The sequence below is a fragment of the Clytia hemisphaerica genome, unplaced genomic scaffold (assembly GCF_902728285.1).
Source record: "Clytia hemisphaerica strain Z4C2 unplaced genomic scaffold, Clytia hemisphaerica genome assembly, whole genome shotgun sequence".
Lineage (NCBI taxonomy): Eukaryota > Metazoa > Cnidaria > Hydrozoa > Leptothecata > Clytiidae > Clytia > Clytia hemisphaerica.
Window position 1 is genome coordinate 930,470 of NW_027104370.1, and position 109,250 is coordinate 1,039,719.

General features: G+C 34.3%; 5 protein-coding genes and 1 long non-coding RNA gene across 11 annotated transcripts; 3 read left to right on the forward strand and 3 right to left on the reverse strand.

Moving 5' to 3' along the window:
* Positions 1-2,637: 2,637 nt before the first annotated feature.
* On the reverse strand, positions 2,638-4,483 carry LOC136818457 (low affinity immunoglobulin epsilon Fc receptor-like). Its single transcript, XM_067074797.1, has 4 exons — positions 4,389-4,483; positions 3,976-4,054; positions 3,634-3,784; positions 2,638-3,009 (listed from the first exon to the last, which is right to left on the reverse strand). The coding sequence occupies exons 2-4, from the start codon at positions 4,046-4,048 to the stop codon at positions 2,769-2,771; spliced, it is 465 nt and encodes a 154-aa protein (XP_066930898.1). The 5' UTR covers positions 4,049-4,054; positions 4,389-4,483; the 3' UTR covers positions 2,638-2,768.
* Positions 4,484-11,537: 7,054 nt separating this feature from the next.
* On the forward strand, positions 11,538-16,420 carry LOC136818450 (uncharacterized). Its single transcript, XM_067074792.1, has 2 exons — positions 11,538-11,644; positions 14,862-16,420. Exon 2 carries the CDS (start codon positions 14,862-14,864, stop codon positions 15,990-15,992), a length of 1,131 nt encoding a protein of 376 aa, XP_066930893.1. The 5' UTR covers positions 11,538-11,644; the 3' UTR covers positions 15,993-16,420.
* Positions 16,421-27,266: 10,846 nt separating this feature from the next.
* LOC136818484 (uncharacterized) lies at positions 27,267-29,995 on the forward strand. The gene is made up of 3 exons (XM_067074818.1): positions 27,267-28,291; positions 29,132-29,301; positions 29,792-29,995. The coding sequence occupies exon 1, from the start codon at positions 27,267-27,269 to the stop codon at positions 28,017-28,019; it is 753 nt and encodes a 250-aa protein (XP_066930919.1). The 3' UTR covers positions 28,020-28,291; positions 29,132-29,301; positions 29,792-29,995.
* Positions 29,996-44,267: 14,272 nt separating this feature from the next.
* On the reverse strand, positions 44,268-102,177 carry LOC136818495 (uncharacterized). Its single transcript, XR_010848244.1, has 4 exons — positions 102,050-102,177; positions 67,743-67,808; positions 65,377-65,459; positions 44,268-44,436 (listed from the first exon to the last, which is right to left on the reverse strand). It is a non-coding gene; the product is annotated as an uncharacterized lncRNA (long non-coding RNA).
* Positions 65,741-98,516, forward strand: LOC136818493 (contactin-4-like). 6 transcript variants are annotated; one of them, XM_067074827.1, is made up of 18 exons: positions 65,741-65,872; positions 80,986-81,099; positions 81,566-81,856; positions 82,273-82,572; positions 83,461-83,560; positions 83,955-84,142; positions 84,465-84,743; positions 84,966-85,262; positions 86,490-86,786; positions 92,070-92,162; positions 94,626-95,005; positions 95,143-95,380; positions 95,561-95,682; positions 95,839-96,025; positions 96,251-96,532; positions 96,744-96,850; positions 97,041-97,230; positions 97,428-98,516. In XM_067074827.1, the coding sequence occupies exons 2-18, from the start codon at positions 81,027-81,029 to the stop codon at positions 97,541-97,543; spliced, it is 3,540 nt and encodes a 1,179-aa protein (XP_066930928.1). In that variant the 5' UTR covers positions 65,741-65,872; positions 80,986-81,026; the 3' UTR covers positions 97,544-98,516. The 6 variants fall into 6 exon arrangements, with proteins under 6 accessions (XP_066930928.1, XP_066930934.1, XP_066930935.1 ...); XM_067074828.1 differs by lacking the exon at positions 65,741-65,872 and adding an exon at positions 72,549-72,744; XM_067074829.1 differs by lacking the exon at positions 65,741-65,872 and adding an exon at positions 76,594-76,679.
* A 2,580-nt stretch (positions 102,178-104,757) lies between the features above and the next one.
* On the reverse strand, positions 104,758-106,809 carry LOC136818485 (low affinity immunoglobulin epsilon Fc receptor-like). The gene is made up of 4 exons (XM_067074819.1): positions 106,761-106,809; positions 106,329-106,430; positions 105,723-105,888; positions 104,758-105,057 (listed from the first exon to the last, which is right to left on the reverse strand). The coding sequence occupies exons 1-4, from the start codon at positions 106,807-106,809 to the stop codon at positions 104,802-104,804; spliced, it is 573 nt and encodes a 190-aa protein (XP_066930920.1). The 3' UTR covers positions 104,758-104,801.
* Between the last annotated feature and the right edge of the window lie 2,441 nt (positions 106,810-109,250).

The following is a 109,250-nucleotide window of genomic DNA, read 5'->3' on the forward strand; positions in this document are numbered from 1 at the left end:
TATTGGACAGAAAAAAAAAGAAGCCAATCAAATGTCGCTATTTAGGCACGTCTGATAATAAGCTGATATTCTGCTTTAGTCTCTCAAAGGCAATATTTGCCAGTGATATTCTTTTTATATTCAAGCTGATTTGCCTGGGACATTTGAGCCGAGGAAGAAATCTTGAACAGTATCAACATTATTATTATCAATTGAAATGGGATTGGGGCTGGGTGTTATAGCCTTGCATTACATTTTCATGCCATACCTCGAACAGGCCTCCTGAAGTTAGTTTGTTAAGAGCTGAAAAGAATTCAAATGTAAGTCAAATAAGGGTGTTAATTAACATTCGAAAGCATAAAACAAAAGAAATAAACCAGCCGAGGCTGGAAGGTCAGCCAATAGAGCTTAGCTAGATAGCTTTAATAAGTGGGTTAACAGATGTAAGAGATGTACTGAAACACAGAGTAGACTAAATATGTTGAATAATGTACAAAATGTGAAACATTTGATGACTTGATTTAAAATTATTTAAAACAAGCCTGAGAGCTCCTCCAACCCCCCCCCCCCCACGAGAAGCTCAAAGTATACTTCTCTTTAGCATTGTAGCACTGTTTCTATGACATCAAACAATTAAGCTATAGTTCATTACTATTATTATAGTAATTAAAATTTTTGTTAATTTCATTCCAGTCAGTTATGACACATTTTTTCTGTTGGATGTAGACAATATCCATATCTGGCTAAAGTGTTATACTATAGAAATAAATAAGAAAATTGCCAAAACGTCAGAACCAAAATAAAGATATCCATCAAATATACATAGAAACTGTACTTTTTGTTTTACTTGATAAAACTCCAATAACACTTTAAACTAACAAGCTACAAGCTTTAAGGGAGCGGTCATAAAGTATCTACTAGAGGGGGGGGGTGGAGGATATTTTGAAAAATCCAAAAAAAATTTCGCACCCCCTCCCCTAACCTGGAAAAAATTTTCGAACCCCCCCTCATAAGGCCCAATATTCTTTCGCACCCCCCCCCCCCCTACTAACAAAATTTTTACGCGAAAAAGAATTCATCCAGATGCGGTACAAAGAGTATTATTTGTTTTTATGACAGTTTTTTATGTCAAAATAAGGTAAGGGAGATAGTTTAGCCCTGTTAAGTTAAAGTATAACAGGGTTAAGACAAGAATCATCAAGTGGTTTTCTCTGAGCTTCTGTAAAATTTGGAAAAAAATACGGCTTATTTTCCCCAGTAGCGACCTGGCTTAATTTTCTGGGGGTGCAAACTATGAAATTGGCGCCCCTGGTATTTTTTTGTCCTTACTTGCGCCCTCCATTATTAAGTGAAAATATTAAACTGTAAGAGCGGTATGGTTGAAAGTAACGCCCGGAATCTTTGAGTCAAGAAACTTGGAATTTGTTTTTTGTAATTTGAAATGTTAAGGTGTTTTGACATTAGCAGATACTAAGGAGGCGCAACCATGGTTTGCGCCGACGGGCGAAAATTTCAATACTTTTCACCACCATTTTAGCTAAAAGACACTTTGTTTTGACAAATTTCTTTTAAGAAGTACTTTTTCAAACCACTCTGATGAGCTGTGAGAGCCACTAATCTACTTCCCTCACCTAGCTCAATGTTACAAACCAAAAGGGCGATGATGCCAAAATAATGCCAATATGAAATGTACATATATCCAATAAGATAAATTATGAGTTGTCGGCTGTAAGGCCGAAAAATTTTTGAAATCTTCAAACTGAAATTAGACTTCCTACATTTTCTCTTGAGTTTCCCAAAAAAAATTGGAACCCCTCCCCCTAAACCCTCGAAAAATATTTCGAACCCCCCCTAGAATCCTCCACACCCCCCCCCCCTAGTAGATACTTTATGACCGCTCCCTAAGTAGCTTTCAAAGACGATAAGATAGCGCGTCGTGTGCAAAAGACCGCGTAAAAAAAGCTTTTTCGAGTAAGAAGTTTTGTTTACAAAAGTATTTACAAAAATTTTTGCAAGCAAATTCTGTAAGGCCGAAAATGGGATTTTTTACAGCTTCTATCAATCATTATGATTTTTCTATGAAGGCTAATCAAACAATTCTTTTTTCAGTTAGTAGATACTGTTGTGCTAAACATTTATCAGAAGAATGAATGGGTTTAAACCATTTTTTCATAAAAAGAATTGTCATTGAATGGCAAAAAATTGCTGTTTTTTATTTTATTTCTGCCTTTCGCTGGTCACGTGACTCGCTGATGACGTCATTTTGCAAATTTCTTTCTATCAAAATGAAAAAGGGTGAAACATAATTACGCTATGTTATAGATAGCGTAATTATGGAACCGTTACAGAGACTCAATTGCTAATTTATGGTTTTTGTACCCCTTTGAGGGATATTCGAACGTGTGAAAAAGGGACCTTTATGGCCTCGCACATACCCGACAACCATTTCGCCTAAGTACCCCCCCCCCCCTAATCGCTAATTAGCGAACACCACCAAGGAAAGAGATTAGTGTCCACTTATTAGAGGTGTCCGTCTTTTCGAGAGTTTTAAATTTTGAACTCGAATCTTGGAAATGAACTGTGATAGCTATCGTTAACGATGCTTGGAACTTGGAAATTTTCAAGCCAATTGGGTATAAAAGTTATCTAAAATGTTCGTTTAAGATTCATGCATAATGAATTTTTTTATTTCCATTTTGTGATTAACGAGTAATCTTACAATGTTACTACATTCAAAATTTAAAAAATAAAAACAAAGTTTATTTGATGTTTTAATCAGCGTGAAATTATTAGTAAGATCTTCTTGCGACTTCACAGATGTACGGTAAAACACGTGTGCATGGAAGGTCGTTCAAACATTTGTAATTGACGGGACCAAGTAACTCAACGCAGTCTTCACCATATCGAAAATTGTTTGGTTCATGTGGACACCATTTCTTGAATCCTGCGACATTTGAACCATCCCACCTGAAGACTTTTTCGTTAGCTTTGTCGTTCAATCCGACCCAAGCGGAACGAATATTATAGTGCCTTTGTGAAAATAAGAATGAGAAATATTAAGCTACACGATTTTAGAAGTGAATAATTAAAGCAAATTATTTAATGATACAATACGACCAATTTCATGTCTAATCATCGTATGACTGATTGTAATCAACTTAGAAAAGGAAGTTAGGTCTATTTTGCTTAAAGACTATTTTGTTCCGGCCTCTAGCAATTTAGAATTAGCACCCTGCTTATGAGAGGGTGAAAGGTCCCAGAAGGTCCTATTCCGAAGAGTATAAAATTTCCCCCAGAAAGCCTCTTCTACACTTTACAGATCATCTAAATAATGACGCAATGTTTCGAGCTCCAACCCTGACCCTAACTGATAAGATCGAAATAATCAAAAATCGAAAATATCGAAAGGGTCAAAAAGGAAGAATAAAAAAAGTCTACTTTTGGCCGTCCACAACCCCGACTGAAAAGTGACTGAACCAACCCTACCGATTCATTCCCAATCCTTTATCACGGGAATTAACTACATGTGGTCTAAAAGAACGACAAATCACGCATGCGTGTTAATGCAGAAGTCTGATTTTTTAACTCTTCGGAATGGGAGACATTAATTTTTAATCTTTATTTTCAATGTTTTGCATTTTGTATTCTACTTACTGTAATTTAGCAACCAAAAAGTGGTGCTCTCGTTGATTATTGATAGTTGCCAAGAAACCTCCAAATCTTGCGCATGCGTGTTTAGCTTGGTGCATATTCAATGGTGGTGACCTTACAAGGAGATAAGTCGACCTGTACGATCTTATGACCACTGTTGGTTTTTGATGAAAAAGAAATAAAATTATTACACCGTTTCACTCATTACCAATCCTCTGGATGGATGCTTAGGTAAAAAAGCAGTGATCAGTATGTGTGTACAACTGACCGCATGGTAGGATTCTTTTGTAGCGCACATATTCAGGGCAGTCTCATTATCTTTGTTAATAAAATTTGATTTCTTACCTCGGTTGACATAACCTGCTTCGATGGAAGATGCAACGGCCAAAAAGACCAAAACACTTGCGAGTTTCATCATTGTGCTCTGTGGAAAATGAAAGTGAAAAGAAAAAAGCTTGAAATCAAATTTTTAATTCACTGTGAAGATATTTTCATGAAGCCATAGTATAAAGAACTCTTTTAGACAAGGTTGTGCTGAAGGCCCGTTATGGTACTAGAGAATTAGATGCATGTCAAAGTCGATTTCGTCCCCGTGTATTCCAGGCTTTATTTACGCTACTGATGGACACCAGAGAGTATTATCTGACGCTATCAGTAAGCATAAAAAGGCCGATAATACGCATTGAACAAGGCTGTGTAAAAGTATCAAAATATTTTTCCTTTCATTGAACTAACGTACACTGAACAAAATGTATTACCTTTATCAATGTTATTTGACTATCTTGTTCTTCTTGTTGATCCAAAAAGGTTGCTGTCTTTTGCAGTTCATTTAGTGTAGTATTTATACCATTCTCCGAGGTCGTTTATTGGGCTAATGATCTTGATAGTTCCTAAGACCACACGGAAGTCCCAGGTGTCAACAAATATAATTCATCAGCAAATTAGGTTAAGTTGTAATTAAAACAAATGTCTAATATATGTAATTATTACTTCCTCAAAGCTTAGAGGAAACAAAATTGGACTAGGTTTAAATTTAGAGTTGAGTTAAAGAAGTGTCACTTCCTTGGAAGTTTCATTTAAGATTATGCGACTACACAATGATTTAGTAAGTGAAAAATCTAAAATAAAGCGACTTGTCCATGTTGAAATGACTCAATCGGCAGTAGCGGCCTGGTTTTATTTGTTTGGTAGTGCAAGATACAAATTTGGTGCCCCTGCTACACCCTAGCCTGTGTCGCACATTATTATTTCCATGTTGCTGATGATATAGTACGGTTTGTAACTTCGATGAGCATTTCTTTTACTTACGACCTTTGTAATGCAGATCTTATTAAACTTAGAAATGAATCAGATCGTATTCCCCTGAAGCAGGGTCCGTGGCTCGAGGCCCGAGTGCCCCGGGGCACTTAATTTTTAAACGACGGCATGTACCGCCAAACAAATGGCTTTCAGAATCAGGCCCTTACAGTGTAGTTTAATACATTTAATTGCATATCTTGTTTTGCTGAAACCACCTGAAAATGAGCCTGATATGTCTACACAAAGTGATTTTTACTGGCAGTCTTACAATCTAGCAGTACCCAAACACACCCTTGCAGTGTATCCAGCGAAAATAAGTCCCTTGCTGTAGTGCACTCCATCAAAAGTGTACCCTTACAGTGCATTTCGAGGGTCTCGAAAACCCTACCCTTAAGGGCGGCACATGCCGTGTGTCGGACCATATCAGTGCCCCCCCCCCCGGGCTCAAGCGATAGGAGCATCTGAGATACTGACTAAAGAGCTCCATGATCGATGGCGCAGATGGGCTAAGGTTTCGATTTTTAGTTCTAGTAGATTGCCTTATACAGGTCTGTTTCGAGGTTATCGAACAGAATTTGGCAATGACTCGATTTTTATTATCGCGCTTCTGGCATTATGCTTTTAGGCAGGGCACCTGGTTTATCGTATTAATGCATAGTGTGCACCCCCCCCCCACTCTGCAGGGGAGGGGTTTGGATTTTTGGGTCCAAAACAGCCAGATGGGAGTCTGAAATTTTGGACTTTCAGGTGGGGGAAATAGGTTGAGGTGGGACTAGAAATCTTTAGGTGGGATTCTTATGGAAATCTTGAAAGAAAAATTATTTTAAATTTTAGATTTTTACATATTTGTCTTTGAATCATGTAATCAGTTTGTTGTTGTTGAATTGAATTGCTTTACATTTCCTATCCGTGAACAAGTAAAAATTGAAGGGGAGGTCAGCACATCGAAATTTGGTAATTAAAAAATTTTTATTAAATAAAATCCCTATTTTAGGTGGGACTTGGAAAGTCAACTATCAGGTGGGAGTTTCTCAAGTGCTGTGACCTGAAATTTTAGGTGGGACCTTGACCCCCCCCTGCACACTATGTTTAATGAAAAACTCCTCTTAACCCTTAGACCACGAGGGACGCGTATATGCGTCCAAAACAAGCCCAAATACGAGTCCCAGACTTGAGACCATAGCTCATGATCACTTGATTTAAAGGGGTATAAACCGCTAATGGCACCAAAACCATCTTCTAAGTCATGCAATTTTGCTGACTCGGCGTTTTTCAACGTTTTTTGCCCTTTTCTGATGCGTCAGCAAAATTTCAAACTCAATTATCTCATGATCTAGCCTAGGACACCCTATAAATGACCCCTCTAATCGATAGTACTCTTCGAGACGCATCTGTTAAAAGTGGTATCTTTCGTTGGAAATTATCTCAAAAATGCTGACGTCAGCATAAAATATTGCCTTTTTGAAGACGTATCAGCCAATTCCGTGAGACTAAGTCCGCCAAATGTGACAAATGACCCCATTTTGGAGATCTACTCTTCAAGCTCTATCTGATAGCACAATCAGTTTTAGCTGAATGAGAACTTCAAAAATCGACTTTATAAGGACCCCCAGGCTAAAATGACCCTACCCCCTTCAAGCCCCCATAAAAAATTTTCCCCAGCTTTGCCAGATTGGCAAAAACCGGTTTTGGGGTTCCAAGGGACCATATAATGAGAAAATAAAATAAAAACCCATATTTACTAATTGTAAGGGTGATCCTGGATCGCCGCCGGACTATCTCCGCAGTCGAAAATTCTATCTACCGGGTGCACCAAAAATGATTTTTTGAAATTTCGACATGGAAAAAAAGTCAGTTTTTTGGAAATAACTTTCGAACTACTTTTTCAAATTTAATGTATAATAGCTCAAAATTCAAGTTAGAGCATCCTCTATACAATAAAAAAAGAATGAACAAAAAATATAAATCCTGAAGCTCACAATATCTCGACAAACCTGTATACTTTTTTTTGGTGCACCCGGTATATGACCGTCTCATTAACGTTTTACTAGATTTAATGGATTAATTAATTATTCCACGGGAAGTTATTATTCGATGGCAGATCAGCTAATTATTATCTTAGCTTTGCTTTTTATAGATTGCTTTTTGAAATTGCAAAAGATATGTTGCATCTTAATAGGGCACATACTTTCCAGATCATAAGAAAATTAACAAGGTTCTTACATTCTTAATCACGTCCCTATTTCCTTCATTAAAAACAACTCGAAAGTTCAAATTGCGAGACTTATGTATTACGGAATGTGTAGACTTTTTTTAGGATGTAGAATCTCATTATCTTACCCGTTCATGCCAAATTTAGCATGCCTTTGAATTAGAGACCAAGATTTGGTGGAAAAGGGAGATACACACAGATTTCTGTAAAGCCCGAAGGGCTAGATGTCGAAATTCAAAAAAATTTAATACTAGGATTTCCTACCAATGCTCGGTACACTTTTCAACCAAAGAGCGACATTTAGCCTTTCGGGCTTTATAAATCTATGGTCATACACAGCGGCTACGCGAATTTATGTTTTTCTAACGTATCTCACTTCAGCAACTTACCGCAGAGCTCAATTTCGCCATGAAGAGTAAAATGATGTTAGATACGTGCCAAATTTCGTACGAAAATTTCCACCGGTTCGAATGTTATTGGAATATTCAGTATAATTTTAAATTTGGGACCCTGATTTGGTAATTGACGGAATCAGTTCAGTACTATATGCTTTTCTGGTCGTAACTACGGTTTCATAAAAGTTTCGTTTTCTGAAATTTTCAATAAGTCCATCGTTAAGCAATGCCTAAGTTTTAACGAGATACCTCCAAAGGTTCAAGAGATATTTACGAATTCACTAAATTTGTAATTTATGGCACAAGATGCAATAAATGAAATTTGCGAAATCTAATTACCTTACACTACTATCTACTACCTATAACCCGTTATAACCATCACCATTTACAATGTGCGTTTGCTTATAACGATGAAATCGATAAAGTCATCTTTACATGGAGAAGTAGCTTTATTTTGTTAGATTTTTCCGCTTACTAAATGAGTGTGTGCGGTGGTCGCAAAATCTTACATAAAACTTCTTAAGGAAGTAACATTTTCTATATCGTCACTCTAAATTTAAACCCAGTCCAATTTCGTACATTTTAAGCTTTAAGGAAGTAATAATTAGGTATATAAAACGCAACTTCCTTTCAATATTAGTCTAATACTATTTATACGTTAGATGGATGTTGATGTTACCCAGTTGGCACACAACGTTGTTTTAACGTTCAAATAACGTTATTTGGACGTTATGAATGTCAAATGGACGTTGTTTTGACGTTGTGTGCTGGCTGGGTATAGCGGATAAGTACCATTCAATTTCAGAAAATGCTTAAGCACAATTTGAAGTTATTGAACGGGACACGTAGGCTGCTATAATTAAACTACTACACTTCCTTGTGAACGAATAAAATAATTCAATAGATTATCCGAGAAATTGCTAAATTAATGAGAAAAAGAAAGTCTTCCTCCTTCAACTTAAAACAAGTCAGCGAAATTTATTTCGTTGAAAGAAACAAGTGATTATAAGATGCCCAATAATTAGGGATTCAAAATAAACAGGGTACGAGAAGATACAAGCGAACTGCATCCCAATTGCATCATATCATTAACTAAATCTTAAGATAATTGCTAAGAAATAAATCTCAATATTTACATAGGCTAATGATACACTTATCATTGACTTTCAAGCCCGAAGGGCTAGACTCGAGACTCCTGGATGGGAAATGAACCACTTATTTCCAATCCATAACGCCCGCACGCATCTCTCTTTTATACAAACACTGGATTGAACTAAAATCTATCGCTAGATTTCAAAACATGCAGTCCTCAAAAACAATACAATCCATCGTCATTATTACGGCGCGTTCTGAATGAGAAATAAGTTGCATAACACTTTTTCTTGCCTGGGAAAGGTTAGAGATTCTACTCTAGCCCGTCGGATTTTAAACTCAATGACACTTATGGACAATAAATCACAGGCTCGGTTTTATCATTTGTATACTTGAAATTCTTGATTGTAGCCAAAGCTGCTTTGTACCATGGATTGCTCATGTATACTTTGACGCCTCTAAAACATCGTGGGGTGAAATTCGCCCAGTGATGGACATGTTTCCCGTCTAGAAAAGCGGAGTATATAGAATACCGCAAGCCAACATCTCTTTGTTTAATAATCAGTCGATGATATCGACCAATTACAAGAGGTTTACTTTTAGAGCATTTGTTTAGGGATGAATAAAAGTCACTACATATGTACAGAACCGTTGAGTTCTTCATGAACCAGACAGCTGGCGCTCTGTCGCCGAATGAGCCGCGATTATCGCCAATCGTGAAATGTAGAATGTTACTCCAGGATGGTTGAACAGATAGAGGCTTGATGTCAAAAGATACGGTATACGATTCGGTTCGCCGATACAAAACATCCAGCAATTGACCTTGATTGATGTTACATTCACCTTAAGTAAAGATGATAGAAGAAGTTTTTTAGCCAAGAGATCGTATAAATATGAATTAAACTAAATCTTTTTGAGCTTTCTCCATCAAAAAGTTGCATTCAAAGCTCCCCCTAGCGGTTTGCGTGAATGGGCTTTTCTGGTAGCGTGAATGCGTGAATAGAAAAAACTTGTATGAACGTGAAAATTCACTTTTTGATTGCGTGAATGTGCGAGTCTGAGAAGTCTAGCATACTAGACGACTTAACTCAGTAAAAAATAGGAAGTAGAAAACTTGTCAGGAGCATCAATATATATATATACATAATTATTTTAACCATATCCCGACATAAAAATTTCCCGCTTTCAACAAAAACGTTATAAACGACTGGATTCCCAGTCTAGAGTCTGAGCTATTTCTTTGTACAAGTTTCCCCAATTTCCAAATGTTTCCCCGAATTTTCACGTGAATGGGTGAATTTCGAAAGAACATTTGCTGGAATGCATGAATTTCAGATCCGCCGCTGTGGGGGGGGGGGCAATATTATGCTAGTACAAAAAATCTTTCAAAAACTAAGTTTTAAAGTCAACATACCTAGCGTTTTCAGGGTTGACCATGTTGAAATGAGGACCAATTCTACCAAAATCTTCACGACTGACATTATGTTTATCTAGCAGATATCTAATCATTGATTCAACCAACCTGAAATTCTAGGTATTTTACCTTATAAATATCTTAGTTAGTTAGATATCTTCTACTCGCAAATAACAGCACGCTTTCACTAGCGGTGATCCAAACTTTTATAGATATAATTCGACCTCATGTTTTGGTGGTTTGGTGGTTATATCGACATCTTAAATTTGGTTTGACACCTCTTACATATGAACACTGTCATTATCCTGCTATTGCAGAATGAAAGCTATACAACATCAAAAGGGGATGTTTCAGCGATGAGTCATTTTGGTGACGAGGGGCATTATAGAAAACTTTAATAGCGTAGATGCCTCATTCCAGGGCACAATTCCGGGATCTTTATGCTGTTTTTTTGCCGTCGAATTTTGCTTGTATAAATGCATATAGACAACACGCAACGGCATCTAACCGCCGAATAAGTTGAAGTTACTTTTGTCTAGAGTCATGGTCTTTTTCATTATAAAGTGACAACAGGAAAGTTTTGCCTGGAATGAGAAAGTTTAACCAATCTAAAGTAGCCATTAGGGTTTGTTATTACTTTCGTCAATGTGTGCCATGCTTGAATCGTAAGTAAAAATAAACCAGCTGCGCTGGAAAGTCAGCCCAAAATGCTTAGAAGGCTTAGAATGATTAATAGGAAGTACAGATAAGAAATCTGGTTTGTTAAAATCTGAGCAGCTTGAAAGAACGTATCTATTTGCTCGAAACGTTCAGAAGAAAACAGAGCAGTGCATAGTGGAATCCATATCCAAAGCAGAAGTCGGTGAAAAAGATTTATTCCGTTGTTGTTATACTCTTTCCATGAGAATAATAAAAGACCCAGATAGAAGAAATAGTCTACAAGTAGTATATAACTTTTAACATTATTCGAAGGAAAAAAATTTCTTTGATATACAGTACTCACTTTCTCCATCTATGCTTACTCTATAATTAGCTCTCTTTATTTACAATGCAAAAGCATCTTTTATTAACTATTGGATATGACGCAAAAAAGAATTTTTTTTCTCTTCTTTTTTTCTTATTATTAAGGGCTACTTAGACTACACAATATATTGACGAACAATATTCGACAATATGGTTTGCGGACCGTAATGTACGAAGTAAAAAACTGGTACTCTATGGTGGCCGAGCGCTGCCATGCGATATTTTACTGTTTTTCCCCGTTTTTTTAATATCGTGTTTGATTTTTAAAAAGATTTTCAACTAAAATTGAATTTAAATTGAATTAATTCTCAAATTGAAATTAATTTGATTTTGTTTTCAAAATCATTTGATTTTGTTTTCAAAATCTTTTCAAACCAAATCGATTTTATTTTTAATTTCAAAATAATTTTCAAATCAAATCGAATTTCAATCTGAAAATAAAATAAAATTGATTTTTTGGTCATTGCTCCAAACCACTATACCTCAAAACAACCTTTGCTGAACGCTCGGAAAAGGCAAGACTGGCAACTGGCATTCCTTTTGGTTATGCACGCTGCTGTTTGGTTTTAGTCACAAAAGGTAAGCTCACATGAATTCTGTAAGATTCGTTTATAGTATAGTATATACCTTTTTTCTTGACTACTAGGCCTGGGGGTACTAGGTTGGTTTGCTATTAACAAAACCAACCCTGAGCTGTAGTTTTTGGTATACCTGAGAGCATGAAGGTAATAAGAAAATAAAGAATTCTAATTTTCTTATTACCTTCATGCTGAGAGGGAAAATTTATGGTTTTCGTGGGGTTTTGGGGCCCTTTATTTACTACAGGACAGAGTGGGTTGGTTTTTGTAACCCTTGACTGCTCTTGGAGAGATATTTTCGAGGTGTGTGCGTGAAAAAGGTACCCTTAACTTGGCCATCAGTCAGCATCACTTGACTTGCACATACCAACATACATACTACCCATACACACCCCCAGATTATTTTAGGCTATTAAAAAGGAAGGGATCTGCAACACAATCCATCAGTCCCATCAAGATGATATAATTTTTTCTCAAGGCATCCTCACTCCATGACAGACCACCATAGAATGAATGTTCAATTCACACAGCTTCCCTTTATAAACTTTCACCTGGACTCTCCTCCACAGAGTCTAACTACACTTTTTCAAAAACTAACCATAGATTTGAAATCAAACCTTCTTTGTATGAAAGCATACCTAATAAATTCTCAATAGTATAAAAATTTAAAAAATTGAACCTGAGAATTAATCAAATTATTAATTAAAATTGATCACCCTCAGGGATGGAGCGCACTTTGAAATAAAAGAGAGTTCATTCTATGGTGGTCTATCATGGAGTGAGGATGTCTAAAATTATTTTTGGTACATTTCCTCCTCAAACCTTCCCCTTTCAAAATACCAAAAGGATTTGTCAACATGCAAGCTTTAAATGATCCAACTAGACTATAAATTTTGAACTTTAGAGGCCTGCCGCACCGCACCTTCCATGACGGACGCGTGGCGTCGACCGTTCCGGCATATAAATATGAAAGGCAAAATATGGTTTGAAACTGATAATGCCTGAAATAGTAAAATGCTCAGGTAAGTTATGGCATGTCCAAAAAACTGAAAAATTACCATAATTTTTGGAGGGCATTAGCCGGCAGAATCTGACCAAACAAATGACTCATTATGAAGGGTACTATGATAAAGTTTCTCAGACGATGTGTAACCTAATTGTTTGGCGCTCATTTTCGCGAAAAACGCAAATATTCCATTATTACATACGTCATAATTGATGACGTCATAAAAATTGAAAATTGAATTTCTCGAGAATGGTTTATCCATAATTCACTCCAAATTTTAAACAAAGATAGGTCTTGGTAAACTCCATCTTTTAACGAAAAAATTTTTTAAAAATTTTGATGACTTTGATGACGTCAGCAAAAATAAGCAGAATTCGAAAATTGCAAATTTTTGATGAGGTCATCAAAATTTTGAAAAATTTTTAACGTTAAAAGATGGAGTTTACCAAGACCTATCTTTGTTTAAATTTTGGAGTGAATTGGATAAACCATTCTCGAGAAATTCAATTTTTATGACGTCATCAATTATGACGTAATAATGGAAAATTTGCGTTTTTCGCGAAAATAAGCGCCAAAACAATTAGGTAACACATCCTCTGAGAAACTTTATCATAGTACCCTTCATAATCAGTCATTTAAGTTTGGTCAGATTATGCCGGCTAATGCCCTCCAAAAATTATGGCAATTTTTGGACATGCCATAACTTACCCGAGTGTTATGTTACAATCAATGAATAAGAGTAATAAATGTACAACTATCACTCAAAACTGGTGCTAAGAACCCCACATAACCCAAGATAAAAAACACGGTTCAGCACGGTTCTGCGAAAAGCAGCAAAAAATACCTCAAAAACCCTTCAAAAAGCCCCTTAAAAAGACCTGTTTCTCACTCCCATAACAAAAATCTTTTAAAAATACATCATAAAGATGTTCAAATACACTCTAGGTTTGAAAAATATAACATTATAGCACTCGAAATTCATATTTTAGGTAATATCCATTAGAGGTCCTCCAGAACAGCTTTTCCAAACTTTTTAACTACTAAAACTCTTTTATGCAGCTTAGCTACCATCTTTAGGGGATTGTTTACAAAGTGGGGCCCAATATTTGGCTCCAATAAGCCGATTCTGGCGCTAATTGGCCGTTGTAACCATTGAGTTTCAAGCCCGAAGGGCTAGAGGTCAATCTCTAACCTTTCTCAGGCAAGAAAAATTGAAGCCTTAAAATATGCGCCGTATTTTTGATGACGGATTGAATCTAGCAATTCCTTTGTTTTCGAGTGATATATTTTTCGAAATTAAGCGGTAAATTTTAGTCTCAATCTGTCATTTGTGTAAAAACCAGGCGGGTCGCTCAAGGCCGCGCAACTTTGGTAGGATTTGTTGGCTTCAAATCCTACCAAAGAGATTGATTTCTAGCCCTTCGGGCTTATAATTCATTGGTTGTAACTACCGAAATCTATTTTCGACATCGAAAATTCAATTGCAAAAACATTATGTTTTGGCAATCCGAAATCGAATCCGATTACCCCGATTTTCGGAAAATTCAACCTTTCCTTCAACCTTTGCCACAAAAATGAAGTTTATATCTGCAACATACCCAAAGATTTAGCCAATTTAATATGGTAATCAGTTTTGCCTAGATCTACAGCATCCGCCAGGTAGACTTGCATAGATCTACGGCATCCGCCGCCTAAAGTTAAAGTTAAATCGGAATTCATAAACATTAAAAATGGTAGACTTTGTATGGTGTCGCACCGTTATACTTACTTACAGTCAAGGGAGAGAAATCGTGAAAAGGACCGAAAAAATCTTTTTCTGTCCGCCTGCATGACTTCTTTTCTTATCGTCACCCGGTGGACCAGAAACAAAAAATTTTTTCAGGCCAGCCCTGCTGGTGGACCGGAAACAAATTTTTTAGGGTCTGCCCTGTGTCTGGAGACTTAAAAAGTAGTCGGATTTGGCTGAAATTTGGTACAGTAGTTCCTTGAGTGAATACCTATTGGTGTTTTTTTCATTTTTGAGGGGTAAGTTGTAGCGTCAAAACGAGGCTTAAATGTGACTCGGGGACTCGTTTTTGAGGTTAGAATGAGGTTAAAAAGTCGCTTAGATTTCTATAACCATTGCATTTTATTGGTTATATACACAATTTTCTCCAATTGTAATTGTCGACTTATATATCTAAAAATTTCCCCCTTGTTTTTTCTTTTCCAGATGGCTACTAACAATGACAGAAAACTTTGGGAAGAACGTGCACAAAAACTGAAAAGGAAGAGAATGGGTCAGGACACAGTGAAGGGTGATAAAGCTGGTGCTGTTGGTTCTCATATTTTAGCCGAGAGAGAAATGACTGTTCAACGTCTTTCTAGTGTTGCTACCGGGAAAGCAATGAAATTCAATAAAATGGGGCCTCAGGAATTCGTGGCCTATCCATTTGATGAATTGACAATCGAAAATTTGATTCAAGCGTGCAGTGCACATTTTCGAGATGAATTGCTTGACAATCAAAGGTGTGATATTTTGCAATCACAAGATGGTCCTTCTTGTTCTAAACTTTCACACATTAAAAGTTATAAGGTGATTTATGTTCGTTTAATTACAAATGTGAATCAAGCATCCATTTCCATAAGAAAGTATTTCGATAAGATGAAGATGCCACCTCGCAGCCCTTTATCCTCAATGAACGTTTTAAACTCTTCTGCAGTATCAACACCAAGCAAATCCATTAAGCTTCAAATACCTCAAAAGCAAAAGCCTGTCCAAACTACTCAATATCCAAAAAGCTTGTCCATCTCAAACATGCTTCAATTTGGAACAGCAATAACAAAAATGCAAAATCCACCCATGGAAATTGAGCTCCAAGAAATTGACGTTTCAGCTATGAAATGGAGCTATCCAACATCAAAAAGATTTTCTATCTCGGAGACTCCTCTTACCAAAGGTGGATTTAGGGAAGTGTCTGAAGCCATCGATCTGGACACAAAAAAGAAATTTGTTGTGAAAACCTTCCTTCCAGAAGTTTTCAAAGTAATGGAAGAAGTGAATACTGTTATTCCACTTAATAAAGAAAGTGAGGAGTCTCTATCAAAAAAGGCCATACAAGCCCATGCCCTAGCTAAAAATGTCACCGATTCATTGAAAAAATTATGCTTCAATAATAACTTAATGGACGATTTTGGGGAGTTTTTTACATATAATAAAGCGTACTTAGGATCAAAGGTGATGCACGGTGGAGAGAAAAAAATTGTCATGGTGGAAGAGTACGTTGATGGAGAATTTATTAAATTTATCAACAATATGGCAAAATCATTCATGGTCAGCCAAAAGATCTGGACCGTTTACTGAAAGCCCAATGTCTTGCCCACTACTCACTCGTGAAATCTGGGCAAAGGTTTATGATTGTTGACATCCAAGGTTCAGGTTATACACTTTACGATCCTGAAATTGCTACGACTGGTGATGCTATAGAAAATGAGCGTTTAAACTTTAATCTTGGCAATTTGTCCAAAGCTGCAATTGATTTGTTTATCATTGCTCATGTTTGCAATAGATTCTGTAAACTTGTTGGGCTGGAGCAACCTCCTTCCTCAAAGATCGACTTGTCAAAATAAACTACACAACTGTTTGAAGCAATTTCTTACGTTTATATTTTACTCGATTTTATTTTTGTTCTAGGTTATATATTAAAACTTATTGTTTCACTATGAAAATAATATATTAAAATAATAATTCCTATTTACAAATATATAAACAAACAATTCATGCGTAAATCACAAATAATAGTTAAACCCGAGAAAGATAGTAGGGGAGTACAAAGATGAAAGACAAAAATGGGTGCTGGGTATGTACGGGTCATTTTTTAAACTTTAAGGATTACAGAAATCAGAACAATTTAAAGTTGTCCCTTCAAGGATTGGAAAATTCATGCTCTTTGAGTTTCTAGAGAAAGATTGGTAGATAGTCTTTCTTAGGAGGAAAATTATCGAAAATCGAAGAACATTTTTAAAAATGTCTCTCCAAGGGTCACTTTTTCACTGAAATTAGGTCTTTCTAAGAGTTGTCCCTCCCGCACATACCCGTTATCTCCAAACCTAGTACCCCCGAGGCCAGCACTCCAAAACGACCTAGACATTTTCTTGGTTTTCTGTGTCGGCGAGAACCAAAAGCTTTTTTGGGGCCCTAGTTAATATTTTAAAAAGCTTTGTGTATAAATACTAAAGAATATAGATAATTTTTTATAATATTGTCGAATGAAGTTAATGTGTTTTATTTCAATACCAATAGTTTCACGCCGTGGAGACGATCATCAGTTGAAAAGTTTTTCAGTATTACAGTTTATTATTGAAATATTAACTTCATTTGACAATAGTATATGTTTCCGATTCCGATTGGTCAAGCACTCTTCTGATGAATGAGAGTTCAACTCAACAAGAAGATAATCTTTTTACAAATTTCTATCTTTAAAATCTTTTCCAGTCACCATGCTCGATTTTCGTTTTTCATGTGATATTCGAGTGATATTGTATTTAGCCTTCTAGGTTCCATGATTCCTATGCTCTTCCATTGATACCATTAACACTGTGTACGGCTATTTTTACCTCAGGGCTCTGCAAAATAGATAAAAAATAATTAGAAATAGGCACTCGATTAGTTAGCTCTTGAGAAGACGAGTCGTTGAATAGAAAATTGAGAAAGTTACAAAAATTTGAACTGAATAAAATAGGCTCATCTAAAATTGAAGAGAGTAGGTTTTTTGGAGACGTGCCAAGAATTGTACTGGGCGCTTTGATTCTTGACCCCTGAAGATTTAGAGTAGCGCTTTTCATTCCCTTAGAGCTTATCTCTGGGAAGCGCTCAATCTATTATCACTTTCCCTTAAACATCACTGAAGCCAAATCGGTCAATAATGTGAAAACATAAGGTTTAAAGGACATAAAAGTACTGACGAAATTTGTAAACAAACCGTAAGCAGCGGGATACAAAATCAAAACAAATGTCACATGTCAAAATAAAAAATAAAAACAAATATGGATGATTTTGATTTCAATTGTTTTACAAGTTTGTTTTGGACACGTGATTTTAATCGTTCTCTTTAATGACATGTGGTTCGTGCAATGTTTACATTTTACTACTTTTATGTCCCTTTAAGGGGCATACCGGATAAGTGGGATGGGGGAACCTGGGAACCTAAAGTGGGAACCTAAATGAACACCTGAAAAGTGGGATGGGGGAACCTAAGTGGGAACCTAAATGAACACCTGAAAAGTGGGATGGGGGAACCTAAGTGGGAACCTAAATGAACACCTGAAAAGTGGGATGGGGGAACCTAAGTGGGAACCTAAATGAACACCGGAAAAGTGGGATGGGGGAACCTAAGTGGGAACCTAAATGAACACCGGAAAAGTGGGATGGGGGAACCTAAGTGGGAACCTAAATGAACACCGGAAAAGTGGGATGGGGGAACCTAAGTGGGAACCTAAGTTGTTTAATTATTAATAGAATTGAAATATTTTTCTTTAAAAACAAATACATAAAGATAAGAAAGATATTATATGCAAGGAAAGAAAAAACCTTTTATCATAATAAGAACACCAGTTATTTACTTTTTACATTACGGTTCGCAAACAATAATGTTGAAAATAAAACAAAGGGAATTTATTTATTCAATTAGCTCAAAAAGCATGTTTATTTATCAGCAGTTTTATAGTGCATCTTTTTGAAAGGTTCTTTTTAGTAAATTGACTTAATTGACTTTAAACTTTAAACCGTCATATCTTCAAATCTAGAAGGAATTAGAAGTTCGTTCATAGCTCGATGGATAACTTAGAGCCTCTTCTTTCTACGGATCTAATTTGCTTGAATACAGAATCTAGTAAAACATTATTTACGATCTAGTTTTTGTTCACTCTTGATGCAATACACATTGTTTTTTATTAGCAGCTCTAATTTTCGGGTCAGGGCTGGGGTCGCTTAGCATTTAACGGATTCTAGCTCGTTTTTCTTTCTGTACCAACCAAACAGTACAGCGTGTGAATACACTTCATTAATTAAAAATGTTTGATAGTAAAATAGAACATATTGCACGGCTTGCCAGCCACGTTTCAATACACATAAGCATAGATCCACGGGGGGGGGGGGCACTCAAGGTAAACGACCTACCGTACGTGCGGCCCTTTTTTCCAAGCTTCCCAAAGTACACTGTAAGGGTGGAAATGAGCAAAAATGAGAATAAGTGCACTCTAAGGATTTAAAATTTGGTCAAAGCCAGTCCGGCTTTTAGAATTTCATCCGAACAAGTGTCATGTTTTAACACTGGGTAAATTTTGGAACATCAAATATGTCCATCCCTATCAGGATCTGTTCTAGAACATGTTGACCAAGAAAAAGATCTAGGAGTGATAATCGATAGTGACCTGACCTTTGAAGCCCATATATTCAGTAAAATCAAGAAAGCTAACTCTATCGTTGGCTTGATTAGCAGGAGCTTCGAATTTCTCTCACCAGCTATGTTTCGAACCCTTTTCATTGCATTTGTCAGACCCCATTTGGAATATGCACATGTAGTATGGTCTCCAAGGCTAATCAAACATATCAATGCAATCGAGGGCGTCCAACGAAGAGCTGCAAGGCTAGTTAGTTGCTATAGAAACTACTTATACGAAGATCGGCTACGACTCATCAATCTACCTAGCCTAAAGACCAGGCGGCAAGTTGGTGATATGGTGGAAGTTTTCAAGAACCTCCACATTTATGACGAGTCTATAAGATCAGAGAAATTTACTCCTCGAACACGACCACGACGTCAGCATGATTACGAGCTTCAAAGGAACTTTGCTAATGACGGTATGAGAGGCTACCAAAGCAACTCTCTTTTTTACAGAAGTGTGAAACCTTGGAATGATCTAGAAGAAGATATTGTTGAAGCACCATCCTTACAAGTCTTCAAAGAGCGTTTGATAAAAGAAAGGGAGAAAAAACTTTATAAAATATAAAATCAAAAGTTCTGTGTCATAGGAGGTCAATAGACGTGCGAAATATATTGCTATAAAAAAATAAAAAAAATAAAAAATTAGGTTCCCACTTAGGTTCCCCCATCCCATTTTTCCGGTGTTCATTTAGGTTCCCACTTAGGTTCCCCCATCCCACTTTTCCGGTGTTCATTTAGGTTCCCACTTAGGTTCCCCCATCCCACTTTTCCGGTGTTCATTTAGGTTCCCACTTAGGTTCCCCCATCCCACTTTTCAGGTGTTCATTTAGGTTCCCACTTAGGTTCCCCCATCCCACTTTTCAGGTGTTCATTTAGTTTCCCACTTTAGGTTCCCAGGTTCCCCCATCCCACTTATCCGGTATGCCCCTTTAAGGTAATTAGATAGTAAAACCTGATAAGATATATTTAAAGTGTTAAAGTGTCTACGTACTTTTGTAAAAGTAATTTCATTTTCTTCATGAATGGAAGAACAATCTTTTTCTTCTTGGAATCCCTACTCTTGAAGAAACCGCCACTCCCACAAAAGCCTGGTGATTGTCTGCATAGTTTCTTCACTAGAATTGGCTAAAATAAGAATAAAAATGTTCTCATCAAAACGATACTGATTAAGAGGAGGTTATAATTATTTCAGAAATTTAAATTCCGAAATTCAATCCCTTTGCCATCTCGTTTTCCTTATTTTTATACTGGCCTAGATATTGAAATGTTACAGCACAGAGTAACTGTATGATCGATTCTCAAAAGCATTGCTTTTGTTCTATTCCACATCCCTCAGTGGGGATAAAAATTCCTACTGAAATCCTACTGAAATGGGATAGAAATTCCAAAGTTAAAAAATCCAGTGGCGATGTTTTTGAGTGCAATTTTTAAACATTGAATTTCGAATGGGGATGAAATCAAAGTCAATTTCACGGTGGGGCTGAAATTCCAGGGTATATTCCTACCGGGGACGAAATTTCTGCCAAATTTTCCAGTGTGGCTGGGGTTCCAGCGGGTCTGTGACACTGGAGTGTATTCCTGTTTCGAGGACTTTTACAGTCTCAAAATATTGTGGTGAGTCTGAACTAGTCAAGTGGAGATAAAAGTGTATTTAAAAAGAGGTGTTTAGTTTTATTTATCTTAGTGAAGTGTCATGGTCAAACTTACCACATCTTCCGTCGTGGTCGTTTGTTCTGCTTTATAAGTTGGTTTGTCCGTTGTCGTCAAGTTAACGTTCTCTTTATTAGCTTCTATTGATGACGTCATCCAAATAGTAATTACAATGAATATCGAAAGTTTGTAGCAAGTTTTACAATTCATTTCTTCTCCTTATAAATTGGTTGGCTCGTTCGTTTGTTTGTTTGTTTGTCTATTTATTTATTTGCTTTATCTAAAAAGTAAACAAATTCACGAAAATGATTAATAATCAATAAATAGAAAATTAAAGCAATTGTATGAATAATCACCAATCTAACAGGTGGCTGATGTACTTTAATGGGATAAATTTTCGCGGGGATTAAATTTCGCGGTTGAGCTCATCCGCGAAATTTTAAGATTTCGCGGGGATTAATTTTCGCGGATGGCACTATTGGGGGGCATTATTTTCTTGATTTTGTGACTTTTACTGTCAAATCATGCATATTGGTTGTTGAAATACACATTATTTGCGCCTCTTTGATGCAAGTAACCATTCAAATAGTATTTATTTGACATATTTTGAGTTTTGTTTAGAAATATTTCGCGGATGGGCCTTTTTCAAATTTCCAACGGGACTTATTTTCGCGGATGACACCCAAATCCGCGAAATCCGCGAAAATTAATCCCCGCGAAAATTTATCCCATTAAAGTAAAATATCGCGAAGATAATTTGTTTGTCCTTATTACTAATCTTAATATCTTTGGAGAGCTTATAATGCTCGTAAGATTCAACACAAATTCCAAACAGCACTTATAATATTTATGAAAAATAATCCAAGTTACGATTTATTCATTTCAAGGAAATCGTTGCAGTGCTCCTTCAGTCCGCCACCATCGGTGATAATGATTTCAAATGAATCAAGTCTGAGACTTTGTATGCTTCTCATATGTGGGCTGGTAAGATTTCCTTTTTGTGTTTATTGTTTTTCTTTCGTAAGTACTCGAATGATGCCATGAGGCCTGAAGTAGATTTTTTTATCTATTACACACGTTTCTTATAAGAACATCAAAATCTTTGAAGCCTTTGGATGTTCTTAACTTTTTAATCTTTAAAGCCTAAAGATGTTCTTAATTTCACCGGGATTCCATCATTTTGTGAGTATTTTGGGCATCTTCTTAAGAAACTCAAAGTTTTAGAATCCATAAGGCCTTAAAATGTTGTTAACTTGTTCTAAACATTTTGGTCATCGAATCCTTATGATGTTCTTATATAAACAAACGTATATTACACACAAGAAAAATGATTTTTGGTTTCCCTTGTAAGCACTTGTTGTTCTATTTCCGCCCATGTCATTCAGAGTTCTGTTGATCTGCTTACCAAAATTTCTTTTCTGAAATCTATACTCCCTCAAGTATCTAGTGACGTTTGTCAAGACAAGTAAAGTATCTGCTATTTGAGATTTAAGTAGCATCATCGTCATTTTTCGTAGCAACTAAGAAAAAAAAGTTACAGCACTGTGAAGTTGGTCGTTTTTGCTGTTTTTGATCATTTTTGGCTGTAATTTTACGATACGTAAAATCTGACCACAGATTGATTTGAAATCAGCAAGGTTTAAATGTTCTAAACAGCCTGATGTGACGATTTTTGAACCAGTAGAATAAATCCTCTTTTTTTTCAGCTTCACTTTCTTTCTTCATTTTTCAATTTTTCAAAAATCTTTTATCCGCTAGATTATTCTCCTTAGAAATATCTTTCCAACGATGTTTAACTTTCTAATATGAATGTGCACTGAAAAAAACTAAAGTGTCCACATACTTCTGAGACTTTAATTAACATATACTCTAGCATGAAAGGCGTTAGGCTGTGCGCATCCCCAGAATTGATATTGATATTGGGGTAGACGATATTATCGTCCGTTTAAAGTAAATGCGAGAAAGAGTTAGGGCGTCAGGGCGGTTTACGGGAAAAAAGTGGCGGTAGAGTTTTGGACATCTCCGCCACTGCTTACTCCACCCGAATTTATCACGCCTCTCCTAAACTATTCCCTTTTTAGTGATCTTGTGTAGACGATAGGATCGTCTAATATAGGGGATGAGTATCGTATATGAAATTCCCGTCCAAGAGTTACCCCAAATTTGGGACAACAAAGGTTGCATAAATTTACATAATTCCGTCACATCCAATCAAAGAAAAGGAAAAATGAAGTTATTGTGTTGTTGCTTTCAATAATTATAAATTTTCATTCATTGAACAAAGAAAAAAAGAATCGTGTATTTTTATAACGCATAATCAAAAAAGAAAAAAAGAAAAGACGGGGGTAAGATTGGACAGAAATATTGTAGACGATGCGCATCCCCTATATCAAAACATATCAGAGTGGATGCGTGTAGCCTAGAAAGGCGTTAAAGTATTTCTGTATATATTCAATACTCTACGTCCCTCAGAGGAACCATTTTTCATCAATTTTCAACCTGGGCGAAGGTACATTCACTGGCCAAGTGAATCATAGCACCGAGGGAGAATCGAACCCTGACCTCCCAGTCGGAATTCAAGGTCAATAACCACTACACTCTACGCTTACGGCGCAGAATCTTCTGCAGTTTTCGAGTGAATCTATCTTTATTTTATCGATTATCGATAAGTTTATTGGAGTTATTCGTTAACCTTTTCAAGGCGAAAAATTGACGTTTTGGGCGTTTACCAATGACGTCAGCACTTTGATGGGAATTTTTTCAGAAAAAAACAACTTCACAGCTAAATAGCCCTAAATTAGTGATATCCAAAATGGTATGGTTAGTTAAGTTTCAATGTCAAGATACGTGTTCATTTATATATTGCATTTTTTGCCGAGTCAGCAGTTAATCCACTTCAAAGATGAATTTTTTTAATGTAAATTGAATTGAATTAAAAATGACGGATAGAAATTGATTCTACCATCAACTAGAGCATTCGATTTCCGAAGAATTTTTTGGATACTGAAACAGTTTAAAAAAATAATGAATTACGTTTACGTATGATTGTTCTAGTTGTCGTTGCCTCGGGGATTCTTTTTCTTCGATCAAACGAACCAACCCATGTTGTTTACTCATAGAGAGCCAACCTCTCGCGTGACAGAATTTTGTAAAAGTTTGATGACAGCATGGATATTTGCCAAGTACTATTTAACATCTTAAGGCCTATCTATAAGCTATTATTGAGGAGCCATATGAAGGTATAAGCCTCAAAATAGTGTTCTACGTCGATGGGCACTTTGAGAATGACGATATAACCATCAATTTTTACAAGCCAGGAATGTTGATAATAATAATAACAAAAATAATCTTGAGATTTTTTGAAAGGCACATTCGGTCGGGAAAGAAACGACGGGGGAAACGTCCAATGGGTAGAGGTCCGTCGGAGTAAATATTTTAGTAAATTCTTTTACCCTATCTTTTCTAATGACAGATGGGGATACAACAAGAACAAGAAAATGTTCTTGAAAAAAAAAACAGAAATTAATCGAAATCAAATTTCAGACATTGATACAAATTTTAGTGAACACGTGCCAACTCTAAGCACTTAAAAACTTCAAAGCAAATATAATTTGAGAGCGTAATGTAAGTAATTTAGATGAATGAATGAATAACTCGATGGAACTCAATAATGCTCAGTCTAAACTAAATTTTCTTGGTCTAAGGCATGGCACTAAGGCAAGGTTTTCTGTCAAATGATATTTAGCGAGGTCCTTAGTGGCAATCTATTCCCATAATATTAGTTAATATTGGGTTGGGATTCCGAGTTGAGAAATTATGAAATATGACCCAAGGTATTTTCTATTAATAGTTCTTATTTTGTATTTGGGTATCGCTGTTTAATAATTGAAATATTTTGAATATTTTAAGTAGCTACTTCTGTAATAAAAAACCTGCGGCAATCTATAACAATATGTATCATCGTAGATATAATCAAATCCATAAGTAAAAAGATTGCTTCATATAAAGAGAAATATTTCTTACAATAGCAGTTGTCTCAAAGAAGCCCAAAAGACGCATAATTTCAGTCTCGCTAGATTGCAGACGTCGCCCAAATTCAGGAAAAGGATGTGTGGGACTGACGAATTTCCTTAAAAAAGTCGTGGTAGTGTGGTTCAAAAGATCATGAATTATAAAAGACATTTTACCGGCTTAAGGGTATGAATCATACATTCGCGTGCAGTGTTTTATGATGATGAAGTCCCATTTTTCACTTGAAAGTGCATATTTTCGCTTTTTTCGCGGTTTTTCGGCGATACCGCAAAAATTAGAACCCACTAATTACAAATTTGGCTATTTTTCTTAATTTTTCATGAAAAATCCATAGGAAAATGAAATTAATGTGTCCAAAATAGGGAAAAACAGCGAAAATTATTTCTCCCAAAATGCGATTTTTCAATTTTTTTTGGAAAAGTTATCAATTGCACAGAGTGGCAAAAGCCTGGTCCGTCCAATTAGTCCTCTCCAAGTCCTCTCAAATATTCGTTTATAGTTTCTACACGTTTTATGAGAACGCCTAAATTTTTTTGGGCCTTCAACTGCTCTTAACCTTTTTTGGTTTTAAGCCTAAAAATGTTCTCAAGATGCTCTTATTTTCAAAACTGTGAGTATTTGAGTGTAATTTCATTATAAGAAATTGCTTGTTTTAGAGTCAATTCTTTATAAATGTTTTTGGTCTTGAAGCTTTATGTTCTCATTTAACTTTTAAGTGTATATATTTTGCAGGTACTAAATTTTCGCGTGTTCTGAATATTGTGAGTTTTTAGGCAAAATTTCTTAAAATTTAGTACTGTTTAAATTTTGCAAATTAAACACACGCGAAAAGTTTTGAGCCAAAGATCGAGAAAAATACTCTTAAGTTACTTTTGTTCTTCTTTAGAAGAACAAAAAACCTGGATCAAAATCTAAGAAGCGTTTAAGTTGCTAGGGAGATGATTAAGCATTTAAAATACTTAAGGCGAAAAAAACTGATCGCAAATCTACAAAAACATCGCACGATTTCGACCAATAGACCTTATTGGAGTTTTTTATTTTTCTAAAAAAAGCGATGCATTGTGGGATTGTTTCGAGTGTATTACAATAAAAATCTCTTAGGAATTCCTTGAGTGAATTTTATTGTAACACCCTCGAAACAATCCCACAATGCATCGCTGTTTTAGAAAAATCAAAAACTCCGATAAGGTCTATTATCGTGGTAGACGTGACTTTGAAACACATCGGACAGTTTTGGATAGATTTGAGCGAAGTAAAACATTTTAGTGCAAATTCATGATACATTTGACGAATTGATATTTATTACGGAAAGCTTTAGATAGATAATCTCACCAGTGAATGGAGCCAATAAGGAAAAGAAGATACGAAAAATCTTGTGGGTGTGACTAACTTCCCGGCTATTGGGTGCTCCATCCTAAATGGATGCCAAAAAATTGGACTAGCCTTAAAAATAACAGACATGAATACTGCCGGTCTTTGTGGGAGGTTATTCATGTGTCTATACATATACATAATAAAAACAATCATTTTTTATGACAGAAGTAAAAAAAGATGGTTTGGAATGCACCCAAACCTCACATGTGACGAAATCTTCCCCATTTTTTTTCTATACTTGATGTTTTTAAGGAATCATATAGTCTTGCCTGAGATGACTTAAAATGTGAGTGTTTTTAAAGTACTTTGTAGTTATTAGTCAGCCCCGGTGACTCTTCAAATCGGTTCGACGATTTTTTTCCCGCTGGTCGTCGTCGTCGTTAAGACTTTCATTTTTAATTCCGATTTCGGATTACTTTCGGGAAACAGGATTTCGGGATTATTTAGCGCGCGAAAATAATTTTTTCTTAGCAAGATAAAATAAGAAAAGAAAAAAAACACATAACATAAAAAGAAGCCTTATAATTAAAGGGCTACATACACTACACAATATATTGTCGGGCAATATATTGATGATATATTGCTGAGTGCCGGCAATATATTGAAAAGGTGTCCGCAATATATTGTCAGCTTGATTTGCAATATTCTAACAATATAGGGAGATTGTTTACCGAAAAAAATTCCTTTTTATAATAGAGTACTATGGTGGCCGAGCGCTGCCATGCGATATTTTACTGTTTTTATTTATTTATTTTTTATTTAAGAAAATATAAATCAAAATGAAATGAAATTCGAATTAAAAACAAATTGAATTCATAACTAAATCAAATTCATTTTGAAATTAAAAACAAATTGAATTCATATCTAAATCAAATTAATTTTGAAATTAATTTCAAGTCGATTTTGTTTTATTTTTGTTTTTGTTTTAATTTTTTTTTCAAAAAATTTTGAAATGAAATTAATTTGATTTTTTGGCAATTGCTCAAAACTACTATACTCCGAAACCACCTATGGATTTTCCCTATTGACAAGGGAAATTCCCATCGTAGCATAACAAACAAATAATTTCACGTGTGCGCGCACATCGTCTCTCTTTTCACTCAAAACTCAAAAGACGTTGGTAGCAAAATGAGAAGATGGAAATCGATTGGTTTGATGACTGTAATCTAAAAACCGACCTTCTGAAATATGTCAAGCAAAATATGAAACGAAGTGAAATTTTGGACTATGTTGAACGAGATTTCCCCATGTACAATTGGAGCTTGAGAACTTTAGATAGAAGGCTTAGAGGCTTTGATATTTATTATAATGATTTCAGTCTAAATGTAGAAGAGGTTGAAACTATTCTACGCCAAGAACTGAACGGACCTGGAAAATTACTTGGGTATCGTGCAATGCATCTCAAGTTGCGACAAAAATACGATATAAAAATACCGCGTGATTACGTATACGAGTTGATGCACGAAATAAACCCAGAGCTGATGAAGGACAGACAGCCTTGCTTAAAAAAGAAAAAAAAGCGAAAACACTTTGTGACGAAAGGACCAGACTGGGTTTTTTCGCTGGACGGGCATGATAAATTAATGGGTTACCAAAACTCGACATTCCCCCTGGCAATTTATGGCTGTATAGACACAGCGAGTAGAAAGATAATGTTTCTCAAAGTCTGGGTTACGAACTCAAAACCACAAGTGATTGGCCGATGGTATACTGAATTTCTACGTGAAAATCAAATTGTCCCAGAATATTTAAGAATTGATAAGGGAACTGAGACCACGACCATGGCCGAGATTCACTGTCATCTAAGACAAGAACATGGTGACTTAGAAGACTCGACATCATCAATTATATTTGGCCCTTCGACATCTAATCAGGCATGTTATTTATAATCTGAAGTTTTTTTCTCTTTTAACACACTAAATCTTTCTCTTTTAAAAACTATTTACAAGATCAAAACTTTTCATAAGTAAAATATCACCATGCAATATCACCAGTACAAGGAATTTTCAGGGAATAATTGCTAACTGATTTCTATGATTTTGATATAACAGATTGAACGTTGGTGGAGAGAGCTCCATGATCGTTTGGAGAAGTTTTTCAAAGCTGGTCTTTCCTGGCTTAAAGACGAAAATCACTACGACCCTCATTGTGCACAAGATAGGTTAGTTGTTAAAGTAAATTTAATCTACATAGAAATATACACTTTTAAAAAAATTGACCTCTTAAAAAAGATATGCCAAAATGTAATATCTGCTTGTTTGTTAACCCTATCTGCCGGGGGGGGGGGGGGTCTTGGTTTTTTTCTCCTTTGAATTTTAACCGCTTGCCCAATTCTTTTCAAATTTCTTGACTTCTCTACAAATTCAAATATTACAGTCTGAGTGGCTGCAGATTCAACGATAACCGCCCAAAATGCAAAATTTAAAAAAAATATTTTTAAAATTTTAAATTACTATAAAATCTGAACCACTAATAACTGCCCATTTATGAGTAACTACAGAAAACAGAAGTAAAAAAGCTTATTTCTACAAAGATCTGTCTTTTTGAAAATACAGCCTAGTATTTTCCTCCATTCCGGTCAATTTTTTTGGCATGTGAAAATGACCCAAATAAAGGAAAATTTGGAAAAAAATGTGCAAACTTCTTTGTATACAAAGTCTCTATGTACCAAATTCATGCCAAAACAGTCTTGAGTTTGGGGGTTCCGGGAAGCCCCTCCCCGGGCAACACCAGACCCCAAATAACCCAGGGCAGATAGGGTTAAAGTGAAATAAAAATAATAAAAATAGCTAAAAAATAAAAAATAGCTGAGTAACTAAAAAAAATAGACCTTAAAATAAATGTTGTATCTACTCGTTTGTCGAACTTAAATAAAAAAAGCTAAATAATTGAAAGTAAAAGCTAAAAACAAATCGAAAACAGTTGTCAAAACTAAAAAGCCAACTGAAGAACAAAATAAAACAACAATAAGACCAAGAAGAATAAATTTTCCATTTTTTAGAGATATGTTGGCATTTGTTATGGTTCCCTTGGTTCAAAGACATTTGGACGAATTCAAAGATCTCATTTGGAACCCCCACAGAATAAGACACCAAAGAGACACATACATGGCTGATGGAGTACCAAACCATATGTATGATTTTCCCGCCAAATACTCGATGGAACAATGTGGTATGTGCTTTTATTCACTTTTCAGAAAAATTATATTCTCTAGTATCCTTTAAGGGTACTCTTTTGTGTCTAATTGTAGGGGGGTTTAATAAGCGGAGGGGATGGGTGGTCTGGGAAAAAAATCCACAAAATGGGGGGGGGGGGTGACAATAAAGTGATATTGGAGTGATTTTAGTGATTTTCCCTAGGAAAATGAAGGTTTTTGGCACTTTTAGGCAATATCAAGTCAAAAAGTCGTAAAATGAGGGGGGGTCATAATAAAGTGAGATTGGGGGTGAAAAATCAGAAAAATTACAAAGTGACCCCCCTACCTGCCCCTACAATTAGGGACAAAAGAGTACAAACTTTTATAGAAACTTTTTTTCGCGGTTTTTGGCCTAACTGTAAAATTTATATGAGAAAAGTTATTGTGAAATAATCCATACACCCATATCAAATCGGCAATAACTTTTTAAAATCCCTTAACACAGTTTAACATTTCACATTTTAGGAAAACCACTCAACAAAGACACACTTGATGAAGCTGTTCAAATTACAGGAGTTATGGATTATGGAATTGACTTTCTTCTCCCAGATCAACGAAACCATTACCAGCAGTTCGTGAAAAATACTGTTACAGAATCTAATTATGTTCAAAGTTATCTAGATCTTAAATATAATCAAGCTTAGTATTTGTTTTACTAAATGAAATGTTATATAAATTAAACTCTTCATTTCCTTTCAATGTTCTGTAACCCATATGAAGAGTATAATACACATTTTTATATAAGGAACATGTTTATAAGGAACTCGAAGCTGAAAATGGTCTTAAAAATAAGGAATTGTTAAGGAACTGCTCAGGCTGAGAATAAGTAAATAAGATGAGAAACAGAGAGTTAAGCTTGAACTCGCACACGAGTTATTGTTCCAAGGTTAAAAAATTCACTGGGGATGGTTTTGGAGTGCAATTCTTAGACATCGATTTTTGAGTGGGATGAAATCAAAGTCAATTTTTCAATGGGGCTGAAATTCCAGGGTATTTTCCCATCAGGGACCCAATTTTTGCCAAATTTTCCAGCGGGGATGGGGTCCCAGTGGGTTTGTGACACAGGGGTTTCAAACTAAATAAACTCAATTCGTGCTATTCCAATGACTTCCTAGGAATGTCTGTTGTGCTGTTGCAGCAGTTTTGAGGGGTTTTCCACAATTCATAGCATACGACTAACATAGCTTTAAAGACCCAAACAAAAAAAGACAGACACTATGTTTAGTGAGGTAAACATGCAAATACATTAGGAGGATTAACTTGGTTGTACTTGAAACGAGCTCTGAGGTCTTAACAACGATGAAAAAATAAGGGGCTAACAGTTAGCACTCAAAAGATGAAGAGATAATCTCAATGATTTCTAAGGCTTTGTTTAGCTATAAAGCACACAGCCGCAGATACTATTTTGATATTGAAAATTGTTTGTCAACAACCTTTTACCAATTATCGATTAACACAGGGTTGACATAATATTTGCTAACGCTAATAATTGAAAATCTTTTGCGGTGTCTACAAGAAGAGGGTGTTTTAGAACAAGAAGGAGGCTAGTGGTACTACGACGTGATACTACTCGAAGCAAAGCCAATCTCAAAAGAACCCATGACCGCATTATTTACAAGTCGGAATAAGTGCCTATTGTGTCATTGAAACTCATGGGATTGAAAACTTTGCAAAGCTAATCGATGGAAAAATTGGTTTCATTTCATTTCTGGTTTTCTCAAAATTATTATCCAAGTTAGATGAGAGCTGGTTTGTTTTCAATATCATAATTTGAAGATCTTGAATGTTTTAAAAAGGTTTTTTGCATAATGACAGACAAATTTAAAGAGCCAACACTCGCAGACAAGAACGGCAATCCTCTATCGCTACAACCGACAAAGCATTTTAATGTTGTTTTTCAGTATGAAGATTTAGAGTATAAACTTTTGAACGTTTATAACATTGAATATTTCAAATGTTTTGAATATTTAGTCGAACATGCTCTTTACGAAGCTTCAATATCGATTGCAAATAAACATCGTTTGGTGGAAATTTACCATGATTTAATGTCAATAGATATCGATACTTTATCGAAAAACCACGATACGACCACTTTATCCCCTCGTAATCAAAGGCGTAAACAATTTCGTAAAAGCATGCGAGAACTAAATTTAGAAGTGATTGATTTTTCGAACAATGGAGAGTTTAAGTACTGGAAGCACATTGAGATTCGAATATCGAGAGAACTTTATTACGGTGAAGAGGTTTTCTGGAAAACAATGGATTTGGTGAATCAGATGCAAGCGTTGAGAGTGTATTATCTGTTATGAAAGATTGGTCGGATATTCAACGAAGTTTTTTTGAAAACGGCAGATTTCCCGTTTAAGATGAAGACAAATTCTGAGAACATTATCAGGCTTCTTGTCAGTCAAAATATTGTGATGTATTGAGAACTTCAACACCTTTAGGGAACTAATTTTAGAATCCGCGAATTACGAATTTGCCCATTTTTCATCAGAAAAATTGAAAAATAGGAAAGGAAAATTAAAGAAATGTGCCCAAAATATAGGACAAAACTGCGCGAAATAAGATTTTTCGGTTTTTTTTTCGACCGCGAAAATTAGTTCCCTTAAGGTATGCACCAATATTTTGAAAACAGCTTTTCCTAAGCCTGTAAAATCAACGGTGAATAAATGAAAACTAAAAATTTTGTTCTCGTGCAGAATACTGTATCGAGTTCTTGGGGAGAAAATTGAGTTGTTTTTCTCAGTAAACAAATAATTTAAAATGTCAAAAGTTGCTCCTTCAAAATGTCACAGAAAATCTTGTAAAAGATGACATCCCATGATAACAGGATGCTGTCCCTATGCTGTCCTCCCTAAAACCCTTATTTGACAGGTTAGTGAGTCAACCCAAATGAGGTCCAGTAACTGATTTGTATGGATAAAACAAATACAATGAATAGTCCACCTTTGCAGGAACTAAAGCACGGGTAAATCATCTGGTTCTTGAGAATCAAGTACTGTGAACTCTCTCTAGGGGGGCGTTTGTAGGGGTTCGAAATACCGTTTTTCCGTCAAAAGTTTTGCTGAATCCCGGAATCCCAAAAATTGAAAAAATTAATAACATCGTCACACCGGTTTGTATAGGTTCAAATACCGGCATAATGACAAAAAATAAGGCCAAATACCGTCACCGTCTGATTTTAAAATACCGTTTTCCCGTAATACCGTACTAAAAAAGGGCCAATCCCGTCACACCGTAAAAGTACAAACCCCCCTCTCTAGTTCGAACCCCTATTATTCAATATTTTTTTGTAATTCGAACAAAGTATAAGTCCCCTCAGCTGGGAAGACGTACAAATTGCTCTCTGTTATTCGAATCTTTCTCTAATCCGAATGACATTTTAAGTCCCTTGAGGATCAAATTAGAGAGAGTCAACTGTATGATTATATTCTAGTAAAGTATTGTACTATATTATTATGTTTAAAGTAGGGTTTGAATTTGTGAATCACTTTGATTATTTACTTAACACTATGATGGATGGATTTTAATCCCGAAAAGCGTTTAAAAATGGTTAGCTTTTAGCTTTATTCAACTTAACTTTAATGTCAAGAATGAGTATTAACGAAAGAGAGCTTAATACTCCTAACCCCGTTAACCCTAAGCTTTTTTTAATTTTTGTAGCCATTTTCGGGATTAGAAATGGTCATTTTCGGGGTTGGGGTTTGCCCTGGAAAAGTGAAACAACTACAGGCCTGGAAAATGGCCAATTCCAAGGCCTGGTTTTTCCAAATTTCGGGGGGTAAAATGACGATTTCCCAGGCATGGGCTTCCCGAATTTCATTATTATTGTTACATTATGCTGATATAAGGAAAAAATACTTTTCTTTTCCTTTTTCTAATCAATCTTGCTCCACATTCGTGTCAATCCAATGTGAAAAAGATTGTGAATTAAAATTGATGAATAAGCAAACGATATCACTCTTATTTAAATAAAAAAACCTTTAATTACAATCTTTCTGAATTTAAAAACTGCTAGTGACTTCTGGCTAAGTCTGAATAACCTCTTGAAGCAAAAGAAATCTTGCAAAATTACTTCCGTTTTAAAATAACGTTTTTGTGTCAGGAAAATGAACAAGTGTTTGTCAAGTACATCCTCAAAACAAACGGAAAGATAATTTCAAGGATTTCCTTACCAAACTTTTAAGAACTCGTTCTAAAAACCTCCGAGCAAATCAAAATAAGATCAAACTGGTCTTTTCCGACCAGGGTTTATGGTTATTAAGTCTACATACTTCTTTCATCTTTCTTTGATGCTTAACTGCACGCTACTCATTAATTTAGTTAAATCTAATTAAAAAGAAATCATCCTCATTGTGTTAGCCTGGATATCCAGGCTCAAAATTTTTGAAAAAACAAAATTTACCTCAACATACAAAAGTTCTAAAATTATAGCGCTTGGTCTCCTTAGAAAATGAAAGTGCAAACCCATGTTTCCAAAACTTTCCTAGACAATCCAGGGCAGAAAAATAAAAATTAATAAAAAGCAGACTTAAGATCGAAAACCATTTAAAAAACATTCAAAGGTTACCCTAAAGTCCATAAACAAGTTGGCATGTATCACCATAACCAACCATGTTTTCTTGGAAAACGAGCTTGCGTCTGTTTTCTTCTTTTTCATGTTTTCATGTAACAGAAAGCTGTATCTTCACTAGCCAGGTGGAGGATTATCATATCTTATTTCAGAATTGCTCCACGCCGTGTAGATCGGCCCTTACGACTTTTGCAATGTGAGCGCAAGCAAGCGGACTGCATTCTGATTTAAGACGGCAATACGCTCTAGGAAGACTAGGCTGTAAACCAGAACATAGAATATTAAAAACTAGACTGTGAAATATTTTACAGCCTGGATATCCAGGCTATGGTTATGTGTGGATGTTTTGAAACTGAATGTTTTGCTTTATTCAAAACAAATACAACAAGTGATACTTTTATGGACCTACCTGGTTGTGCATTTAACACATATATAATTGATATCTATGTGACGTGACCATTAAACAATCATTCAGAACACAAATAGATCTATTAAAATTAGTCGTTTGTTTCTTATAAAAAAAAACATTTAGAAACCAAAATTACATACTCTTGAAGTATTCTTTCATATTCAAGACTTTGTGAGCAAAAAAAACATCCATCTCGTCAAAAAATTGAGGAATTTTGACTCATAATAACATTAATGTATGCTTATTGATAGTGATTCTTAGAGATAAAGATGCGCTTTTTGAGCTGAAAAATTCTTCTTTTACAAAAACCTCATTGAGCCATCTTTTATTTACTTTCGTGCAAAAAATCCAATTTTTCACAAAGTCCAAAAAACCGGTTTTTAGCCGTTTTTTGGCCCAAATTTGCCCAAAAACATTTTTTTTTCGAAAATCGGGCTCCGTCACATTCGAGGGTTTATAGTTATGCATCTTTGAACAAAAAAATCATAAAGAATGAAAGAGCCAATCTCGAGAAAAGCTAATACCTAAGTAATTGATAATGTGCTTATAAAAAAATATCGAATTTGGCCAGTTTTTCCATAAAAACACACCAAGCAACCAAAATTTCCTGTCTAAACACACATATTCTTCAAAAGTAAGCCCTCGTGAGCAAAAAAAACATCTATCTCGTAAAAAAATTGAGTAATTTGACTCAGAACATTGATGTATGCTTATTAATAGTGATTCTTATAGATAAGCATGCGTTTTTTGAGCCAACAAAATTTTTTTGCGAAAATCTGCTTGAGCCACTTTTACCTATGATGGTACCCTACTTTCATGCAAAAAATTAGAAAAAATTAATGATCCAATTTTTCACAAAGTCCAAAAAACCCGTTTTTTAGCCGTTTTTTGGCCCAAATTTGCCCAAAAACATTTTTTTCTAAAATCGGGCTCCGTCACATTCGACGGTTTATAGTTATGCATCTTTTTGCAAAAAATCATAAAGAATGAAAGAGCCAATCTCGAGAAAAGCTAATACCTAAGTAATTGGTAATGTGCTTATAAATAAATATCGAATTTGGCCAGTCTTTCCATAAAAACACGCCAAGTAACCAAAATTTCCTGTCTAAACACACATATTCTTCAAAAGTAAGCCGTCATGAGCAAAAAAAACATCTATCTCATAAAAAAAATGAGTAATTTGACTATGAACATTGATGTATGCTTATTAATAGTGATTCTTATAGATAAACATGCGTTTTTTGAGCCAACAAAAATTTTTTTGCGAAAATCTGCTTGAGCCATCTTTTACCTATGATGGTACCCTACTTTCATGCAAAAAATCAGAAAAAATTAATGATCTAATTTTTCACAAAGTCCAAAAAACCCATTTTTTAGCCGTTTTTTGGCCCAAATTTGCCCAAAAAATTTTTTTTTTCGAAAATCGGGCTCCATCACATTCGAGGGTTTATAGTTACACATCTTTGTGCAAAAAATCAGAAAAAATTAATGATCTAATTTTTCACAAAGTCCAAAAAACCCATTTTTTAGCCGTTTTTTGGCCCAAATTTGCCCCCAAATTTTTTTTTTCGAAAATCGGGCTCCGTCACATTCGAGGGTTTATAGTTACACATCTTTGTGAAAAAAATCTGAAAAAGCTAATGAGCCAATCTCGAGAAAAGTTGGTAACGAACGAACGAACGAACGAACGAACGAACGAACGAACGAACGAACGAACGAACGAACGAACGAACGAACGAACGAACGAACGACGAACGAACGAACGAACGAACGAACGAACGAACGAACGAACGAACGAACGAACGAACGAACGAACGAACGAACGAACGAACGAACGAACGAACGAACGAAACGAACGAACGAACGAACGAACGAACGAACGAAAACGAACGAACGAACGAACGAACGAACGAACGAACGAACGAACGAACGAACGAACGAACGAACGAACGAACGAACGAACGAACGAACGAACGAACGAACGAACGAACGAACGAACGAACGAACGAACGAACGAACGAACGAACGAACGAACGAACGAACGAACGAACGAACGAACGAACGAACGAACGAACGAACGAACGAACGAACGAACGAACGAACGAACGAACGAACGAACGAACGAACGAACGAACGAACGAACGAACGAACGAACGAACGAACGAACGAACGAACGAACGAACGAACGAACGAACGAACGAACGACGAACGAACGAAAGAACGAACGAACGAACGAACGAACGAACGAACGAACGAACGAACGAACGAACGAACGAACGAACGAACGAACGAACGAACGAACGAACGAACGAACGAACGAACGAACGAACGAACGAACGAACGAACGAACGAACGAACGAACGAACGAACGAACGAACGAACGAACGAACGAACGAACGAACGAACGAACGAACGAACGAACGAACGAACGAACGAACGAACGAACGAACGAACGAACGAACGAACGAACGAACGAACGAACGAACGAACGAACGAACGAACGAACGACGAACGAACGAACGAACGAACGAACGAACGAACGAACGAACGAACGAACGAACGAACGAACGAACGAACGAACGAACGAACGAACGAACGGACGGACGGACGAACAGAGGTTAATTTATAGGACCTCCACCGGGGTAGGTCCAAAATCTGATAAGCTGTGAATAATTGTCACAAGGGAATTTTCCCAGTTTGTTTATCTAATCCGATGATCTATTCCGATTTAATAAAAACGGATTATCTGGATTCCGATAATATTGTGGTTTGATTCGCCGAAAGTATTTAGAAAAAGATGGCTGCCGAAAGTGGGCTAGCTAACTGTGTAGCGAATGAGCAAATCTCAGTGAAAAATTGATCATTTTCATCATTATTCATGATGTTTTGGACATGATTTATGAGAAGTTTGATGCATACTGGCTCTCTAACAATGTGGAAAGACTTTGGAGAAATTTTGGCCATGAATCGTCAGCTGATCGAGTGCTTCTCTTCTAGACGTAAAAACTCTGTAACTTGGAAATGAAACTTTCAAACACACAGCCATTGGAATTCAAAAGAGAATACTAAAATTACAACATTACAGTGCAAATTTGAAAACGATCTGAGTAATTTTTATGGTGTTATGTGTATGGCTGAAAATGATCCTGTTTTGTACCTATTCATCATTGTTGACTGGCGACCGTTCCTTTTGATTTTTCAAACCCGACACATTTTTTACAAACATATCACTATGAGAATTCAATAAAGGATACTAAAACACAATTCCTGTGTAAATTTGAACAAGATTGGAGCAATCTTCACAGTGTTATGGCTGAAAATTATCGTTTTTGGACTTTGTCGTAATTTCATCGCGGCTGGCGACTGTTCCTTTTGGTTTTTCAAACCCGACATAGATTTTTTACAAACATATCACTATAAGAATTCAGTAAAGGAAACTAAAACACAATTCCTGTGTAAATTTCAACAAGATCGGAGAAATTTTCACAGTGTTATAACTGAAAATGATATTTTTTGGACTTTGTCGTACCGTAATTTCATTGGCTGGCGCGACCGTTCCTTTTGAAGATTTTTCAAACCCGAAACAGGTTTTTTCCAAATATAACACTATTTATTACATACACACTATTGTACCATTTTATTTGGTTTATCCTACTCTCCTCCAAAAATTATCCCAACAGAAAAAATAATGCTTAGCTAAAAGCCGTGGCCTCTACTCTTGTCTCCCGAATAGACGTCCCCCCCGCTAATTGTTAAATGAAAAAAAATCCGTCCCCCCCCCGCTCTTATTAAGACCCCCCTGCTAATTAAATTCGAATAATTTAATATTTTATTACAGTGTAGATAGACCTTAAACTTGTTAAAATTTTCCTTTTTGTTAGTAATAGTATTGGTTCTTATTTTACTTGTTCATTTATTAAAGTTTCTTTTTTTGTTGTTGAAATTGATATCAGTTAAAAAAATTCTGTCTTCGAATTACCCCCCCCCCTCTTATTCCATCCCCGCTTATTAGAATTTAGAAAATTTTCCTACCCCCCTGCTTATTCGGACCCCCCCCCCCGTCTATTCGGGAGACAAGAGTAATTATCGTAATTAGGCTATTTTTCTCCCCAAAATTTTATCTGGACAATCAAATTAACGGCACACCATGGCTTCACTATTGGCAAGTTTAGAAAAAAATAAATTTATAAGAACTTGAAGATATTAACTCCTAAATGTTTAGCTCCAATTTTGAACTTTTTAGTCGAGGATGAGTGGGGGGGGGGGTTCTTTAGGCAAGAAAGTGCATGTGTAATCACTTAGAAGAGCTAAACTTTCAGCTGTTTTTTTATATTCCTTAAGATTATTTCTCATACTCGCTCTGCAATAGAATTATTACTTTGCTTTCTGATTTGTTCTGATGAGTAGTTTGTGAGCAACGTTCTAACTCAACAAACTCATCTTTCACATCTTTTAATCTCTTAAGCCGGAGCTTCCAGCGCAGCTGGTTTATTTCACTTTCATTAAAGAATTGAAGAGAATTATTAAATTTCACATCATCATCACATCATACATCAAGTTTTCTACCAATTTTTGAACGACCTCATCAAGGTCAGTTTCAGCATAATTGAAAAATTAATCATTAAGTGAAACATAAAAGGCCAAAAGATTTTCACGAGCAGAGACTTTGACGATTTTCGCGAATTTTAGCCCTTTTCGCGAAAAAAAAACGTCTTTCAAAATTCATTCTAGGACAATTCGTGAAAATTTGTGCGCGCCAAAAGTTCTCGATAAAATAGAAAATTTGTAAAACTTCTAATGGCACCAACACTCAAAAGCACTCAAAAGAGTCAATTTTACGGTGCTATTTGCAAAAGTTAGTTTATGCCAAAATTAAATAACGAACTTGGACAAAACAATAACTTCTTTTAAAAAGTCTGTGACAAAGTTTGGATATTCCACGTTTATATGTAAGTTTGATTGCATATAACTGGTTATCGCAGAATGAACTTAGGTCACATGAAGTAGGTGTTGCACCACAACAGTTACAAAACAATTTTCATTTTCGGATAGAAATGGACAAAGTTAGGAAATCCATCTTTAACATGAATTGAATGGTGAAAAGTCACACATTATTTATTCCTCAGTGTTAAGAAAACTGGATGAGCTATACTGGAAAACAAAAGTAATCAACAGATTTGTTACGAGTTTTATTAATATTCGCTTATGATGCAGCTTCAAGGAAACTTAATATGTGTTTATTTCTTGATATTTTACGAAACTAAAATTGCCACAGCCAATACTTTGAGGATAAAAATAAAGCCAGATCTATCGATACAAAATGGACGTTATTTGGGTCCAATAAATCCGTGGAAGATTAAGAATCCAATGAAAACAACTGGTTTCATTCAACGCCAATTGGCTACAGAATCAAAAAACAAACATAATATGGTCGGATTATCCTTGAACGTGCTATGGAAGGATTTCCACAAGAAAAAAGAAGCCGCACCCACAAACTATGACGAAAGATATTTGAACATTGCTCACAAATGTGTCCACGGTTTCCAAGACAAACATCACCAGAAGGAATTTTGTTTCGTTATCGCCCGACATTGTGACCACCAAAAATATAAAGAAATCTGTAATCAAATTTCAACACTAAATTTTCCAATGTCAAGACAAAGATCTAATTTACTGACCATTAGAATACCAGAATGTTTGTACCCTTGTAACTGGATGATGACCACAAATGGATCTGTGATTCGGGTCTGTAGATTTCACAAGCGGACAAGACAGTATTGTGAAGATTATGATATCCATGAAATTACGAAATGAAGCTAAGTTTGGTTCCTCAGCTAATCATAAACACTAAAAAGGTTTAAACTTCGGAAGATCTCTGAAAAGTGTCCTGCCTTTTTGTCTAAAAAAACGTCTTTGCAACAAGAATGTACACCAGTGTTTCAACTATGCCTAGTAGTGAAGTTGAATTTAACGAAATGTTTGATTTCAAGGCATTTTATTGGAACAGAAATACAAGTTTTAAAACTCAATTAGACCGGATTTCCGTCTACAAACGGGAAAGTTGCAATACTGGTTTGCGTGTAATATGGAAGCATAAAAAATTGTGTCTCCTTTGGTCAAATGTCCGCACGATCTACTCGAATCCCTGGCTTAACAATTTTGAAAATTCAATGTTTCGTGGATAACTACATTAGATTTTTTGACATTTCAGACCCTTGGGATATGGGCTACCCCAATGAAGTAGAAGCCGAAGGCTAGAAGTCAATCTCTTTGGTAGGATTTGAAGCCAACAAATCCTACCAAAGTTGCGCGGCCTTGAGCGGCTCGCCTGGTTTTTACACAAATGACAGATTGAAACTAAAATTTACCACTAAATTTTGAAAAAAATATCAATCGTAAACAAAGGAATTCAATCTGTCGTCAAAAATAGGGCGCATTTTTAAAGGCTTCACTTTTTCTTGCCTGAGAAAGGTTAGAGATTCTACTCTAGCCCTTCGGGCTTTAAACTCAATGGGCTACCCTACCCTTTGAAGCAAAAAGTTTCGAAATTTGCGAATTAACCATATTCACTTTTGTTAGGGATAAAGATTAGTATTCTTCTCACAGTGACTTCACTAAATTCCTGAAAAACTTCAAAATACGATATTTCAACTTGAAAAAGTAGTTAAGAGGACCTTGATCTCTCGTTGGATGAGAGATTTGATGGAGAATACAATAAGAGGAGTTGAGAGTCTTAATATTGACATTAAAAACCAGTGAGAAGGAACGTGCGGGTTCTGGAGCGTCGCAACCCCTTTTAAATTGTCATATTTGTATTTATATCAGTATTGATTTTTCATCTATATTTCAATTTTTTTTGAAACATAACAATTATCTTTTCAACACTGCGGAGTAAAATTATACGGATTATTGTATTTTTGGGAATGACCGGCAAAAGAAAATCTAGGGTTGCGGCTAGTTGGGCCTTGGCCCAACCACATTTTTTCAATACTTTTTCTCTGGATTACACTCCCCTTCCCCTTGATCATTTGGGCTTTTCCAGAAAAACATTTGAATGTAGAGGGTGAAAGATATAACAAATTTTGGAAATTCACCCCCTGACATTGTGACTTTTGACCCCCGGATAGCAGGTCTAAGCATTAGTTACCCCAAAACAGAGCAAGTTTACCCCCGGACAAGTCTTTGATTGAACCAACGACTATATGCGCATCGTAGCCGAATGCTCTCCCTTTACGCTGGGGCGGTAGTAAGCATGCTCAGAGAAAACAAACAAAATATATCAAGAAATAGAGCGAGAGTTAGCACAAGATTACAGAGAAGAAAGAGTAGCCATTTGTCTAAATGGATATCAGTATTTCTGGTGTAAAGAAATATTTCATTGATTAAGATTAACTCGAAAGAAAAAGAGATTTTGGATGCTTCGTCTACTGTATTTTCTGATTTTTGTCTGTTGTCTTTGTTACTGTAAATACAAATTTTGGTTGAATTTGAGTTGACTCGAGGTTGGGGTATCATTTATTTTCCCGTTCATTTTGCACAACTTTTAATTGAAGGGACTTGATGAATATAAATCGAATATTATGATGACCATATAAAAGTTATATCTACAACTTTACTATTCCTCTTGAATTTGAAATTATAAATTTCATTGTTTAACTATGTAGTTTATAGTAATAGCATTTAAAATTGAAACCGAACTGTGAAATCTACTTAGTTGAGATTTCTGATCGCAATTATGGTCATAGTTTGAAACCACCCATTCAAAAGAACAATCTATTTATTAATGGTCACTATCTGAAACTACTCTTTCTCGTTCTGCACAGCTATGTCTAAATCCTGAAAAATGGATTACTTTATTCTGATGCGCTGCAAGTGCAGTTAATAATTTGCCTGAGGTTGATGTTTTCATTTTACATAAGTAGAATTTAATTGGATGGTAATTATTTTGAAATGGCACTCAGATTTTCATACACTTAATGTTGTTCATTTTGCTTTGCTATTACAAGTGAAAGCTTTATGTGTCGCCGTAAAATAGGTTGTTTTGGACGCGAATATTTTGAATGGATTTGCTTGACTTTGTTTCTTACATGGTATTCATATTTGGCTCGTTAACTTTTTTATGGCTTTGGATAATTGTGTTTTGGTTTAATGTCAGGTAGGAAAGTGAAGAAATTTTAAATATAATGGTATCTCAATGAAATCGCATTTTTAAGTTTCATCGCTGATCTCTAACTATTGACTGGATCGGGCTTCCCGTTTATAATGAAGCGTGTCCAGTTTTAGAGCTGACTAGTCCAAAATCTTGCATTCAATTCTGGTTGTTAACAGCGTGATTCGAATGTTTTGAAATTCGAACGTTCAAAAATAAGACAGAAAACAACTTGGCCGACTAGTTGACTTCAAAGCTAGACACACTTCCACGGGAAATTGGTAAGTTGTTAGTTAGCCTATCTAATGCCTAATGCGTAAAGCAGTGTGATATCTGTAGGTTTGCATACATCAGCTTGAAAGTAAAGAAAAACTCCAGGGCTTTTATGATCAGAAGTTCTCTTAGATTTGTTTGAGGAGTGAAGGAGAAATTGGGACGAACCTACTTCTAACACAGCCTTGATTGCAAGAAAAAAAAAGATAAGTTAAAGGCGCATTTCTCAAGCATTTGTCAACGAAGTTATGAAGAAGGTAGATAGTTTTTTTGTATCTTAAACGGAAATGACACATTCGATCATAAAGGAATTCATAAATAGGTCCAAAGCATCGTCGTATTGTAACTTCATTAACATCAATTTAACAAAACTGTATAATCCGTCGCCTTTTTCTGATGCAGGTATGCTCATTCAAAGCTCTATGCAGGAGTGTTTACTGAGATATTCACCAAGGTTTCATCTACCAGACTAGATTTACACTCCTCCTTGAGGAGGTTTTCTTTCAAGTACTTTGGGAAGTAAAGTTTCTTCGTTATTTCTGGGTTATGGGTTTAACACATCAATGTTTTTCCGAAAATAGAAGTATTCTTCCCGTTTTTTACTTTATTATGTACTGGCTATTTTACCATGTTCACCATACTCAATCGAGCAATTTATGGCTTTAAACAAGCTAAAGATCATAAGAAACACATACGAATATGCATGTTCAAAAGTTAGGTAATGGATATTTGACTTCAGACTGACTCTCCTTCGCTCAGATCATGAGCATGGTTTATAATTTAGCCGAATGAGTCAGAAAATTTCAAGAATTACATAACATAATATATTCAAAGGAGGAGAGCCATGACCTTGAATTTATTCCTTAAGCTAAATAAAAAATGCCTTCCAAAGACACTCCATCAGCAGGGGTTTTACGTTCAAATTCAACCAATGGTGTTTAGCTCAGACGAGTCAACCACTAATCAAATTGGCGTTAAGGATTGATCTATTTTGTTGAACCATACATGGAGATTTGTTGTCTCCAGTATAAGCTATCGTTCAGACTTCTTCTTAAGCTTGTCATAGTCCACCGAATTCACGCAAATCACAATATTGGATTGGAATTAAAGAAAAAAGTCAATCGCGCGCCATTTTTATCTTTCTCTCTCTCTCTTTGTCAATGCATGACTTTTTATCCTTAGTTTGTTGTTTAAATCAACTCCCTTTTTTTAAACATGCAATTACTATGTTATAAGGCAATTACTTGTTCGGTAATTTTGCAGTATTTCCGTTTCGCTTTACAAAGAATGTAGTATCAAAGCCATATCGTAAATCAGTAAAATCTGGTAAATTAACCGGATATAAGATTTGATCCCAGGCAAGCTACACAGTATTAACTACTCATATACTTTTCGACTGAAACAACTCAGAACACGTAATTTCTTAGCGAATATGCATTATTTTGTTTTGAGTATTTGAGGAATCTTGAAGTCTGAATCTAAGATTTGCAGTTGGAGAACAAGTTATTTTGCGTGCATTTTTTACATTTTTGTCAGCAAATACCATAAAACAGGTCACCAGTATCTTAGATTTATTAAAATTTAAAATTGAAATACCGCGTAGTCTTGAAATCTATGAGCCATATCACTAGCCTGATGGCGGACCTTTATTCATTTTGCCATTCCATCACGTTAATCCTTGAGCAGACATATATTGAATGACCCTGGAAATATAAAGATATTTGAGGTCTTCGATGATCAAATTAACATTCATTTCGGTAACAGTGAAATGCGAAAGATAAGTCTACTAAAAATCTAAATAAGCTTATTGAAATTCCTGTTCTCTAGGATTTGCAGATTTTCGCTCCGGAATTCAAAGTAATTTACGGAAACTATAGCTAACGATATTTTGTTTTAAAATCGCTTAGATGCTAGCTATAGGGCCTAGTCCATTGCTTGTAATACGAATTGCTAAAGATTATAATTTTACACGTTTTTTTTTTTATCCAAAATTTCTGAAGCCTTCGGATGCTCTTAACTTTTTGAGTTTCAGCCTAGAAATGTCCTTTCAATGTTTTTGTTTTCCCCATTTTGTGACTATTTTCGTCCATTTTCCTAAAATATCAGGTGTTTTAGAGTGCCCTAAGCCTTACATTGTTCTTAATTTAAAACAAGTAAAAATTCACTGTTTACAAAACAAGTTAAATTTTGCAAATCTCGATTAATTATGATGAGCCATAGGGATCCATAACAAATAATGGAGGATCAATTTATCTGATCCTTAAACTTTTTACGGATTTTTTTTTACAATTTTTTTAAGCCCTAATGGTATTAACATAGTTTTCATCTGATAAGGTAGAGATGCCGACTTAGCCATTATAAATATATCGTCTTGTTTTTAATTAAGGAGTATAGGTTTCACACATACAGATTTTAACGAGATCATCATTAAAGGATATGTAATATGGAACCTTCATAACCTGCCGTCATCAAACCCGGGGGGGGGGTACTAGGGTTGCGAGCTGACAGGGGGGTGCCGCCCGACTTTTGAACTTTTAACCCTTACCGAGACTAAAAAGGAGAAAACAAAGGAAAATTTTGGGAATTTTACGATCCTTAGCGGGACAAATTTGACCAAATTTCGATCTTTCAGGGGGTAAAAAGTTGTAACTTTCCTATTTTTCCGACCCTTAGCGGGACTTTGGAAGTCCAAAAAAGGTACCCTTAAGGGTGGAACATACCGTGCCCTCCATTTGCCTAAGTACCCCCCCCCCGGGTCATCAACCTCATGAAATTTTATACAACGTTGAGACCAGTAATAGATCTTTATCCTGATGGCGAAAACTTAGAAGAATTTTTTAAATTATAAAATATGTTTACATCAACCTGCTTAGACCTCTATGATGTGCAAATTATATATTAATCATTCACTTTATCTTTTTCAAACCATCTAGATCACTCATTAGGTAATGGGGAAAGCTATTGCTTGTAATTTAGACTCATTAAGTGGAGAAACATTTAAAGAGGCGCTTATCTCGAGGAAATTTCTTTTTTCGCCTTTGGGCTTACTCAATTTATGATTAATATATGACATGGTTTGCTCTAAACGAGGCTAATTTCTGTTATTAATAAGGATGTAAAAGACAGAGAAACTTGACCTTTGCCCCAATTGTACCAAAGAGTTTTCAGTTTTTATGGTTTGTGGACTACCGCGAGTATAATAGTATATGAATATTATAGCATCTAGATGAAGGCTATACCAATCAAATCACATCTAACAAACATAGAAAGGATTCAATGAAAGAGTGTCATAACATAACATGGAAAGTACTATGATGATTGAGACATGCGTAATAAAATTCTTATTCATGATATGCACCATTGCAATGTCTTCCACGAACCCAACAGCTGATTGGTTGCAAGTGACGTATTGACTGATTTTACGTCACTTACAACCAATCAGCTTTTGGGTCCGTGATGTAATGTCAGAAGACATTGCAATGGTCAGAAGACATTGCAATGGAGCATATCATGGATAGTCCAACGTCCTCACAGGTTAAATTTCAGAGAAAGCTAAATTGTGACTGTGCATTGAGGAGGACACTTTGGCTTATTTTCCAAGTACTGCTTGAGCCCCATTTTGAGACAATATTTTTTAAGGGTAGATACGATTGTTTTTTCTCAAATCGAAGTACTATCTCCTTCCCTAGAGGAATGATCTACATGTGAATTTAAAACATTGAAGTATACTTGTCATTTAAAAAAAGGACCTTAAATCTGTACACTATATGATATCGTTTTATAACCTCAATGATACATAAGGTGGATTAATGGGGGCGTTCCCAAACATATATTAACAGCTTAACAGTGAAAGAATTTCATGTCGAGTATCATGATCCTATCAACTTCAGATATACATTATATAGGATATGAAATTAAATTGGGGAAAATTAAGTGATATTTTTCAAATTTCATTCATTTCATTCATTCATTACAATGCTGGACAAAAGCTTTGTAGACTTCTGCAATATTTGCAAAATACTGGACCAAGTTACTCAATACCGGCCAAGCAAAATATTATTATCGGGTTTTTTTTGAAATTGGTACCCACGGAGATCCAGTTTCGCTTGTAAACTAATGATGTAGCGTCGTTTGTCGTTAGGCAAAGTTTTAATACTACAATGACTTCTTTGCAGGTACCAACTTTCAAATAAACTGCGATCAAAGATGGTGGATATACTAGTAGTATAGCTTGGTCCAGGGACATATAAAGGCCAGTGGTTTTTCAAATGATATTCTTCATTTTCTTAAATTATCTTATTATCGTCAAACTCTCTCTCGTCAAAATTTTATCCTCTCGCTAAATCGAAGTTCTGTTATTCGAATCTTTCTATAACTCGAACTTATTCCTCGTCCTGGTCAAGGAGAAACCTTTTTAATATACTTTCTATAATTCGAACCTCTCTGTAATTCGAACAAATAATATTCTCCGTCCGAGTTCGAATTAGCGAGAGTCAACTAGTGAAAATTGCTCTTCGATGAATTAATAAGAAATATGTCGATATCATTTCGATAACAGCGAAAAACAAAAAGCCTGAGCAGGAAATAGAAATTAGATGATTATGAAAAATCGAGGGAATTAGCCCCACTTTTTCCGCAAAATTGAATACCTAAAATACACAGCAATGCTGTGCTGCCTATGTACAATGAACAGGGTAAAACTTAGTGTAAGGGTTAAGCGACACAGTTACTTAAAAGACTATTTTTACTTTCAACACAGTTTGCTCTTCTTGTGAGACGGCCGCCACTATTGTATATTTTACGAGGCTTTAGAATGAGGTATTGTTGATATCAAAGGTATCAGTTTTTTCATCGCCATAATGTATCGTACTTTTGATAAGGCGGGCCCAGATTTTGTAGAGACCTCCCCTTTAAAAAGAACAGGACGTTGAAAAGATGTGACATCCCAGTTGATAACATTGAAAATCAAGCATACTCAATTTGTTCCAACCAGGCACCTCAAATTGATATTCAAAGAAAGTCAATGAAGTTTTTTCCAAAAAGAAATAACCACGCTGTCTAGCATACAAAACTACAATGAAACAAGCTAGATGCTGAATGGACCTACCTGATGATGAAATCATCATTGATTGTTGATGGGGGGAGAGGGAAGGGTTGTAGGGGAAAAATAAATAGAAAGTTCTGGTCGCAAAAGTCAGTTTTATTGACAATTGAATCATGTTTGATGGTGAGCATTGTTATCAATAATGTTTTTGTGTGAAAAACATAGAAATACAAGGAAAAAATCTAATGAAAATCTGCAAAAACGGCGATTTCCGGCATTTTCAACCAAAAAAAAAAAATTTCTCAAAAATCGAACTCAGCCATGTTTTGAGCATTGCGAATACGCATCTTACTGCAAAAAATCAGAAAAAACTTTTGATGAAAATTCGAGAAAATGTAAAAAACCGGTTTTTCCGGCATATTTCCGGCATTTTCGGCCGGAAAAAAATGTTTTTCGAAAATTGGGCTCCGTCACTTTTTAAAAATTTAAAGTACAGCTCGAGAAATTCGAGAAATACCGTTTTTCCGGCGAAAATCGGCTGTTCCGGCGATTTTTAGAAAGTTCCGGCTTCAAAAATCAGTTTTATTGACAATTGAACCATGCTTGATCGTGGACATTGCTATTAACAATGTTTTTGTGTGAAAAAACAACCAATTATAAGGAAAAAGTCCGATGAAAATCTGCAAAAACGGCGATTTCCGGCATATTTCCGGTATTTTCGGCTGGAAAAGAATTTTTCTCAAAAATCGGACTCTGCCATGTTTGGGCATTGCTAATACGCATCTTTGTGCAAAAAATCTGAAAAAACTAATGATGAAATCTCGAGAAAATGCCAAAAAACCGGTTTTTCCGGCGTCACATTTTGGGCATTACCATTTTGCATCATTGTGCCAAAAATCAGAAAAAACATATGAGCCAATCTTGAGAAAAGCTGGTAACTAACGAACGGACGAACGGACGAACATCAGTTAATTTATAGGACCTCCGGGTAGGTCCAAAAAAAAACAAATCCTTTTGAATACAGATACAGATATCGTCGAGTATTCGGCATTTATGATCGCTTAATGGAGGTTCCGCAAAAATCGGAAAAAAATAGACATTTCCGAAATTTCGTCCCAAAAAATACCCAACAGTTTCAACACCACTGGGAAATGAATTTCTTCCATCGCTATTTGCTATTCAGTGGATGAATTGCACTCTAAAAGCCATGATTATTGGGCTGAGATCAATAGAATTTGTATCCCCATTAAATGGGGAATTTTGGGGAATTGAACAGTAGGGAAAAATTCCAAGGAGCACTGAGACAGGGGTGTTAAAACAGTACCTTGAAATATCGATTTAATTTTATCGACACTTTTTTATAACCAGTAGATTTCGGCAAGTTCGCAATGTATGTAGACCTGAAATCGTCGGGTTTTCACTACCGTCAAATTCGAAATTGACGGACTTTCACGTCCAACATTTCCGAAGCATTTCTGTTGATGGCCTGTTGTTCTTACTTATTTTGACTTTTGAGCCTCAAAGTATTATCTTGTTCTTATTTTTAGGCCAATAGGGTTTTTTTACTACCTTGACCCTTTAATGAATTTTTTGTCAGGCTCAGGTTCATTTTTAAACGTTTTAAACGGTCCTTATTTTTGTTTTTTGACGTATCGTTGTGCTCCATGAAATTGTTCTACTAAAAAGATATCAAGCTATTTGTCTATTTCAATAGTACACTAGGAGCAGAAAGTGCTAAAAATTTTCCTAATAGAAATTAGCATTTCTTAGACATCATTAGTGAAATCGGACTTAATTAAATCCACTGGATTTAGTAGGATTCCTTAAAACATCAACAAAACAAAGTCACTTTTAAGAGAATATAGTACTGTTTATCACAAGGTGATTATCACTGAAGCTTTACTAGTTGATATCTATCCGGCTTGCAACATTAGGGGGTCTTGGGTGATAATTTTGATGACGTAAAATAGTATATATCTTGCTGTATAAACTGTATAGTCGTTCCCATGGAACTTTTAGATTATCTAAATATTAAGCTATTCATTGATTTTGTCCTATTTTTAGCCAATGTCTACGCCTTTCCGTCTCCAGAGCCAGAAGAATGAAACCTCTAACAATGACCTAATGAGACATTTTTTAACCTGACAATTATTAAGTTTTGTAAAAGCTGTTTTCGGGGTTTGGGGCATTCATATGGTCCAACAGCATGGGTAGGTTAAGGGTAGGTTATTGGACCCTCGAAATGCACTGTAATGGTGTACTTTTGATAGAATGGTTCACTACAAGGGTCTTTTTTTTAGCTGGATAAATTGTAAGGGTGTGTTTGGGGACTGCTGAATTGCAAGTCTGAAAGTAAAAATCTGATTTATCTTTATAGTTTTCTCTCATTCCGATTTGTTTTGCGAATTGTGTCGACATATCAGGCTCATTTTTGGGTGGCTTCAGCAAAATATGAAATGCAAGAAACTACGCTGTAAGGGTTAGAAACGTTCGGTAAAATGCACTGTAAGGGTACCTTTTCAATGCCTAAGAGCTGCACTCTAAGGGCTTGAGCGGCATATTCCGTCTTTTAGAAATCGATCACCCCGGAGGCTGACTACAGTATACTAGAAGTTAGTTCTATCTTAGAGTAACACTAAAAAATAAAAGACGCAGTGCTGTTCGTGATGTAATGCTTAAACAACTAGAACTACGAAAAAAGTTATCTGTATTCAGCGCTAAAAAGTAAAATAGGTATAAGATTTGTCAGTCACCAACAAATTTCTATTAACATTTAAACATAAAAACATCAGCAGGAATGCAATCAGAGGTAGCAGGTATCCTACACGATTTAAAAGATTTTGTATGTATCACCTTTTTGTGTTTGACTTTTTTTTTAAAGATTCAAATACTTAAATAAACCCATTACCATTAACATTCTTGACCCAGTAGGTGGTTTATTTTGTGGGGAATTTGTCTGTAGTTGCCTTAGACTTTGTTGTTTTCAACTGTCGATTCTCTAGAAACTATTATTGATAATAAAATGGATGTGTTGTAGCTTGTGGACGCAGGAGATTGTTGTTTTTTTCAGAGCAACTTTTGGAACTGAGACTTCATGGTTAAGATGATAAGCGTTGCCGGTTTTAATGGTTGCAATAATAAATAAAATCAATGTACTGAGAATATCGTGTATCTGTTTAGTAAAGTGACAGATGATCATTTTTATTTCCATATGGATGATTCTGAACAATAATTACAAATTGATTGATCGATATTTAGGCAATGGAATCGCTCTTATGCATTCTGAAAAAATCTACGATTCAAAAGATATGCAATGACCCTGCTAAAATTCACCAGTGTTTGATCGCTGGGCTAAAAGCTTCCTTACAGAATTGGTATTTTTCCCTGTGAGAAAATCTTTCATTTTTGTTGAGGAGGGAGTCAAATTGCCGGGGGAATAATTGTATCACTAAATACCCCAAAATAAGGTACTTATAGACTGATTCATGCGAGAGTTTTATATGGACTTGCCTCGGGATTGTAAAATGTTCTTTGATAACTAGAAATCGTTAAGTTAAAATGCTCTGGAGGATGGGAGGATAGAGGGAAAGAGTGAAAATTTTAAAGAGTCAGTAAAATCTTGATAAAAGAAGAAGTAATATCTATAGGAAATATTCAAAGAAAAAATAAGATCTATTGATTATCTTTAAAAACTGTTTAACCTCAAGATGGTTTTACTGAGATTTTCTGACAAATATTTTTAACTCTAACTTTAAAGTTGTGAGTCAACCAAAGAAGGTAATCCTAATTCAGTGACTTTAGGGGAAAAAAGTCATATCGATTTGTCACTTATGAGAGTACAGGAAATCAATGAGATTGGAACCATTGGTAAAAATATTAGCTTTAAAATAACCTTTTAAAATGACAGCCTAATAGTACATTGTTTTTATAAGCATATTAAAGCTGAACCTGAACGTGTGTCACACCTGCGTTATTTACAATGCTAGTTTACTCTACCTGGTATTTCCAGGTTGGAACTTTGTGTCCATCAACCTTAATAGAGTCAAAGTTACGATGTACAACTTTTTTTTAGTCTTCGGATGTTCTAGCTTTTTAAGCTTAAAAATGTTCTAAACATGTTCTTATTTTCAACATTTTATTATTATTTGTCCATTTCCTTAAGAGAAAGGGTCTTTCTGGGTCCACAAAGTCTTTATAAAACTTGTTCTAAATATTTTAGCCATAGAGGCCTTAAATATTCTTATAAAGTTTGTTCTTATAAAAACGTTTATGAATATGACAGGACATTTTAAACAGTTCTTATAAAGAAATTGGTGAGCGTTGTACGACACAATACTGGATAATTAGTTTACATTCAATTTTAAGACCTCTAATCATGTAAAATATTAATGAGAGAGTATGACCTCCTGTTAGCTTACTCTATTTCACTCGAAAATTTGATTACAGTCACTTAAACTTCCAGGGGGTTTATTCTTATGATTTGACAAACATTTTAAGAGAAAAATACAGAAAGAAAGTGAGTACCCTACCATTTCAGTTTTTCTTTAAAAGCTTTTCTTTCTTAAGCCATTTATGTATGTTTGATGACCTCTGATTATCTGGAATATGTTGGCAAAAGTTACTTCGATACACCCAAATTTTCTTTCCAAAGAGGTATTACTTTGATGTTATCCCTTTTCTCTCAAGAGCATTGTTTAATCTTTGAAAAAGTACAACCATTTTTTTAAAACAAGCTTTGAAGAAAAACTTGTTTTGGGAAAAAATCCTCGTCCTCTGCGGAAATCAAAAAATCCACTTGGCTGAATAAAGCTCGGAAGCTCAGTTTAAGATATCTTAAACTCTGATGGGAGTGGGGGTGGGGGATAAAATTTCAGCCTAGTCTAGAAAGCTATCTTATAACTTTATCGCTTCATACTATATTTTTAATACCATCATACCTAGAGTTCGTTTAAGCATTCCAGGCCGATACAAGGCGTATGGCTTTCCAAGATTGCTTCGCGTTTTTGAGACATAAACAAAATTTCTCATTCACTAGTGGGCGGGAGACTAGGATATAAACAAGCTTCGACTAAAACTATATAACACTTTAACTCCAAGCCAAACCTTTTAACATATGAAATCGAGAAACTTGCAAAGTAATAAAAGAAAAGTTAGCTTTCAGCGACAAGAGATAGAGGAGGATAGGAAAAGATATCTTGGGATGTACTTAGGTTACAAACGCGCGAAGAAGTATTCACAAATTACTTGCTTTTACAACAAAAACGCGTAATATTAGCATTATATTAATTTTTTTCTTGCTTTGTTCGACCTGAAAGTGCGATAAAGACTTGGCAAAAAGAAATCTAAAAAACGTTGTACTAGAGTTACACACGTAAAGTACAAAATTGGCTTGAGAGAGGTGATTTTGATAGACTTTTTTGAACGTGGTTTTAAATACTGGTTTTTTTATAGAGTTGTAAAAAGTTGTAGATTAAGTAACAAACGTTTTCACGGATTAGAAAGTTACCTTATACGAGGAGGACTTGCTTTTCTATTGAAATATTTACAGACAGTTAGAGTCATGCACTTGCTAGTTGCCCATTCCGAAGACCTGACAATTTTTACAATTTTAATTAGCTTTGTATAACAAAAGTAGCTTTTGATCTTTAAACTTATTTTCCAATAGAGCCTGGTTCCCAGACGTAGTCGAACGATCCCCTTGCTGTGGAAATGAGGTTTTCAAACCTTTTTTCTAAGAATGGTGTTTTCCGTTTCAACGTAGGATATTCTTAACTTTTTGGGGAAAACAGTACTCTACTCGTTGAAAGTCTTCTGTATATAGCTGAGTCATAGTTGGCAATTTACAGGCAAAAATGTTCTAAAATTTGGGATCTTAGGTGGGCGTTCTTAACTTTTTGAGTCATTATCCTAGAAATGTTCTTAAAATGTTCTTAATTTCACCATTTTGTAAGTATTTTGGTCCATTTCCCTAGAAGGACTCGGGTATTTTACTGTCTTCAAAGCCTTAAAATGTTCTTAACTTACTCTTAACATTTTGGCCATCGAAGGCTTATGTTCTTATATAGTTTGTTCTTATGAAAAAACGTGCACTCCTAGTACTGTTGAATTAAACATTTTATAACACATACCTCGATAAAGGGAAGGTCTTGTGTATATAGCTCAGGTATAGTTGGCAATTTACAGGTAAAAATGTTCTAAAATTTGGGACTTATGTTCAGTTGCAAAAATCTATGATAGTGTTCCGTTTTCTAATATAAAAGCATGTAGTGTAAACGATCAAATTTGATGAACTTAAAGCAAAACCCAATCAAGACGATTTATTTTGGAAAAAAATATTTCCAGTTTCTGCAAAGCACGATAAAACCTAATGGGAATATTAATAAAATTCTAAATTTGATATCGACTTGCTAATTTATGTAGCCAAAAGATAAATCCTTTTCACAACAAAATTTTGGCTGACTGGTGTAAAAGTCCTTGGCTTTGTTTTCAAAGTTCTTTCGGTTTTCTTTCCCATCTAAATTAGTTTTTCTTTTTCATTTTTTTTCCTTATGGCTTCTTATCAAGTTTTTGTGGCTTTGGAAAAGAACACACGAAACTTAAAAAAAGTTTAGAAAAATTCTTGAACTTCTGAGCGAGAAAGTTTGATTTGATTTTAGTAAGGGATTTATAATTTGACATTTTCATTTTCATTTTCATTAAGAAGATTCTTTGTTTTGATTACAAAAAGGGCTAATAACTGCTATATATGTATCCATTAGCTCTCTTTTAGCAAAAATTGAGATCTAGACCGGTCTCCATTGCTACCTTGCTAAATCGGAATATTCATGCTTTTGATTTATGCAGTTTATTTGATTGCTTCCAAATTGTTTGAATATCTTATCGGGGAAAACTTTATCGGGGAAAAGTGACGAAATTTTGGACAAGTGACGAAAATTTTCCCCGGCCTTAATGCGTTTACCAAGTACCAGCAAGTGACGAACTTTTCCCCGACGAAAATTTTCACCGACGAAAATTTTTCCCGACGAAGTTTTCCCCGATAAGGTATCAATTTTCTAGCGAAACATTTGACCTCCGGGGTTTGATTTGCAGGGGGGTAGAGCCCGTTAACTTCGGATAGAATTCATTGTTTTTCCTTAGAGCCAGGGTTTCTAGGAGAAATTACTATATTCATGATATGCACCATTGCAATGACTTCTGACATTAAATCACGGACCCAATAGCTGATTGGTCGTAAGTGACGTAAAATCAGTCAATACGTCACTTTCAACCTATCAGCTGTTGGGCCCGTGAAAGATATTGCAATGGTGCATTTTATGAATAGCAGTAGAGCCTATTTTTGCACTAACTTATGACTTCCGTTGCAAAGTTTTATAACAGCCTAAATATTTGCATCATTTCCAGGGAGCATAGCATTTTGGAGGAGACTCTTTCGAGTCTAGAATTTCATTTCATACATGAAAGGGAACCTTGATATTGACAGAAGCTTATTAATATATTTATCAAATATTGACTTTTAGGTCTTATCTTATTTTACTTGCGAATTATTTTTATATTTATATTGAATTAATTTGAGATTTTGAAATTTCCCTTCAAAATAATCAGCTGTTAATTGAAAAATATGACGGAATATTTATTTGATCAAACATGGGCTTAAAATCTAAATGAATAATTTTATGATGTTTGGAATTTAGTTTAGATTTTTCATTTTTCAGAGTTATTTTTCTGGTAGTATTTTTTTATGGAAAAAGTAGGTCAAAGTCCCGGGGGGGGGGGGGGTACTAGGTTTGCGAGGTGACGGGTATGTCCGAGCCAAAAATCGAAAATCGACCCTTTGAGAGACTAAATTTTGGTGATTTTGGGACCCTTTGAGAGACTTTTTCCTAAATTTTGGTCCATTTTTTCCAAATTTTGGTTTGATTTTCACCAAATTTTGGTCAAAATTTTTGGAAATCGTGACCCTTTGAGAGAGAAATTTTTGATTTTCGTGATTTTGGGACCCTTTCAGAGACTAACTTTTGATTTTACCCCTTTGAGAGACTTTTGAGGATCGAAAAAAGGTACCCTTATGGCTCGCACATACCCGGCACCCATTTTGCCTAAGTACCCCCCCCCCCCGGGGTCAAAGTAGGCAGTTCAGGCTCCTTCTATCCCATGAGAGCCCATCCTAGCGGTTTGCGTGAATGCGTGAATAGGCTTTTTAAATTTCGTGAATGCGATAAAAAATTTTAAAAATTGCGTGAATTTCGAAAAAGAAATTGCGTGATTGATTGAAGGTCTACTTGTGGGTGCGCTCCATGGCACTGTACTGATATATGGGGGAGTTGGAGTTGGCGGGCTGTGTGGACAAATGAATCATCGAGTTAAAAAGAAAGAAGAATTAGGGTATATATATTAATGAGGTAAGAAAAAAAGAAATTTAGATAGTAACTTTTTGAGACCTAGAAATGTTCTTCACTTGTTCTTACTTTCACCATTTTGTGGAGAAGTTGCTATTTGTTTGACGCGCGAAAAAAAATTAATCCTTCTATCAACCTCTGCAATCTCTACGGGTTTGTAATAACGAGATTTTCTACATCATGCAATTGGTTTAGACCTACTTAATACATTATAATGCGATGTTTTTAATGTTACATTACGTTTGTTTTGAATTTTATACCATTTTATCCTAATTTGTTTTGCTTTTTGCGTCTATAATCCTTCATAACAAATTAACAATCTTTTTTAAACTATGAAGTAATTTTTATAAGAGAAACAAAGGAGTATGAGTCGGCATTAAATCAAATACAAACTGACAATCTGAAAATATAAAGTTCCATTTACAAGTTTCTTTTAATTTAGTGCAAGCAATTTTCACTTATAATTGTGTACCACATTTTTCTTCGCATCTCATTAAATGAAGTCAGGTGAAATTGATTTATCACCATTGATCTGAAATGGAAATTTGCATACACTTCTTTAGGTCAGCCATACAAATGCTCTTTAGCGTAATGAAAAAGATGTCTTCTGAAGGATGAGTTTAGCCAAAACCTTATGAACAAATTAAGAACAATCCGCGACTTAGTCCAGAAAAATGTTACGTAACTTCCGCCATTATGAGTTAGCGAGTGTTCAATTTAACCGTAAAGAATCACTTCTTTAAATTCGAACGTTTGCTTCTAGAAAAAATTTCTATTTCTATAAAAATGAAGACCTGGAACACTTAGCCAACTTTGCAAATTGATGTAATTAACAATAACTTAATTCATTATTCTCAGCAGTACAAAGCAATAGAAAACCTAATCAGAAACTCTTGGGAAATATTGCGTTAGCCAGACCAAACCTTGGAATTGATGATATGCGCCATTGCAATGTCTTCTGACATTACACTACGAACCCAACAGCTGATTTGTTGTGAGTGACGTAAAATCAGTCACTTAAAACCAATCAACTGGGTCCACGGAAGACATTGCAATGGTGCATATCATGAATGTTTTGGTAAAAAAAAATGTTGTTTAAAATATCAATGCTACGACAGACTAAGGCAATTTTAATATTCTGTAAGAGGGAGAGTTGAAATAAAGGTGATAAACTAGAAAGAAATTGTAAGTTGGAGATTTACTAACTTTGTGATAACCATCTTAAGCCTTGACAACTTTTTGAAGACGTTAGTCTAAGCGCTCTTTAAATATATCCACCGTGCGCATGTTCTTTATAAGAACAGCTCTTGAAGAAGGTAACCAAATAAGAGTTTTATCCTATAATAGTGAAGTCAAGTTTAATCTATTTAATTGATAGTGATACAAGACAAAATACGATCTACTTTCCCAAAACACCTTCATACTTTTCAAAATTTGATTCTGATACAGATTTGAAAACTATATTTTAAACTTGGTAAGGCATAATATCGGTTCAATTTTTCCTAAGAAATCTGTTCATTGAAAATATTTAAAGAATGTTTGTCATTCTCTGGAACAGAGAAATGTTGGAGGAATTGGTTAAAAATTGTCATTTAAAGTTTACGTCTGCTCTATAAGCATAACTTGCATGTCATTTCTCAATCAAAGCAAATCAAATTGAAGATTCCAATTTAACACCCTTGTTCCAAAGCCACGGTGGAACTTTGTTCCTCCACGGCGATAGACATTCCTATTGAAATCCCAATGGGGATAGAAATTCTATTGTTCCAAGATGGTTCCAGTGGTGATGGTTTTGGAGTGCAATTTTTAAACATTGAATTTCGAGTGGGGATAAAATGAAAGTCAATTTCCCAATGGGGCTAGGGTTTCATAGCAAGTCTGTGACATAGGGGCGTAATTTATTCTTAAAGGGGAAAGAATTCCTTATAACTATAGAACCTGAATATGGGAAAAATGGATTGATGCGGATGGGTTTAGGAATTTTAAATGGAAGATGTTTCATTTAAATCCATAGTCATAGACACCCATGGTGCAATATCGAAGAAGCGGACATTCGACTTCTGGATTCCGACAAAACGCATTCTACAACCCACCAACTGGTTTGAAGGGGGGTTTGTACTTTTACGGTGTGACGTGATTTGCCCTTTTTTTGTACGGTATTACGGGATTTGACAAGAAAAGAAAACGGTATTTTTTAAATCAGACGGTGACGGTGATTAGCCATATTTTTTGTCAGTATTCCGGTATTTTCAACTCTACAAACCGGTGTGTCAGTGTTATTATTTTCAAAATTTTGACGGAAAAACGGTATTTCGAACCCCTACAAACCCTCCCCTTGAAGGACTAGTAACGAGGAACGGCAAAATAAAACACAGTTAAGTCTCCATAACTCGAACACACACGAGGAACACAAATTTGTTCGAGTTGAGGAAATTTCGAGTTATCGAGAAAGGTCATGTCGTTCTGAATTTAAGACGCCATGTGTAGGGTAAGGTTTGAAAGGCAGTGTTAACTGAAGTGATCATAAATCTTGTTTTCGTTAAGCAGACACTTGAGTCATAAAGGTTCTCCATCAAAAGAGGTTCCATCGTAAAAATAAAAAATAGCAATAATTTCTACTTCCGCTTTTTATGCTACAAGGGTTACTTTACGTTGTGTTTCCAGAGGAGCGTATTTTTGAGAGGCGATGATCAAGAAATACTTTATTTCCGAACAGGGGGGGTATCGAGTCAATGTACTGGCCCATAGCTGGTGGGGTGGTGTATTTCTTAGGTTAAATTGAGTTAGTACAGTGTACTAAAAGGGTGGTCCTCTGAGAAAAATACAATGAAAAAGTTAGTACAGTGTTCTAAAAGGGTGGTCCTCTGAGAAAAATACGATGAAAAAGTTAGTACACTGTACTAAAAAGGGTGGTGTTCTGAATTGATACACACTGAGAAGTTAGTACAATGTACTAATTTCAGTAGTAAAAACACACAAACCCAGTGAATTCCCATGTATATTTGGCATAATTTGCCAGGTACAAGCTGGTCCGAGACCTTCAAGTCAAGGCTGGCTAAGCTATACAAATTGGTACACTGATTTTCTCCCAATGTTTCCTGTTTACTTGATTGGATTTGTTTCAGAGTCGCAGCATGCGCAAGTGGAGACCGGCCTTAATTCCAATCTTGTTTACGTTTTCTTTAAGGCCCTATCAACATTATGGCAACAACAAGAATTTGAATGTGTAAACGTTCGAATCGAAGCTTTCAAGTTTTATAAAAACAAATCCGCTCTATTGTTTTATGTTTTTTAGTAACCTTGTTGGATTGATGTTAATTGAAAAAAAATCTGTATATAAGTGAAATCACCAGGGGAGGGGGTGAAAACGACCGTACGTTCGGCCAAAAATCAGGTCTCTAAAATCGGCCCCTTACAGTGCAGGAAAAATTTGGCTGAATATCGATCCTTAAAGTGTAATTTTTCGAAATTTTTTGCCCTTTTCAGGGCAAATTTTTTTGAAATTTCTCAAATTTTACCTCAAAATTTTTACACCCTTACAGTGCACTTTTTCTCACTTGCTCAATAATCAACCCTTACAGTGCACTTTCCAAAGTCCAAAAAACCTACCCTTAACCCTTTAAGACTTTGCGTCCCCGATGAGTGTCCCCAGGGCAAAAAAGCAAAAAAAGTCGATGTCGTCCAATTCTAATGAAATTACGAATATAACACAATTAAATGGTGTAGAATTGAATGACAATATTGTTTTTTGTGTATTTGGGTCTTTTAGAGGGTAAAATTGGGGGTTTTGGGCCCAATTCTGGGCTTTTGGGGCAAAAAATGACCCAAAAATGAAGTTTCTCCAATTTCGATGAAACTTTCCAGTTTTATCCAATTTTTCATGTTGAAGACGAATATGAAACTTAAAATTCTTCAAAAGTCCTGAAATACCCTCAAAAAGGGGGTTTTGGGCCCAATTCTGGGCTTTTGGGGCAAAAAATGACCCAAAAATGAAGTTTCTCCAATTTCGATGAAACTTTCCAGTTTTATCCAATTTTTCATGTTGAACACGAATATGAAACTTAAAATTCTTCAAAAGTCCTGAAATACCCTCAAAAAGGGGGTTTTGGGGCCCAATTCTGGGCTTTTTGGGGCAAAAATGACCCAAAAAATGAAGTTTCTCCAATTTCGATGAAACTTTCCAGTTTTATCCAATTTTTCATGTTGAACACGAATATGAAACTTAAAATTCTTCAAAAGTCCTGGAATACCCTCAAAAAGGGGGTTTTGGGCCCAATTCTGGGCTTTTGGGGCAAAAAATGACCCAAAAATGAAGTTTCTCCAATTTCGATGAAACTTTCCAGTTTTATCCAATTTTTCATGTTGAACACGAATATGAAACTTAAAATTCTTCAAAAGTCCTGGAATACCCTCAAAAAGGGGGTTTTGGGCCCAATTCTGGGCTTCTGGGGCAAAAAATGACCCAAAAATTAATTTTTTCCAATTTCGACGAAAATTTCCACTTTTATCTAATTTTTCATGTAGAATACGAAAACAACACTCAAGTTTTATGAACCCCCCTTCCCCCGAGACACCCCTTATATAAGAGGGTTTATGGTCCAATCTTCGTCTTTTCAGGGTTCAAACAAGACCCAACAGTCGAGCTTCTTTAATTTTAATGAAACGTGAATTAACAAACATTTTTATTGAATAATTTAAAATTACACTCAAAATTAACCCCAAACTTGCACCTGTAAAAGGGTTTTTTGTCTAAACATTAGGCTGTCAGTAATACAAAATAATAATCAGAGGGTCCAATTTTTCTAATTCAACCTGCTTTTAGTCCCAAGGTTAATATTTTTGCTGTTTCCAAACAAATTCTATGGACTGAAACAGTTAGATAACATTTTTTGTTTTTTTTTTTTTTTTTTTTTTATTTTTTTTTTTTTTTTTTTTTTTTTTTTTTGCGTAAACCCCCTAGTTTTGAGATAAACGAGTTTAAAGATTTTTATTCCTATAGAAAGCACTGTTATTGGCTAGAAGTGATGAGCTATTTATGAAAATAGACTGAAGATATTATAAATGTGTGAATGTTTTCTGATGATGATTTAGGAAATGAAGGTTTTTGGAAATTTTAGTTTGATTGGCAATTTTTCCAGATTTTGGTTTAAAAGTCCAACTTGGTGCATACTGTTTCCATGGTAATGAATGCAAATATGGCAGTATTGAAAATCACTTGCAAAATAGCTGTCAACATGTCGAGTTCCAGCGAGTTTAGAACGATATTGGTCTATGCTCAAGCCAAAGTGCACTATTGGCGTCAAAAAACGCGTATGAGAGTGTTTTCATTTGACAAAGATTGAGATTCTCTGTATCATCGGTTTATACAACGATTTTCTATCATACACTTCTGTATATAATTTCTAAATACATAAATTGTAGTTGATTTTCATAACTGTTACTTTTGGTGCATTTTCCTTACAAATGATTTATTGTTTGAAAAGTTTCGATACTTTTCATTAGTGTATTATTAGTATAGTATATATACGGAATATATGATTGATATATGACTATGAACTGGTATTGTAGTAAAGTTGTTTTTTATGTGTGATAGGAATTTAACTATCATTTTCATCAATATTATTTCATACTTCTATGTTCAATCAAATTATGTTACATAGCTTTCCAGGGTTACTTAGACAACAAGAACACGTTAGATGAACTTAATTATACCCCTGTCTCGCCAGAACACATTATTTTTAGCTGATTGATTTTCGAAGTCTGATCAGAACAAATTAAAATTTCTAGCTGAAATATGCTCTCAGAACACATCGGAAAAAAAGGTCGCCTCGCCGGCTGCTTTCACGGACTGTTTCTCTGAAAACCCATCTGATTTTCCTTTTCTGGAAAAATTTTCGTATTCTACATAAAAAAATGGATAAAAGTGGAAATTTTCGTCGAAATTGGAAAAAATTAATTTTTGGGTCATTTTTTGCCCCAGAAGCCCAGAATTGGGCCCAAAACCCCCTTTTTGAGGGAATTTCAGGACTTTTGAAGAATTTTAAGTTTCATATTCGTGTTCAACATGAAAAATTGGATAAAACTGGAAAGTTTTATCGAAATTGGAGAAACTTCATTTTTGGGTCATTTTTTGCCCCAGAAGCCCAGAATTGGGCCCAAAACCCCCTTTTTGAGGGTATTTCAGGACTTTTGAAGAATTTTAAGTTTCATATTCGTGTTCAACATGAAAAATTGGATAAAAGTGGAAAGTTTCATCGAAATTGGAGAAACTTCATTTTTGGGTCATTTTTTTGCCCCAAAAGCCCAGAATTGGGCCCAAAACCCCCTTTTTGAGGGTATTTCAGGACTTTTGAAGAATTTTAAGTTTCATATTCGTGTTCAACATGAAAAATTGGATAAAACTGGAAAGTTTCATCGAAATTGGAGAAACTTCATTTTTGGGTCATTTTTTGCCCCAAAAGCCCAGAATTGGGCCCAAAACCCCCAATTTTACCCTCTAAAAGACCCAAATACACAAAAAACAATATTGCCATTCAATTCTACACCATTTAATTGTGTTATATTCGTAATTTCATTAGAATTGGACGACATCGACTTTTTTTGCTTTTTTGCCCTGGGGACACTCATCGGGGACGCAAAGTCTTAAAGGGTTAAGGGCCGCACGTCCAGTAGGTCACTTACCTGGAGTGCCCCCCCCCCCCCGGGAAAGCACCTTTTTATATATTTTGTATAATATTACATTTGATAAAAGATTTTCCATTTCAGTTTGTGTACAATGTTATTAAGTCTTTCATTTTTATTTTTCAAAAAAGAAAAACTGCTACAGCTTGCCAGACAACCAGAAATCAAGTCACAAGAAGGGAAATAACTCAAAGTTAATTTTGAGTGTTTTGACGTGCTAATTTCAGCTAATTTCACTGTATTTGATTGACTTTGCTTTGTCTGTTTCATTGTTTCAGTGTTTGTACTATATAAGGATTCAAGTATTTTAATATTCAAATCTTTCCTTTTATATAATTTGGTGCTTTTCTTAGCAAAATGCTTCAAAACCTTTGTATATGGTGACAATTAAACTTATCTGGCTAAGAAGAAATTAGAACAGTGCACTATAAGGGGTGGTTTCTAAACTTATCTGATCGAAAAAACAGCTAGTACAGTGTACTAAAAGGGTAGTATCAAAAATCCGGTCATAGAGAAGTCAGTACAGTGTACTGAAAGGGTGGTAATAAAAATCTAGTTGTGGAAAAACGTCAGTACAGTGTACTAAAAGGGTGGTATCAAAGCTCCGGCTGTGGAAGAAAGTTATTACAGTGTACTAAAAAGGTGGTGTCAAAGCCCGGACCGTGGAAAAAAGTTAGTACAGTGTACTAAAAGGGTGGTGTCAAAGCCCCGACCGTGAAAAAAAGTTAGTACAGTGTACTAAAAATGGTGGTGGTCTAATTTTTTGGAAAAAAATCCAAAAATCAAGTTAGTACCCTATGGTCCAGTACACTGACTTGGTACCCCCCCTGTTCCGAAAACAATTTGCAGGAACACTGGGCATCGCTTTTAGCCATCAATTTCATAAGTAGCCGTGAACAGAGGAAAAAAAAAGAGATCGAACGCAAAATGATGTTTGAGCCTCGGGGGCCAGTCTTCTGTTGGATTCTATCTAGTAGTATTACACTCTTGCAATGAGTATTTTACTTAATTATGGTAATATTTCATTGTGCAATTACTGTCGAAGTTGTAGACAAAATAATTATTATTAATCTAAAATCGACATTAATGACCATGTCTGCATCTATTGTGGGGACCTATTTGTAGTTAATTCATGAGCCTTGACTGAAACATTATGTGTGCTAGAGTACATTTATAAGAAACAAGGTCATTTTGATTGATTAATTAATAGATTTATGGTCTGACCAATGACATGAGATGTTGAAAAAATGTTCTTGTTGACTGAAGCTTAATTGGAATGTAGAAAACTCGTGGTAAAATCATCAATATTGCGAGGACTATTAATTCAAAAGAAAAATGAAATTGTCAACGTTTCACTGCATGTGTCCATGATTATAAGAACATTTCCTGTACATTTTTTTCGCTATGCACTTGTCCAGGATCATTGAAATAGCTTGGTATTACTTAATGATATTTTTGTAGGTTATGATGCTTGAATCCTGTTTGTTTCCTGGCCGTTTCAGGGCATGTTGATGGTGCTTTTTCCTAGCAGCAGCTAGGTAACTTCCTGTTTCTGATGCAACTGATTGAGCTATGTAGAATCAAAATCAAGTCATTACATTCTAATAGCAAGTATCAAGAAACTTTATTACATTATAAGTTTTTAGAGAAAATTGAACAAAGTTTTAATCCTCCGTCATCTAGCTGCTTCTAAATCGCGTAATATATATTGCATTCTCCCTCTCTCGTTTTTTTTCTCCTCTCTTTATTCATTCCATCTTTTTATATATATTATGCTTTTTCATTTTGATGTACAACACACACACACATCCATTATTATTATTATTTTGTTTTGTTTTGTTCAAAATTCCTTCTCATTGCAATGCTGTTGTTATTACTTTTCAAAAAAATGGCATTCAAGACGGGAATCTTTTCCTTGACAAATTCAACGAGAGCTTAACTTATTTAGTAATGATATTGGTACATAGATGATGCCTTTTGTTATAGCTAGGCAAGAGGACAGATACGTATGAGCTGCGATTATTAAGAGAGATCTAACGAGGCGCACATTTTGACTGTATGTAAAAAACGAATGAATTCTATAAAGGTTGATTAATGCATTTACGACAATAAAAAGTAAAGAAAATAAAAGAAAAAAGGATTTTTAAGTAGTTTTTTAAGAAAAGAAAAATTGAGTAAAGTAAGAGAAAACCTTTTCCTATTTTGTTGATTTTGGTGTAGGTATCGATAACAGACAATACAGTAAGCCTCATTTGATAATTGCTTGATTTTAGCTTAGAATCCGGTATGCTCTATGATGTATACTTGTATTTTTTTACAAACGTGTTTTAAATTTAGAAATTATCAGTTTTTTTTAGATACAGTGAAATACTTCTTGGATGGAATTATTTTTTGATTTCCTTGAGTGTTTCATTAAATGAATTGTGGTTGTGAATGGAATTATACTTATTATACAATTGTCATTTCTTCTTTACATTCCAGGTTTTAAAAAAAATATTGAAGATTACTAAATAAAATATTACCTTGATTGGATTGGGTCGTTTGATGATTGATTTTTATTGCGTTTTGGATTGGATGTTTCAAGGAGCACTTTTATGACAGTACTCTGAAATAAATAAAAAGAGAGTGTAATAATTTTTTGAAATATGGAATTAACAGAGCAAATCTTATGTCCTTGACATAAGGAATTTAATTGTTGATAATATTAGTTTTTGTCAATTTCTGTTAGAGAGAAAGTATGTTTCAAGAGGTCCTTTATTGAGTTTGGTTTAGAAGGGGAAATTATAAATGGTTAAATATTGTTTTACCGAAAAAATAATTGTTTTTGTTTATGAAATTGGAATTGGTAATTTTGAAGATTAATAACTACCAATATTAAATTTTCATAGAAATATACACATAAAAACCAACTGGTTTGAGCACGAGAAGAAGAAAAATTGATTGACGAATATTTACAATTTGTTTGTTTTTGGTATCATAATAAACTGGTCTCGATGAAAACTGGCACAAAACACGAAGGTAGGAACCATTTGAATTTTTAATCTACGTGAAAGCATTGCATTGCCCATTTACAGATGACCCATGCTAATTTGAACGCACACCGGATGTGTTAAAATCAGAGGAAAATCTGAATATAGGGAAAGATTGAAATGGTGGAAGTTCGTACTAACCAAAGTCCACCGTACATTCTTTGATTCGGATTCTTTCTCAATGATTGGATATTGTTTAATGTTTTCAGTCAGTCAGGAGTTAGCCATATAAAGGGGTATTTTAAAATGCTCAGAAATCTCTTCTTCAATTTCAATTATCACACAATGAAAAGAAGATAAGGCTTTAACCACTATGTAACAAGGCAGATTGCACAATTGAGAGTAAGATAAAAATAATAAGGTTTTAAAGAAACAAAAATATCGTGATCCTTGAAACCAATATTTTTAAAGATTCTAAATCAGAGGTGGAAAGGAAAGTACAAAAACTTATTGATTTCTAGAGATTCCGAAGAGTTGAGTATGAAAGTTTATTTTGGAAGAGTTATTGATTTCTAGAGAAATGTGTGCTTGAAACACGATGATTTATCGAAGTCGTGTAAATCCTATAATCGTTTCGAGCGTTGTATAAAAAGACGTTAAGGAAATTAGTTTTAAAAGTTGTATCATATATTGTTCATGTTGACACAGGATAAAATATTTATAGTTTCATTCTTCTTTTCTTTATTAGGAAATTTCTAAAAGATTTTAGTCGATCATGTTGAAACATCTACCTGGTGTTTTGTAATATACATTTTATACAACCCTATAACAACGTTAGATTTCGTTTAAGACCTAAAAAGAGTTGACAATTGAAACAATCGTTTAAATAGGAGCAGATAATGTGTTTTTCCTTTCAATGTAGGCTTGCATTTACACATTTCCTAATTTCGATTACCTAGAACAGTGCAATAAATTTCATTAAAAAATTTCGTTTCGTTTGTATCAAAGCATTCATTCTAGTACAACTTTTGATATGAATGAATTGATTGACTTTTAATCCTACCTTCCCCCTTTTGTTGTATGTCACTCGTGTTTTATAGTTACAAACTTTCAAAAAGAAAAAAAGGCTAGTTATCGGGTATTTCATATGAAAATTGGAAGGTATTTTAATGGAGATCTGTGTGTAAGAGTATTAAAATCAACAAAGTATTTATTTTTGCTCTTTTCGAAGGAATTCTCTTATAGTTAATTTGCTGGTACTTGCTGGCGATCCATAGTAAAATACAAGAATACAGATATTTCATCAATGTGACCCTTATTAGCTCGAACCTAAACTGCTTTAATGTTGTTTTTTTTGACGCAGGTTTGAATAGTTGTGTAAAATTACTAAAAAAATAGATGCATCTTACTTTTCCGATGTATTCTACAGAAGCACAAGGGTAGATCATGGAGGCGCCCCAGTGGACGCTTTTTTTCCAAATTCACGCAATATCTTTTCGAAATTAACGTAATTTCTGTTCACGCAAGGTTTTCCAATTGACGCATTAACGCAAGTGAAAAAGCCCATTCACGCATTCACACAAACCGCTGGAGCATCATGGCATTGTTTTTCATTATCTCTAGTTTACCTCGAACAAACAGAATAAGATAAGAGATCTTAGGGTCGTTCCTTATATGACATCATTGTGATGACGTTACGATACGTAATCCTCATGACTCAAAATTCTTTAGGGATTAAGGATTTTTCAGATGATCCGTACAAAAAAAGTACTTTTTTTGCTTTTTTTGTTTGTGTTTTGTTTGGGTGTGGAATTTCGTCTGTCACCTGGATGTCATTTCCCAATACATAATCTATTGCTTTCATTGAGTATTTAGTGTTAATTTGTTTGTCTGATGGGTGACAATAAGTTAATCAATACCTGTCGAAATGCGGGCGTCTCTTTATTTGGTATCGGGTAGCAAATGTCTCAATTCACAAGGTTGTACTGAAAAGAAAGTAAAAATACAAGGGTTATTTTATCGCTAAGACGAGAACTATCTCCTATTTGGAGCCCTAATGCTACCTTAAATACCCATAATACACATGTTCTATAAGCTATTATATAGAAATTTCCAGTTAAAATTTCGTCATTTTATCCCAAAATTATCCCCACCCAAAGGGATCCCTTAAAGTCGATGGCAAACTTGATCTCTCGAGAAAAAGAGACATAAGATAGTTCAATGATTTTTCACAATTTAATAATGAAAGAAATATCAGAGGATACGGCAAAACCAGAATCAAATCCTATTGGAGGAGAAAAAAGGCCAATGTTTTTAAGTGAATCTCGAGTCTCACAGAAAAGAAATTAACACGACACGAAAAATGTCAATTACATATTCACAAATATGCTAGGAAAGAGATGATAGACTTTTCTGTAAAATGAGGGAATGGAATTTGACTGATGAGTGACTGACTGACGACAGGACTTTTTTTGCATTTGGCTTCTTTTCTTGGCGTACCAGTCTCTCCAAATAGATTTCTATTGTGCGTTTTGATTATGTTTCAGGCATTGACTGACGGGATAAGTAAGGCGTTTTTGACGTTTGATGATGATATTGCACCGTAAAACATGGTAATTCTTATAAGAACCATACTTTAAGAATATGATGAACAAAATTGCCGAAGAGATACAGTAACAATAATTTGAGACCCAGAATGCAATTGAATTAGAATAACAAGGGTAATTTGATGGTTCTTGTAAAAGAGTACAACTCAAGGAAATACATACACGTTTATTTTATAAGAACAATTTCTTAGGGAAATGGTAAAAAATAGTCAGGAAATGAGAACGTGTTAAGAACATTTTAAGGCTTTAAACTCAAAAGGTTAAAAACATCTGCTTCAAGATCAAGCTTATAAAATGTTCAATGTTCTTATAAAAAAACCTGTAAATAGGTTCAAATCAAAAGTTTTTCTATTCGAAAATATCAATCCAGATTTTTGATAATATCTCAAACCGTACTCGGTATTAATTAGCCTTATCATCATTTTTAGTGATGAAATTTCCAAGAATTGAATTTGAAGGGGCCGGTCCTCTTAGACCACAAAATGAAAATAATATAGAGATATTTTTGTTAATCTTGAAATCGACTAATCGTTTGTCATATTAAGTAGATGTGTGACTATATCAATATGATTGATGATGGTGCCATTTTTGTGTTATGTTTTAAGTTGCACGTGGATTCAATTAGTAGTGATGGGTCTAAACGAACTTAAAATATTTCTTCGATATGTAATTCATAAATAAAAAGCATTGTTTTAAGACAGATTTTCTGGTGAATGATAAGAGTAGCTTGGAACTTCATGATTAACAGGTATTCTGGTGATTTACAGCATTTATAGACATTTTTTTGTGAAAAACCCCGAATAAGTCAAACAATGGTTTTTTTTGTTGTTTTTTTCATATTTGCAATTTAATAGGTACTGATACATTCTGTTTCAAAATACTTTGGCATTGACTTTGACCTTGTGGACTCGTCAAATAATAAGGCATTTTTGGGGCATATTAACTCCTAATTATCATTATTATTACCCCACGCTTGTTTGCTTCAAAATACTTTCAGAACAGTGTAAAGCTTTAAAGACTGTCAGTTACTTAATTAAGCACCAGATGATTGGCCTATTGTTAGAAGAATGGCACCCTGTGATGAGATGCTTTAGGTTTCAATAGATATCAATATCAAGGCAAACAACAGGGTGCCGTTTTAAGAATAATATCCCTGCCTAAAGACCTTTTTCCGATTCATCTTATGACGTTGCATGGATGGTTAGATGCAGGGGAAACGTTTGTGTATCAGGAATGCGTTTGAGTTTTATTTTGATCGATTAAGTCACATTTTTAGGGTATAGTTTTAAATGATATAATGACTTTCATGTTTTAATTAAGCAACAAGCTCCCTTGAAAATGACAAGACAAGATTTCATTTAAAATGCACATTTGTATAGATATATAGAGCATCCTTTTCCTTCCTTGATCAGGGAAGGCTTGTAATTTAAGTATTGTGGTAGGTCTTTCTCGATAAATGACATTTTAGTCGGACGGTTGATCGTGTTTTGGTACTATTTGATCATTGACTTCGATTTATATTCATTGATTGATATATTTATGTTACTGCTGAGCCCTTCTCACTGCTCAATTTGCTCATAAACGTTGGCGTAGGTATTTCCACAATGACTTGAGCGGTATTAACGGATATTAATGATGATACCGACTCATTACGGACTCATCGAATTTACGGAATTTCTTTCCACTCCTTTTAATAGACCAATAATCACCTTAACATAGATTTTTCTTCTTTCGTTAACATTTAAAATCAGTTTTTCTTTAATACTAATGTAAGCCTATTTAAGAATTTTGCCTCATCATGGACGACGACAAGTCAATTTGAGAAGAAAATAAAAACAATCAAAATTTTTATATCAATGCTTACTAGTTTGTTTCAAAAAGCTCCCGAAAAATGCCGGCCTCTTTAATGCAGAAATCATTCATCTCGTTTTGATAAAAAACTTAGAACCCATATGAGCCTCTTGACCTTGTCTCTTGTACCGATTTCTATATTATACGTTTTTTTATAAGAACAACGTATATAAGAGCATGAATGTTCGAGACCAAGTTTTTATGAAGATTCTCATTTCAAGGCTATGTGGGGTCTAGAATGTGGAAAGTTGCACTAAAATACCCACAAAATTGCTTAAAAATAACAAGTTTTCAGGTTTTAAGCAAGAAAAATATTTTGACGTTCTAATAAAAAATATGTGTTAAGTATTCATAATCAATCTTCATCAATGTAACATCGTAATATTATTTAACAAGATTTTGGTCATTCATATTTTAGCTTCACACTTCGAATTAACTGAAAAATATATTTCCAACAATCTTAGATATACGGTGTAGGGATTTGACTAAATATGTACTGTATGCTATAATTGAAATATCATATTGGGTGAAACTAAACGAAATTAATAGTCTAGTCAGGCCTGGCGGAACAACGGTAAAAGTGGGGAGGCTAAAGACTCAAAATAAGATAAAATTCGTTAGGAATTTGAGGGAAAAAAATCTAATTTGCTCAAAAGTGGGGAAGCTGAAGTCCCCCCAGTCTCCCCGATTCCGCCGGACTTGCTAGTTATATATTTAGGTATAATGTTTTATTTGAGATTGCATTTAGTAATTGCTTGTAGATTTTTTATATCACGATTGATAATTCTTGATAATTTGAATAAAATGAGAAATATACATATCGTAGTACATATCAAGCGAAGATGCAAGATAATATTAAATTTTAAAATGAATGTATTTATAGAACGATTACTTGACAACTATTGGGAAAAAATTGACCCAAAAAGTATTTCGTTTCAATTAAATTTGAATCTATTATTTGAATAAAGTTCACTGAGACGGTTTTTTAATATTGTTTTATTGGATATGATAAAATTACATTCGAAGTGACGGTGGTTGTTGTCACCTTAAAGGATCATGTTACCTTAATTTTCAGCTTAAAGAAAAAAATTTCTTTAGCTGGAGCATGTAATTTAAAACCATATGCGATGCAAATAGACGATATAGGCTTAACGTGAAAACTCAGATTTGACCTCCGGAAATTGCCTACAATGCTTTGCGTGGGAAAAAGTTCACGGTGAAAATATTTCCGCACAAACCATCGTGGGGAAATCTCGGGGGTCAAATCTGAGTTTTCATGTGAAGCCGATATCGTCTTTTGTCCGTGTTTTAAATCTTTAGAAACATCCTAAATTATTGATCGTAGACCAACCAGTATTCTAATGCACTGTATTATTAAGCTGAAATTTAGCATTTTTTCCTTACTGTCTACCGGGATGTCGGAAGCTTTTAATCACTGTATCTATAAAAAAATAGTTTTCGGATGACCTCACTAATTTCACAGTTGGATTTTTTAAGAAAATAAAATTTGAATAAATACAAAGATACTTGCTCTTTAGAAAAAAAATTATTTCAGTGTTTAAACGCCAAACCGCAAAAATGATAACAATTTTCACGGATTCAATTTTTGCGCAGTTCTAGTCGGTTATGATGATACTACTGCTTGTCATATTTTTGATGTCGTCGATGCTGAAACGAATGTTTTATTTAACGCTATATTGTGCTTTTGACCTCCTTAAAGTTTCAAAGGTAAAATCACAAAAAAAAGCTCATTGACTGACTATCCATTGTACAATTTTTAAAAATCAAACAGAAAAAAAAGTAGAAGAGCAAATAAAATCAGCGTCCTTTTTCTATTCAACCTTTGTCAACGACTGTCATCTTTCAAAAAAAGATTTTTTTTAATGTTTGCTTTTTTCGGTAAACTTTCAACGAGAACAAACAATTTGTATTTGAACCAACCAGAATCGTGGTCGAAGAATACAAGACAAAAAAATGCTTTTATTATGTTTTCTCGCGCTCAACGACGCTGTAACACAAATGCAAACAGTCCCCCTTTTTTTGATGGTATTGTTTACGCTTGTTTTGACTTTAGTAATTGAGTGTTATGATTTGCATTTTTCGTTTGATCAGATCCTTTGAGATTTGATGAGTCGCGAGGTTACGAATTTGTACTAAATGTTATATACAGATTTTGAGTGTCGAAAAATTTATTGAAACGGAAATTAAAACAATGCAAAGATAATTTAATACCTTGAGCTATATTTTTTAATTTTTTAATTTAATCATTATTAGAGTATCAAAAAATTGTCGAAAATTAGCTTGCTTGATATACATTGGTTTTACTGTGAATAATCAATTTCTTGTGGCATTAAAATCAATGGTTATTTAATTGTGGAAGTTGTAATTATTTGGAGGTATTACACCATTTTACATGCTTTTTTGGTTTGGGTAGATTATGAAGGAAACGCATTGTTCAAAAAATGTAAGTATACTGAATTTCTTTCCAAGTTGAAGGTCTTCAAATGAATTCAATTTTGTATAGTAACGCATTCAAAAATATAATCATATTGCCGTGGTTCACAGTTTAAGCATTTCTAAGTTCTCTCTCTAGCAACGAAGAAAATCTCTACGATGTTTCCATTCCAAACGCGCAGTCTGATATAGTGCCTATTAAGACGGTACACGCTACTTTTGATCCAGTTTAAAAGTCGATTTCTCTTTTAATAAATAATAAACCTTAAGGGGTGATGATACCCTATCATCGAGGGATTAGCCTTTAGGTGAATGAGAGATATTGATATGTATGTTACGGTATTGTGGTTTCTTGTTTTCATGAATGATTATTGCTTTACTATCAACACCTTTTCTTTCTTAATACAAACGTCGGATACCTCAAAGCAAGAAAGCTTAGCTGAAAGGGAAATATAAATTTCCAACCTGTCATTTTTTTGTCTTTCAATTTTATCAAACACTTCTTGTATAGAAATGTTGAGGTTACTTTCAGTTGTGGCTGTAATAAGACCTTTGTCTTGCTTAACAAGATATGTATTGGTATTTTTTAGGTACAAAATAATGTTATTTTTATTTAAGAATAGCACTTGAAAATGTTTAAGTTGTCAATAACCTCCCCTTAAATATCATTATTATATCGTCATATGATCTTGAAAAAATTGTTTTTGTATTAGGTATCGAGCTTAAGAGCACTGTCTCTTACTTTGGTGGTTTCATGTGTGTACATGCCACCAAGCAGACAACATTAACAAAAAGATGTATAGATTGTGTAGGAGGGCAAAGAATTTCCTTGGAATAAACGAAAGTTCAAAATACTCTCCAACAATCGAAATAAAAATCACGATGAAAACGAAACTTGAAAACAAGAAACGCGTTAAGATTGCGAAATGAAAATGCGTAACAATTTAATTTCTATATAATAATAATGATAATTTAATTTCAACATTAAAGCAAAGTATCCACATGGGTAGCCTCAAAATTGACAGTTAACAGTTAAGCCCGTTATCGTAGTCTGAGATAAAGGGGAGAGGCATGAGACTTGAGGAACAAAATATTCTAATGGTTGTAAAACACAAAAACGATATCAAAGTCTACCGCAGTCGTTTAGAACACGGTCATTTGCTAACCGCAAAATATCCTGTTGCGTTTTAGCTTGTTTTCTATATCTCCTTTTTAATCCCATGCTTTGACACATTACTTTTTTGGTGCTTTCTTATTTAATAAATTATATTTTCAGTTCCCAAAACAGTTCAAAATATTATTGATCGCTCTAACCAAGTAATCTTCACTAACTATATATTCTCAGTTTTAAAGAGACCAAAGACCAATTTTGAATATAAAAATTGAAATTAGCATTGATAAATACCGCCGCCCATAATTTGCAGTTTATTTGGGGGAAATTCGATTACGTTAAAACATTCTATCTTTAAACATCTCTTTTAGATCAGGTAATACTAAAATAACCGTACGATTATTTCGACATTGCAATAGTCAGCCGGAAGTACAAATGTGTACAAAACTTCATAACATGCAAATAACAGAGTTGGCTGATCTTGACTTGCTGAAAGGTCTTCTAAGGTCGGGAAGGGATTTACATGTGTAGTAAAAAATTGTTGCCTTCGTCTCAGAAAAAGGGGTGTTTACTCAATTTTGTATACTCGAGATTGCGACGATAGAATGTTTTTAAAAACCAACTTTTACACTGAAAAATTATTTTTCAATATAGACGTTTTTTATGATTCAAAGTTTTTAAAACCTTCAGTTGTTCTAAACTTTTTAAGTTATAAGCCTCAAAACGTTCTTAACATGTTCTTACTTTAACCGTTTTGTAAGTGTTTTTGTCCATTTTCCTAAGAAACTCGGTGTTTTAGAGTCAGCAAAGCCTTAAAATGTTCTTAACTTGTTCTTAATATTTTGGCCTCCGAAGCCTTATGTTCTTATATAGTTTGTTCTTATATAAAACGTGTTTAGAGAAAGGTAGGAATTGGCCTTGTATTTTCTGCAATACATAACCGAGTCGTGATATGCAATAGAATATGATCCATGCATATATGTAGGATTCAATTCAGATAGATTTAATGTCAGATAGAATATATTATTGTTTTTCGTCGATGCGAAAGAAAATAAAAGGATGAAGTTACACTTGACTGCCAATATTTGCATTTTCTAGAAGAAAAAAAATTATATCGGCGTTTGATGCAGTAGATTATTCAATCTCACGAAAAAATAGGGTAACACGAGGATAGACATAACCTTTCAATATGACCTTTCCCAATAGAATATATAGTCAATGAAATGAAACCTTATACAGTATTAACCAATAGGATTCAGAAAACGTAAACTGTCCATTGTCATCCAATTTAGTTGACAATTAATTATTTTCAACAAGGAGTTCGAAAATCAAACAAATATTTCTTTATCGGTATTTTCATCAAAGCACATGCAAAATGAAGTAGAAAGCCTGCATGGTTTTGACTTCTTGAGTACGACGATCAAGTAAAAATTGTATTCTAGTACCTTTTAAGACAAAAAAGGAGCGTCCTTTTTTTCTTTTTTTTCTGTCAAATTTACTCTGAATATCACATCGTTATGTGACACGGCATTTTACATGAATCATAAAAAAGACCTTAAAGGGCATAGCTATGCCCGTCAGGAATGTATGAAATTATAAAATAAAGAAGGCTTGTAAGTTCAATGGCACTGAAAAAATTTTTTTGCATATTGTAAACACGTTTTTTTTCTCATAAGAACAAACTTTATAAGAACATAAGGCTTCTATGGCCAAAATAAGTTAAGAATTTTACGGCTTAGCGGGCTCTAAACACCCAAATTCTTAGGGAAATGGATAAAAATAGTCAAGAAATGGTGAAAGTAAGAACAATGTTCTTATAAACAATGTCGAACGTGTACCCAATGAATATTATCGACATAAATGTGTCAAACAAAACGGTACCTTTGAAAAAGGAAAATATATTAAATCGAAACTGATGGTTTCGAAGTCAACAGCCTTCCTAGAAAAGTACAAAAATCTCAAGCACAAAGTTTAGTTGAAAATCAAGTACACTTGACTTTTAAACCCTAAAACTATTTCTAAATGTGTATAAAAAGTGGCACATGCCGTGGCTTACATATTAGAATCAAAGGTGATGTGACACAATGCAGAAATAGAGCAGTTCTAAGGTATTGGAAAAGGTCTATCGGAAATAAATTTTCGCAGATTTCACCAATTAGATTTCGCAAAGGAATGGAACCTAACCAGAAAAAGGATTGATGCCACGCCTCTAAATCATGGTATTAGGAAGAAAAAAAGTAAAATTTCGCGCCATATTTTTTCCTGCTAATTATGACGTGTGGTTATGTGTTGTTTTAATGGGTTAGCACGAGTCAAGTCAACAAAACAAAATGAAATTGACATCGTAATTTATCTTTTATCTTGAATCATTCCAATAATCACTTATGGGAATGAAAAATCTTTTGTTTTGAATTAATACTTGATGAAAAATAAGAAAGAAAAATACACGTTTTTTTATAAGAAAATCGAAAATATTTTAAGCCTTCGGATGTTCTTAACTTTTTGAGTTTTGAGCCTAAAAATGTTCTTAATATGTTCTTATTTTGACCAGTTTGTGGATATTTTTTACCATTTTCCTAAGAAATATTTTTGAATCCACAAACCCTTTAAAATGTTCTTAACTTGTTCTTAAAATTTTGGCCAGCGAAGCCTCATGTTCTTATATAGTTTGTTCTTATAAAAAAAACGTGTATACAGTAACATACAAGAAAAATGATGATAATAATGACGATGAGTATAATATCGATAATCTGTTTGCAGAACGCGTCTGACACGCGAAAAGAGAGATGTTGAAGGCGGAAAGGTTTAAATTCAAAGATTCAAAATATTCAAAGGTAGTAATGTTTAGTTATATGTGCTATATATGTTTTTAAAGGTTTTACGATTGCGTTCGGTAATTACAGAATCAGTCAATATATCAAGCATCTTATCTACCAACAGCAATTCCTTACTGCTGTTATTTACTGGGTGGTGACATGCAAGTTTTTTTATAAGAACAAACCATATAAGAACACTTCGATGGCCAAAATGTTAAGAACAAGTTAAGAACATTTTGAGGCTTTGCAGACTCTAAAACACCCGATTTCTTAGGATATTGGGCTAAAATGTTCAAAAAATTGTGAGAATTATCAACATTTTTAGGCCTACTACTCAAAAAGTTAAGAACATCGGAAGGCTTCAAAAACTTCGGATGTTCTTATCAAAAACGTGTGATAAGGATCTGTGTAATGAGAGCTTCAAGTTAAGAGCTTAAGGGAACTCTCTCACTCGCTCTCGTACACTTTTTTGCACATACCTCTTTTCGCTACGCAAATCATAATAAAACGTTAATCCTGATGATGGTACAACCTTAAAACATTGATGATATGTTTTGAAAAGGATTATAACAAACAAGCTAACACCTTCTTAACTACTTTCCTCTTTGCAGCAGCATCAGTTAGCCGTCTGATTGCGCAATCAATCACACTCTATGTTAATATTGTATTTTACAACGTCTCTGTCATGAACAAATAGAGCCAGAATATGTCATGGAACCCTTTTTTAAACTAAAGTTCTAAAATTATTGCTGGAATCAACGATTCATATATAACGGTTGAGCTTCCCAATTTGAGATGAAAAAAATTGACTAAGCACCTCACTGGACTAAATAACACGAGCCACATGCCTCAATACGAGAACTCCTGGCTAGTGAAGAAAAATGCAAGGAGTTTTACTAAATTTACCAAAAGGAATGAATTGGGGGTAGAGTGGAGATTCAAGCGGAGGTATTCAAAATTATAGTTAATGTGTGACGAAAGCTGATTTTGATACTTTTGATGTAGCATAGGATATATTGAGACGCACCAGTTTATATTCCATCGTAAAAGAACCAAATCGAAAAGCTAGAGGTTTTGTTTTTGATAGGCTGGCGAATGTTAGCAAGCCCAGTGTATTGATTAGCGTGAATATGTACTTGAGTCAGCGGACCGAATTTTTGAACCGGCAAAATTCCCCGTTTGCTGGGCCAAAATAAGACCCCTGAAAAGCCGATTTCTTAAGTAACAATTCAGTCAATTCAAGAGAGTTGAATTTGTAATATTTCGGTTAAAGATGAATAACATTTTCTTCAAATTGAATGTTTCATTTTGGGGGTCTATAATGCCTTTGAAATGTAGTTTTATGGTGTGGCAACTTAACGATAGAAGGGTTAAAATGAAATATTTCAAAATATAGTACCGGTATTGAATAGCTGAAACATAACATAATTTGTAATCAAACTAGTAAATTATGTATTCTGTATGTCCGAAATGTTTCAAATAACTCGATACAGTTTTTACCCTCAAAAGTCAAAAGGATAACCCGCAATTTTGAAACTGTGTGGTTAAATATATGGATAGTTAGCTACCCGTAATCTATTTGTTAAATTTCCACCCTGTATACAGTGCACTTTTTAAAATAACAAGTGAATCCATTTTTCGGTCAATTTTTAAGTATCATAAAGATTTTTACGGAATTACTAATAAAGATAAAAAACATATGTTTGATGAACCATAAACAATTTTTTCATAATTTTTTCCCTTGATGAAAAATTTTGGGTCTTTTTTGCAAAAAAAATTCTTCTGTAAGGAGACCTTTTTTTTAATAAGGCGCGTATTAACCAGAAAATATTTTTATGAATTAGCACAATAAAGGAAACACGTTTTTATACTAGATGTGTCAAGAAATTCGAATAAATTTTTGAAGAAAACGTGAAAAGTTCTCATATTAATCACAAGTGTGGTAGAATAGGTTTTTCAAGAAAAGAGGGTCCCATTAAACTCCGTTTTGTTCCCCAATTTCTTTTTCTTCTATTCCACGATTATTCTGTTCTTCGCGTGAATGTACGGGAGAAAAAGAAAAGGAAAAGTCAAAAGAAATTGAAGAACACCTCATTAACAAATATAGGGAGAAGAAAAACCTTGTACCAATATTGTTTGCTTGTTAGACCTTCTTCAACCATAAATTTTTCAACAACTTTTTACATTCGAAAGGTTGAGGACACAAAGGAAATCTCGAATAAGGAAAACAGAGACATATAAGGAAGTAGAAATAAAGTAATAGATATATTATAAGGAATTAGTTGGCTATTTTATGTTCTAAAACAACTCCAACTGTGTTCTGAAGATGAAAAAGTGAAAGCAAGTGATTTTAAAGGGGCTTTTTTACTGACTTTAAAGCTAGCTGTGTTTCGTAATTCAAGTTGTACTCATGTGTCGTCTGTGACGTTGCCTAGGAGAGCGAGTCATATTCATTTTAAGAAATTATCATTTAATAATCAAGCCTTGAATATTATATTCTTATCATGCAGGAATAGAATGAATTCTTCTTCATAATGTTAGTTTTTTCGTTTGAAGAAATTTTATATCTATTCAAAAAATAATGGAAAATTGTTAATTAACAGACGAAGCCGATTATTATTATTGAATTTTTAAAATTTTTAACTGTCGCATATCTTGTCGTAAAATCTTTTAATTCTTCTTCTTTTTTTATTTCGAAATTATTGGGAGAATAGAGAAAACATGAAACTACATAGAAAATTAACAATAACTTTATTGTAATGATTTTTGGGGATCTTTTTTTCTGAATCCTTGAGATTGTGTTCGTTCAATGGGGCGTTGTTGAAAACAAATATGAATGATATATCTAGAAACTGTAAACAGAAAAAAAGTAAGTGTCTACATCCTATTAATTCAATTATTTGTCTTTATTATCACTCTTTAATTTCCTTGCATACCCTAAGTTATAGTTTTGGTATTCGTTGAATCTATTGTTGACACCTCGTATCACTTGAACATGATTTATTAAATCTTATACATACAAATAATATATTGAAATGATTCTTAGGTCAAAGTAAACGTTGAATTATGATCTTATAATTAATTGTGTGTTTATCGTAAATTAATCAATGTTTGAAGGATGATATGTGCCATATGGTATGTCAACAATTTTGGGTTGAAGTAACACCAATATTTAGTCAATGATCGCATGATTTTAGTGAATGAAAGAATCGATTAAAATACCTTAAATTTTATTGAGAAATTTGTAGTCAAGGTAAAGGAATATTCTGGAAAGTTAAATTTTCTTTTTGACATTGAATTTTCTTTTTTTGGCGACCATACAACTTTCACTTTTTTTGGAACTTGGTACGGAGACATCACAGTTAAAAGCAGTGTTTTAATTCAAACAACAAACAAGAGTATGCGAACAAAAATTGTCAGCATTATTTCAAAGAAAGACACTTTGTTTGCTTTTTACATAGCCATAACTCTTTTCTTTCTATTCTACAAATGATAAATAACAAAATAAGGTTTTACTTGAAATGTTAAAAATGCAATTTTGGTCGTCATGTGTACAAGACAAATCTCTTTTGAAGTACGACTGTCAGTCAAGCGACTAGACCTTCGTATAAAGCGTCTTAAAGATCATAATCTGGAGCAGATATTGCATAAGGTCACTTAAATCTTGTAGAAACCTGACTTTTCCTCTCAAAATGACCCACCCACTTAGATCTACTATTTCAAGAACTTGTACTCATCCTAAGCAGAGTTTCTCTCAACATTTAATCATTTTTTCCTCTAGTAGAGAATGAATATAAGAAAAACCACGCAAAATCAAGGTTTCACTTGAAAGTGACTGAAAGATATCTATCTATTTAACTGACCTCATAAGAAGCGTCTCAAATGAAAAACAAGAGACCTTATATCATACACCCTCATCTTTCAATTCTTAATATATATACTCTCCTTTTTTCATTCCTCTGAAATTTCTTCTCCTTACTTCTCAAAATATTTCTACTGAACTTGCTTTTTCTATCGTTTAGTTGAGCCTAAATTTTTGAAACATGACTTTTAACGAAATTTACACGATGGTACTAGTTTATTGGCAATCATTAAATGTCTCTGAAGGGAATTAATTTTTGTGGGACTTATTTTTTTTGCGGAACGAACTTATTAATGAGAATTAGTTTCAGAATGAACCCCTTTATGTTCTTGATTGCTCAAAGAAACAAATTTGGAGCAAAGTTTTTGGGTTTCAGAAATCAAAGTCTCAGAAATTACTCCAAAATATGAGAAAGTCATAACAAAACCATAATATAATAAAGAATTTTCTTTAAATTTTCAGTTGCTTACACCCCTGATCAATCCTGACATGTGAGAAAAATTATGACATGGCTGAGTACCTTCTACCTAAGAGCGTTTGTGGTTCTTCTACAAATCACATGCATTCTATCCAATGGTAAGAATTCATTTTTGAACCCTGTGTACACACCTCCTAACCTTCTTGTTGATCCCATATTTTTGTATGATATCTCTCAAAGATTGTATAACCCCGGTGTATAACCCGTAATATATTGCAATACGGGTATTGCTTATAGCCAGGCCTCTAGTGTTGCGCATTCGGTTTCCTTAAGTGAAGTGAGGCTCTATACTGCCTATTTTCAATACCACTTTGGTAAGAAAGCACATTTTCCTGGAATCTGAACTATAGCTTCAAAATTACTAGGAAGAATATTTTCGTATATTTGATAAATATTTTACAAAGACTTTATATGAGTGCTTGGTCGAGAGTAGGGTTCGGGATAACCAGGTCATTGCGTTTACCATAACGTTCATACCGTTATTGGAACCTAACAGGAAGTTAAGGGGTGAAATAGCTTACTAAAACTCTAATAAAAAGATTGTTCTCTCTCATCTTTTTTCAGATGATTATGGCCCTTTACCCGGTTTCAAACAACAGCCAATAGACACACTTATCGAATCACACAATCAATCAGTCGTTTGCAGTATCCGTGGTGAAAAACCGCTCACCGTTACCTGGCGTAAAGAAAATTTAGTATTAGACTCAAAGAAATTAAAATATTTATCAGTATCTAAAGAAGGTTCAATAACATTATATAATACACAACGTGGAAGAGACGAGGGTAATTGGAGGTGTCAAGTTTCCAATTCGTACGGAACAGTTTTGAGCAGGAGTGCCAAAGTTACTTTTCCATGTAAGTAGCTTTACTTTTATAAATTATCCAAGCAACGATAAAGTAATATTTTTTCCTTGGAACAGTATGTTTATGCTTAGAAGAACAATCCTGAATCAGTTTTTTGTTAGAGGGTACAATTGACAGTCCATTATTCGATAATATTGAAAGTCACCGTCAACAAGAAAATCTCATAAACAACACTCTACTATTCTATGGAAATGCAATTCTCCTTGAAAATCGAATTAGAAAGAATCGACTGTATCAAAGTCTACAGCTAAAGGAAGGTTAAGGTACATTTCATCTTGGATTTAATTGATATCTACGGTCAATGGAGGAGATTTTGAGCCGGTCCTTGATTGTAGGAGTACTTTTACTAATTTTTGAATCTTCAATGAAATATTTAGGTCTCAAACCAAGCAATTTTATCATTTTAGATATGAACGAGTTTTCAGAACATGACTTAAGAATCACAATAGAAGAAGGTCAACCAGCACTACTCGCTTGTTACGCTCCAGACTCCTACCCAGATCGCTATATACATTGGTTAAAACTACGGAACCGAGGACACTTCCCTTTACAATTGGACACGAATTCACATTTCACAACTAGCTTGGACGGAGATCTCTATTTTTCTTACACAACACGATCTGACGAAGGCGTCTACTATTGTAGCGTTGAAAATAGTAAACTGAGGAGGTTCGAACGGAGAACCGTCAGTTTGAAAGTTACACGAAGTAAGACTAAATACTTTTTACCCGCAATTTTACTTTTTTTACTATACTGTAGATGCTTCATTGATTTAAGCGGTTGTTAATCAAATCGATATTCTGTATTTCACAAATTATTTTCCCCCCGCAATTTTACTTTTTTACTGTGCTATAGTTGATTTGTTGATTAAGCGGTTGTTAATCAAATCGGTATTCGCCAGGTTTCTTCTCGGTAACGCTATATCTAATACCTGGTTTTTCATTCGATAGTTACGGACTCGTTAAGTGTTCTAAGTCATAGATATTACAAAACTTAATAATAGCCCATGTCTCATCTAAACAAATAGTTTTATTCTTATAAGGCCCTCTACTTTAGTCTGCTACTCTACTATTCTGCTCCAACCTTATTTTTGAGACGACCATAGTCTAGGGTCTGGAACAGATTTGACACGAGACGGATGAAAATAATTTTATCGTTTTGATAAAATGTATAACGGTCTAATTTGACAATTGATGTAAATAAAATCTGAGACCTCGTTGATAATGTAAAAATAAATCTGGGAAAATTTCGAGTTTTTATCATGGATTCGATAAATGACCCTTCCGTTTTTTGACATCCTTTAATTAACAAACGAACAATTCATGATATATATGAAAAATGATTGAGGGTGGTGTTTGAAAACATGTCAAAAACTATCGTTTAAATTCCATTACAAACTTTCCAGCATATACAATACAAGAACAACTGAAAATACTTTTATTCCTTCAAAACTGCATTTAATTGACACCTCTTAACAATTGCGTACCAAAATGCCTATTAAATCACAAAGTTAGATACGGCATTAATTTATCTAAACTAGATTTTAAGGCTCTTTTTAACCGTTTTATTTTTATTGTTCTTTTTTCCCCGATTAGAAGCACGCCAATCAAACGCACCACCGAAGATTTGGGAATTCTCAGATCGCATTGCAATGAAAGATTCCAATTTCGTATTAGAATGCATAGCTTACGGAAGGTATTAATTGATTCATTCGTTTTTCATCCAGTGATTTAGACCGGAAGATACATTTTAATGGGCTAAACCAGAACTAGAATTCGGGACATGTTTTTCTGATTTTCCTTTCTTGCTCATAAATAGCTAGGTTGTATCCCCCGTTAAATGGTGATGGAAATCCTGTCGGGGTTAATTGGGTATAGCGTATATATATATTTGACGTTTAAGGCTTGCACAGGAAAAAAGATATTTTTGGTGAGGTACTCACTTATTGGTAGTGGATATGTAAAATGACGACCCCCTGACTTGTTGGTCACATGATGTTCATTGAAGAAACAATTAAAATATAGATCATCTTTTTTAGCCGAAGGAGAAAGTTTAATAGCTAGTGTAATCTCTATGAACGTTTCCTTAGACCTGTACCCGTCATGCGATTCCGAAATGCGAAAACGGGTGAAGAACTGAGCGGATCCCGACAAATCGGGAATCGATTGAGATATCAATTCGGGCGATTCGGAAAACAACACGAAGGAGAATATTTGTGTGAAGCAGAAAACGCATACGGAGAAAAAGCCAACAAAACAGCATACTTGAAAATGGAATGTAAGTATAGCAGCTTCTCATAAATTGTTCCCTTATGTTAGACACCCTTTATCAACTACACAAACTACACATTTTGTTTAAAATTTGAACGAACTTTTATTGAGTGTTCAATTCTTATAAAAATGACTTGGATATTCCACAAGTGTTTTTGCTACTTCGTAAAATGTTTTAGTTATTATATTAACAAAAGCTTAGTAGGACCCTAACATAATTTGGAAACATCTCTAAACAACCAAACACCCATAAAACTAAAAAAGTTTTAATGTGTATAATTCATAACTGATCTGACTTGAATATCTTTTATTTGCAATACCATTTCTAGCTCAACCAGAGATAATGGAAGAAAACGAATTCCACTCTATAGACAGAGCAATCGATTCTGAACTCATTTTACCATGTGTGGCAAAAAGTATCCCTCAAGCATCTTACACGTGGCTTTTCAATGCTGCTCCAATAGATGATACCAAGAATAAAGATATAGAAATTCACCAAGGAACATTAAAGATTTCTAAGTTAATGAAATATCACCAAGGTTTTTACCAATGTATAGCACATAATCAACATGGAGAAGACTTAAAAACGATATATGTAACAGTAGTAGGTAGGTGACGACTTCTTTATATGTTTAGCGATTTGAAAAACGCTTGAACTTGGGTATTATCGAATTTTCAAGAATATTTCGGTCAGTTATCTCAGTTGATAAGATACCCAGAATTCGGTTTGGATAACACTTAGGTGTAAATAGATGAATCTAATTTGATGGTAGAGCTTTACCCCAGACTTTAAAATATGACTTTTTTTGGCTTATTTTTTTGTTTCATAGAATATGCGCCAGACTTTAAGAAACAAAGTAGCATCCCACCCGCCACATCGACGCAGGCGTTGATTGGTGGAACCGCTATAATCAATTGCGTACCTAATGGTGCACCAGTACCTAAAGTCTATTGGAAGAAACTAAATACAACGCTGGACGTTGTGACCTTTGATCCACGTGTCAGACAGACTTCGATCGGATCATTAGAGATTAGAGATATTAAAAAGAGCGACGAAGGAATTTATGTATGCGTCGCTACCAATAAATTGGGTACGGATGAAGCAGCTGGTGAACTAAAAGTAAATGGTGAGTGACATTATTGCTATAATTGATTTCCCCCAATCCAATAGGGTTCAACATTTTTAGAAAAGTTCGGCAAAAAGGTGATTACACTTTTAACAGTAAACTTAAAAATTAGAAGACTTTAAAGGGTGCCAGTCAGTCTGCTTGACCCCAATATGTTAAATGAGTTCTTGCTGATCAGGCGACACTTGAAAATGAAATTACCAAAACCGCAAATAAGACATAGCGTGGACAATTAAAAGCTTTGCTCCACCCTCTAAGTGTATATACAAAATCCAACTATGCGGATAATTTCAATCATTACAGAATGTAATTAAGTGATACAAATTTAGCTTTATGTTGCATAAACGAGTCCGTGTCAAAGTTTAAAGAGGTAATCAGATGGTTTGAGATATTTGGCCTGCAGAAAGCTTATGTGGGCTTGGGTAAAACCTCCAAGTATCTTTGGGTAACTATTTTCCAAAGTCGAGATATCACAATTTGAAATTACTGAAAATGGGTTCTCACACGGTTCTAACGTTGAAATTCCATTGTTTTCTTACTAAAGAGTCAAAAACTTGTGATTCAAATATCTCGACTTTGGAAAATATTTAGGCAAAAAAAATTTGAGGTTTTGCTCAGGACATTAGAAAGATTACACATGGAAAATATCTCAAACCATCTGATTATCCGTTTAAAAAAATACTCGCTCGACTACTGAATGTCACCGTTCTACCGATTACTTTATTCAAAACAATCCAATAACTCGAGCGAACTTCAGGACAACAATGTTAGCAAGAACTGAACATATCCAACAAAGCCGGGCTGGAAATAAACCTTGTTTTAAAGTCAAAAGGTAGATTGAAACCCGATAAAGGCGGGTCCAAGGCATACATTTATATTTAATCAAAATGGAAAATGGGTGGGTGTTAATAGGAAACTGAGAAATACATACAAGGTCTAGTACCTCCCATATTCATACAACGCTTTTATAAAACATCACTTTTCGAGGCTTATTTGGAATCAGTTGTGATACGGTCAAGGAAGGATACTTACTCTTCGGAAGAAATTTTATTGGAAGATATTTTCTTGTTGTATCAATCAGAAATCCCCTGTAAAACTTGTAGATATGGGGGTTAAATTGACAGAATTTTTGGACCATGGAACTGAGTTGACAAGCTAAATCTGTAGATCTTCCTTTGGGGAATGAACTCAAATACCCATTCATTCATTCATTCTTTTATTTATCAGGTGGATTGGCTATCACGGAACCATTGAGTGACGTCAGTTTCGTGCGCACGGGAAACACCATCACGCTAACGTGTAAATACAATTCAAACGAAAACGTCGAAATAAAATTCGAATGGAAATTCGGTCGAAGGACGATTCGAAGGACGAGACGTTATAATATAAAATCAAGTAAAATTAAAAGACAATCAATATTGACTATTAAAAATGCAGTATTTAAAGATACAGGTTTATATACATGTAAAGTGGTTGGTACAAAACAAAGATCAGCTGAAAAGACACAGAGAATAACCGTCAGCGGTAAGTACAAAGACATTTTATCAATCGCTAGCTACGACCACTGACCTTTATATACCCCTGGACCAAGCTATATCCACCATTTTCGATCGAAGTTTTTTTTTTTTGAATTGGTACCCGTAAAAGCCATTGTAGTGTTAAAAATTAACGTCTACCGGCGCTTCATCACCAAAAGTTTTCAAGAGAAAGTAGATCTAGCGCGTTCGATGCATTTACACCACTTTTAAGTAGTGCCGTCATTAGGGTACCACTTTTCAAAAAACTTAGATCAACGATTTTGCTTTGCCGGGATTGAGAAACTTGATACAGGTTATATAAAGGTCAGTGGCTGCGACGCGCAAAAGACAAGCAGCGCTAACAGAAACATACGAGATTAGAACCTAATATTAAGGAACTTCTTAGACCCTCTGGTGCGGTCTTCGGAAAAAAATGATTATCAAGACACCCGGACCTGCGAGCACCGACCAAACCTAATACTAAAAGAGGATTGGGTCCGAGTTTACCAGGTCAAATGACGTCAAATATATTTTATTTCTAAACGCGCCAATGCAAGAAAATGTATGACATCATTCGGCCCTGGGATACTCAAACAAAATTCGATTTTATACAGGTTTAATAGGTGTTTTGAGGACTATGCTCTATGTATATGTAATAGAAATTAACTTTCTGATGTGTTCAGATTTTTGAAGTCATCATTTAGAAATTCGAATGTTTCTGATAGCGCTGTTGTCTTCTTCGAGCGAGGCTTAAGGTACTTCACACAACCACGAAGTAGCAAGCGCAATGAGCTTCAAGTTAAAACAACATTGGACGTTCGGTAATATAGAGAGGCAACGTTTAGTGCACATTTTTTTAAAAAGGCTTAAGGGTTTTAGACAAAGAAATTCGAAAATTATTGACGCTTATAAATAATTCAAAATATGTAGGTACAGTGCAGAGCCTTTTTTCATAATATGCACCTTTTTTATTGGTGCAACCGATTGGTCGCAAATGACGTATTGACGGATTTTACGTCACTTACAGCCAATCAGCTGTTTTGCTTTATTATGTAATGTCAGAAGACATTGTAATGATGCATATTATGATAATAAGTTGCATGGTCCGCACTTCTTATTGGGTTTACACATTTTGAGACGATTCACAATATAAAACAGAGCGTCAATTATTCACTTCTATTGTTCTTTACTCGTTACCTAATGCTGTAGAGAAATCTAGCGGTGCGATAAGACTCTTTATTGATAAAATTGAAGCACCTCGCGAAAAAAGCCTGAAAAATTATTTGCAATAAACAAAATCCACTAAATTGTTACGAATTAAGAAATTTATACTTTTCAAAACAGAAACCAATTGAGCCAGTGACCGGATTTTCATCCCTGTTTTGATCCGCAAAGACATTAATTATTGTAATTTGAATAACAGGGAAATTTTCAAGATAGATAAGAAGATGACATTTTCGTCTAGTAGTGAATTAAAAAGGATTTCATAATCTGTATGATAAAAAGATTTCTAGCAGCAGAACCTACAATAATAGGATTGATATTTTCTTTTTATTTTAAACTTTATATAAAATTATTTTTAGTATTAAAAACTTAAATGCAAAGCACGTCTCTAATATGAAACTCATGACAAGCCGCGTCAATTTTCTTTTCCTGATGAAAATTTAGGCTTTTCTTTTCTTGTCATCTCTGAGCTACAAAATTTCCAAAAAAATGATTCCTATTGACTTTATCATAGTGTCATGACTATAGAAACCTATTGGGAAAAATAAAGAACAAATTTGATCATCAGTTACACCCTAGAACAGTCTTATTTAATCCATAAAAGGAAAGAATTTGCAATGACTTCATATAAAAACATTTTTTCAATATGTGCGAGTATAAACTAATGACTAATAGGATTCGACCAGGGAGTTGCATAAGGACAAAATTCATTTCTAAAAAAATTCAATTTTTGATCCTAAAAATGCTCTAGCAAAATGACAAAGCTTAAGAAAATTAAGCAAAATTTAGGCATATCAATATGCATTGAAAGTTTCTGTTCTTTATTTAGAAAAATCTTCTAAGCATGTCTAATAATTAACAAATCCAAGGAAATCTGTTTTTACTTTTTTAGATTTAAATTAATCTCTAACCATTATCTAGATGAAATTCTACCCAATATCTTCTGCAAGAGAAGAAGTTAAATACAATTTCCTAAGAGGCTAGAACAACAAATATCTTACAAATTATGGATAAGAGTTACTTAGCACTTCATCTGGATAATAAAAAATGTTTCTTTAAAAAACATTAGAAAGGAGAAAAACAATTATTTCAGAATCGAATTATAGACTGACCAAGGGGTATTTAGCACCTATTTAGGACACTCAACAACGCCCATACAACTTTAAAAACTTGCGAAGAAAGTTTTATTGAAATGACTCAAAGGAGCTTTGCTTCATAAGATAAAAATCCAGTGCAGGGAAACATCATTGGTGTTATTTCCTGCTCAACATAAAATGAAATTAATTTAATTGGAAGGTCATGAATTTTTTTTTTTAATAAGAACAAACTATATAAGAACATGAGGCTTTGATGGCCAAAATGTTGAGAACGAGTTAAGAACATTATAAGGCTTTGCAGACTCTAAAACACCAAATTTCTTAGGAAAATGGACAAAAATGCTCGAAAAATGGTGAAAATAAGAACATTCAATCCCATAAAGTTAAGAACATCCGAATGCTTCAAAAATTCTGGATGTTCTTATGAGAGAAAAAACGTGTAATCAATACCTCACAGGTAACACTGGGTAACGAGCAATTAGCGAAATGAATAAACACGCGAGAGCAATTAAGCCTTAAATAGACAATATACATGTCTTTAAAAAAAGGAGAGACAAATTATGGCAGGTCGCTGATGCCGGATGCATAAGCCCATGCTTATCCCGTTTTAATTAACTCAATGCAACTATACAGTACTGATAGTATTAGCGTCTCTATATTACTTTACGCTCCTATTAAATGACTTCAATGTTGGTTTAAGATTGTAAGCTCATTAACAAGGTATAGGCGGCGTGCTCTTTGAGTTTCCTTTTCGGAACCAGTGAAAAATGCTGCAAGAATGCTGGCAGCGTTTTACGTTTTGGTTCTTTTATCAGATACTTACTTCCATTAGAAAGTTAGTTCTTATTTATTCCGTTTTAGGATATGATATTTTTGTTATTTTATTTCTTTACACAATCCACCCCTCCTAGAATCCTCCATTTTGAGGATGAATTACCCCCCATTGGACCCCCCATTGGACCCCCTTTTAGCCTTTGGCAGGCGGATGCATACATTTTCTTTGTTTTAAGGTTTGTCTCTATTTTACTTTTAACACGCAGACACTCTTACATACTATTTTTATAACGACTGCACCTATAAAAAAATTCTTTTAAAAAAACATTAAAGAAGAAATTCTTATAATTCTTTGGCGAGAATCAAAACTCTCCTGAGGAGTTTAGTAGACTTGCACACGTACAGTGATGTAATATCTAGTCTCCATCGATACATGTTGGGAGAATTTTAAGGTTGATCAGAATCATTTAAAATCGCTGATGTCAGCAAAAATATTCCTTGAAAATGGGGGAAATGTGTTTATTAGGGAACAAAGTACCAACTACGAATCTTAATGATATATGTTATTTATATACAGCTAAATGCGAAGGCGGAGTCCTCTCCTAACTTCACAGTCCTAGTTTCCTAATTTCACTGTCCAGCTAAGCTTGACACAGTTCAAGTCTGTTTCATTGTTAAATTATACAAATGTCAAAGAAATCGGTTCTTATAATTTTGTAACTTTTAAAAGCTAACCAATGAAATTTTAATTGATATTTTAAAATCTTTAGAAGCTTTTCAATCACTGTTTAGAAATACATAGATTTGAACAAGACGAAGGGATATAAAATATTTAGATACGAAATGAAATGTTTCCCAATTTGAATTTTTCATTAAATTTTCATTTTTATTAGAAAAAATAAACGGGGAACGAATTGAAAATCAAAGAACATTTTAAATATATCGGAAGACTTTGATGTATTTTGAGTATTACAAAAATTATATTGAAATTTTCAAATGAAAAAATAATGAAATCCTTTTTAGAATAATTTCAATTGTTGATTCAGAGATATTCTCAACAGCTTATTTTTTAAAGAAAAAACCGATTGATATAGAAATGAAGAAAATCTTGTACTTAAAACCACAAATCAAAAACTCAAAATAAACAGAATTATTTTATAGCTGTAGGGCAAAATGTACGAAAACATTTATAATCTAATCCATTTTTCCAAGGGAATTAAGAATCTTCAGTACCAGCAAAAGAATAAGAATCAAATTTCGTAATAAAATATTTGTTTTTAGGAGTATATCGTGAAACTAAAATTTCAGCCTTCAGTGTTCTTTCAAGACACGAGAAAAAAAATTCGTTTATTTTGGGATAACATAAAGTTGACTAAAAATATTTAAAAAAGGAAAAATTTAATATCAATTTCACACTTCGTTCTTTAAATTTATTAAACAAATATGGACAGACTTTATTGAATCCTGAAAAATTCGATGAAAAAAAAAAGCTCAACATCAGCTGCTAATTTACATTATAAGCTCTTGAGCTAGTTTTACACAGAAAAAAAACATCAGAAAAATTGGCCTTATTTTTCTTTGACATTTCTTTGACATGACTTTTCTTTTTTTACATTTTAACCACTTACAATAGGCTTAAAGTTTAATAGTCAGTTATCATTTTGATGTGACAGAACGTAGAACATTTTAAAAGAAATTAGACTAAAGTTCTTTTTTTGGAATTTGAAGCATTTTTTCATTAAAGACTCAGTCCATGCATTTAGCTGTATAATTAACAAAATGGTCATTTTTTGACTAGCACATTTTCTCCATTTTTCACAAAAATAAAATATGATCAGAAAAAAAACTTGAATAAAAAATTGAAAATTCTATCAAAAAACACACACAAAAAAATCAAAAAATCTGAAAAAATCATATGCTCTGTTATCGGCTAAAAGGGGTTTAAGGGTTTTTCATCCTTGTCCACAAGTGACAAAAATCAAAATGAGAGAGAAAAAAACCAGAGCAAAAAACAATTTCCCTATTTAAACAACAAATCGTTATTCATATGCAAATGAGCTATGAACAATGAAAAGAAAAAAACCGAAAAGAAAAACTTTTAATTTAAACAATAAAAAAAACAATTAAAAAAGAAAAAAAATTAAATGATTCAATTCATTCTGATCTGATCACAAGTTAAATTCTCCCAACTACAGATTCAGATGGTGGGCCCGATATTCCAATACGACCGCCTGGAGTTAAAACAACGACCGTTCCATTTCTAAAGACTACGCGAAGAACCATAAGAGGTAAGGGAAACGATTTGAGAAGAAATCAAGTGTTGACTATACACAGGTGGAAAAGTTAAACAAAGTTTTGAGATGAGCTTCAAGGAGATACAGATACTTGCTTACTTGTTCTTAGGCGTCACATGCACTTTTTATTTTTGTTTTGTTTATCTTTTTAAATAAACAACCAAAGAAAATTTACATAAACAACTGTGAATTCTCAAAAGGTATTTTGTGATCTTTTTGGGAGGCATTTTTTGTATACATAGATTGCCTTTAAAGAAATCAAAAAGTATTTTTGAGCATTTTAAGATCAGGCTTTAGTGAGATCTTGTCAAAAATTCATGGCAGAGGGACATTTTGATTGAACGCAGACAGACATTTCAAAAAAAGATTCGTTTCATTATTTTGACTTTGATCTTTACTTAAAAAGAGTTATAATATTCATTAGTTTGAACTTAGCCAGGATTGAAAAGATGAAAATCAGTCTGAATGTCCTTAATGTTTGTCAGTTCATATCTCCAATGTCTCCTCATCAAAATTTTCCGAATTCAACAAGAAGGTTTTTCGTTTTTGTGTGCAATAGAATAAACAGAAAATCAAGGAAAATGTCAGAGGAAAAATGCTGCAATGTTTATCATTGGCAATGATCTAAACACATAATTGGCTAATACATTTAACAAAATCAGACATAATCGAATGTACTTTATTTTGCTAATTGCTTTTCTGATAGATAATGAAAAATGAATTTTGACAAATTATCTTATCTTCATTTGGGAGTTAGTAAACATTAGATTTAACAAATGTATTTCTTTGAAGGAGGGACATATACCGCTTGAATATTTACAATTTTTTGACATTACATCTCAGTAATACTGTGTCTCGTCTAAGCAGGTCTAAATGGTTTGAACAGTCGAGGGGAGGATCTCTAAATTTTGATGGACAGAATTTTAAAAATTAAAATGAACTATTAAATTTGATCACGCAAATAACATTTTGTAACAAAAAAAGCAAAAGCTTGTTTCTTTACCAAACTTGAAAAGCAAAAACTATCCATTTTATAAATTTTGTCCTGCGAACTTATCACGGGAGGCTTTAGAAATACGTATCCTTTCTTGAGAGCATCAAAATGCTTTAATAGATTTTGTGGTTTTTTGAGACCACTGTTTAATTAATCTAACTCGAAGATAATATAATCAAAAATTAATGACTTAATCCTGCTCACCTTAATACCTCTTAACTTAATTACACTTTATATACAAAAAAATACAACTCTTGATAATTTCTCTTATGTTTACCGGAATCAAATATGGCGTGAGACATTTTACGTCAATAGGGTATCGCTGACTTAAAGATCTATCATCAAAATTGAATTTTTCATACTGATACCTTTAAGCTTCAAAATTAAATTGGATTGTTGCGAAAAACATCAAAAAATGATACCTCATAATTCATGAAAATAAGTTATTGTAAAAACATTAAAGGAGATGCAATGTATGTCAAGGAATTTTTTATAGTATCAATGTAATATTGAGGGATACCTCTCGAGGCAAAAGGAAATATGTAATGAAATGAACTTCAAAATGTATTATATCCTTAAGCTAGGCACCTCCCCCATGGATTAATATCTAGGGTAATCGCCCTTTTTTGATACAATTTTGATGAGATCAAAAATCATTTTAGTAAATTAAATGAATCCAAATGAAATGTTTAGGGGCGGGTCTATGGGATTAAAAATGAAGTGATACATTCTCATTGAATAGATAGAAAAATACAAAATGAATATTGCAATTTTTCTTTCATTAAATTTTGTCCTGGGAATGAACTTTCAACCTTCCATATAACAACAGAAATTATCTTTTATATCATCACTCTTTGGAAAAACTAGCAATTAAATGTAATTTTGCTAATTAATTTGACCGGAGCATCCAATATCGAGAGGGAATAGTAGAGAAAATAAAGCTCAATACATCCTCAACAGAAAGACATAAAATGAGTTGAATTCAGTGAAGAATTATCCTAAAGAATCAAGCGAAAAGTCCTGGGCTATGTAACGTGCTTAAACTTGCAGGTTATCATGTATCCCAAAAAGTTATTTAAAACAAAAAGAACTACTACAGCCACAAAGATACTTGACAGTCTTTTAAAGAGAAACCTCATCATTAAAACCTCTAAAGTTGAAGATAAGAAGGTTTTAGCATATACTTAAAATCTGAAAGATCTTATGAAATTCAAGTAATCTTTTTTGCTCTCGCGAGATAAAGCAACAATGTCTACAGTAAGAGCATTCAAACAAAAATCAAAATCAAAACCCTTATTTGCGTAAGAATTTCGCAACCTGATTCGCAACAGGAGTGTTGAGCATCCATCTGCCAAATGAGGACCCTCAAAACCATCATACTTTTTATATCCCATACAAAAGCCACGTTGCTATTAAGAAAATATAATATAGCCCCATAAACATTTCTTATGTTTGATCATTAGGTCCACCTGACCCACCGACTCACGTGACAGCAACTGACCTATCAGGATTAAACATTAAAATTTCCTGGTCACTGGGACGAGAAAATGGTGCACCAACTACGAAAGTATACATCCAAGCAAGGACTTCATTTGACCTTGACGTATGGCATACAATTAAAGTGTCCAATAAAACAGAAGGATATAGGTTTAGTGAGATTGTGGAAATGTCACCATGGATTGAATTCAGGATAAGAGTTATCAGTGAAAACAAACATGGCAAGAGTAAACCTAGCGAAGAAACAAGCAAGTGGATTCGAACACCTACAGCTAAACCAATGAAATATCCAACTAATATTCATGGCAAGGGGTCTGGACCTAGTGAATTGACAGTGTCATTTGATGTAAGTTCTAAAAGAATTGATTCATTGAAAATATACAAAAATTAGGGAAGATTGTGGTAATGTGGTACAGTTTCAAAACCCTTTGGTTTGGTATTATTATTCATTAAAACTTAATCATAATTGTAATTTTTCTTCAGCCTCTGGATGAAATTGATCAAAATGCTCCTGGAATCGAATACATTGTACACTACCGAGAAAAGGGAACTTCATATGGACTCATTCAACGTAAAGTGCCGAAAGACCAACATTCCTTGAAGCTGTCGTTCATCAATGACGACTCATACTATAGACCATATGAATTTCAAATCCAAGCCAAGAACAAAGACGGTTATGGACCAATGAGTCCTGTACATATTGCATACACTGGGGAAAGAGGTATGTTGGATTTAAAATTGAGATGTTAAAAAAATCGATAGAGGTTTCTATGTTCTAATGGAAAAATATTCGAATTATGGTTGAGCTAAGAATAAGATTATTAGATCAGATTGTACTACGAATACAACAAATCTGAATCTCTTTTTAAGAATCGATTGTGACTGTTTATGTTTCTTTTAGTACCAATCACAGTTCCAACGAATCTGAAAGTCAAACTTGATGATGAAATGAATGCTGTAGCATTGTGGGACGAAGTTAGTAAAACAAGAAATGCAATGCGAGGAAAATTCCAAGGATACAAGGTACAAAATAACTTAGACCTGTGGCAGAATTTACTTTTCCTAGTAAGGTTTTGTCTAAAGGATAATTATGTTATTTTATTGTTTATCAAAGAAATTGATGTCTATCATCAAAAAAGAAGAAGTCTTTTATTAATATTTACTATTTTTAATTTTCAGTTCATTTATTGGAAAGAACCAAAGGAAAACTATCCAGTCATTGAACGATATGAAGTGACCAAGGCAGAGTCCATCCAAGTCCGATTGAAAGCCCATTCAACGTATTATTTTCAAGTTCTGGCATTCAATAATGTTGGCGATGGACCAAGAAGTATTCGATATGGAGCTATCACAACACCAGAAGGAAGTAAGTCATATTTAAAACGTATTAAAATTAAAATGGGGTGTTTGAGTTTTCAGCCACGATAAGGATATGCCTGAGTGAGTTTATCAATGAGATATATCGTTTTGACACTCACTTTGACATAAAACTTCATAAAAAACTGTTTTAATATTCCATGGATAACGTCAAAATATAGGTGGGAAATGGACATCATTCTCAATTTTAATATCCCCATATTTTTATTTCCAGTTCCAACACCACCAACAAACTTTAAGATCATTGATGCATCACAAGGAGAAGTGACATTATCATGGACAGAACCTCTCCACAAGAACGGTGTCATTGAAAAATACTTACTAACATACATTTCAATGAAAACTAACAAGAAACAACAAGGTAACCTAAGATCTGACGAAAGGACCTTCAAATTGAAGAACTTGGCACCCAACGAACCATATCTCTTCAAATTGGCAGCTGTAACAGGAGCTGGAATCAGTGAAGAATCTGAAATTTCATTCGATCTATCGAAAGGTAAGTTTTCGTGTTATCACGCTTTCAATTTTTTTTCTGAAAACATTCAAATGTAGCCTTCGAAATACTTGGAATCTTTGTTGGTTATAAATAAAGCAATCCAAAATGTCAGATATAAAATGACATTTGATTCACATTTGCATGAATCTAAATCCAATTTTTCTCATCTTCTGTATGCAGTAACATTATATATCACTTTCCTTTATCATAGTACCATCTTACAAACTTGAGGCACCGATAGTCAAATCAATAGGATACAATGCAATAGTTCTGACATGGCTTGCTGTGGCTCCAACTGTAGATATATCAGGCTATAAGGTAAATGCTTTGGTTTACTCTTTACAAAAATACCTTTTGATTCGTTCCAACCATCAAATACAAATAACACAGGAATCCTTCAGCTGAATAAATATCTAAAATAGTATAGAAATTCCAATAGGAAAAAGTAAATGAAAAATGAAACACCGACAACAATATTCTTTATAATTATTGATCTTTTTAACTTTAGCTGTTCTATCGGAAAGAGAATGAAGCTGAGGAAAAGGCGTTGGCTCTTTGGGAACAGAGCAACGACATTGTATCTACTGTACATAACTTGGATTCAGGAACAACATACTACTTTCAAATAGCTGTTGTCAACCAATATGGTACTGGACCAAAATCAAAAGTTACCATTGCTGCGACCAAATTCAAAGAAGGTAATACATCATTGAACGAAAAACAACAAAATCCTTACATATCTTTGCGCGCTCATATCTATTTAAAGTGATGGTCTCTTTTGTTTAAATGCAAGACTAGTATCAACAATAAAGGAGTATTATACAGGTTTTATAGACTAGAGCCTTACATGTTGTACTATTTAGTTACCCAAACTTTTCTTTTTATTTCGTTTTAGGTGAGCCCCCAAGACGAGCGACAGAAGCTGGCAAACAAAGTACATCAGTCAAGTTGACGTTGAGTAGTTATCTAGTGGGAATATTAGTTTTAATTGCATTATTGGTACCAAGGTGAAATTGAAAGAAGTCAAAAAGTAGGAAACATGTTGTAATTGCCTTCACTCCTATGCAATAAGTTATACAGTAACACCCAAAGGTGAGGATGAAGAAGGAAGATGGAGTAATATGAGATGGAGAGAACCGACTGCAGTTGTAGTTCATTGATCATTTATCATAAGGTTGAGATATAACATAATGGCATCTTATGGATACCTATTGATTACATGAGATGTTCTCGTAACATGGTTTGAAAGAGAACCAAATAAGTCAAAGATACAAAGAAATCCAAAATGAAGCAGCAAAAATTCATATTAAAAAAACACCCTTGAAACCAGGTACAGGGTCAGACACAAAGACTTTATTGTGAAGATTATGGAACAAAAACTTTTGCACATTTTAAAATAAAAAGACTTTTAAAATAAAAGAAATACATGGAAAGAACCTGAATGCTCTTTAAAAAAACAGAATATATAAGAAAAATTCACTTTGTAGTTAATAGGAAGTATTTTTATCATAATGGGTAGCACATAATTATCTGTAGAGGGTACAAACTTTTCTATTTCTTAATATCTAGAACTTGCTAACCCTTGTATCCAGAGTAAAATTGCAAAACATTGTGATAAAACTACTTCCAAATTTATTAACAATAATATATTTGAAAATAAGATTAAATAAAAAGTACACACTGGAACAACACAGGGTTGCTTGCTGCAATTAGTGACATAGGGGATTTTATTAATTATGTCGCCATTATTGCTGTGTTGATAATTTAGTAAAATAAAAAAGTCAACTTTTTTTTTTTTTAAGTTGATATTTTTTTTTGAAGTTAAAAAAAACTGGAAGAAAAGAAATGGTTTTTATTTTTATATACATCACATATATTTAATTATTTGAGAAAAATTTTTTTTGCTTGTAGTAATATTTCAATGACCTTAATTTTAGCTGATAATAAAACGATGCTTTTTTCCAAATCTTAAAACAAAAACTGATCTTTGAATTCTAGAAAAATAATCCCATTTAATATGTTGTATGAAGAAAGAGTTTTACCTTTTTTTTCCTTTTATCAAACTTTTTAAAAAATAAACCAATAAAGTTGCATCATCTGTAGTTACTGTTCTATAATATATAATTTTATTGCTATTTTTTGTTTTGTTATTTGTATTTGCCACCGAAACCATCCCCTTCAAATTGTAATACTTTGAGAAGCTTTTTGCCATACAATTGTAAATGATTGCCCCTTTGATCCTCCTTATTTTACTACAAGAATATATCTATCTATGAAAAAAATAATCCTTTCACGTACTGTATTACTATTCTTAGCCGTTAGAGCACAGCCATACCCCAAACTTCTGACTCCATGTCTTTTCGCCATCTCTATGTATATTTCTCACCAAAAACACTCAAATAATATTTCAGAAATTACAAGCTGTGCAGAAATTAAAGAGTGCCAGGAATATACTGTTTTTTGGGGTGTGCAAAAATCCAAGGCACAAAAAATAAAAAGCGTGTAAAATGAATTAAATTAAGGTATAGATAGACCAAGCTGTAAATAGCAGAAACATCAAAGGCGATAAAAAAATAGCATTGTCTGTATTGCCCTGCATTTCAAATCTTGTTAAAACAAGAAATTTTATTTAGCCTGCATTTCTAATATAGCCTGCATCACAATAACTTCAATAACTTCAATACACATTATTTTTATAAGAAACTCGTCTATAAGGAACTTGGAGGCTGAAAATGGTCCAAAAAATAAGGAAATGGTCAGGCTGAGAATAAGGAAACAAATTAAGGAACAGAGAATTAAGCTTGAACTTGCAAACATTTACAAAAGCCTGAACGAAGAAATGACAGAATATTGACAAAACAACATTCAATAAACGTCTTTTTCTGTATTGTAGTCCATTGTTATACTTATATATACATAAGTTATATATCTAGCAAATCCAATCTTAGCAGCTAAGTAAATAGGGAGCTTGAAAGGAGCTTTGAGATTGAAATTCTCTGGAAAAATAAAGAACTCCAGGCTTGTAGTTGTAGCCAAGCGTGTATGTATTTTTTCTAATACATCTAGTAAGTAAGTGCTAAAGGGTTTTAATTATCCTTTTCTATCAGCAGATTTGCAGCAACATGTCTAAATAGATCTGTTAGAAATTGTTCTTGAGACCAACTAGACGATTACATGAAACTCTTTAATATCATTTTTGGAATTTCAGCAATAATGAGGTACAGTAGCACGATATTTAAAATAGCACCAACTTAGATTATAGTTACTGCATTTCTAAATTTTTCAAATCTTTTGTGAAAAATATCTAAACGACAAATATCTCTTCTTGTGTGAAAAAATTCTCACACAGTACGTCTCCCATACAGTCACCTAGCTACGCAGCAACCAAGGTTTTAATGACCACTTTATGGAGCTCCCATGTTTTTTGAGTAGAGGTTGACAGCTATGCACTGTTTGGAGAAATGAAATTCTCAGCAGCTTAGCCTCAGCTGTCCAGCGGTAAATTGCTGAACTTAAGACATAATCCTTCTTCTTTCTCGATAGCCTAAAAATCTTCACAGCAATCTGCAGCTGGATTTAATTGGATTCAAGTTTTTTTGTTTTGGTCAAATTTTGAAATAATGGCTGAGAATAAATAACAGTAATCTATTTTTCTTTCATCCTTTTCAATCAACGCATTCACGCAATTTTTTTTCAATTTTCACGCATTCACGCAACCAAAAATGCTCATTCACGCATTCACGCAAACCGCTGGGGGGGGTATTAAGATTCAAGATCCTAGCACCTTTAGAGCTTTTTTTAGAGAGGCAGCCATGTTGAATAATTATGTACTCCAGCATAAAAACAATGATACAGCCATACATAATTACTGTATCATACATATTTTAAAAATTATGCATGGCTGTATCATTGTTTTTATGCTGGAGTACATAATTATTCAGAGGTGCCAACTCTCACGCATTGGACGTGAGACTCACGCATTCCAACACTGTCTCGCGCAATTTTTCAAAAGTTTGATTTCTCATGCATTTTTGATATTTGAAAAAAGTTTCCCAGATTTTCTGATTTTCGTGAAAAATTTTTTCCTGATTTTCCAATTTTTGGAAAAAATTTCCCCGATTTTCCGATTTTCAGAATAAATTTTCCCTGATTTTCCGATTTTCGGAAATTTTTTCCCAGATCCGATTTATTGGAAAAAATATTCCGATTTCCAATATCGGAAAATCGGAAAAATCGGGCTAAGATTCGGGGTTTTGCTTCGAAATTTTTATCTCACGCAAAATGAACATCTCAAGTTGGCAGGTCTAATTATTCAACATGGCTGCCTCTTTAAAAAAAAGGTCTAATGGCGGCTAGTTCGAAACGCAGGTCACAGGTCACAGGTCAACAGGTCACAGGTCACAGGTCAACAAAGTGCAGACCGGAAAAAAGATAATAAGATCATAACATAAACATAACATAACATCAATACATAACGCATTAAATTACAAAAAAGTAATACATGTTATTTAGATATTATAAAATGACAATTGAATAAAATAACAACCTAGTGACACTTACTTACAAAAATATTAACAGAATCATAAAATCTGATGCAAGAAAAGAGAAAAACACGAAAAATATTTATAATACAGAAAGTGATGTGGATGGTGTGAATGGATATAAAACGGCACCAATCAGAAGCTTGTGAGGTCCCTAAGAGAGTGGTTTTAGAAGGATGAAACTAATTAATCATTCAATTGTTATTTTAATGACAATTTTTGACAAAAATGTTGACAGAATCACAAAATATCATGTCTTACAAGAGAAAAACACCAAAAATATTTAGCATACCGAATGTGATGATAACAATATGGCTGGATATAAAATTACACCAATCAGAAGCTCGTGAGTTCTCTGAGAAGGTAGTTTTAGAGCGATGAGTTTTATTATATGTAACCATCATATAACATTACAAACATTACAATATGTAATACACCTGTTATACGTATAATATGGTTTTACATTTTCTGGTCTGCGTTATACACGGCGCAAACTGCGAAAGATCGATAAAAGCACATGGTTAAATTTTGATGTTTGAAATGGTTTTATATGGATGAAATTGCTTGAGAATTATGTTTTTGATAATTCTCTGTGTTTTCCAAACATTTTCCTCTGCAATGACATTGATTAGAGTCAACCTATCATCACTGACCTGTGACCTGCGACCTGTGACCTGTGACCTGCGTTTCGAACTAGCCGGTCTAATGGGGGAAAAATCTTGATTCCGCTCAGGAGGCCAGGATGAGGGAAGGGAGAGGATTTTTTTGAAAGGAAAGTGTCCCAAAACTTGCTGGTCGATGTATCAAAAAACTTTACTTGATGTTATAAGATGACTTTGTATGCAAAATTTCATGTTCATAATAAACGGATTTTTAAAAACACAAAATTTAGACCCAACTAAACAAAATAATCCAAAATAAAAATCAAACAGCTTCATCAGGTCAGAGATTCATAAAAAAAGAAAAGGACTCTTACCAGATAAAGAAAGCTCCTGTTGTAGCTTGTAGATTTTGGTGCTGGACAGTAGTTTAGATTGACCAAGGGGGCCTTGATGAAAATTGTGTTTCACTCTGGCGCCATTTTGTTTGTGAGCACGCGCTCAGTTATCCACCACAGAGTCTATTTTGATTTTATGCTTACGCGGGTTTAAAAAACGGGAACAAATCGGATGATCTCCGGGATCCGGGATTTGACAATTGATTTCAAAGCCTCGAAGGGGCTAGATTTGAGCCTCTACACCTTTTTCCTCCAGTGAATTGAAAGAAAGGAAATTGACCCGGGGGGGGGCACTCCAGGCAATGTCAATTGACTATTATACATGGTCGGGAAGTCCCAGCTCCGAGGTTGAGATTTTTTTTATTTCGCTCACGTTGTGTATTCTAGTGACTATGCTCCAGGTAAGTGACCTACCGGAAATGCGGCCCTTGAGGGTAGGTTTTTTGGACTTCGGAAAGTGCACTGTAAGGGTTGATTTGTGAGCAAGTGGGAAAAAGTGCACTGTAAGGGTGTGAAATTTGAGAAAATACCAAATTTTGAGGTAAAATTTCAGAAATTTCAAAAAAAGGGCAAAAAAATTCGAAAATTTGCACTATAAGGGTCGATTTTCAGCAAACCTTTTCCTGCACTGTAAGGGTCCGATTTTAGAGACCTGATTTTTGGCCGAACGTACGGTCGTTTTTAATATAGAGTGCCCCCTCCCCCGGAAATTGAATGAGATTGAGCCTCTTGAAATGAAAAAGCAGGACTGTTCAGCGTTTCCTTCCTTCCTGGCTAGGAATTTTGTCAATAGTAAACATGTACATTGAGACATCTTTGATTCTTTCTACAGTGATTAGATTGACACTTGCGCGATAAAATTGCTTTACCTGGTCCTCAGAGGTTGATATGTTCTTTGAAAACTCAACCTCTGATTCTCAGGGTAGGCACCGAGATTCTTCCGGAACTTTAGGTGAGAAAAATATCGGTAAGATTTCTGAACGAGTAAAAGATCGAGCATTGCACGAGAAGTTATGTGATAACTTATCTATTGTCGACCCAAAAAAATCTTCTCTATCCATTTTTTGTGTGTTTTGATTCTGGCCATCATTTTGTTCCACATTCTTTTGAACAAAAAACATTCGAAACTCTCTGCAGAGACGGAGAGAAATCATCAAAACAAGACAGTTTTCGCAGTAGGTTCCAGAGATGTTTTTATTATAAATTCTTACACTGAGAACGACAAGGAGAGAATTTTTATGTGATTTCAATGCTCCAGGTACCCAAGTAACAACAGCTTTCTTTACTTGGCGACGCTCCCCCGGGGGAGGGCACTCGATTTTGAAAACGACCGTACGTTCGGCCAAAAATCAGGTCTCTAAAATCAGACCCTTACAGTGCAGGAAAAAATTGGCTGAAAATCGACCCTTATAGTGCAATTTTTCGAAATCTTTTACCCTTTTTAAGGGCAAAATTTTTGAAATTTCTCAAATTTTAACTCAAAATTTGATATTTTCCCAAATTTTACACCCTTACAGTGCACTTTTTCCCACTTGCTCACAAATCAACCCTTACGGTGCACTCTCCGAAGTCCAAAAAACCTACCCTTAAGGGCCGCACGTCCGGTAGGTCACTTACCTGGAGTGCCCCCCGGGCGACGCTTGAACTGTTTGATGTTTTTTTTGTTCATTTTTGGATGGACGGAGTATATACCTACTCTATGCTTATGGTTTTATGGTTTCTTGTTGCAACAACAAAACATTTTGAGCAATCTTACGATGACAGCTGACCTGGAAACGGTTTGGACTTTCGAAATAAAAACGAATGATGGACTTACGAAACTCAAATATAGAGGATGAAAAAGTGAAGAGTCCTTTGGAAAAAAATCTGAGCTGAGATGTGTTGAAATGAAACTATATGTATTGCTCGAGGTGTATTGCTAATTTTTTGGCTACAAACTGGACGACAATTTAAAACAGTTTCTTAGTTACAGGGACACCAGATTTTGATTCATCAAAAATCAAGAAACTCGCCTTATCTTTCTCCTAGTCTAATGCATTTGGTTGGCTAAAAAACACACTGCTTGCAATAAAAAACATAAATTTGTTGGGTGAAGAGAGTATTTTTGTCACTTTTTTCCTTAAATCTTCATCAATTTGATTTATGATATTTTTTTTGGAAGAATTATGACTACAAAACATGATTTGATTTGAAAATGTTTACTTATTGTTGCTCTATCTTTTGACTTGTCCTTGAGCTTTTTGGGCGTTTTTTGTTTTGATTTTTCTCCCACCGCTTACCCAGTCCGCCAAATTTCAACGCAGTCATATTTTGCACATGTGAAATATCAGATATTGCAAATATTTCGATGTTCTTAACCAATCAAAGTGCTTATATTTTTTTGGGTCGGCATTAATAGTGTAAATATTTTCATCCCCGGAAAATGACATAAATAACCCCAAGGAAGTCATGTTGTATTTTCTAAAATCCAACTTTATTGTGCAACAGTGAACATTTATCGATCATAACTCAAGATAAATCGTCAATTTGAAATAAAGCTTTAAAAATTGAGATTAGGTTAAAGCATTCTTGAGGAGTGTTTAGAAAAATCAGAGATTGAAAAAAAATATAAGAAAAAAAATTTCAGTGGAATTTTTGAAAAACTTTTAAAAAAGAAAGTATTCTTCAAATAAATTTCCTTAAAAACACACCTGTAAAAATACTACTTCAAAATGATTTTTACAAAACAAAATTACATTAATCGATTAGAAATTGTCTTGACTTCGTTGATTTCACAAATGTAAGGTTTTTTAACATTACAGAAAAGATCGTTTAAACATCTTTCTGTGTCTGCTTTCAACTCTACGCAATCTTCGCCTGTACCAAAATTATTTGGTTCGTGGGGACACCATTTTTTGAATCCTGGGGCCGGTGTGCTGGGCCATACAAATTTGCCTTCAGTAGATTTATCAATCAATCCGATCCAAGCTGATTTGATTCCAAGTAGACTGTAATTGAAAAAGTATGGATTATTAGTGACATATAACAGCAGTTAGAGATTTTAAGTTCTGGATAGATTGCATATAAAATGGATGACCTCCGATATTGACACTATTCGGCTGTGAGAACCTAGCTTGGCATCCAGGTTGACCTTTTCGTTCAAACAAAGAAATCTATACGGACAGAGATTCATACTAGTTTGAGTAAAGAAAACGGGTTAAGTAATTTTTGAGGATTCCAGTAGTGAAGATATCCATCCTGTATCGCATAAAAGCCCGGGGGTACTAGGGTTGTGAGCTGAGGGGCGTGTGCCGCCCAACTTTCGACCCTCGGACCCTTAACGGGACTAAAAATTTGGAAAAAAAGGAAAATTTTGTGAGTTTTACTACCCTTATTGGGACTAACTTGATCAAAATTCGAACTTTCTGGGGCCAAATAGTTGAAATTTTCCTATTTTTTCCGACTCTCAGTATGACTGAAGTTTGATTCTCTGATTTTTACAACCCTTACAGGGACTGCAGGGTTCCAAAAAAGGCACCCTTAAGCCGGCACATACCCAACTTGCCCAAAAACCACCCCCCCCCGGAGCATAAAAGACCCAATGAGTATGAAATTAATTTATCACGTTTTGTACACTCAAACTAGTAGCTGCGTTAGTGAGTAAAATACTTACTTCAATTGGCCAACCAAATAATGGTGCTCCCTAACATTATTGATGGTAGCCAAGAAACCTCCACACTTTGCGCATTCAGCGGCCGCCGCGTGCATGTCTAATGGATCTTTGTTGATCAAATATGTTGAGGTGAACACACGTTTTAAAGTTCTGATTCGGAACAAGCCTGAAAAAAATTAATAGATAGAATGATATATAAAGATAAAATGATAGATTCAGTAACAGGCTTCAGAAACATTTTTATCACTTTTTACTGATGGGCGTGATATAACCGAGATTTCTATTCGAAAAATAAACTAATTGGGCCGACCTATCACTTCAATTGGTTGTTGAAACATCTCTCTCCATTGCATGTGAAACTCTATTACCCAGGATATGGAATTGACTTGAATTTGTTTTAGGTGTAGGAAATTTAAAACAAATATCGAAAGGAAAATTTTTAGAAGAGTTTTGATTCTAAGCGTTAGGCAGTTGCAAATCTAAGGCGATGGTTCAAAGTTTTTGACGTAGACTCTTCGTATCCTTATAATGAGTAGGGTTGATTAAAAGAAATATTTTTCGTCAGTAATGATGAAATCTTAGATATGCCAGTGTTTAAATCCTTACGTGTGACTCCATAACATTCAATTGATGTTGCAGCAACGACGAGAAAGAACAAAATAATTGATAACTTCATGGCTAGATTACTCTGCGATGAACGTGAAGTATCTATTAAAGAAAAAGTACAAATTTTAGAAGAAAAGTGATGGAAACAGTAATTAGGCAAAACTCTAAGCAAATAATTACAAGTATAAACAACAATGTCATTGCCCTAAGTATCACCACTGAGCAGCAAAAATTAAAAATTTCAGATTTTTCAGATATATTTCAAAATGTTATCATTTCTATATATCGATATTGAAAATAAAAGTTACCTTTATTGTTGAGCTTTAAATGTATATTAAGTAGGTTTTCTTCTGTTCCTCGAAAACTTGATGATTCTGCCCTGTTGACTTGCAGTATTTATAGGATGTCTGGACCTATAAAAACATCGTTTACTGGTCATTAAGCCCCAACAATTTGCTCCATGTAACATCCGCTCCCCCATATATTACATTTGTTTTCTCATTTCATTATTTTATAATTTGCGCCGGAAATAAAAAATTGGTAAATATTTTTAGGGTATCGAAACAACATTATAGCAATTATTTTTAAAGATTTTGGTTTTCAGTGCAATAGTTTGCAAGGATCATCTTGGAGGCTGATGTCAGTAACCATTTATAAAAGTGTTTTAATAATGCAGTCTCGGGGATGAAGACTCAACTTTACGTTTGACTTCTTATGGATTGCGTCGAGACCAATCATCAACGGGCATGAACTTGTTTATTTGAGAAACACATATAAATTGTTGAAGGTGTAATGTACCGATTATTCGGTATTTCGGAAATCGCCGTACGGCTCCCCCCCTATATACACTTTCTGAGTTTTAAGCCTAAAAATGTTACATGTTATTATTTTTACCATTTTGTGAATATTTTGACCATTTTCCTAAGAAATAGGGTGTTTTTGAGTTTACAAAGCCTTAAAATGCTCTTAACTTTTTCTTAACATTTTGGCCAGCGAAGATTTATATTCTTATATAGTTCGTTCTTATAAAAAAACGTTTAGTACATAATTGATAAGCTTCACACAAGCATGGAAAATCATCTCTTGTCTGCCTTATTAAGGGGTGGGCTATTCAGAATCATGAACTACAATCATGGTCAAAATTTATTGAGAATTTAGCTTATTTCCTCGTTTTTCGAAATTTGGAGTTTGGGCAAGAAAGTCGATTTCTGGCTAGCTCTTAAATTTGATTGGATATTTCAATTTGACACGGGCTTATTGATTTCCAGGCCATATTCTGAGCCCTATTGGACCGTTCTTGAACTTTTGGATCCTTAGAGCCTTAAGTCTGGAGTTAAAACTCAGAGTAAAACTCCACCCTTCCAACCTAACTTAGAGCACCTCCAAATCGTTTGTGGTTTTGAAAATTCGTGGGAATTTCCCTTTTCTCTAAAATATTACGACCATGATTGTACAAATGCCTATCGAAGCTGAAAGAGTTTGCAGCTTGTGTATGTTCAATTAAATGTGGCACCTATTAAACACATCGCAAAATTTATAATTAGGATATTGAAAAATTTATAATTAAGATATTGAAATAAACAGAACAATTATAATAAAATATTATTTTTAGAAGACTCTTAATTATCTAAGATTGCTTGTCAAGACAGGCTAAGTATTTTTCAATCAAAATATACTTTTTACCAGATTTAGTGTCTAGACTGCTGGTAGCCACTAACAGATTCGTGCTCCTTTTAGATATACTACCTGGCCCTACCTACAGTTTTGTAGAGGTCTGCAATTCATACTAGTCAATGTCCGATTCAGCATTGGTAATTAAAAAGTTAAGAATGTTCGCATCCTTGCATTACTATTTCCCTAAACAATTCATAAGTGAGACAGTAAAAAATATTACAAACCAAAGTTTTTACGTCTGAATATGTACTGTAATTTATTAGGTCTGTTTTCCAATTGAGAATTCTACTGCGCTGTAAGGTTCTGGTTTAAAGGTGACGACGGTCTAAAAAACGACTTATCTGGCACCCAGATGTAGAAATTTTCGTCTGACACGCTAAAGCTCTGAAGATCGGGAAAATTTATTTTTTTCCGAAGAAATTCTAAGAATTTCCTGGGTTGAAAACTTTCGAAAAGTTAATTAAAAGGGGAGGGGCACGGCTCTTAGGTACCCGAGAGTAAAAACTGAGGGAAAACTTCGTGGGCAAAAAGTATTTGTCGGCAGAGAGTGACGAAATTATTGGTAAGTGACGAAATTTTTAATATGTATGTATGTAATATAAAATTTATATATGTTTCTAAAATAAGCACGTTAATGCCCGTGTATGATTGGTCTCAACCCAATCCATTTTTGAATGGGTACCTAAGCCATTGCAGTGTTAAAATAAACGTCTACGGTGCTACATCATCAAAAGTTTTCGAGGGAAAGTAGATCTAGCGCTCTCGATGCATTTAAACCGCTATTGAGTAGTTATTATAATTATTAGTAGTGCCGCCATTAGGGTGCCTCTTTTAGAAAAACTCCGTGATGATAACAAATATACCATCAAATATTTTGCTTGACCGGAAATGAGAAACTTGGTCCAGGGTATATAAATGTCAGTGATTAAAACTTTTTTGTACAGGTCCACTTTTTCATGATTGCAAACTATTGCACTGAACAAGCCAAAATCTTCAAAAATTCTGGCCATAATGTGTTTCGACACTAAATATTGTTAATCTGTATATTGTAAACAATTTGTCAGACCCTAAAAATATTTACTAATTTGTTATTTCCGGCGCAAATTATGAAATAATGAAATGAGAAAATAAATGTAATATGGGGGAACGGACATTACATGGAGCAAATTGTTGGGGCTTAATGACCAGTAAACGATGTTTTTATGGGTCCAGACATCCTATAAATACTGCAAGTCAACAGGGCAGAAT

Coding starts and splice junctions, on each gene's coding strand:
- LOC136818485 (XM_067074819.1), bottom strand. CDS start 106,809: ATGGGGGAGCGGATGTTACATGGAGCAAATTGTTGGGGCTTAATGACC. Junction 105,889..106,328: donor TGAATGTTATGGAGTCACAC/GTAAGGATTTAA, acceptor AATTTTTTTCAG/GCTTGTTCCGAATCAGAACT. Junction 105,058..105,722: donor TATTTGGTTGGCCAATTGAA/GTAAGTATTTTA, acceptor TTTCAATTACAG/TCTACTTGGAATCAAATCAG.
- LOC136818484 (XM_067074818.1), top strand. CDS start 27,267: ATGGAAATCGATTGGTTTGATGACTGTAATCTAAAAACCGACCTTCTG.
- LOC136818493 (XM_067074827.1), top strand. CDS start 81,027: ATGACATGGCTGAGTACCTTCTACCTAAGAGCGTTTGTGGTTCTTCTA. Junction 95,683..95,838: donor GAAAATTCCAAGGATACAAG/GTACAAAATAAC, acceptor TTTAATTTTCAG/TTCATTTATTGGAAAGAACC. Junction 96,533..96,743: donor TTCATTCGATCTATCGAAAG/GTAAGTTTTCGT, acceptor CCTTTATCATAG/TACCATCTTACAAACTTGAG.
- LOC136818457 (XM_067074797.1), bottom strand. CDS start 4,048: ATGATGAAACTCGCAAGTGTTTTGGTCTTTTTGGCCGTTGCATCTTCC. Junction 3,785..3,975: donor AGCAGGTTATGTCAACCGAG/GTAAGAAATCAA, acceptor AAAAACCAACAG/TGGTCATAAGATCGTACAGG. Junction 3,010..3,633: donor TTTTTGGTTGCTAAATTACA/GTAAGTAGAATA, acceptor ATTTTCACAAAG/GCACTATAATATTCGTTCCG.
- LOC136818450 (XM_067074792.1), top strand. CDS start 14,862: ATGGCTACTAACAATGACAGAAAACTTTGGGAAGAACGTGCACAAAAA.